General features: G+C 42.6%; 3 protein-coding genes and 1 long non-coding RNA gene across 11 annotated transcripts; 3 read left to right on the forward strand and 1 right to left on the reverse strand.

The window, feature by feature from the left end:
- The first annotated feature begins 3,835 nt into the window (after window positions 1-3,835).
- TNNT1 (troponin T1, slow skeletal type) lies at window positions 3,836-27,602 on the forward strand. Of its 2 annotated transcripts, XM_007430984.4 has the most exons (11): window positions 3,836-3,917; window positions 6,912-6,944; window positions 9,060-9,081; window positions 9,459-9,519; window positions 9,778-9,894; window positions 19,084-19,161; window positions 21,256-21,369; window positions 23,312-23,421; window positions 23,544-23,634; window positions 25,339-25,379; window positions 27,351-27,602. In XM_007430984.4, exons 1-11 carry the CDS (start codon window positions 3,851-3,853, stop codon window positions 27,394-27,396), a joined length of 780 nt encoding a protein of 259 aa, XP_007431046.2. In that variant the 5' UTR covers window positions 3,836-3,850; the 3' UTR covers window positions 27,397-27,602. The 2 variants fall into 2 exon arrangements, with proteins under 2 accessions (XP_007431046.2, XP_025024186.2); XM_025168418.2 differs by lacking the exon at window positions 6,912-6,944.
- Window positions 27,371-30,440, reverse strand: LOC148215708 (uncharacterized). The gene is made up of 2 exons (XR_015796511.1): window positions 30,322-30,440; window positions 27,371-27,668 (listed from the first exon to the last, which is right to left on the reverse strand). It is a non-coding gene; the product is annotated as an uncharacterized LOC148215708 (long non-coding RNA).
- On the forward strand, window positions 30,271-65,645 carry PPP1R12C (protein phosphatase 1 regulatory subunit 12C). 7 transcript variants are annotated; one of them, XM_088142697.1, is made up of 23 exons: window positions 30,272-30,761; window positions 41,454-41,584; window positions 42,181-42,299; window positions 43,001-43,160; window positions 43,959-44,103; window positions 45,916-45,990; window positions 49,654-49,739; window positions 51,214-51,356; window positions 51,445-51,539; window positions 52,586-52,708; window positions 54,989-55,177; window positions 57,166-57,261; window positions 57,784-57,878; window positions 59,588-59,678; window positions 59,940-60,077; window positions 60,573-60,663; window positions 60,928-61,049; window positions 61,340-61,398; window positions 61,882-61,990; window positions 62,140-62,244; window positions 63,095-63,145; window positions 63,552-63,602; window positions 63,766-65,645. In XM_088142697.1, exons 1-23 carry the CDS (start codon window positions 30,399-30,401, stop codon window positions 63,850-63,852), a joined length of 2,724 nt encoding a protein of 907 aa, XP_087998823.1. In that variant the 5' UTR covers window positions 30,272-30,398; the 3' UTR covers window positions 63,853-65,645. The 7 variants fall into 7 exon arrangements, 6 of the variants coding, with proteins under 6 accessions (XP_087998823.1, XP_087998820.1, XP_087998821.1 ...); XM_088142694.1 differs by lacking the exon at window positions 52,586-52,708 and adding an exon at window positions 58,810-58,917 and having other exon boundaries at window positions 30,273-30,761; window positions 54,986-55,177; XM_088142695.1 differs by lacking the exon at window positions 52,586-52,708 and adding an exon at window positions 58,810-58,917 and having other exon boundaries at window positions 30,273-30,761.
- A 3,107-nt stretch (window positions 65,646-68,752) lies between these two features.
- On the forward strand, window positions 68,753-102,356 carry EPS8L1 (EPS8 signaling adaptor L1). The gene is made up of 21 exons (XM_007430990.3): window positions 68,753-68,833; window positions 73,975-74,121; window positions 75,862-75,905; window positions 77,753-77,811; window positions 79,806-79,967; window positions 80,115-80,264; window positions 80,718-80,800; window positions 81,866-81,981; window positions 82,714-82,766; window positions 84,107-84,233; window positions 84,745-84,833; window positions 84,931-85,005; window positions 85,603-85,751; window positions 86,233-86,374; window positions 88,505-88,533; window positions 95,522-95,618; window positions 96,016-96,177; window positions 97,487-97,586; window positions 99,005-99,176; window positions 99,809-99,941; window positions 100,177-102,356. Exons 2-21 carry the CDS (start codon window positions 74,105-74,107, stop codon window positions 100,249-100,251), a joined length of 2,034 nt encoding a protein of 677 aa, XP_007431052.1. The 5' UTR covers window positions 68,753-68,833; window positions 73,975-74,104; the 3' UTR covers window positions 100,252-102,356.
- Window positions 102,357-117,599: the final 15,243 nt, after the last annotated feature.

A 117,599-nucleotide genomic window follows, 5' to 3' on the forward strand; every position in this document is an offset into this window, starting at 1 on the left:
ATTTCAAAATCAAAGCTGTTTACCCCTTTCCCTACCTTCGCTTTTGTTTTTAAACAAAACATGATGGGTGTGTTGCAAAGTGTGTAAAAGATGAAAGCAAAACCTGGAATTTAGAGACAAAAGGAAAAAAAATAGATCAGGTTTAAAATTTGAGTAGCATGTTATGATACAGTGTAAATATTTTTTCCCATCACAAACCTTGTTTCGGAGGAGTGTTTACTCATAGCTAATGACAGCACCTAGGTATCTTTGAAAATGCTAAGTATTGTTGGCCTTGGTTACTGCTGGTATGGGAGACCATCAGGAAACCTCTGGTCTGTAGAAGTTGAAAAAACATCCCAAAAGAAGATAGTGGCAAGCCATTTCTAGGTTATTGTCAATAAAATAACCCAGACATCTCCACAAAGTCATCAGGAATCAAGCCTGATTTGAAAAAAGTCTCATTTTTACTTACTGTGTAACAACAGAAGGGGCTACATGGAAGAGTTGAGATAGCAAGAGGAAATTCCATTTGGTGACCTAGATGGGACAAAAATTGCTATCCAACCAAATAGTAAAGCAAGATTGTAAAGCAAGAGAGATAAATAGTGACATGCTGGAAACAATCTAGTTTACATAAAATCTCCTATTTTATAATATTGTTGCCTGATTATTGAATGGTTGAAAAGACCACTCGTTGGCAACCCATTATTTGCCTTTAAAACAAAATGAACTTCTGGAAGAGCATCTTCTAACTCTGTAAAAGTATGTCCTCTTCTGCAACTATGCAATTTCATCATAATGGCAACCTCCAGTGAACGGCAAAAGGGTCTGTCTTTTTGTAAAATTAGTGTGGCCATTTTTAATTTAATTTGTTTTTCAATTTCTCAGAACACGAGAATATAGGAAAAGAAAAACAATTGCTCCCCTTTTCTTCATCTCCCTCCACAAACATTCACCTCCAAATATTGTAAAAATAATCATCTCATTTGGCTTCCTATCTATAGTCATCTTAAACAGATACTTTGTGTAGAAGAGAAAAATATACAGTGGTACCTCGGGTCACGAACGCTTCTGTTCACGACCAATTTGGGGCACGAACAGCACCGTTCGCAAAATTTTGCTTCCGTTCGCGAACTCCGCATCAGGTGACGAACAGGATCCGCGGCCATTTTCCCAGCCGTGACACGTGGTCGTGGCTTCCTGTAGGGAGGGGGACTCTCCCTCCAAGCAATAACCGCCTCCCCACCCGCCTTCCTGTCCTCCACGCCTCAAGCAAGGTTAGCGTTCTCTCTCTTCATAGTGTACTGTACCATACTTTGTGTCATATTTTTGTGGTTTAAAAAAAAATATACATATGGTTCAGAACAGATTAACCGTATTTACATTGAACCTTATGGGAAAATTTGATTCGGGTCGTGACCAAAATCGGTTGGCGACCAAATTTGTAGGGGTCAGAACGGATTAACCGTATTTACATTGAACCTTATGGGAAAATTTGATACGGGTCACGACCAATTCGGGTTGCGACCAGAGTTGCGGAACAAATTAAGTTCGTGACCCGAGGTACCACTGTAGAGCAAGCAGGACTCAACAACTGAACTACTCCTTACTGGTCTCCTGCAGACAATCGAGGCCTTACAGGAGATGTCTGTGGTGCATAGAGAACCAGTCTGGTGTAGTGGTGAAGGCCCCAGGCTAGGAAAACAAGAAACTGTGAGTTCTAGTCCTGTCTGAGGCATGAAAGCCATCTGGGTGACTTTGAGACAATCGCTCTCTCTTAGCCCAACCCACCTCACAGGGTTGTTGTTGTGGGGAAAATAGGAGGAGGAAGGAGTATTACGCATGTTCACTGCCTTGAGTTATTTATAAAAAAAAATAATAAAGGTGGGATAAAAATCTAATCAATAAATACAGAACCACATCTGAGTCTTCCTGTGTCTCCAGCCAACCGAGGAGACTTTTCTGAAAGGATTAAGAACACTTAAAACTCTTAGCTCTTTACAAAATTCCATTCATTAACATAATTTGGAGGAACTTATCCCTATTAAAGTGATTTCACACTGATCTCAAAATTCTTTAGCTATATACAGTCGAGGTGCTTACAGTTTTATAAAATAAGGATCTACTCTTATTCATCTCAACTTCTCTCATTGTCTTTGTCTCTTTCTCTGACAACTATGATTCCTACCTCTCAGGGAGCAGCCAGAAGGTAAGGGGTTTCTAATCCACCCATTATTACTCCTTGTCAATTCTAGGAGTAGTTTTTTCTCTTTCTTTCTTTCTTTCTTTCTTTCTTTCTTTCTTTCTTTCTTTCTTTCTTTCTTTCTTTCTTTCTTTCTTTCTTTCTTTCTTTCTTTCTTTCTTTCTTTCATGTATAGTTGTAATAACTTTGCAGACAATGGCCTTTGTTGTACACGGGGCAGTCTGTTATTCTGCTGGTTTTCTTAAAGGCATAGAGAGTACAGGAAAGCTGTCATTGTTATTAATTTAGAGTAATGAATATCCACATGAATACTAACGTCCCAGTTTACTCACTTCCTTTCATCATAAAGAAAATCCAGCCTTAATGTCTCTTTCTTTATTTTTTTTCTTTATGGAATTTTTTCTGTACAGTTAGTCTTTGATTTACAACCACAATTGGGACCAGAACTTCCATTGCTAAGCCATGTGATCGTTAAGACAATTGGCCCGATTCTACAACATTTTTTGCTGCAGTCGTTAAGCAAATCACCATGGTTGTTAAGCAAACCACATGGTCATTAAGCGAATCCAGCTTCCCCCATTGACTTTGCTTGTCAGAAGCCCCCTGGAAAGGTTGCACATGGCAATCACATGACCCCAAGACACTGCAAACATTGTAAATACATGCTAGTTGCCAAGTGCCCAAATTTTGATCATGTGATAAGTGCAAGGGCTGGTCGTAAGTCACTTTTTTCAGTGCCGTTGTTACTTCAAACAGTTGCTAAATAAGTGGTTGTAAGTCGAAGAATACCTGTAGCTATATAACAAATGTTGACTCTTTTGAGGAAAAGTTTCAGAGCATCAGAGTCTTTTTGGAGTTGGATGGCCTTAACACATCCAATACATAAATAAAAATAAGGTAAAAATGTTGCTGATTTGCTGGCATCCATGACAGCACTGCTTTTTTCTTTCTACATCTTTAAAATTTAAAGCAATCCTGCCAGAGCAAAAAAAAAAGACAGACCTTTCTTCTTTCTTACCCTTTATTTATTTAAAGCAGATTTCTCTGGCAGGGAAGAAAATGGTGTAAAGCAGGGGTGCATCACATTTGGGAACACTCCCCAAAAATGGTCAAAACCAGGAAATGAATAAGGTCAGGGCAAAAACTAAATCTAATTTAACTTAATGTGACGTTCATTAAAATAAATTAAATATATTAAATATGAAGTTTTCCAATATATCAAAACATTTTCTTGGTCAATCACACTGAATGTTAGCAGACAGTTGTGAATTTGGGAACGTCTCCGGGGCCACCCTTGAGATTTTGACAGGGCCCATGCATAAACATCTGTCTCTAACCATGCTGATGCCAAAAGGAAGAAATGGATGTTGTGATATCACAATACAAGCTCCACTCTTTCCTGTTTGCATCGCTATATCACACTCAGATGCATAAAGGAGCAAAGGGTGCATCATGGTGGATGTTTCACTTGCAGCACTTGTTCCCCTTTGCACCCTTGTGGCCACATGGGACCCTGGATTTGCAAGTTATCGCACCCCTGTGTTAACTGATAGGCTACCATTGGGAATATTAACTGCAGCTATTTCCAAAATCAGCAACCTCTAAATAATTCATATTGGTTGAGCACCAAACTTCTTCCTCATCCACGAAATTAAGAACCTCTCCATGTCACTCTCACTCTTTTTCTCTTTCTTTCTTCAAGAAGAGGAACATGCTGAAGAAGAAGAAGAAGGTGAGACAATGGCCAGGTCCCCAGTTGTGCTTAACCATGGAGTAATTCATGCCCTGGCAACTTATTTTCTACCACGGCTACTTATTTTCCACCTATTTTCTACCATGATGTTGCCTCCATCTCATTCTGAGTAAGACAGGCTGTCCCAGCGTTAAAGTAACATTTCCCCCTTATTCTGACAAAGCCCGAGGGCAGCACCAAGGTATGGAACATCCGTTAGGTTTTGTCACTCATTATTTGGAGGGAGGTGACAGGTGACTGGAAACAGAGACTCTGGGGAATGATAAGGATCAACAACGGGAGTAGCAAATCTTATGCTGGTCTCGTTTTTCTGCCAGTCCAAGGATGGATAACAAACACCAGCTAGATACAGTAGTCACAGGGCTAAATGTGTTGTCTAAGTGCCTCTTTTTTTTTTTCTTTTAGTCTTATGAGAAACAGAATTCCAGCCAGAATCAAGCTGTAGTAAGAGATGATTGACATGCTGAAGAACTTAGAAAAATTACTTCTCTAGGGAGTGGGACATAGTGAATAAGATCTAGGAAATAGGGCTCCATTCCCATGGGAATGAAGGGGAATGTTTGGAATTGCAACAGCCTCTCTGGTCTTCCTCCCTATGCTTCCATTCATGGTTTTTTCTCTCAGCTTGGGATGAATCATTATAGCTTGGCTTCTCTTAGTTTTGGGCATTGATTTTCATTTGTTATGAAATAGCCAGAGGGTGTGTTTTTGAGCATCACATACTATAAGCAAATGCACTTCTGTTATTTCAGCCTTCCCCATCCTGCTTCCAAATATGTAGGTCACAGAGCCTTTTTTATGAGGAGGGAGAATAGGAGCAATTGGTCAAGGCTCCATAGGTGGAGAAGGCCCCATAGAAAATGTGGTTCAATAACTGAGATGATCATCTGGATAGCTACTTTTCATCCAATCACTTAAAATATAATCCCAATACTTTTGCTTGCCTTCTGTTTCTTGGACTATTGACTTCAGGGTATAATAAGGAAGGGGAATTCTATTGATATAGGATGCTGTGAGAAGTGTGGAGAGGTGTCAAGTATCTGCCCGCAAACCTCTTAGAATCTTGGATGCAATTTTCATCCCCACCCAGCAGAGCCATCAGACTGAGGAAGGTTGTACTGTACTATAGCTGGATCCAATACAAATTTAAAAATCCAATATTGTTTTTATGATCTGTCTTCCCTCACTTATGTGCTTGAAGCTGTTTTAGTCACCCTTGAAACTTCTTTCTTTCTTTCTTTCTTTCTTTCTTTCTTTCTTTCTTTCTTTCTTTCTTTCTTTCTTTCTTTCTTTCTTTCTCTTTTTCTTTTCTTTTCTTTTCTTTATCTTTTTTTGCTTTTTGCTTTTCTCTTTTGGTTTAACAGATTCTAATATCTGATAATTTTGCAACATTTTATCATCCACACTTCTTTCTTGAGCTTTTGGTGTCCAGAAAATATCTGAGTACACTCTTTGGGTCATTTTGAATAATGTTGGGTCATTTTGAATAACACACAACATTTTCAATGAGTGCAGAGCCAAGAGTTATTTCTACAAACATTTTTGTATTCCCTAAGAAATGGGTCCCCTTTTAATGATCCCCTTTTGGGAGTCAGGGAGTCCAAAAAAGCATTAAGTGATGTGGGAAGGAAGGCAGTAAAATGATAATATCTCAGAGGGCAAATATCTTGCTGCTAATGCCTTAAGTCTGAAGAGAGAGAAGATGATACTGGGTCAATCATCTGCTCTGAGTGAGGACATCTTGCCCTTAGTGACATCACTGCACAACTGATGCTGATTGGCTATATCTTGCTTATATGACACTTGATTGGCTGGTATTACTCAGAGCAAGACGGTCTCAGGTCAGAGCTGCCATCAAAACAGGAAGAGCCAGAGAAAACGTACATTCTAATTTGGAGGAATGTCTCACTTTTGAAGGCCCTGTCCCATCTCACACACACACACGCACCCACGTTTGAAGACACTGGTTTTCTCAGGAGTGTGCTTTCTTCAAAAGTCTTCGCTGGGCCAGCTAGTGTGATTTGCTGCTTATGTGATTGTGACCCCAACATATGTGAAACGGCACTTTATGCAACTGCGTCCTAGGAATGTTGGGGCAGCTCAGGCAGAACAAAAATTAGTAATGGAGGTTAGTGTGCCCACTACTGCTATTTTCTTCTTATAATGTGGAATTGCCACAGTCATGTTTTTAATGTTCTGGCTGGCTTTTTCAGTTGCTTCAGCACATGAACATGACCCCATATTGCCTTGGCCAAGTGGATTATGTGCTATCAACCCTTAAGTTCCCTTAAGGAACTTAACTTAACTTAGGGAACTATCAAGTTCCCTTATCATAATGTCCTGGGTCCCTCTAGAGATGTCAGAAGTTTCCTTGAAAGCAGTAAAGTTTGAAAACAGACAACTCAAAATCTGCAGAGAAACCTGAGGTTGATTCCTTAAACGGTAGCAGAACTCCAGGTTCCTATAAGGACTACCTTGATTCTGCTCTGTGGTTTCAGAAAAAAAAAAAGCCCCCGACATTTTATCTGAGGCCTTTGGAGTAGAAAAGAACAAAAGTGGTGGTGGGAGGGGGAGGGAATATCCATAATTGCTCCCAGTGCATAAGCTGATACGGTGGATGGTTTTCCCTCTTTGGCTAATGAGTGATTCTTTTAATGATCCTGATTCTTTTATCCTCAACCTCTAGATCAGTCTTCCCCAACGTGGTGTCCTTTAGATGTATCAGACTGCAAAGTTCATCATCCCCAGCCTTCCTGGCTGTTAATTCAATGGGATTTCAATGGGAAGTGGATCTGATCCATTTGGCGTGCACCAGCTTGGGGAAAGTGGCCTGCTGATGGATTAATCTAACTACCCTTTCCTTTTTCTTCTGGATGTGGTCTCTACAACTGCCTTCTCTATTCTTGCTCCCTCCTCTTCCTGCCCCATATTTGTTTTCCAACCTCGTGTCTCTGCGATGTATGTTGTTTGCAGTGGCCGAAGAACCTGACCAGGCTCCTGAGCCAGGTACATTCCTCCTTCACTCCGTTTCTCCCTCTGGGGAAGGGGGTGGGTGGGGAAAACACCTTGCGGGAGGCCAAGATAAAAGCAACTTCCTTCATTCCATCTGAATCACGGTCTCAGGCTGGTTCAAACTCAGTTGAAGTTTCCCAGAAATTCAATGTCGTGGGGTAGTCATGAATCTTTACTGTAATGCCACAACTGAAGCCACTTCAAACAGTTGATTGCTTTCTGACAGCTGAGGCTGTTGTCCCCACCTTATATGCTGTTGGGTTTAAAACTGACTCATTTTCCTTCTTTCTAGAGCTTAACAGACATCCTGCTTTACACCTCCCATGCTTTGTGCTAGGTTGTTGACATTTGTAGCATTCCTGTCCTGGGAAACTTAAGGTCCTAATATACCGCATATACTTGCGTATAAGCCCATCCGTGAATAAGCTGACCCTCAACGTTTTAACCAAAATAGCACGAAAAATGTGCAGCATGCAGATAAGCCAACCCTCAAAATGTCTGTATGTTTTAATTTTCACAGTTGGCTTATCTGTGGATAATCACAGGTTATCCATTTTTCTTGGTATTTTGCTTAAAAATTCAAGGATCAGCTGATCTATGGATGGGCTTATACATGAATATATGCAGGATACATGGGTACTTTAAAAAAGTATTATTGTATATACTCATGATAAGCCCATCTGCGGATAAGCTGAACCCAATTTTTGGGGTGCATTTTGGCATCTAAAATTCTTGGCTTATTTGCAGGTATATATGGTATCTCCCAGAATAGCCATAAAGAGACAAGCAATATTGATCCAGTCTACTATATACAGGCAAGCGATAGAAAAAGCTACACCCCTTCATATAGGTAGGGCAAAGTGGGCAGACATCATTTGTTAGTGCTTGCCTAGGTAAGCACCTCCCTGCAAGTAAAAACCTAGCACGCGAGGAAAAATACTAGTTTAATTCTATATAAGGGGCCATTGCTTGAAATAAGAGCTAGCAAAATCCATAATGTGATATTTTACTTACTATTGGTAGCGGCATCTAGGGAGAATTCCCCTTATAGAAAGTAAGCACTGGAGACAGAACGGACAAGGGGACTTGTAGAAATGGATGTAGGGATGAATGAATGAACACAGGTAAAAGAAAGTTATAAAGTACTGAATGGATTTGAAATGCTGTTCCTGTCCACCATCTTGTTTCTTCATGTGTCCACTCTAAAGCCATTGGCTTCTTGGCCTTGTCTGCCAAAAATGCACTCACAGCTCTTGCTCCATCTCCTACAATGTATTTCCTCCTCCCCACTCATCCACACTCCCAAAAGAAGAGGATGTACGCAGGTTCTTAAAAGAACAGGTCTGGCAGATATATTTTACAGAGCTATAACTGTGGGCCTCTGATGCTGTCTGTGTGCTACGCATGTTCTGGATACATGCATGTAGTGTGTAGCAGTGTGTTCTCGCTATGTATCTGAGAACATGCATACCCTTCTCATGTCTATAAGGGAAGCAATATATCGAAGCCTGAATGGTGGTGGTAGATATTTTCCAGTACCTATAGACATGCCTGTGATCAAACCAATGTCAGATCATGAAAACTGTATTTTGTTTGGTATCTATCTATATTCATGCATTAATTTCTGGGATTTGGATTAGATTTAAAGCTCATCTCCAGGCTCAGTTTTCAAATCACCAAGTTTTCAAACCACTTTTTTGGGGAGGGGAGGGCACTATAGGTCAAGAGAAGCAATCCAAGGATTGTCGATACCACACAGGGTCAATGAAATGTTGTCAAGATGCTCTGAACATTGTATAGCAATCTAAGTGCCAGAACAATTCCACTCTAAGTAAGCAATCCTATAGAAGGCCAATGCAGAACAGTCAGTTTAATGAAATAAATGTCTAGCTAGGAAAATTCAGCATTGTCAGCAACTTTTTATTCTTGCCCTAATTGGCTTCTTATGCGTAGAAATGAATGCCACCCCTTTTTAGGATTATGCATAATTCAATTTCCTTAACATGCAAAGACTCTCTCCTGTGTCATCCCTGACAAGTCTTTCACAGTCCAAAGTTTTCTTTTTTCTCTACATCTAATAATCATCTTTCTATCTTCTGTTTCTCACAGAAGAAGAACGCCCCAGACCAAGGTAAGAGGGGGAAGAGTAAGCAGTTATACCCAAATAGAGTTGCAATCATTCTTTCCCCACCTTTCTCAGCTTCTGTGTCTTTCTACAATGAAATCCAATTTTTCCTCCATTATGTTATCTCATGGTCAGAAGATGCTATTACTTTTGCATAACTATTATCCCATTGTTAAGACACTGAAGCCTATAATAGGTATAGTTTTATTCTTACATACTTTGGGCAATTTGTCTTGGTTCTGTTCACCAATCAGTATAATTCAATGGTTGAGAAGGGATTTGTCTAAAGATGTTATAGGTTGGGACAGTGGCATTGATGGCCAAAAGAACCCTCAAATGGTAACAATATTCTTCTTTCTTGATCTGTGCTCACCCAAACAAAGGCCAATGGTTCCACAGTTAGCTCCTCCAAAAATCCCCGAGGGGGAGAGAGTGGATTTTGATGTGAGTATTTTCTTAATTGCTCATCATCTTTTTGCATGCGTGTGTGTGCTTATGGACATTCCCAAATTGTTCATATCTACAACTATTGCAATGAATGTAGTTTGTAGAATGTAGCAATGAAATAGTTTGGCAAACACACACACAAAAAAGGACCAAACCATTTAGACAAGCATGTCGCCAACTTGCTGTTCTTCACAGATGTTGGAAGAAATACTTTTCACATTTACATCTGTTTTTCTCTCTGATGATAATGAACAGGACATTCACCGCAAGCGTATGGAGAAAGATCTCCTGGAATTGCAAACTCTCATTGATGTACACTTTGAGCAGAGGAAAAAAGAAGAAGAAGAACTTGTGGGCCTCATGTCAAGGATTGTGAGTTCTAGCCAGCAAGGTTTTGTGTGTAGCTTGATGTCAAAGTGGGTTGGCCATGGCAACCATGCTATCCATTTATATATCTGTTTGAATTGGTTCTCATCATTTTTCTGTGCTGTCCACCACTAGGTAAAACTCTTAACAGTTTCTTCTTTTGCATAAATATCGGCCTGTGCAAGCCAGTGTAACGCATTTCATTGTTAATGCATGGAGATGCAGTTAGCAAACTGTCTAGGGACTACTGCCGGTACAGTTCCTAATATGGGCACCAAGTAAAAGTAAGCATTTTTTTTAATGGCAAAAATATTAGAAGATTGCGAAATCCTGTTGCTCTTCTCCCTTGAATTTTTTTTCAAGAGTTCAGATGGGAACATCAACATTTGGGCCACTTTAACTTTTTTTTTAAAATATTAACTTTGGGAGTCCTGCCAATTCCACCGAGAAGCTTATGTTGCTTTGATACTTAAGGAGGTCATACTACCAGCTCCTCACTTATGGATGATCCTCAGAAGCTTGTGATGCTAATAATGTGGTGGTCCATATAAAATTTGGGAACTACTGTTCCTAGCTACTGTTCTGTTGCTTTGCAGCAAACATGAAAACCTGTTAGCAGCCTTGCCCAACCAGTGATCTCCTAGATATATCAGAGAGACAGACACAAACTGTATCAGTATTATGCAAGCTGCAGAAAGGTTTTGCACAATACCGTAACTTTTTATCATTGCAAATCATTCCTGTTTCCGCCTGTCTATACACGAATTCATACATTGCTTTTTGTTCTTTAAATTCATCTTTTTTGTTATAAATATCACACTACTCTATCCAGTCATGACTTTCTCAGTCTTCCCATTTCTCTTGATCGATTTGCTCTTCTTTCACATATTTGGTTTGCAACTTAAACCTCATTTGTTGTCTCTATATGACCAAACCACATCAGCATAATTCTTTCATATTCATTTTTTCTATTCTAATGTGGACTGAATATTTTTCTGTTCAGTCCACATTAATTCAGCACCTATTCATTCTTGACCCTATTTCTTGCTCTACTTCACACACTTCTTAAGAACTCCATGCCTGCTTACTTTTGTATTTCTCCTGACATACTCAACTCTCAGCTCCATGTAACAAAGTGGGGAGAAGCATCTTATAATTGCTTGAGAAACATGCATGACTCACACAGACAATATACCACCCACTATTCTTTGACCAGCATTTATACATCCTTCAATTTCTCTGCCCATATTCCCATCTTGAATAAAGATTCAACCCTATTTGCTCTAGTTTTTCACCATTAACTTGCAATTGTTTATTCTATTTTCCTTGTCAGTTACAACTACCTTGGTCTCTTATAAATGAATATTCACATCTATACTCCTTTTTGCATCGTGCAGTCTATTTAATATTCACAGCAAATCATTTGTTCTCACCAACAATATGGCATTATATGTATATAAAAGTACTCATACGTTCACAGTCCCCACCAACATATTTCTAATATCATCACAAGCATTTATCATACCTTTACCCATAAATAAATTAAACAACTATGAGGACATATACACTCTTATTTTTCTCTCTGCCTAATGTTGAAGCCCCCCCTTTTTGGCTATTCTTAAAGGCAATGCTTTTTTTTTGGTAATAATTTTATTAAGAATTACATTATACAAATAAAACTAATACAAACTACAAAAAGTAAAAAAACACAAAAAGTAAAGAAAAAATATATAGAAAAATAAGTGCAGAAAAGAAAGGAAAAAAGAAAAAGAAAAAAAAAGATCCCCCCCTTCATCCTCAGCAAGTATAGTTCACATTAACAGCTTATCACCCTCTCTTAAAATACAACCAGTCATTTCTTCATCCCATATCCCACCCCATTCTCTATAAACAAATCTTTAAAACCACATCCCTCCATCTTAATCAGCAAAAGTCCATTAAGGGTTAAGAAGTAACAATGCAACTATTGCAAACTGTATCTAATAAACCCACTTTGAGTCCTTCCTTTTACATTTATTTCTCATTTTATATTTAAACAAATCCCCCCTCCTCATTTCTTCAAATAAACAAAACTTTTAAAACATCGTCATCCAGTCCTAGTCTACGTAAGTCCATTTAACATTACCAGAAATAGCAATCCATCTATTTTAACCTTGATCAAATAAACTCTTTAGTCTTTCCCCTTTCTCATAATGATCTTTAGTTCTCTCAGATAATATCCAAACATCTGTTTTCTTTTTATGTTTGATTGTCAAAAAACAATCTCACAAAATTGTGGACAACTTTAACAAATCCCTTTTGTAAATCCCATATAAAAAGGTTATCCATAGGACTCTTCTGGTTTAGTATTTGTATGTCTTTTTTAATTGTATTTGTAATTGTATTTAAAACATCAAATACAATACAATACAAAATACTTTGATGACCAAGTATAAAATATATACAAGGAATTTGTCTTCGGTGACAAACAGCAAGATCAACGTTTGGATAGCAACAGGAAATTAATAAATAGTAACAATAACACTGCGCCAGTAAAATAACTTTTTCAAAGGGAGAAGCCACTGTCCAGTACATATCAGGTCATGTAGTATTTAACAGAGCAATGGCACAAGGGAAAAAACTATTCCAATGTCTAGATGTTTTAACATATGGTGCTCTGTAGCGCCGTCCTGAAGGAAGAAATTGGAATGGTTTATATCCAGGATGAGAAGAGTCTGCAGATATCCTCTCTGCCCTCCTTTTGACCCTCACAGTATACAGTTCTTCAATAGAAGGCAGGCGGGTTGCAATGATCCTTTCTGCAGACTTAACTGTCCGTTGGAGTCTGAGTCTGTCCTGTTTGGTTGCAGAATCAAACCAGACAGTTATAGAGGAATAGATAACAGACTCAATGATTCCCCTGTAAAACTGTACCAAGAGCTCCTGGGATAATTTAAACTTCCTAAGTAGCCACAGGAAGAACATCTTTTGCTGTGCCTTTTTAATAATGGCTGTAATGTTAAACGTCCATTTCAGGTCTTGGGAAAGTAGAGAACCCAGGAACTTGAAGGACTGTACCACTGATACCAGGCTGTTGAGTATGGTAAGGGGGGTTAGTTTCACTTGTATATCCAATAGCTCATCTTTTTGTGTATCCGCTGTTTCATCTTTTTCCATCTGCTTATACATTTTTAAGTCTGCATTTAGATCAATTTCAACTTTATTCAACAAAACTTGTTCCTCTTCCATAACACCTTTATTTATTTATTTATTTATTTATTCATTCATTCATTCATTCATTCATTCATTCATTCATTCATTCATTCAAGCAATGTATATGGCCGCCCAACTCATTCATGGTGACTCTGGGTTGTTCTCACTAACAATATGGCAAATAACTTTATAATTATTTGTTTCACCCAAATGTCATATATGTTTCTCATGAATCCATTGGTACATTCATTTCTTTCTGGTGCTCTCTAGTGACCAACCTTCAAAGTCATCTTAATAGTTCTTTGTTTTCAAATGTAAACATAGAAAGTTTCCCATGGGAAAGAGCCTTTTAATTAACTTCAGAGTCTTAAGTCAAGTCCATCTAAACCCTTAATCCATTTAAAACTTTCTAAAATCAATACTCTAATCACCTTTTTGCTATATATTCTAAAAAAACCAAAACAAAACCTACACCCATCCCAGTAAGCATTATATTTCTCATGTATGCATGATTTCTATCATATTTATACCACTCTTTACCGCATTATTTATTTGTTTATTTATTTAAATGATCTATATAGCCACCTTTCTCATCAAGGTGAGCCTAGGCACTGTTATAGCTTATAACCAAAAACCCACATACACAAATCATAAAATCTATATTCTAAAAAACATACTATATCACTTTGAAGAACCATGTCACTTCAATTCACCAGCAACCTTCAACTCAACTCTTGCAAAATATTTCATAATTCAAGCCTACTCACTCTTTATATGCTGTCTCTAAATTAACAAACATACAGTAAAATGGCTGGTGTGGGTCTTCCGGGCTGTGTGGCCATGGTCTTGAAGTCTTGTTTCCTAACGTTTCGCAAGCACCTGTGACCAGCATCTTCAGAGTGCAGGAGCACAGACAGGAGCAGTTCTCTCTGTGCCCAGGGTGAAGTGACCCTTCTGTGGGTATTTATAGAGATCTGGGGGGGGTGTGTGTGGGGGGTTGGGTTACTGAGTGGCTGCTTGTTTTGGAGTCAGCATCTGTGTGTATTTTCCTGGGGATTAGGCAGGGTTTTTTTTTTCTTCTACTGAATTGTTAACGAGGGGCTGCTGGGGGTGATTAGCAAGTTCATTGTGTGAACTGTTCACATGTCCCGGTGGTTGAGCTGAGTTCGTTGACCTTTTGCAGGCTGTATTTTTCAGGATTGGTAGCCAGGTTTTGTTGATTTTTAGACTCTCCTCTTTTTTATTGAAACTGTGCTGGTGTTTGTGAATCTCAATGGCTTCCCGGTATAGCCTGGTATAGTGGCTGTTGGTGTTGTCCAGTATCTCTGTGTTTTCAAATAGGATTTTGTGTCCAGTGTGCTTGAGAGCATGTTCAGCTACTGCAGATTTTTCTGGTTGCTGTAGTCTGCAGTGTCTTTCGTGTTCTTTTATCCTGGTATGGATGCTGCGTTTTGTGGTCCCGATGTATACTTGTCTGCAACTGCATGGTATGCGGTATACTCCTGCAGCGGTGAGGGGATCCCTTTTGTCTTTTGCTGATTTTAGCACTTCTTGTACTTTTCTGGTGGGTCTGAAGATTGTTTGGAAGTTGTGTTTTTCCATCAGTTTTCCCATGCGGTCTGTGACCCCTTTGATATAGGGCAGAAATACTTTATTGGTGGGTGGCTGTTTTTCTTCTTCAGTCGCATGTTGCTTTCTTGGTTTGATGGCTCTTTTTATTTCATTCTTGGAATAGCCATTCACTTGTAGGACCCAATTAAGGTGGTTAAGTTCAGAGTTTAGGAATTGGGTTTCGCAGATCCAATTGGCACGATCCATGAGGGTTTTGATAATGCCTCTTTTCTGACGTGGGTGGTGGTTGGAGTTTTTGTGTAGGTACCGGTCTGTGTGGGTGGGTTTTCTGTAGACTTTGTGTCCTAATTTGAGGTCTGGTTTGCGTATGACCAACGTGTCTAGAAATGGAATTTGGCCATCCACTTCTTTTTCCATGGTGAATTGTATATTGGGGTGGATGCTGTTTAGGTGGTTCAGGAACTTCTGTAGGTCTTCTTCATCCTGACTCCAAATTGCGAAGGTGTCATCCACAAATCAGAACCAGACTGTTGGGGTAGCGGGTGCGGTTTCTAAAGCCCGTTTTTCAAAATGTTCCATGTAGAAATTTGCTACGACTGGGCTCAGGGGGCTTCCCATGGCGACACCGTCCATCTGTTCATAGTACTCATTGTCCCATAGGAAGTAACTGGTTGTTAGGCAGTGCTGAAATAAGGCTGTGATGTCTTCTGGAAAGATCTGTTTGATGAGTGCCAGGGTGTCCCTCACTGGTACCTTAGTGAACAGGGAGACCACGTCAAAGCTGACCAGTTTGTCTGTGGGGTTGAGTTTCAGGGTGCTGATTTTCTCGATGAAATGTCCTGAGTCTCTGATATGGGCTGGAGTCTGTCCCATGTGGGTCTGTAGAAGGGTGGCCAGATGTTTGGATAATTCATATGTCGGGGAGCCAATGGCGCTTACGATGGGTCTGAGTGGGATCGAGTCTTTGTGGATTTTGGGGAGTCCGTATAGTCTGGGTGTAAGGGCTTCTGTCTTGCATATGCGTTGAAGTGCGTTGGGGTGAAGGGAGGAGTTCCTCGTCAGGGTGTTGGTTTGTTTCATGATTTTGCTGGTCGGATCCCGTTTTAGTTTTCTGTATGTGGTGGGGTCTAGTAGTTCTCTAACTTTGTCTTTGTATTCATCTGTTTTCATAATTACCGTGGCGTTGCCCTTGTCAGCCGGCAGGATGATGATATCGGGGTCTGAATTGAGGGTTTCTATGGCATTTCTCTCTTTCCTCGTTATGTTGCTGGTGGGGGGCTTTGCTCTCCGTAGGATCCTTGCTATCTCACCCCTTATTTCCTCTGCTTCCTCTTCAGGGCAGTGGCGGATGGCTGATTCCACATTGGCGATGATATCTTCCACAGGAATTCTGGGGGGTGTGATTGCGAAGTTTCCTCCCTTGGCTAGGATGGCGGTTTCTTCTGGCGCGAGTTGGCGTTCCGTCAAATTGATGACAATGCGGGCGGGATCCAGCGCCGGTTTTGGTTGACTGTTTTGGCACAGTACAGTAAAATTTTTCACATTCATACATTTCTCAATTACCTACTGAAGAGGGAAAGTCTGATCTGCACACAGCCCCATAATGCTACACTACAGTTCTTGTACCCTTTCCATCAGAATGTTGCCAACCCCCTTCCCAAGCACACTTAATAAACCAATTCCTCTATAGTTTCTGCATCCAGGCTTGCTACTTTTCTCTTTGTAACAGCATTCTTCCAAACATTCATTTTGCCCAGCTAATACCATTGCTTTGGGCTTACAGATGCAATTCAAGGTGTTGGTTGTCTCTTCATGGCTTAGGACCTGGATATTTTACACCCCCAACTCCCCCTCCCCCATTGTTTCTGCTCATCTGATGATCCAGCACAGCTAGATCACTCCAGGTCCCTTCAATAAAGCAATGTCACCCTGCAGGACTTAGAGACAGGCCTTCTCCATCCCCAATGGAACAGTATTCCATAGTCCATACAGCCTGACCCTGCCATGGTTCTGCAAAGCCTTGATGACTTTGCTGTTTCAGCAGGCCCTGGGGCAGGGAGGTGTTAAGGCCTTGCTGGTCTGCTGGTGGTGGTGATGGAGGAGGAAGAGGGGGAGAAGAAGAAGGAAGAGGAGGAGGTGGAGGAGGAAATAGAGCTAAGGACATCTACGGATAATAATCCTAGAGACCAACATGATTCCAGCAATGTTGAAGCCAATGACTCCACTCCAGTCGAGGCAGGTCCAGCAAGCCTCCAGGACTCCCTGTCTGCGCCCTTTAGCCTTTCAGACTTTGAAATCTAACCACCCAGTTCCAAGCAGAGGTGTACTGTTTGCACATTGTGGGTTGAGTTTGCAATAAAGAAACCAAACATTGACAGACAGATTGAACTAAAGCCATATTTATTTAAACAAGCAGGAGTCTTGTAGCACCTTAAAAGCTAACAAAACTATTACTACATGCATTACAATCCAAGCCTGCTTCTTTTATTTAATTAGATATGCAACAGGATCTGTAGGGGTGGAGTAGGCTTCTTTGTTTTCTGTGTTTGAGTCAACCTTGGCTCCTGGCATCCACGTGGACAGATCCCAGAGGTTTTTTTGGCAAGATTTTCAAAAGGGGCTTGCTGTTGTCTTCTTCTCAGGGCTAAGAGAGGGTGACTGGCCCAAAGTCACCCAGCTAGCTTTGAGCCTAAGGCAGAACTAAAACTCATGGTCTCCTGCTTTCTAGCCTGGTGCCTTTAACCACCATGCCAAACTGGCTCTCTTATACCTATGTATAACCCCCAAATTCATAGTCTCTCCTAAGACACATACCTCCTACCCCAGATTTTTTTTGCTACTCCAGTAGACTGCCTCACGCCCTTCATAACCCTTCCTCCCATTGTTCTCAGTAGCTCATTCCAAACTATCTCCAGTCTTCCCACTTCCTTTTCCTACCTTGTCACTCCAGAACCTAGCCTGATCTTCCTCCTTCCTCCTCCCCCATCACTGGCTCATTTCCACCAGCTCTGCCCTAGAAGTCTGCTGCCATTTCTAAATCTTCCCTTTGACCAAACAGTGAAAGCAGGACCCTTCCTTCTTCCCTCCTTCCTTTTTTTTGCCCTTTTTCTAGGTGGCTCAGAGTACTTCAGGGCAAATTGTTGGCCACCTATTTCCCAGATGGCTTCTCTATTTAAGGCAGAACTAGCTCTTGGGTTTCCCTACACCTAGCCCAGTGCTTTAATCACTACACCAAATGGCTCAATTACTGGCAAGCACAAGAGTCCATAAAGTCCAACTCCTAAGCGGCCCTGAAGTCAACTAGACTGCATATCAGGGAAGTTGGCACTTGTCATGTTTTTGCAGGAATCTCTATCCTGGTGCCACTATTGTATGGATGCGCTCCCAGGGGTAGAAAAACTTTTGATAGGTTTATAGTAGGTGGCTCTGTATTACTCTTTCTGGTTTTATCCTGTTGTTGTTGTTTTTATGGGGAGTAGTAGGTGTTGAGCAGTTTAGGGAAGCTCTTTTCGTTTTCATTTACATTAAACATTCTTTAGAACGTATTTTATAGTTGTTGTTTCTCTTGGCCAAGTCAGTGTTGACTCCTGGCAACTGCCTGGCCTGCAGGTTTTTTTGGCAAGATTTTCAGACGTGGTTTGCCCTTGCCTCCTTCCTAGGGCTGAAAGAGAATGACTGGCCCAGGGTCACCCAGCTGGCTTTGTGCCTAAGGTGGGACAAGCACTCGCAGTCTCCCGGTTTCTAGCCTGATGCTTTTACCACTGCACCAAAGTGGCTCACACTTCACAGTTTGGCCTCCATTTATTCTCTCCTTGTATATTACCCAAATAATTTTCTACAGCTGTCTCCACCAAATGAAATAAGTAGAACTGCCTTTGGAATTGCTTTACCACTCAGGGAAGTTGGGAGAGCGCAAAAGTAATTTGACTCGAACAGCATTCAATCTAAAACTGAACACATACAGAGTCTTAATAAATCACAGGCCCGCAATCTTCCAAGATAACAAAATGTTGCTCTTCACTCCCACCTTGTGGCTGGTTAGGCACCATGATGCAAGTTGAATCCAAAATATGAGATCGTTGCATTCCCAGGTTATTAAGTGTGATCATTCCTGAAATTATGGGGTGAACAGACCCTGCATTTATCTGGAATTAAATTTGTTAGAAAGAGATCACTGAAGACCAAAAGCATATGTCCAGTGGCATGTTATGGAAGGATGTGATAGAGGAAATTGTTCTTTGGTGTTGGAAGCCCTAGATGTGAGATATTCTCAAATACATACAGTGTTTTCAAGCACCAATAGAGTTCCACAATCTCCTGAAAGGAAGGGAATGGGGAATACATCATCTTGCCCTTGGCTTTAAATGGGCTTTGAGTTCATCTTATTGAATGTTGCAAAGGGTCCGAGTCATTGTTTGTGTCCTTTGACAGGAAAGTCGTCGGGCAGAACGTGCTGAACAACAGCGAGTCCGCACTGAGAAGGAACGGGAGCGACAGGCCAAGCTTGCTGTGAGTATCTTCATCTTCTAGGATGGAGCAGGAAAGAGTGTAAAACTGATGATGATGCACTGATGATGTTACCTAGTCGGGTAATGAAACGTCTGCAAGCAAACAACCATGCTCAGAGAGAACCAAGGGCTCCAAAGTGTAAAACCTTTGAAATCTTAGAAGGTATTAAGGTCTAGATTTATTAAGCTAGGATCTTCATTTCTGGCTTCCTTCCAAACCTGGTTGTGATGGAATGGAATTATGAAGGCCAGGCTCAGGGAGATAAACATTTTCTTAGCTCACCGGAGGAGCATGGGCGCAACAAGAGGATGAGACTGGCACCTCCCTGAGGAATTCACAGTGTTGTGGCTGGCTGACTTGGGAGCTGGGGTTTCAGTCTGGGAAGATTCTTGCTAGAGGTTGTAGCTAATAAACATAGCTGAACTGAATCTGCATTGTCTCTTGGAGTTCCTTGGGCTAGGCCTGACATCAATCTTCCCAACAGTGTGACTTCTTCAGGGAGGTGCCAGTCTCATCCTCTTGTTGTGCCCACACTCCTCCGGTGAGCTAAGAAAATGTTTATCTCCCTGAGCCTGGCCTTCATAATTCCATTCCATCACACTGGTAGATATATTTAGTGATCAATAGGTAAGCAACTGCTCTTTGACCCTGAATCACATGAGAAGTCAACATTGTGGTATAACTCAAGTCTATAATTTGGGGAAGAAATATTATACTTAGGAATCTCAATATGATGTTGAATTATATTAAAATATGAAATTTGTCCTCTTATGAAGAGCTTTAGCTTTATCAAGTTTGGGGTATGGCAAAAAGGATAATCCTATATAACTGGAAAGAAAGTCACTCTCCCGATTTTTTTTGTTTGTTTGTTTGTGACTCTGGGCAGCATACAAATTTTAAGGAATGGATCCAGGATATGAGTTTGTTATCTATTTTTGAAAAGTCTTTGTGCTCTAAAAATGAGAAGATGGCACATTGCATCGCAATATGGTTCAAATATAATGATAATGATATTTTTATTTTGTATTTCACTATTTTAACAATTTTTTTTTTAAAAAGGATGGAGCCAAGAAAAGAGAAGGTACAAATTTTAGCATGTGAGACATTTGACTGAGCAAAGGGGAGAAACAGAATCTACAGATATCTTAGGAGCATTCATTAGTCCAACTGGTAGTTGAGGTCTCCAGAATGGAAGGGCCAGTTACACATTTGAGTGGGCTCTTAGCGGCCCAATCTCTTTCAGTTTCCTACAATGTCCATGCTCTGAAGGCATTGTAGGAAATCTGACATTTTGAAGCACTCTTAGAGGTGAGTACCGCTAGGGCCACAGCAGCTGTCCAATGGTGCCACATGCTGGAGCCAGTCTCAAAATTGGTTGTCGCAGTTTTACTTGGTGATTTTTGTGTAGGGGTTTTAATTTTGTAAGGAAGGAAAAGCCACCAGTATCTTTAACAGTTGTGTAGGAAAAGTCCAACTGGGCTATCAATAGGTCATTTTTATCATAACGGTGGCTAGTTGCATGCCCTTCTCTGCACTCAAGAATGCATGAAAACAATTGTATTCATGTGCTCCAATTATTTTGTGAGTCTGAAAATCCAGACATTTTGTATGTGAATTTGTAGAACTGAAATTCCTCAAACATTCTTAAGCCAGAGAATAGTAGCTGAATATTCTTGGCATGGAACAGAGGTGTTCTGTTGTTTCCAAACAAGGGGCATACTTGGCTTTTCAATGTCATGCCAGGAGTCACAATCCTGTAACTGAGATAAGACCTAAGAAACGGACAGGGGCAGGAGAATATATAATTTAATTTAATTTTAATTTAATTAAATGAAATACAATATAGCAAATATGATTGCTATCCGTATTTTTAACCATCCCCCTTTCTGCTGTGTTAAGAATGACTGGCAATTTGAGGAAAGTCTTGGAAGGCCACACCAAACATTTTTTGGAATCCTTGTATAGCCTGGAGCCTTGATTTTTTCCCCACTGATAAAGCAGGCCACATTGATTGTTCTTCCCAAGAGGGAGCAGGGAAAGCACCTTTTTCTCCTTGCCTTTAGATAATGTTCTCCATGATGTCATCCTTTGCAGGAAGAGAAGATGAGGAAAGAGGAGGAAGAGGCCAAGAAAAGGGCTGAAGATGATGCTAAGAAGAAGAAAGTGCTGTCCAACATGGGAGCTCATTTTGGTGGATACCTGGTCAAGGTAAGCTTGCGGTAGCTTTACTTGGGAGGTAACTACAATTTTATTTTCTTCTTTCAGAAGGAGACATCAAGATGAAGCTGCATATGAATCCATTATTACAAAATATAATCCCATAAGCCTTATGTAGTAAGGCTACACCCTGGCATGATCTTATGTAAGAATGTCAGCATCTCATGAGATTTGATAATTTGTGAGATGCTGGCCATCAGTAAAGCTAGTCTCTTTCAACTGAGCTTGGCTTTTGGTGACATCATGGATACAGCCATGTATCTTGGCAACAAAATGGAAATTGTTTGTTAGTCCCTTCTTCCAGAAACATCTATTGGGGATTTACAGATGCCGAGGCTTAACATAATGTCTCCTCTCATCATGAGACAGACCCACACATGTTCCCCATGAAATCTCATTGTATGACAAGAGTCTGAGGATGCTTCATACAATTTGAAAAATTTTCATATCCTCCAACTTGATCTGCTTTAGAGGGACTCTGCCTATTTTCTTAATCTGCATATTAATTGGGAAACTTTAGTTTATAGTTGAAGCACTGGGTTTCCATGGCATAGACTGTAGATGTAAACCCTGATATTACAGCAGACAAACATGAATCTGCTGGTTCAGATCAGTAGTCTATCTAATCCAATCCTTTGCACTCAAAGAACCAGTCAGATGGTTCTGGGGACCCCACAAACTAAATATGAGTCCAATAACTCTGTGGCACCAGTTGGTAGCATACTACCCATCTAGCTGTCATAGCTAAGAATTGCTGATAAATCTATCCTCCATGTGATAGATTTATCATCACATTTCCAACATTTGAAAAAAAGGATCTTGGGTAGTATCTTGGGAAGAACCCAGAGCGCTCTGATGGATGTCTGCCAGGCAAAGTTAAATGGACTAGATCTGATTGAGATATTCAGGAACTTCATGGGGTTGTGATATGGAACAGGACCTCTAGTATATTGTTACCACATGTGTTTTGCATGCAGAAGTTCACAAGTTTAGTCCATGACATCTTCAGACAAAACTTTAATAGGGTAGAACTATCCTGACTTGAAGATCTCCCACCAAGTGCAATGGGCAAAAATAGGTTTGATGGACTATAGCCTTGCTTAATGTAAGGAAGGTAGATGCTGTATTAGAACTGCACCTTGTCTGCTGATGGAGAGAACCACAAAGATGACCTTGGAGAAACCATGCAGTGACAGTTACAACAATATGTTTTATGCTCAGGAAATGAAGAAAACATTAAAAAAAATTCGAACAGACTCCGCCTTAACTCCCTGGGGTATGAGAGGGAGGAAGGAAAAACACAGTCAGTCTTTCAATATATTTGATTGATCGACTGATCAATGGATTGATATTTAGCTTATATTAATAAAGTAGAATTCCAGCTCAGAGTCACTGGTCTGAGATGGGCAGCTATATAAATTGAATGAATAAATAAATAACATAAATAAATTCTTGTGGAGTCTGTTTCCTGACTGGGTCTGCCTCAAAGGGCTGACATGAGCCTATAAGGCCAATTACTTTTTAAAAAAGGAAACTATACCAGAAGCAGCTGCATCTTAGAGAAAGTTCTATATCAGCAACTGCACATTTCTGGAAAAGCAGCTGTCCCTGATTCCAGCCTCAGCCTCTCCTCAGTGCTGCTGCAAGTCTGAGGTCCATAGCTCTAGGGCTCCGGCTCACTGGGCCCCCAAACAGGCATTTTTAGCAGTAGACCAGCAGTCATGGGCAAGGGCTGGCAGCAAGTAGGAGAAAAAGGAAATGCGTGTCCAGGCTTGGCTTGCTGCCTCAGGAGGTTGGTGGCAGAGCAGAGCAGGGCAGGCAGCTGGAGAGGGGTTAGCCAAGGCAAGGGGCCAGCATCCCTAGAAGGCAGCTTGTCCAGCACTCCCTCCAACCTGACATTATCCTGGACTGTTCTGGTTTGTTCTTTTTTCAGGCAGAGCAAAAACGTGGAAAGCGGCAGACTGGCCGAGAAATGAAGGTCCGCATCTTAGCAGAGCGACGAAAACCTTTGAATATAGACAACTTCAGTGAGCACCAGCTGAGGTGGGACCCAGAGGAGAGCTGTGTGTGATCATTTCCTGGGGGGGAGGGGGGAATAGGAGACCTAGGGTGAGGGGAGCTGTGGCATTACCAGAGGATCATACAGTATTTTCCTGTGTCTCCAGGGAGAAGGCCAAGGAGCTCCATGACTGGATCCAGCATCTAGAATCAGAGAAATTTGACCTGATGGAGAAACTCAGACGTCAAAAATATGAGGTAAGAAGGCAAGGGGAGGAGAAGAACAACAGTACTTTTTCTCGTCTTGGAGAAGCTGTTAGATCTGAAACAATATGTTCAGAGGGGCACCATAGAATGCCAGAAAGCTATAACTTTCTCCAAAGTTAATAGAATTCCTCCATAGAAGAGGCATATCTTTCTCATTTTTTAATTTTGACCTTCTCTGACTTCTCTGATCTTCTCTGAATCTTCTAGGTTCAGTCTTTTGTGCATCTTTATCCTGATGTAAAATTCTGTTTTGTTAGTCAATAACATACCCTTTTAGGGATCCTGTGCAAACATCTGAGTTGTTTGATACTTTAAAAATCTTCTTTTTGGGTGTTTGTATGTATGTAATAAAATGCTAAAATGGTAAGAAAATTCAGAGATATCATTCCTTCCCCTGTAGTCACTTTCCATAGAATAAAGTCACTGGAGTGTTTCTAGGAAAAAGGGTTTATTTACAATATTCTAGCCGATTCTGAAACGAACAGCTCACACCAATAAAATATATTTTCAATTGTCAGTGTCTAAGGGAATCCAACTCGCACAGAATCATCTCTCTGCCTTCTTTTCAGGGTCAACTACCCACACACACACACACACACAGAGATCTCATTTGCCCACTTCCCTTAACTAGCGGAGGAAACAAAGATGAGCTATTTCTGCCCATCATCCAGGTTTTCCTGGACCATTCTTTTATTTATATATTTATAATTTTTATTGAATAAATTTTTGACAAGATAAAAGCAATACAAATATTAGAAAAGAAACAAAGAAAATAAAGGAGAACAGTGAATAGAAAAAGAACTAGAAAAGGTTATAAAGAAGCAGCTTCCAATCTTTTTGACAGCAGATATAAATACATTTATATTTTGCCCTCTCTCTCTAAGGTTAAATCATAATTTCCTTCTTTCCATAAGCTACTCTTTCTAATCTTCAAACCCATAAATCACAAGTTCATTTTTCTCTTTTTTCAGCAAAAAGTCCATAAGGGGTTTCCAGTCACTGATAAATGTAGTTGTTGATCTTTCTCTAGTCAAAGAAGTTGATTTTGCCATCTCTGCTAGTTCTGTCATCTTCACCAACCATTCCTCTGTGGTGGATATTTCAGAATCTTTCCATTTTTGTGCATATAATAGTCTTGCAGCCAGACCATTCTAATTCCTGGTTGAAAGCCTTGCCAGTAATTGAGAAGTTCAGAGTTAGAAGGGATTCTGTGAAGTCTTCTGGGCCAACCTCCCCCACTCCTCAAGCCATCATACTGAATATACAGAAAGACATGGCCTGTTTTGGAGAACAGAGCATGTGGAATAAGGAACTGTTTCAGAAAGTCAAAAGAGAGTCTAAATTCTACTCCCTGTTCACCCCAAGCATGTCAAGGTCATAGTCAACACCACCATCTTCCATCTGGTAGAAGGACCAAAGGATCCAAGCGGAGAAGTATCCTGTTGCCTGGCCAGCATATTAGTATCTACACAGCTTCTGTTCTTAATGCCAGTCTTAGTTAAATTTGCCAGAAATTGTGTCAAAAAATCGATTTAATTGGACACATTACTGAATAAGCATGGTGAACTATTTATAATTGCTTATATAAAAAGGGAACATTAAAAGCCAAAGTTATTCTTAAACACGGAGCTTTCTCTGATGCTGAAATAGTATTAACATCACTTCCATTCTGTTTATTTTTATCTTCCCCTCCAGATCAATGTTCTGTACAACCGCATCAGCCACGCCCAGAAGTTGTGAGTAGTCTCTGTGTGACTGGGAACGACATAAACCTAGCAGCTCTTCAAATCCCCTTCCCCTTGTTTTTATGCCCTCAACCATGTGCATTTTCACAACCGGAATACAGTTATTTCTATTGTAGGAATAGATGGGCCAAACCAGACACTGCCTTAAATTCATGTCCCAAGACAAACTGCGTATCTTTGTTCAGTTACAGAATTTCTAGAACACCATGTGCTTTGGTGGCCTTCTTTTTTTTACCTTGCATGTTTCTTACAGACTAATCAATGGCACTTTTCCCATGCCTGCCAAATTCATAGATTTCCATCATCTGTTGAACATAATGGAGCCTATTAGCATTAAGACTTATTGGGAAATGAAGTTCTTTTTAGAATTGCTACCCTCACAAAACTTATAAGGAAAACTGGCTTATTCTGCCAACCTTCTTCTGATCTGTTTGGCAGTGAGAAAAATGATTTTTTTCTGTGACCCCCTACAAGGGTCTCATTGCTGGCTGCTGTAAATAAATATTTTTCCTCCCCTTAATGTTGCCTGAAGACTATGTCAGTTTAGTCCAACATATTTGGAGACAGCTAGATCAGGAAAGTCTCTTCTAGGGTTCAGGGGAAAAAATGAATAAATTATTTTGTTCTAATCCAGATGTTTCAGTTTTTGTAAAATAGGTGTTTGAATTTCAAGGTCTCGTCATGGAGATGTGAATGAAGCTGCATTTGAGTTATTAAATTGTTCTGCTTCATTCCACTATTTCAAATAAAAGAGGGACAAATCCCACATTTTTAATGCATTTTCCCTATCATACACATCTTACTGAAAGCTCCCCCAAATATATGCATTTTTGTATTTACCCAATAGGAAGATTTTTTCCCTCAAAGTATTTGTGTATGGATATTATCTTACACTGTAGACAAAATTGTTAAAAATGAGCAAATAAGTGGAGGTAAAAAAGGCAGCAGACATGATTTTGAAGATGAGCCCCTTTGCAAATCAGTAGACATCAATGATTTGGGAAGCACTGCTTGCCTGGTGAATTTTAACCCTTTGTTGCAATGCTTAAATGGGGCTTTCCCTGTTCAGTTACCTCTTCCTCTTGCCTCATCTCCATCCAGTTTTGTTCTCTCTTTTCCCTTCCCTTCAGTGCAACAACCTCTCCCCTCACTCTACCTCCATCCTTTTTTTTTCTTTTCTTTTTTTCTTTTTTTGCTGCTTTGTTGAAAGGAAGAAGGGGAACATGAATGCTTGTATTTGTGTGTGTAGTGTATGAAAATGGATTACTGTATATATAAGATATAATAGTAGGGTACAAGATGGAGGATCAATTACTTTTATAAATGGGATTCTTTATATATTTACTGTTTAACATGACAGGGAAGCTGTGTATCACAGAGGATTTTTGTCTGAATTTATACTTTTTTCTTCTACTCTTTTTTTTTTGGTGGGAATTATCTTAAATGCAGGCTCATCTTCTGTTCTGCAACTTTCAGAAATAAATGCATATTCATGCATAATTGCAGAACCAAGAAACATTTTGAACCAGATTTTATTGGCTTTTCAAATTATAACCCATTCTGACCACAATGGATTCAGTTTTGGCAGCTTATGCAATTTTGCTTAAATGTGATTTCCCCAACATTCCAATTGGGGGGCTAAAATAAAGCCAGAACAGCCATATCCATCACGGGCTGAAATCCATTCAAAACACCAAAAATGTTCTCCAGCTTGAACATTTTCTCCAAGTTTAACATTTCAGAATTGGAAATCTATATATCCAATGTCAGACTTTTAAATCCTGAAAATTTGAATTTTGGTTTGAATTTTACTCACAAATTTTATATCTATCTATCTATCTATCTATCTATCTATCTATCTATCTATCTATCTATCTATCTATCTGAATTTTTTACTAAAAATGTTTGCTGTTAGTAACCACAGGTTATAATATTATAAATTTGTATACCTCTCCTCAACAGCAAAAAAGGTGCTGGAAAAACCAGGCTTGGTGGTCGCTGGAAGTAAAAGGGAATGACTCAGCATGTGGACCCCAATCTGGAAGTCTCCTTGGCAACAGAAGTGACTGCCGATTACATCTCATCCTTTTTTCCTTGTGTTGTTCCATGTTGAGTTGAATGCTTTCCTGTCCCATTTCCTGACTCCTTGTCATATGCGTCTCTGACCAGTCTTGTGCCACAAGCCACACACAATAAATCAACCTCTCTTCTTCATGGAATCTCTCCAGTGATTCAATTCCTTTCTGATACCAAGGATCAGTGCAAATGGTACAAGTAATTCTTTAATTGATGAAAAAAAAAAGGGAAAAAAGGTTAGATTTATAAAGTGATGGGAGCAGGAAAAGTGGATTGAACAAACTACATACACGTCTCATCTGACGAGCTTTATCATCATTCTTTTGTGAAACTGATCCTTTTCTGACTTCTGGTGGGCCTATAGTTGGGGATACAGCACCATTTAGAGCAGAGTTTCTCAGCCTCAGCAAGTTCAAGATGTGTGGGCTTCAGCTCCCAGAATTCCCCAGCCAGCCAGTTTAAAATTGCTGAAGTTGAGAAACATTGACTTAGAGATTCTATCTACAACTGCAGTAGCAGACCCCTCCTTTTAGCTTTTCTTTACATCAGGAACGAACAGTTTACCATCTCAAAGTTGCCTGAGGCCCCAAAGCCCCAGTCTGAGGCCTCCAGATCCCATTCCAACCATAACTCCTCAAAGTCAAAGGCACTGTTTTCTAGCAGTGAGAAATTCAACAAAAATGGCCATGTAAGCTTTTAACACAAGGAAGGCAAGGCAGGGCAGGGCAGGGCAAGCCAAATTCCCCTCTAACTTCCCCCCCCCCCCCAATCAAATCTTAATCCTGTCAATGTCTGTGACATGGCATTGCCCATTTGGAACCATCATTCTGCCATCTCTAGACATCTCTCCGCCCACAAAATTAAGGGCAGTCCCCCAAGCCATCAAAAACATGCCTACTTCTGCTTCGTGTGTCCAAAACCCATGTTAAGGTAATAGTTATCATAGGACAACAGAAGATTTACAAAACAGGGTAAAATCTTTTGAATGTCCAAAATTCATCAGGTGAAATCGTTAAAAATCCAGAAGGAAGAAAAAGAAACAGGGAGAGGGAAGATGTAGCTGTTCATTGCACCCTGTCTTCACCTCCCTGTTGTTGTACAGATGTGAAGTGGTACCTGACGCTGCAATGCTATGGTATGAAATTCCACTTTCAAGGTTGCTACTATAACAAGGCAAGGATCACCTCTCAGATACAGCCATCAAGCCCTTAAAAAAGTGAGGAGGGGCATGGTCTGGACCACAGCTGGCAGAACTTATGTCAGAAAGTACCTCATTCACTTCATCCAATCCTTAGACTGAAAAGAGTCCCAGGTAATACTGCAAGTTTTTTCCCAGCCATTGCCTGCAAAGAGTCAAGACTTTGGCAAATGTGATTGACTTTATCAGCAAAAGGTTGTGTGAAAATGTCCCCAAGAGCCTGCTGGGAAGTCTTCTTGCCCATTTCTGTCCAACATGGAGTGGGTCATCGTAGATAGTGCTGTTGCACGACCATCCACTGAAGCAATATAAGTGGAAAAGTATTAGTATTGGTGCTTTGCTGCCATATAGCTAGTGTGCAGACCCAGACCTAAGCTCTTGCCCATGGTGGGTCAGATTCACTCTTTGTCTTTCTTGCTTGGGGTTTCTGACTAGTTTATATTAATTAGAAGTAGTTCTCGTATGCTTCAGACAAAAAATTTCACCTGTATGTGTGTATGGAGAAAGGAGGAAAAAAGGAAGGAAGAGAGACTTGGAATTTTGCATAAAGACAGAAGAAGAATAGAGATTATTTAAAATTTAGGAAAAAGCTAAGTAAGCCAGAATTACTGAATCTGGACAACCAGTTAAAGGACAATGAAGAGATACAGAAAAGAAAGCTCTAACTCTTTGCCATCCCTCAATGGCCGAAAGTGAGCAGCCCAGATGAGGTAGCCCCACACTGCTCTGTTCCCGTGGAACCCCTATAAATAGGCAATATAGTTAGACAGGTCACTTAGAGCAGTGTTCCTCAACCTTGGGAACTTTAAGATGTGTGAACTTCAACTCCCAGAATTCCCCAGCCAGCATGGGAGTTGAAGTCCAAACATCTTAAAGTTCCCAAAGTTGAGGAACACTGGCTTAGAGAGAGCAACCGCGGACAACAAAGGCACTCCGATTCTACACTTTTTGCAGCTCTATGGGTACTCGGTGACGTCACCTTTTAATGCCTCTGTCAAAAATGTTTTAGGGCGAGGGCCCATAGAGACATTCGACTCCGCCCCACTTTCGGAGAACGTTTGGAAGGATTTTGCACGCTAACTTCGAAAACCCCATAAAAGGCATTCTACTCAATTCTGGACATTGTAAACAGCTTGGTGGGAAGTCAGTTCAGAATCTCCTGTCGGAATTACAGCGCTCTCCGTTTTTGTAATGTGGCTATACTGCTACGCCGTAGAACTCTTCTCGTCTCTTACGGACTTCATCTCCCAGGAGCACTTGCGGGAGGGAATGATAACAATAGCCGCCAGGCTACTTGACATCCCTTTAAAAAAAAAAAAGTCCCATAGAGATAGAAAATGAAGATCAGCAAAAATGGTGATATAGTTCTTAAAGGGGAATTCCGCTCCAAAGTAAAGCACTGAGAGGTATACGACGTATAAATCAATAACAAGGTTTAAAGCGCCATTGTTCTGCCCCTATAGCAAGTCATGATCAAAGGCACGGAGAAATGAAGCCTGGCCACTCCCGTCACACCGGGGAAGGGGGGAGAGGAGAGCTAGGACTGCATTTCCCATGATGCCCCATAGCCCTTTCCTCCCCTCCTCCGCTTGTCCCCCCCTTCCTTCCCGTCTCGATACGGAAGCCGAGAGGCGTTCCTCCGGCTGCTTTTCAGCCTACCGAGGAGCTGGGCCGGGAGGGCCGCCCAGCCGGGCTGGCGGCGGCGGCGGCGGCGGTGGCTGCAGCAGAGGAAGAAAATGGCGGCGCCGCTGCTCTCCCTCTCAGAGGGAGAGGGCGCCCGGGCGCGGCGGCGGGAGCAACTCCGTGCCTGGGCCGAGGCCGAGGCGGCCGCCGCTGCTCTTCGCCCGGCCCCGCCTCCCGCCGACTCCGCGCCTTCACCCGCTCCGACCGGGCTACCGGCTCCGGCGGACGAAGCGCTGCCCGCCGCGGCGCCAGGGATGGGCTCCGGCGGCCGCCCGCGCGCGGTCCGTTTCGACGCGGCCGCCGAGTTCTTGGCCTGCTGCGCCGGCGCCGAGCTGGAAGCGGCGCGGGAGATGCTCCGGGCCGACCCGGCCGCCGTGAACGGGACCAACGCGGACGGCATCAGCGCCCTCCACCAGGTAGCCGCCAACCCCAGAGGGACTCCCGCCGTCTCCTCCGCTCCCCTCCTTTGTCCCGGCTGGGCGAAACACGCCTGCGGAGTAGGCCCCACGGAAAGGGTTCCTCTGAGCCTGTACAGAGTGTCTTTGCCTCAGGGCAGAACATCAGAGGCGTCTTTCATGCCAGGGTCAGCTCTCTGGGAGGAGGAGCGCGCGAGGCCTCTTGCTTCGTGCCCGGGGTCACTAACCCCGGGGCTCAGCTCTGGGATGGGTGATGAGAATCAGTTTCGGAGCCGGTTTTGAAAAATGCTTTCCCGCAGCATTTCTCAGCCCTGCCCGTAGTGGTCTTTATACCTCCATGTCTAGGGAGAGGCAGATCCCCTCTAAGGATCTGCCAAGCATCTGTTCTTCATTCCACTGAGCTGCTTCTCTTCAGGCCATCCCATCCTGATATTGTCTCAGTGGGTGATTTGAGTTTTATTAGCCGAGTGGCTGCTCCCGCTTTGTAACGTGATGGCAACTCCTGCTTGCAAATGGAATAATGCATGCAGGTTGCACGTGCAGAATGAAAATGAAGGCATGTACTTCTGCTGTAGCGGTTTGGAAGAAGATATGTCATTTCAGCACAGGGTAGTTGCATACAGTGATTTCCCAATAAGTGGAGAGGGAAAAACATTTCTCAGTCACTTGGCACCTAAAGGGGCATTCTTTTATTTCTGGTTTAATAATCATAGATTTGTGGTACAAGTGTAGCACCTAATTAGCCTGGTATCTTCCAGGGATTGATTGATTATGGGCCATCAAGTCTTTTTTGACTCCCAGTGACCACACAGATAGATCTTCTCCATGATGATCCATCCCTAATCTGTTCTTTCAAGTCTCCCAATGGTGCACCCATCGCCATACTGTAACTGAGTCCATCCACATTGCTGCTGATCATCCTCTTCTTCTCTTTCCTTCCACCTTTCCCAGCATTAGAGCCTTTTCCAGAGAGCCGAGTCTTTGCATAATGTGTCCGAAGTAGGATAATTTGAGCCTGGAGTGAGAACTCTGGGTTGATTTCTTCCAGCACTTGAGGAAGAAACTCTCCAATTTTGTTTGTAGTGATCCCGTAGCTGGACATGTTGGGAATTTGTCTAGAGTCCTAGATCTTGGAATGCAATTCCTCTTTTCCTCTTGGTTTTAGAAGTCACTTTCTACATGCAAAGGTGGAGTGATTCATCCTGCTATCATCCCTGAAAGATCAAACAGTGTCATTTCTGGTCCTGCCCTGGTGAGTTCTCACTGTGTTCCTACACGGACCCTGAGGAGTGGAAAGGACTCTTTAACTTCCACTGCTCTGTCTCCAGGACTTTGGAACCATCCAAGCTGCCAGCTTGTAATTTCAAAGGCTGGGTGTGCTAAGCCGAATGTCTTATGATGGCTTGGTGCAACTTGTGTAATCCTGTAGGATTGGCTTCCCATAGTGCACACAAAGGCTTTCTGTGGAAAAGAGTTTCTGCCTTTCCCTGAAGCACTTGCTGTTTTCATGATGGCTGAAGAAGATGCTGCCTGGCAGGTCCTGAAAAAAATTCAGTCAGGGAAGAAATGAATTAGAAACAGGTGAGGAAGGCTTTAATGCTTAGCCAGTTCATGATATTATTTTTCTAACTTCCCATGATATCAGTCTTGTACATAAACACATGACAATTTACTGTCCCACAGTTTTTCCCATGCTTACGTGTATGTATATTAGTCACCTGTAGCAAAATTGAAACCAAGAAATTCTCTTTTTGCTTTCTTTTCTGGTCACCTGGAGTTGATTGCAAGCAACCAAATGAACAGCTGTATATGTGCTAGTCTCCTTTTATGAGACACATGTACATGGTATGTCAAGCTAGTAGTCACTCCTCACAGCTTTATCCTGCTAATGTGTATGACTACCACAAGAAGTCACATACAATATGGAAATGAAAACTTACTGTAATGTCTGAACTCAATTCTAGCTTATAAAGAATAAAACACCAGTATATTCCAAGGTTGGACATTATGGTACAGTGAGTCTTTCAGGTCAGCTTCGCCACTAGCAAGAGGACCAAAGAATGAGTAAATGCTGAATTTGCACATTGTTTTAAGCCATTGTTTCCTTAATCATGGCTTGTTGAAAAAGCCACAACTGATAAAATGCATATTTTGTTGCTGCTGATGTGGCTGTTTTCACACAATGTACTAACTCAAATCCAAACAAACAAAATGAAGTTTTACTGTGATAGATGAATCCAGCTGCTATGTGCTGAGTTTGTTCATGGTAAACTAGGTTCCTTTAGAATCTTGGTCTACTATTCAAACATGGCTAGTCTGATTCTGCACCATTTATGAACATTGTTTGTGACCATCCAACCCATGCTTTAAACTCTTACAATCCTCCTTCTCCTCAAGATTCACTTCCTTGTTTCTTGAATAGCCAAGCTACAGTTGCTGCTTTCAAAGAGGATAGCAAAATATGATGTTCCTGAATCAGGAAGTGAGGGAGAGCAACACAGTTCCCACTCTGGCCAACAATGCTTATTATCACAAGTGTGTTTAACGCTATAGCCCTAAGTCTTGATCTTGCTGCAGTCTAGATGAATGGACTGAAGGACACTCATCATACATATGGGTTCTGATAGGCTGAATATCTGGGAAGGGTGGCTTTGTTCCCAGTGGCAGGAGATATGATTAGCTTGCTTCTCCTTCCCTGCTTGATGACCAAGGCTGGTAACGAGAAAACAATGAACCAAATCTAGCCAGCTATCCTTGTATCTGTGACCTTCATTACACTAAAATGGATCTCAAATCCAAATATTCTCGCTTTGTACCTGGGTAGGGTGGGTTCAGCAATCAGTCCTAGGACTAATTGGTTAGAACAGAGTATCTGTTAAAGAGATCCAGGAACAAGGTTGTCTGTATTGGGTATAAATGTGGCATATATACTAAGGAATAAGTAATTGTGAATGACTACAAGATACAGCCTTGCTTTTTGGATTGTAGTTTGTTCTGGATTTCTCCATCAAGTGCCCATAAGATGCAAGGAAAAGTAGTTATGCCTAAAATAAGTATCTTCCCTGGGTTTCTCATGAGAAGGCTCTGGGGCTGCTGTCTCCTCTGTATTCTCCCCCCCCCTGCCCCCCCAGTCTTTAATTTCACTCCTGTGAAATTTTCCATTACTTCATCCTCTTGAAGCAGTTTGGCTTCTTGCCCTGCTCCCCATCCTCCCGCCATCTCCAAATATCAATTTGTCAAACTGGCTAGGTAGTTGGAAAGGAATGGGTTCTGCTTTCTTCCCCTGTCAGGGTTGCTGTTCCGAGTTTAAGGGCAATAAATGGTGGTGGTGGTGGTGGGCATCGTGAGGATGTGGTTGGATGGGCCTTGCAATGATACTGTGATCGGTATCATGTTGAGACTTAAATCCGTATCCTGCACTCTGGGATGATAGGAAAGAGGTCTTGTGCAACATTTTTTCAGGTATTTGAGGAGTGCTATGATATTCTTCCTTGATCTTCTCAAGGTTAAACATGTCTAGTTCTTTCACCTTCTTTTTGTGGGACTTGATTTCTAATCTTGTAATCCTTGCCCTTCTCTAACCCTGTTCCATTATATCTAACCTTTTTTTTTTTACATTAAACTGTTGCATAATGCCATTCTAATGTAGAATAGTTAAGAAAGGCTTGTCCAAGGTGGCAAATTGATTGATACTGCCTGATTTATCCTGGTCCTTGGAGACTTTAGATCCTCACCCAGCCATTAAGCTCACTGGGTGACATCAACCTGGTCCTTCTCTTCCTATCTTCAGACAGTTGTGAAAATAAAATGAGGTAGGGCCAAGTATGCTGCTTTTTCTCTCTATTACTCAGGGGAGGATTAAAGATACAGATGGAATTAGCAGGGAATGATGATGCTTTGTAGAATGCATCAAATGTTTATATTTTCTTCGGTGTCCTGGAAAATATGAGTGTTGCCTCTGATGTGCCTGCTTCTTGGAACCCCAGCCTTAGCAGCATTCTCTGGATTATTCAGCCTGAGCAAGAGACTATTTGGAGGTGACAGGATTGCCGTCTTCAGATAAACTGAAGGCCTCTCTGTTAGTTCAGCTTCCTCCTAACTGGTTGCCTCCAGATTCATTGGGACTGGGAACTTTGCAAGCTGCATCACAGCTGGAAAGTGTCAGGTTGGGGAAGCCAGCTGCAGAAGGCTGGTACCTGATTAAAACACTCAAAAATATAGAAAGGGAAGTAAGATAAATGTTAGGAAGAACTATTTGATCATATTCTTGACTTGGATGACCACCTGTCAAAAGTGTGGTAGTTGGCTTCATGGGATGGGCATTGGTGGATTTGATGACCTTTGAGTTCACTTCTAACTCTTTGTTTTTGTGCATGGAGCTAGCTGAAACTGGAGCAAAGATGGCTGTCTGTCTGTCTGTTTTACTCTGCAGGGATGCACCTCCCCCCTTTTTAAATTGAGCTGAGGGCCACAACTGGCCATTGAGTAGTTTCAGTATCAGATAATATCACACACTATAAAGATGGTAGAGGAGATGACAAATTGGAAGTAACCAGGATAAAGCTAATGATTGTTAACTTTCTTCTTGTGTCATATTAAAATTACAATTCAGGGTGAACCCCTGGAGAAGCTTGAAGACCACATCCAAGAGGCAATGGTATATGGGGCCTGGAAAATCTAATTTTTCAAAGGGAGCTGCTCTGCATATGTTTTAAGAGAGCTCCTATCATTAATAATGCAACCACTGCTCATCTTCTAGGCAGTGATCACAAAAAGTGATCCTACATACTTGATACAGCCCTGGACAGGGGGCATTTTGGCCCTGTTAAGGTAGCCTTCTGGTGGTCTTGATGGAACTGCATCCTGTTTTACAGCTGTTCTCCTGACTGGCTTGGGATCTAGTCATTCTCAGAGCCCAGGTATGTTCTCCCTGCCTTGTGTTGCCAGAAGTCCTGGATGCTTATTCTTTTTGCCAGGTTGTCCTCTGACTTTTGGCAAAGCAGAATTTAGAAGGGCTGTAGGACCACATGACCTGTGAACATCTGGAAGCATGTTGCAGGATGAGGTCTGTTTCTTCAGTTTCCCTTGATTTGAAAAAAGAATCCTGGGAATCGCACATAGAACCAGTTTCCATAGTGTAGCCATAAATACACACAATAGTGGGTAAGCTTGAGACCAATGGATGGATATTTGTGTGGCATTTTTTTAAGACAAGTGTCCTTCTGTTTTTGAGGGAGAGTGTGTCTAGCTTCAACTAAGGGTTTAAAAGATTAAAAATCTGAGAACCTGCAGAACCATAGCTATTGAATATATAGTCAGTATGGTTTCAGTTTAAACTAGTCGGGCTCTGGATTTTTTTTCTTAAAGTTGCTAGTCCTTGTAATTATGGATAAATACTTCAGAACAAATTAGCATTATCTTCTCAGTGCTGAGATACTTTAGTATCTAACAGAGTTTTCCAATATGATGGAAATACCTGATTTAAAAGGATTCCTATGGCATAATCAGAATTAAAATGTACAGCATATTTCAGGTTGCAAACATTTCATTTGTGAGAGGAACTGTATATATTTAGATGTTGCAGTCTTTGGAACAGGCAAGTAAACAAGAATGTACTTCTAAAAATACATGATTTCCCTGAGGCAGGGGCATTTTGCAGGTGGGTGGTTCACACTGAGAGAAAGTCTTGGCATGTGGCCACAGCAAGCCTGGGATCCTCATCCATTACAGTGCTATTACCATCACTCATGCTCACAGCTGTTCAAATGGATGCGCACAGCTTGGGAAGAGGATCAGGGTCCAGATTCCTGGGCTCATTAGAAAGAAGCAGGGCCTAAGAAGGAGAAGTGGGGTGCTTTTAAGGCATGGTCAGTTCAAGAATGTATCTGAGGAGCTTTGGCAACCCAAGTAAATCGTTTTTGTTTGGGGGAAATTAAATCTTTGCATTCTAAGCAAAGACTAATAATGTTGGTGCTTACTTGGTTTGGTGAAACAGCATCCTCCTCCCTTACCTCCTGTGCCACCACATCCCAAAGGACCCTTTTAACAGCCATCTCCTGATTTCTAAAATGGGTCTCTGACCCAAATGAGAGTAATAGCAGAAGATATCTGAGTTCTCTTTCAGGTGATGGAGTCTCATGTCTAGGGTAGAAATAATTTGAATCAGTGTTCTCAAAACTAGCCCATGGTTTTGTTACCTTCAGGAGTCCTTTGAAGAACTGGAATCTGTTATTTAGCTCCAGCTAAGCTGACTTGGCAACTTCCTTTTCCGAGCACTCCACCTGTTCCATTACCCAACATAACTAGTCTACTTATTTGTGGAGGGCAACCAATGTGATATAAAGAATTAGGAGGAGCCAAGATCTCATCACCTTAATATATCACAGGGTGTCTTTGTGCTATGAATTTCTAGTCCATAAACCTAGAAAGATAGGGTTGAATTTATAAAGGAATATTCCAGAGGGAATCTCAAACTTTGCACTGGTAAGGGGGCGGATTTCAGTGTTCTGCATACTTCTCTTCCTCCCCGTTTGCTGTAAACCAAATGTATTATACAGTATAAACATGTGTTCAAAATCTGCATAATTGCAGTGCACAAATTGTTGCACTGAATTTCCATAATCCAAGTTACTCATATTACTGTTTTCTCAGCACAGAGTTTTTAAGCATTTTATTTAAAATGGAATGTGTATAGCAGGGTGGATTGATTTAAATCACACTTTAACTCATGTTTTAGGTCATCCAAGAGAAAACCTGATTTAAATGTCTGATTTAAATTAAATTTGCCATTGGTTGTTCTTCGCCTTTCTCAAATGTGATAACTGAATTGTGTTAGTTGACAACCCAGTATTGTATTTTAGAGTCTACTGTAAACCATATGTAGTACACAAAATAAATGGTGTTCTGGAATCTGTGTTTATCAGCATTAAGGTGCAGATATTGCTGCAATCTGTCAGGAATGTCAATTCTGCTCTGCTTTTTTTTAACTTTATTTCCGATGATACAATGAGCTGGAGTTTGCCAGCACTCTCTGATCGCTTTTGCTGGCGCCTTGCGCTTGTGGCTGACAAACCACACCCTGTGTTTTGTTCTCTCGCTGTTCGAGGAAGGGAGATTTTGCTGCTTTCACAAATTTGGGTGACACTAATAAATTGTAGATAGGGTCATCTGTGGTTTGTTAGCCACACCTGTTGGAGGCAGGAGCTAGTGGGAGCATTATGGGCTTGTATGTTCCTTAGTTTATGTAAACTGGGATTCTAGAGGATTGTTGTCATTTGAATGCTTAACTAGCTTACCTAACTCCTTAACTGACTCCTTTGCTATCCTACACCCAGCTCCATAAGCATTCAGTAACAGCCATCTTATCCAACCTATATCTCTACCTTTTTCAGTCAGAGATATGGTGACTGAAAGCCCCAAACATTTAAGCAGGGGATCTAGCTGGCTCAACTAGAGCTATTTTTTTGAGAGGAAAATTGACATGAATGAGATTAGTGACCCAGTAGGATCATTTGCTGTAATGTGTAACATATACAACTATGCTATAATGTGGTTTGTTTTGGCCATGATGTATAATCCAGCCATTCTGGAATAGCATTATATGCTGATTAGGTCAGCTAAAGTGTGAATGTACTAGCTTTAGCATGCTTGTAATAAGATATAGTTATCACTTATTTTTGAACCCCCCCAAAAAAGAAAATCAAGTATTTTTAATCAGTTGTTTAATATTTATTTTTCTCTATCGTATAGCTTGGCTAGGGGTACCAGAGCTGGGCTGCAAAAATCCAGATTTATATTTATTTATATTTCAAATTTAGTCACCGCTCATCTCACTTAAACAACTCTGGGTGGTTTACAGGAAATGGCTGCAGAGATACACAGAAAACTATACTCTTTTGCTATCATCTAATGATCATCTGGATCTTTGCAGCCTGGATCTGGGAACCCTAGCATGATTTGTGTTTGTATAAAGTGTCAGTTTCAAAGTTTGGCATCTCTGCCTGTGGCATGGCTCAGACTGACCCTAGAGAAATAGGTATGAGAACAACAGCACTTTGGAAATGGGAGAATGGGCAAAATGCATGACCCTCCATTGTCCAATGGCTGTTGCACTTATTCCTCACCTCTGGCTGTGTTGGCCAAGACTGATGTGTTCAGCACACTTCTGCCCATGTTCTTGGGGAGTAGCTGTAAATCAGAGAGCACCAAAAAGGGCATGATGGACTAATATTTTAATGGATACAAAGCAATCAACTGAACCTCGAAAGAGCCCTGAGACTTTTTCTCTAACTGCCTTCTAAGAGGATCCCAGAGTTCAACTTGTCCATTCCCCTTGCTTCAGCATCCCTGATTTTTCTGTTTTTGAAGAATGTCTCATCTTCTATGGCTCTTTGATATACATCCACGTGGTATTTTTTATTGCTTCAATCGGTTTTATTTTGCATGGGTTTGACTGCAAATCCAAAGCCTGTTATTAAAGGCAGATGAAACCGAGCAAAAACAGCTGCCTTCAGTTCTGATGTCTTTTGTGCCTGAAAGCAGAAAAGTAGCACAGCTGCATGTTCCTGGCATTGGAAGAGACATCAAAGATTTACTGTCCAATTTTCTTCCTTCTCCTTCTCCTTCTCCCTCTCACTCTCCACCCCCCTCCAAGTTTTGGTAGATGCTGCAGATCTGTGATTATTTTTTGACATATATGCCATCTTGCAGCACATTGGTGTTGGGTGGGGAAGGGGCCCTCTGAGAATGAACACTTAAAAAAAAAAAAATCGCAGGCTATACCTTTGCATATAATATCAAACTATGGCCTTCCATCTAAATAAAAAAAGCCCTTCATATGCTTTTTCTGCCTTCTCCCCTCACTTGTTCAGACTGAAGTACTTCTTCCTCTTTGCCACAAACCAGAGTTTGCCTTTTCATCCAAACCATAGCTATCTCAGTCAAAGTGCAGCCTTCCTAGATGTTATGCCTGAACCAAGTCAGATCAATCTATGTGATCTATCTATGTGGTTCGCTAGGAGTTGAAAATAACTTGATGGCACGTAATCAGTCAAGTCAGATCAAACATGTTTTGCTGTTAAAACCAAATCAGTGGGCTGGACTTTGCAGCAATGCTTGAAACCATGACTTATTGTCTTGATTTCAAGAAAAAAACATCAAAGGTTTTCTTTCTGATGATGTTCAAGAAGCTATTAAAGCCTCCCAGGCTTTGGGGCAGGGTGAAGGTTAAGCCTCTGCTGGATGGGGTTTTTTTCTGGTTATATGTTGTCTTTGGGCTGCTCATTATCTCCTTTTTGTCTTAACTTTTTAATTGTAAGCTGCTAGAGTCATTGGCAAATGGATGGCCTATAAATTGTATAAATAAGTAAATAGTTTTGCTCTGTTGGGTTTTGGGTCGAACATAGCATTGCATGATATAGCCTTCCCATGGAAACTAAGTGACGGTATCTGCTGTCTATCCACTCACATCTTAGCTCTGGAAATAAAGTGTAAGTTTTCTTTTCCAGCACCATCCAGGTGGCTTGAGGTTGCAAATGCCAGATTTGGTTGAAGAAAGCTGTTCTAGCCCCTTATGACTAGAGGGCAGAGCAAGAGGGTGTGCTGTGAGCCTTTGGAAAGGGAGAAGAATCTTCAGGTGTCCAAATTAAGTTTGGAGTAGCCTTCAGATCTGGGATAAGCCCTCTGTTTGCATATGCCCATGATCCTCTTTAAAAAAAAAAATCTGCATCTGCAAATTTGGATGGTGGCAGTAGTTTCAATGGCAACTTCCTTTCCCCTGTAAGTGCAAGCTGTGCCTCAGTAGTGCAGATGTTCCCAATCTGATGTTTTCAGATGCCCTTCAGACTTTCTGTAGGAATATGGAAATTATCATCTAATTCATCTGGAGGTCCCAGGTAACCTTCAACCTCCAAGTCTCCTCGCCTCAACAGTATTGGTTCCAGGTTTGGTTTCTGGTCTACTAGTTGAGCTTAGAGCAGGGATGGGAGACTGGTAGTCCTTTTGTTGCTAAGCAACAGTCCTAGTATATCTCTCCTTTGGACATTCTGGCCAGGACTGGTAGGGGTTGTTCAGAAATCTCTGGAGGACCACAGAGTTGCCATCTCTTGGTTAGATTACCTTCCCAAGGCTCTTACCCAATAACCAGGATGTTTCATTCCCATCCTCATTAGAAGCCTGTGCATTCTTTGCTCAAAACATTTTGTGCCAGAGATTTTGTTCTGTGGTCTACCTGTGTAGTTGTGCCCTAGCCACAATCCTCTTATTACTTGAAAATGTTCTTGTTGTTTATATTATATCTGTTTCCCTGTCAAATGTACTCTCCCCCCCTCCCATGTTGGTATAACATTTTCAGTCACCAGCTGCACTCAAAGCAAGACAAATACTACAAAATTCCCAGGAACTTTGGTTTTTCAGTCCTATTCTGTAGTGTAAAATATGTTTCATGTTTACAGTGTTCTGTTTTCCTGTTAAGGGTTGCCATTTTAACCGTTGTCCACCTTGCATGACCCAAACAATGCAGTGCTACAATGAGGTATGTGTCTGTGGCACTGGGAAAGGAATGGAGGATGATGAATTGGATGAGAGTAACTTGGAATTGTCCTTTCTCCTAAGGGAGGTGAAGTCCTTTGTGTTACAAATGAGAAAAAAGATGGGGTTGGATTTGCTTTATAATGAGTCTTCTGATTCTTCCAGGCCTGCATTGATGAAAACATGGAGGTGGTTGAATTTCTGGTGGAAAATGGAGCTGATGTGAATCAGGCGGACAATGAGGGCTGGACTCCGCTGCATGTTGCTGCTTCCTGTGGCTACATTGAGATTGCACAGTGAGTTTGGGCTGGGTGAGGGTTTATGTATTCTTTTGCCTAAAGTTACTAGAAGAACAGATCTCTCAGCCAGCCTTACAGTTCTTCTTGATGCGGGTGATCCTTTCTCACCCTCCACTTGGTAATTGAACCAGATCAGGCAGCTGCCATAGTATTGTGTTGAGAAACTCCGAGAGATGCTCTGCCTGCTAATCATATTTGGTACATTTCACACTCAGTGAAAGATACTGGATACATTTGGAGGGATTTAACCTTGGGCCATCTTGTTTAAAGAGGAAGGTCCTGGCTGCATTTGGTGTGGGAGCTTGCAGGCCAAGGAAACTTGTAAAGTTTGGCTGTATCTTGAGTTTCAACTTCAGTGAAATGGGAGGGAGAGTTTGCCTGAGAAGATGAGTCAGTAGGTAGGTTTTCAAGATTACAGTGTTTGAACTTTGTACTTGGCACCCGAGCAGATTAGGTTATCCAAATTCAGTTTTGCAGGAAGCAGGGTACCACAGTCACCTTAGATGGCCCTTTTTGCTAGATTGTAGCGATAGTAGGCCTGATGTGGGGCCTGGTGGCCCATGGATCTGACTGGGCTTAACTGTCTGGCCCAGATACCTCTTGGACCACGGTGCCAACATTGCTGCGGTGAATAGTGATGGGGACGTGCCATTGGACATTGCTGAGGCTGACAACATGGAGGCCTTGCTGCGAGCAGAAATTGGGAAACGAGGTAAGGCGCAAGCAGCCACAACAAATGCAGCTCTGCTTCCTCTAATGTCTCTCCAGCCAATTCTTCAACTTGCAACATTCCCCATACTCAGTTGGTATTGGTGCTATGGAAAGATGGCAGCCATTTGAAATTTTCACCATTAAAAAAAAAAAAAATCAGTGGCTTTGTTTAAGTTACCTGGCTGTAAAAATTAATCTGTCAGATTCTTTTAAATTTATATATATACCTGCATATAGAGAGAAAACAGAAACAGGCTAACTTTGGACACAGCCTTCCCTCTTCAGAGCTGCATTGTTGTTGCTGCTGATTATATTGTTTCCCGAAATTATCAGCATGAATTCTTTCTGTATGTGTGTAATGCAATGTCCATTTTGCATTTGAATCCAATGACTATTAAGAGCTTTGTTGCACACGTGCATAATAAAACTGTGGAGCTACGTCACAGAATATGTGCTTGGCCTATCTTTTCTACCTTCTTCAGCAGGCTATACATTGAGAAGCCTTTTCTCAAATCAGGGATGGGATTCAAGCTCTTTTTTTGAGATGGAAAGAAAAGTTCCAAAGATTCAGCTGTGATTTCATAAAGAAAAGTGTGTGTGCGTGCATGTATTTCTTCTGCTTTATGATGTGGGCACAGCCATTCAGAATTTTACAGCCCCAGGTTCTCTTCTTCTTCCTGTGACCATTTCCTTTGCTTTCAGGGGTAGATGTAGAGGTAGCCAAGCGAGAGGAGGAGGAAGTGATGCTTCGTGATGCTCGTCATTGGCTGAATGCTGGCAAAATATCTGATGAGCCTCACCCCAAAACTGGGGCCACTGCCCTCCATGTGGCAGCTGCCAAAGGCTACGTTGAGGTCATGAGGTGAGAGCCTCCCATTTCCTGAGCAACTCAATCTGAGGTTAACCTTACAACAACCAGCATCTTTCCTTTGGGTGGGTAATTGCTTTTTGGAGCAGGAAATAAGGGTCTTTTCTGCCTTTTCCAAGTTTCGTTTGGAGGGACAGAAGCACAATTCATCAGATCCCCTAGCCCTCTCTTCCCCCCTTCTGCCTCCACCCTGTGTCTGGCAATTCAGAGTGAACGAGCAGGGTTGTGGGGGACTGGTTTGCTGACCCCATCCACTTTGCCAAACATCCTCCAAGCCTAGGTGGGGCTTATGGAAAAATGTAAGCCAAGCAGATGTCAGTCCTCACCAGCCATCTCTCAGCCGCTCCAAGGAAAAAGGAAAATCAAGGCATCCTGGCTCTCAGCTCTTTTGCTTTAACCCTGGGATTCCTCTTTTCAAAAGAAAAAAAAGGGGGGGGAGTTCCAGTAAATCCCACTCATCGCTTTCCTCTACTCCTTTTTCTTTAGGGAACCACGTGGGGTCTTAACTCCCACCCTTACCTGGCTTTTTCTTTACTGACCATGCTTGTTGCTCAAAAAATCCTACCGCAGCTCAAAAGTATGGATGTTTCTTGGTTGGAATCTGCTCCTAACTCACTGTGGGTAACTTGGAAACCTGAATCCTGGTCTCCCTTGGACCTATTATTTCTAGACTCCTCTCTCTCCAGATAGACTCTGACGTGCCACATTTGTCCTGTTACAACCCAGCTCTGCTCTTGCAGGAACAAGGGAGCCCCAGGTGCCCTCACCCTGCCTTGCTTTGCTCTGTTGCAGGTTGCTCTTACAAGCCGGCTATGACACCAATGTGCAGGACAAAGACGGCTGGGCACCCCTACATGCAGCAGCTCACTGGGGAGTGGAGGAGGCTTGCCGGCTTTTGGCTGAGCACTTCTGTGATATGGAGGCACTTAACAATGTGGTAAGAGACCAGGAGGCTGGTTAAGGGGCAGGTAGAGGGTTATTAAAGAATTGCATCTCCTGTGGGAAGGAAACCCATGGCCCAAGAGACAAATGGGGAGCTCTCTTTTCATTGCCAGCGCATGTTCAGGTGGAGGCCAGACTCTGTCTGGGATGTTTTAATTTGGATTCCTGCATGGAGCAGGGTGTTGGATTTGATGGACTCCCTGTCCTCTTCCAGCTCTATGACTCTGTTCTACCTGAGACCAGGGAGCAAAACGTATTCCAGGGAGCTGGAATAAAGAGACATGTGGGACTAGATAGATTTGTGGCTTAGCATAAGACAGGTTCCCCTTCTCAGAATTATCTGTGTTGGGTAGGAAAGACATTACCAAGGGAAGGGAAAATAGGTTGCCGCTCTGTCTGTCTTACATCCTGCTGTATTTTACAAGACTCACTGGGGTTTACAAAATACCATAAAACAGAAACATTACCAGGTATATATAGAAAAAACAATTAATCCATTAATTGATCAATATGAATTGATCAATATGAATTCATCAATATGAACTGGAGTGCAACAGAAGCAACAGTTTTAATAGCTCTGGTAGGTACATCAGGTGTTCACTGTAGAAGAGGCATTTCTCTTGAGAGAGTTGAAAGGAGACTGTCCCTTTACAAATGCTGCTTGCCACCTGTAGATTATACATCCAAGTTAGTTATGAGACAATAGCACTGCTGCCTCATTGGGATGGTTCTTTAGGCTTCTGGCAGGCCCACTCACCCCAGTGAACATGAAGTGTGCTAACACAGAGCCTCTGCAACTTTCCCACACTCCTGGAAGAACAGAAAGCAAGGGGGTGGTTGCAGGGAATATAGTCAGCTGTCCCATTTCCCTTCCCCATTTTGTTTTTAAATATAGTCCTTTCTAATGGGACCAATAGAGGGGAATCAATCACTGCCAGTTCTGGGCAGGAAATGTGTTGGATGATAGGTGGCCTTTGGATCCCTGGCCCCTCCCTGGCCTGCCTTCTTTTGGCCCTTTCCAGAGGAAAAGAATGGCTTTATTCTGCCTGATTAATCAGCTGAAAGTTGCAGAGAGTAGAAAATTCAAAGGAGTCAGGGAGGTGTGGGATGGAAAATCTGAAATTGATAACTGGAGTCTCACATACACGCTCAACTATCTTGCAGAAATTCATTGGAGGAAGCATGGAGACCTGCAACTACACTGGGTTGAAGTAGAGTGGTAATGGCGTCTGGCAAAGGAGAATGTCCTGGAGAGGCCATAAATTTACCTTCTCTCTCTTGCTTATGCTCTCTCCTGTTCTCATTTTTTAAAAACCTTTGGGCTTCATGCTGCACCCAGGACTCCTTTTTTTCAGAGGCCAGGACACCCCTAGAGGGAGCTTTTTATGTTCGGGGAAGAGATGAAGGATCAAAACGAGAGCTGTAAGCCATTCATTCCATCCCTTTAAAATTCCTACCCAACATCCCAAATTGGTCCAAATTTTCTCATTTTGGGATGGGCAAAGCTTAATAAGGCACTCATTTCATTTGTGAATCCCCCAACCCACAAGAGACTGAACATTTCACTCCACACACACACACACAAATGGCCTCCCCCTAAGCTAAGCTGGCTTGTTGCTTCTCCACTTAAAACTGCAGTGGCTGGAAGCTAGCAGATAGGAATGCTCTGAAGATTAGACCAGTCTTTGGTGTAGCCTTCTTCCTTAGGTGCAGAAGTTTGAAGGCGTTGCAGTTGGCCGATGGAGTTTTGAGTCAGTTGTGCTGGGGCTCCTCTTGGCCCGTTTATTTTCTTTCTTTTCCTCCACAGGGCCAGCGTCCCTGCGATCTTGCAGATGAAGATACTTTGGCGCTGCTTGAAGAGCTGCAGCACAAACAAAATGATGTGAGTGATGTATTTTTTGGCCAATTCCATTTGTGTCATGGATGGAAAAGGGTATTTGTGATAGACTTCTGCATTTATGCAGAAGGCTTCTAGCATCTGAAGCTCGTGCTTGGGCCACTTCCTGTGTGGGATTCTGCAGAATTTGGGACTTTTTAGGAGAGAAGGCCCCTGTGGGAAATCTTGCAGAACGTAGTTTGGGGGCTGGGTTGAGAAGATTCTCCTTGTGGGCTTTCCCCTAAGGGCTTAATAGGAGTAGTACCCTTTCTTACAGTCACTGACCAGAATTCTCTGACTGAACACAATAATTAGAATAATTAGATAGTTTCCATTTCAGATAAAATAAAAACAACACAAAAACATAACTAGATCATTGAGGCAGTCACGACATGTCTGGTTTTACAGACAGTATAACAAAATTTAGCCACATTCCAAGAAACGAAATTGTACTTCTACTTTTCAACATCTAGATGAAGCCACTGGAAGAATTCTCCCATCAGTGTGGATCAGAGATCTGTTTTTCAGTTCCAGTGGTTAATTCTGGACAGGAAGACCCTATCCACAAAGGCCCAAGGCTTTAGTGTGGGTGTGGGGGTATCTCATTGCCCCACTGCTGTTGCTCCATTGACAGGAAGGCCATGACCAGGGAGTTTTGCCCAGCTTTCACTGGTGTGGCAGTAACATCCCTACCTTGATTGGGAGGAACTGGTAAAGGTAACTTGCACTCTTTTCACTACACATCTAGTCTTCTACAATGTGGTTTGCATGGGACTGCCTTTGAAGACCACTTGGAAACTGCCCTTTGCTGGCAGGTAAGAACTGCCACAGTCATGTAACATTGGTGCTGCGTTGGCTTGGCTGTCAAGACCATCTTTTCCAGCTAGAATTGACCCAGCCTGTATGTGTGTTCTCAGAGAATCTGTTAGTGATTCCACACTTTTGTAATATGAGGAGGCTGGGGCCCAGAAACAGCATTTTTTTCAGTGATGGCATTTCCTTCCAGAAGCTAGATTAGCTCCCACCCTAATAATATTCCTGAAATGTGTTAAAACAGCTTTTCTGGATAGCACTTGGGGAATAGCTGGAATGGCTTAATCCAGTATTTCTCAACCTTGGCAACTTTTAAGATGCGTGGACTTCAACTCCCAGAATTCCCCAGCCAGCCTTGCTTAGTCTGTTTTTATTTGATTGCTCCAGCTTCTATTGTTGTTGTTGCATTTGTGTTTCTTTTGGATCTTTTATGCTCATTGTTAACTGCCAGGAGTCCTTAGGGATTTATGGGTTATAATAGCTCCACAACAAATAAATGCAGCTTTGGATCAGAAATATAAGTTTTTCTGTGATAGCCCCTCATTTGTGGAATTCAGTTTTGAAGAACTGTTTTAGCTACTTTTATTTACAGTAATGCATTTTAAATTTCATACACCATATATGCTTCCTGATTCAATTTATCCTAATTATGGTCTAATTTTAGGGATTCCTTAAGATAGTCTTGTGATTTTTATGTTTTTATGTAAGCTTCTTTACAAAGACTTTTGGACCTGAAAATATACGTAAGATATGATAAACCCTTGAGGGGGATGGAGGGAGATCAGGTCTGGTCTGGTCATCTGTACTCACTAATCCAGTGTTTCTCAACGTCAGCAACTTTAAGATGTATGGACTTCAGCTCCCAGAATTCCCTAACTAGCCATGCTGGCTGGGGAATTCTGGGAGCTGAAGTCCATACATCTTAAAAGTTGCTGACGTTGAGAAACACTGCACTAATCTAACAGGTCAGATGGTACCATACCAAAGTTGCCTGTACAGAAGATGTTGTGTTTTGTGTTGTCCTGTGATTCCAAAACATTGTCAGTTGGTGCCTTGCCTGATGAGATTTAGGCATTAACTTAAGATTTTTTTTATTTGGCCTGTGCATTAATATTTAATTATCATTTACTGCTTTTTGAGCTTTTCTTTATCAGGATTGCTGCTTAACTACTGCTGCTATTTTTTTTTAAATTGTGTTTTAGTTAAATTTGACAATCATTATGTATCACTGAGACTTTAATCTTATTTTTTAAAAGTCAGCTGTTTAAGCTTTCCTGTGCCAGTGTGTACTTTGCCTAAACATAACATAATCCACTACTAAGAAAAGCAAATTTGGGGAGTGTGTGTATTGCACAAATCAGACAACCAGGAAGCCTGCATTTGCTTTATGTAACAGTTTTGGCTACTCAGTGGATGTAGGTGAACACTTTTATCATCCCAGTGCATTTTTCTTCTTAACTGACACTTAAGGGGACACACAATCGAAACTCTGTTTCTTCCATTGCCTTTTTGCATGGTACTCAAGAAGTGGCAAGAGCTGGAAGGCTAAAGAAATACCGATGACCTCTAGGGCAGAAGGTCAGGGAGTGAGGCCAGCATGCCTGTCAACTTAATTTGAGTTTTGCCAGCCTAAGATTTGCGTTTCTGAAACCGCAGGGTGGGCCTCCCAGAGGCAGCTGATCAGCCTCCCTCCTCATCTGCTTCAGGCAAAAGCTTCCCTGGTAGGGCGGGGGGCGGGGAGGGAGAGGAGGGCTGGTTCCCAAGGGAAAGAGATCAGGATGGGCCTCCCTCCTGCCTGTCAGCTTTCTGCCCTTTCCAGCTGGGGATTGGAACCAGATCAGCCTCAAGGTCCTTTGCAAAGCTGAAAGGCACTTTCTTTGCGTTCTTTCTTTTTGTAATTTGACTTGGAAGTTTTCCTATGAGAACTAGTTTGTGAGAGGGAAGGAGCAGCCTGTCCCAATAAAAGGCAGGATGGAAAGGGGCGGGGGGGCTGAAGCTGCATCTGAAGGAACCCAAGAGTTCAAGGGCCTGGCCCACCTTCTGTGCTATAGAGGCTGAAGCATTTGCAACTTTTTTAGTTTCAGAAAAGTGTGACTGCAGGGGGGAAGAATGTGATTAGAGACCAGTGGAATGGAGGGGGGGGGAGTTTTCCCCCTCTTTTCCTTTCCTCCTTCCCCTCCCCTAGGAATCATGGGCTGAAGATGAAGGACTGACTCAGGACCTTCTGCAATGAACTCATGACATTAAGTGCCACAAGAAGTAGACTCTGTTCTTAAAGGGGATGAGCCAGATTCATAGTTCTCCAATAGCTGCCATCTTATTAAAAAAGCAGTTGCAGGATCACAGACTACAGCACTAATGTGCAAGGGCCATACTGGCTCCTGTCCAACACATCTGGAAGAGGATACTAGGGTAGGGAAGAGGTGGTTGGTTGAGATCTGGCACGTCTCTCCAGACGTTGTTCATGGACTTCCCCTCTGCTTCCAAGTATCATAAGGTACGGTGCAAATAGCTGTCTTTTAGGCTGCATTGAAATACTTTAAATGCTACTAATGGTCCTGTCTGCACCTGTCTTTTCAAAGAGTTCAGCACCTCTCAGAACTCAGCAGTGAACAACTTGATTCCCATTACCCTTTTGGTTTGAATCACAACCATTTGCTACTGTCCTTGATTTTGGCCAGTCCTGTGAAGACTGCAGTAGCTGCTGTGAAGTTTGTTTGCCCCCTGGTATTTCTATACAGAGGAGCAGGTTTTTTTCACACCCCGCCGGACAAAATCTGTGAAGGTTGCATTGCCTTTCCTTTGTCTAAGTTGAATGAGAGTTTTGATTCCTTTCTCTCCCTTTTTATCATTCAGTTGCGCAGCAAGAAGGAAGCCCATCGGCAGGCTGTGATTGACACCAGCCTGGAACAGGCCCCCTCGTACACAAGCAAACATCGAAGGTCAGCAGGGAGACCAGATTATTATTCAATATTGTAGCATTACGGAAAATGCCAGATCTTCAGCTCTGCTTAACTCCCCAGCCTCAACCTTTGCTTTCATACGCTTATGTTTGAAGGATTTTAATCTAGACTTTTCTGCCCCTGGGATCAGATGTGTGAAATCAGACCATCATTCCTCCAACAAACCTAAGTGGCAAAACAGGTTTGGAGAGAGAAGTCTTTATTTGGTGTACAGCAAGTTTGACAAGTGTTTGCTACAGAAATGTTTATGGTTTGAAATTGCAGCTGTCAGATTGTTTTCTCTGACTGTTTATGGTTACATGTTGAGCCTGTACAAATTACAAGGGCCTGTTGTCAGGAAAGGAAGCCTCCTAGCAAGGACTGTCTGCTATCATGCTTGGAGAGGGATTTAGTTAGGCACTTGCTGGGACATCACTGAGGCAGTTTGGGATTTGTATGCAGATTTTTGGCCAACTTGTGCATGTTGAAACATGGGAATAGTGTGCCCGTTTTCTCATATGGCTTCTATTATAGGAACCATTGTAAAGGCATGTAAGTGTTCCTTTACCATCACAGTTGGAGGTACATATGTGATGTTATTGCTCTTGTCCTTTCACATATGTGGCATTTCCAGCATTGAGCACACATGAATACAGGTAGTCCTTGGTTAATGATGGCAGTTGAGACCGGAATTTCCATCGCTAAGCAACGCAGTTGTAAAGTGTGATGTCACATGACTGCACCGCTTAGCAATGGAAATTCTGGCACTTTGGTTACCATTGTAAAGTGAATCGCCACAGGTCATTAAGCAAGGATGTCATGTGGTTGCCATTTGCAACCTCCTGCCGGCTTCCCCATCAACTTTGCTTGTAGGAAGGTGGCAAAGTAGCAAATGGTGATCACATGACTATGGGATGCTGCAATGTTGTAATTGCAAGCCAGGCACTGAGCGCCTGGATTGCAATCACATGACTATGGGGATACTGTGAAGGATGTAAGTATGAGAACCAGTCGTAACTATCACTCGTTCAGCACTGTCATAAGTTTGAACAGTCACTGAATGAGTGGTTGTTAAATGAGGACCACCTGTGTGAGCTTAGACCTAGACTGGTTAGCAGCATCTTAAATAGTCTAAAATCCATATTACAAGATAAACGGTATATTATCTCAAGGACAGTGATTCATATCATAGCAATAGGAGTTGGGCGGCTAATACATAGGTATGTATGTATGTATGTATGTATGTATGTATGTATGTATAAATAAATCAACCAACCAGCTTGAACCCAGTGTTAAATAGGAAAATGGAAGCAGGTAGAACCAGGGATGGTTAAGTGGCTTGGAATTGTTATCCTGCCATGTTCTTTAGTTTGGCCTAAGTACATACATAACTGATTTTGTGACATATGTCTCTGGTGGGGTAAGCCAGATCTTTTCAGCTTCTTCCACCCATCTCTTGCTCTGATTCTCCTAGGAGCTCTGTATGTCGCATGAGCAGCAAAGAAAAGATTTCTGTCCAAGACCAGTCAAAGGAGCGGAAGACCTTGGGTACCATTGCTGTTGGCGAGGAGGAGACCAGTTCGGCTTCAGAGGGGGACGAAACACCAGAGACTAATGGTGAGTGGAGCTACGCAGCAGCCAGGACCCTCATCAGCTCAAACAGGCCATAATGGATTGATCTCTAATTGCTTCCTGTCTCTTGCAGAAGTGAAGGCTCTTCCCCCAGCAGACAGCAGTGCAGTGAATGGAGTTTCTGTGACTCCCATTAGGCCTCTGTCCCCTTGTCCTGTTGGGCAAAAGGTAAGGCAAGTCATTGTGGTGGCAAAGGAAGTCAGGTGTTTTTGAGTTTCCTCTCTCCATTGTCCTAATTTCCTTCTCAGGTTGCGGGTCCAGATATGATCATTACCAGTACTGTCATGTAGTTGAAACCCAACTCCTGCATCCACTGTCTAAACAACCTTTACCGGAGCTCGAGACAGAGGATGACAAATGCTTGAACGGCCCCAGGCACTTTATCATCTCAGCTCATTCATGCCACTTAATATGGGACTGCAGCTGCTAGTCTCAAAGGAGTACTCATGTGCCCTGAACAGCAGAATACAGCAGAAAACAGCAGCAGAATAATACTGGATTGTACCATTTCAGAGTACAAGTAGAGGAATTTCATTTGTAACATTTCTGTCCCAAAAAACTTTCTTCAAGTAGAAAACTAGCACAGCTGAGGCTAGCGAGGCCTAAATATTGTGCCTCGGCTGGTTAGGTTCGATGAGTCATGTAACTTTCAATTACTTAGCAAAGTTTCTATTGAGAAGTCATTAGAGAAGTAAACTCTTAATTTCTACAGAAGAAGTAGGAAATGAAAGCGAGGAGATCTTAGTCCTGCACTTGGTGTGGCCCACCTCTAAGGAAAGAATAAATTTCCCCTTAGAAATGTCACCTTTTCTTCTCTTCCAGCTGTCCATCAGTTCTTTGTGGTTATTTGCTCTTCTGCAGGAAGCATGTGATGAATTCATTTTAATGCATTTTTTCTGAGCTTGCTCAACAGCTTCATCTATCATGCTTGATTAACCCTTTATTGCTTGCATCTGACTTTTCTCCTGCTTGGGATACTGACCCAAGCAAGTCTAGGAACTGCATTTGCAAAGAGGACTTCTCATTCCTCTGGCTGGACCTCACCTGCACCTCTTCTCCATTCTGCTGCGTGTCATCTCTGTCTGTGCTGTATGAAATACTTTGAACATTTGTTTTCTTTTCCTCTTTCCCCTCTTCTGACATTTCTTCCTACGTCATCTATCCACTGCACCTCCTCCTCCTCCTCGCTTTCTCATTCCACCTGCCTGCTCCAGCCACGGTTTGTCTTCATTTTGCCTCTGCTGCCCATCCCAAGCCCTCTGGGGCCTTCCATGTGGAGACAAGGCTTGCGCAAAACAGGGATCATACTGGTGCCCCAGAAGGGACAAAAGGCTGCCGTGAGTGTCCTACATAAGTGAATGAAGAGGAAGCCAAAGGGGTGTGTCTTTGCATGGTTTTCTCCAGGAAGCCCAAAGTAGGGCTTAACATCTCTTAATCTGCAAGAGAGCTGTTTATAATTGAGTCAGTCATTGACTGTGAATTGAGAGAGACTTCTTCACAGGAACCCCTGCCTGCTGTTCTCTTGGCTGTTCATCCTTCTGATGTTTGCAGGGATTCAGCTGCTTTGTTCCTTAGTGCTCTCAAGTGTGGTGTGTGTGTGCGCGCACATGCGTGTGTGTGTGTGTGTGTATGATTAAGGGAAAGCATTGACTCTGTACATGCCCGTTGTGGGAAGATTCTGAAAGCATCTCCTGGCTACTGTGTGAAACAGGCTGCAGGGTTGTTGATATTCTGTAGTTCCCTCTCCGTGCACTGTGGGGAGCTGTGTTTTTGTTTGTCTGTGTGTATAAGAATGCTAGCATTTAGGAGGAGAAAGTGGTTTAGCAGCCTAAAGATGCCCAAGGGAGGAAATGAAGAGGGCCACTGAGATTGTAAGCTATTGGGGTCAAGTGGTACTTCGGTAAGAAAACTGGCCCGTGGGCTGCAAGAGCCAGCCTGAGTTCTGAAGTCAAAAGCAGTTTGTCCCTTTCCTGACAGATAGGGAGGAGAGAGAGGAAAAAGTGTGTTACAAAGAACACAACTGGGGAAGGGGGAGGACGAAGAGGGAAGAGAAGAAAGCATGTTGGTCCCACCTACTACTTGCCATTGGCATGATTGTGGGTCTCCTCCAGCATTACTTCTGAAGGAATGTAGCCCTTGATGGGGCAGGGGGGTGAGGGGAGGAAGATTGCCTGCTCCATTGAAAGCTATCCAGATACAGTGAGCCATAGGGCTGGGCTGCAGTGTCTGTGTGGAGCAGAGAATGAAAGCCCATCAGCCAAGTCAAAGGTTTTCCAGTCGAGAGGCTGGGAAATGCAGCAGAGGTGATTTTCTGAAACTTCCTGAAAGGTGTGGTGCAAAGAGGCCGCTTTCCAAGTCCTGCTTGCCTGCTGCTCCCTCTGCCCTGATGGCATTTTGAAATTCTGTGCTGGCTCTGATTCTGGGCAGCCCTTCTCATCACAAGCATTAGCTCTTCCATTTTGGAATTTGCATTGGGAAGGACTTCGTGATGGGATGAGAGGAACAGGCAGCCTTGTCTTGGAGAAACTCTGGACTGTCAGAAGTGGGAGGGGGCCTCTGTCAGGCTTTGGGGGCAGCCTTGAGGGTCTCAGTAGGCACCGTTCCCTCATGCTGTGTTTGTATTTGGGAAACCCTGCCTGATACGTTGCTTGCTGACAGTCCCAGAACGGTTTGCTTCTAACCCATATTTTAAGCAGCTACTTATTCACTAGAGCGATTCCCCCATTATTTCCCCCTTCATTTGTTTATTTATACATCCAATAATTTCCACAGTGCCCAAAGGGACTTGAAGCAGTTGACAGTGCAATAAAAATGACAAAACCATCAACAGATCTTATCTAGCTAAGGCACCCAGGACCTATCGGCACCCATACCTTCTGCCGAATATAAAGGATTTTAAGGCTTTCCTGAATCTAGAGGCATATTTTAAGAGAGATTTTTCCAGGTTTCTAGGAAGAGCTACTTTGGGAAGACTGCAGTCCTGGCTCCTCTCACCTGAGCTACAGTTCAGCCTCAAGGCCTCCTTCTGTGCTAAGGCTTGCTGTGGAACATCTGAGGATGTTCCAGATAGCTTTTCTACAGTAACCTCTGAAAACCTCCAGATGATAGAAAGGGGTTTTCTGGCAAGGGTGACCTTGGGTGGCTTTGACTTTTTCCCACACCATCTCATATGGAGAAATGAATCAGAGCTTCTAGCTAGCTGACTGTGGAAGTACATCTGTTCTTGCCTTGAAAGCCAACCAGTTCTGTTTCTTCTCAGGTTGGCACCCAAAGTTTTATGCTGCCACAGCACTGCCTCTTCTGTAATTTCTCAAGAGAGAGAAAAAGAAATTAAGTTGTCATGCTATTACCGAGTTAAGGGTCATAGCTCTGATGTATCTAAGTGCCAAAACTGGAGTCTTGGGATTGCTTGTTCTCTTAAGGAATCCTCAGTTACTATGCAGGTCTTGAATTCCTTGGTCTAGCCCAGCCTGGTTATCCCCCTTGTTCCTTCCAGCTCCATTCTTCCAAGTAAAAATCCCCTTCATCCATCCTGACTCCCTTTCCTTCCTTTTCTCTCTGCTTTCTCTGTTTGTCCCCTTCTGTTCTACCCCTCCCCTTCTGTTCCTACCCAGCAGTTCTCCGGAGGTTCCAGTCGCACCATGGAGCCAGGGAGTTTGCCAGCTCCAGCCACGTGGAGACAGAGTCTGCGCAAAACAAGCAGCTTTGGTGTATTGCAGGATGCCAAGCTGGATGAAGGGGTATCCAAGGGGGGCAGCGGCATCAAGCGCTCAGCATCCAGTCCTCGGCTTGATATAGAGGAAAAGGTGAGTTGGGCAGAGGCAAAGTTTGTTGAGGCAAGCCAGCCTCCCCCTTAGGTTAAAGTGTATCATTCATCTTGGGGTAGATTCTGAGAGTTGGCAGTAGCCATGTGTTGTAGGAAACACCTTTGTAACACACAGCCTGCCCTGCACCCCTAAGCTAACCTGCTGCATCCCGGTGTAGTGGAGGGTGGCAGCAAGAAATAGGAAAGTCTTGGACTGCTCTGCCTTCATACAGGGAACAGGAGAGGATTGCCAGCTGTTCTCTTCCCCAGTCAGCACAGGATCTGGATCTGGCCCTCATGCCAAAAGGTGTTTGAACAGTGGCCTTCTTTGTGTATCTGAATCCAGTTAGGGGAGGATCCTTCAGTTTGCAGTGAAGGTTAGTAGAAGGATCAGGTTTATATTTGACAGTTGTGGTCTCTGTTTCATCCCCCCCCCGCAATCAGTTGTTCAATTAGATGGCCTCCTTATGAATGTTAATTTACAATTTAAAATTGTGATAAGATCAAAGGAAACCTATAAATAGGCCAAACAAGCCCACAATAGCAGCTGAAAAGCTAAAGCAGCTCCAGATTTTATCTCACCATTGTGGGCAAAAAAGACAAGATTTAACCTGACCCTTAAAAACGATCAGGTAGACATCAGTTGGGTGGTGGTTGGGGAGAGTATTTCATAATGGAGGCAGCTCTGAAAAAGGAGCTGCCCAGAGTAAGGCACCAGCAGATGACCTCAATTTTCAGACAAGATAAGTAGACTGTTGGGGATCCTAGGCTGAATTTTATGCAAGCCAGTCATTTTGTAATGATGGTTTTGGGTATGTAATGGAACATCAAATACTTTCTGGTTTGTCGTCTTCCACCAGTTTTGGTAAGAGTGAGCTTCTGGCACTTATTCTTGAAAACCCATGAACAGCAGTTGGAGAAAAGTTGAGATCTTTCGGGAGGAGGAGGACAAGTTGGTCTTTTAGGGTAGAGCACTTCCGTGTCTAATGGATGCAGAGTAAATTGATGGGACACAAGCTGACAGTGAGGTGCTGTAGCTCAGTGGCAGAGCAGATCTTTTGCACGTGGGTAGTATTTGGCATTTCCACTATTAAAAAAGACGACATTGAGTAGCAGGACCTTTCTGATCTTTGGAAAGCTTCTGCAGCATAGAGGAGACAATATTGACTAGGTCACAGATAAGTAATCTTCAGCCTTCTAGAATTTTCTTAGTGACTGTCCAAGGAGTGGCTAGGTGTCTTAAAAAAAAAAGAAACAACTCTGAGCAAAATAGGTGCAGTTAAACCAATAGACTGAACACACTTGAATAAAGGGCTGAAAAATTGCCCCTGCTCCTTCTAGGGTCAATACCCTGTCATTGCCATAGCCTTAGGTCCTCCAGCTGCACAAGATTGCCCAGTCCTGGCTTAGACGGAATGGACCGAGACTGGAACAGTTGAAACCATTTGTTCTAAGGTCAGGATGGATTATTTCAGGATGGGAAAGTTCAGTGATGCCATATTTTGCCTGCCTCTCTTTGTGAACTGTGAACTGCTCAGAGAGTTTCTCTGAGCCCGTGCCAAACACTGCTGCCTTGTGCTGCATTTGCAAGAGCCAGCCTTTTATTTCTGAAGGCTTAAGCGGACACAGATTTGGTCAGGTTCAGATCGTCTTTGATTCTTGTATTTTTCATGATACAAAACAAAGAGGAGGGATCCCTGTTGTTGAGGAAGAAGAAGAATCTCAGTTTCGTGTTTAGCACTTTTTGTAGAAAGGAGGACACTTTACTTTCTTTCTCCTCTGCTTCTTTCTTTCTTTCTTACTTCAGATCTAGCAGCTTTGCAGCATCTGTTGGCTCTAGTGTGGGTTGTTTCACTTCAGTGGGGTGGCTTTTCAGAATGGGGTTTCAAGGCATGAATTTTGCCACCAGTATGCTGTGCCCTCTTTTTCTTTTCTTTCTCCTTCCGTCCCTCTCCACTCCGATCCTGTCATTGCCTATATTATCTGCAGCAAGACATCCAGGAGCTCTTGCAGAAGTGGAGCAAGAATCCCATTGGCCCATGGTTAGCCAATAGGAACACAGCTTCTGAGCCACCTGGTGACCCGGTAGGAGCCTCTACCCATCAGAGAGGGTGGCTGAATACCTTGCTTGCTAGCTTTGCTTTATTTGGGGGGTAGTGTGGAGGGGGGGCTTAGCTTGAGAGCCATGGGGGTATATGGGGAAATGGACACCTGTGGGCACCAACAGCCTCTGGTGAGAGTCACCTGTGGTCCAGGATTCAACTGGAGGTCCTTTTGTTTCTGTTCTTTTGCCTGGTTTTCCTTTCATCTCTACTTTTTCCCCACTCTTTTATTTTGTTTAGCTTTTTCCTTGTTCTCTCTGGGCCACAGCTACCCTGTTAGATGAGCAATGTTGAAGCTTTTTGTATCTTTTCTTCTCCACTCCTTGGTAAAGCAGTTCCACTGGTATTGAGGGAGAGGTGCTCAGTCAGTGTCTGCAGCAGTGGGCCCCCAAGCGTCCCCAATCTCCGGCTGGCTTCTGAGCTGCCCCCACTCCAGCTAGAATAGGAAATTAACAGTGGAGCAGCTGTCAATCATGTTTGTATTTTCTTTCCTTTTCTTTTCCAGAACAAAGAGCCACGCCTGGCACGGGTAACCCCAACCCCCACTCGCCGGATATTTGCCCTCCCAGACACAGAACCCCACCGGGATCCCCGGCGCACGTGAGTAATCTACCGTGGATAAGCTAAAATAGCATGAGTCCCCTATTGTGGGGGAGATGGGCGGGGGAGAAATCAAATAAATAAATAAATAAATAAATAAATAAATAAATAAATTTGACTTGAGAGACCTAGATTTGAATATTGTTCAGACACAAAGCTGGTTAGTTGAGACGGGACAGTTGGCAGGGTGGATGTTCCCCTCCTTCTCATCCTCAAATGAGGGTGCCTCTCTTGGTGTTCTTGAGTAGGGATACCCAGTAAATTAAAATGGGATAGGAGATCTTTGATCCTCCAGATGTTGGGTTTCTATTCCAGCCATTCCCAGCCATTGGCCATATTGGCTCTGGCTAGTGAGAGTTTGGAGTTAAGGAACCTCTGTCAGGTTTGTTCCTGGATTGGGAGGGCCCTTTGTTAGGAGATAGGATAGGTTGAAACTACACTAGTTTTAGGGTAGAGATGGGTATCACTGGAAGATAGAAATATTTGGGAAAGTGAAGTTGTTGGGTTATCCAGTGAGCTTCACAATATCAGTTAATTTATTCAGTCTCTTATGAGCACCCTCAGTGGCTTTAAGTAAGGTGCTATGTCAGTTTGCTTTTTACTGTTTTCTGTTTAAAAACTAGCAGTACTGTCCTACCTTTGTAAAAGAAAAGGGATAGGTGCCAGAAAGTTTGTTAGATATTTTGCTGAAGTGGCAAGATTTTGGAGGGAAAGGGGGGGAATGTTGGATGGAAATTCATGCAGGCAAGAGCCTCCAGGTGATTACTAGATGAAAAAGCCTGAATTTTGGGGAGCAATGGGTTGGTGTCGTGAAATCTCACAGAAGTCAGGAGGCCCCTCTAAATATTCTCTTGCGCGTGCTCTCTCTCTCTCTCTCTCTCTCTCTCTCTCTCTCTCTTTCTCTTTCTGTCTTCTTGCTCACTCCCCGCAGAAACTTAGAAGGTGGCCTTCAGATGAAGATAGATACAGCCCCTGCCCCACACCAGCCCCCTTCTTCCACTGCCATCAGCTCTAGCATGGATCCCCGGGACCGCCGAAGGTGAGGGTTGGCTGGGCCAGGGGCAGGCAGTATGGAAAGCACTTAGGGCCTTGGTAGAGGGGTGACCCTGAAGGTCAAACGGACTGGTCTCTGTTGATGCAGTTATTATCCTGATCTTCTGTGCCTTACATTTCTGTGAGTTGCTTGGATTTTTATTAACTTTCACCACTGGTACACAGGCATCCACTTTATGGTGTCACAGGGACAGTGTTTGGCCAGACACTTATTCCCAATGTCTGTTTGCTCTTGCCTGTCGGTCGGGTCTGCCAGGAGAAGGAAGGATCTTCTGTGATGCACTAAATACTCCATTCACAGGATGCTGTCTAGCCCCATCTTGATACCTTTCTCTGTCCTGTTGGGTTTGACAAGATGAAAAGGGCACTGCAGCTGCCTTTCCCCCTCCGCATCTTACATTTTATTCCACCTCTTTGGCCTGGCAAAACGAAAGGTATTGTATGTGGCCAGGAAAAGTGGAAGAAGCCAAGCAAAAAACAAAAGAAGGTACCTAACACTTACAAAATGTACATAAGGTTTCCTTTCACTATCACGATGTCCAGCCAATGCAGCAGCTCTACGATGCTTGGCAGGAACTGACAGGGGTCCCTAGAAGCAACAGAAAGTGTGAGGAGAAGCCTTTATATGCTGCCTGACCACCAGTTTCTTCTGCTAGGTCGTACCAGACACCAGTGCGAGACGAAGAGTCTGAATCCCAAAGAAAGGCCCGCTCTAGGCTCATGAGACAGTCCAGGCGTTCCACACAGGTAAGGGTTGGTGCAGAAGAATCTGGCTCAAGCTTGAAGGTGATGCCACCCAGGTTGGGATGGGTCTGGCAGCAGTGGGAAGTTCAGGCGCTGCTTTCTTGGCCTAATTTGGTGACTTACAAAGAGTTCTGCTGTCCATTGGCCACAGTCCCATCAGCATCTTCTGAACGGCAGGATATTTTTCTGATGAATATACTTTCCATTTACCTTTTCTCTCTGTCCCTCATACCCATCCCCTTTGCGTCCCCACGCCCTTTTTAGGGAGTAACCCTGACAGATCTAAAGGAGGCCGAGAAGACCATGGTCTGGGCCAGTGATTCCAAAACTGCTTCAGAGCAAAGGAACAAGGAGGATGAAAAGCGGGACAAAGATGGGGAGCAGCAATCTCAGGAGACTACGGTAGGGATCTGCTGAGGTGGATGAGTTGCAGTTCAGCCCCTCCAGCATTGTAAGAAGTCCTGGGCAGTCAGAACCTGATCTAATGATAAATGGATCAGTGGAAAGACTGGGCCTGTTCTAAGACAGAACTGTGAATATAGGCTGCTGCTCAGGGTCCAGATCCTTTCACAGGGCCTCTGAAAAGAAGAGGGAAGTACCTGTTGCCAGGCTGAGCAGGATACTAACCTTTGTGATGGGATGGAGCGGGAGGTGACTCCTGTCATTTGCCAAGTGTGGCTTTCCTTGCGTGCACCTGTTAGCACTGGATTGCGTTGAGAATCTGATGCATTTTGGCACGTCCTGTGGAGTAGTGGCACTCCTCACACAACCCTTTTCAGTCATTCCAAGCTTTAGTCTACAAAATGCGGCCCTGTTGTTTTGAACCAGGGCAAAGCATGTTTGTAACTGGTCTTCCTTCTTATTCTCCCTAACTTCATTCTCCAACACCTCATTCAGGACTCTTCTAGGCGATTCCGGCTCCCCAGTTCAGACAGTTCTTCAGTTTATACTGTGAATCCGTTAGTGGTGAATTCGCAGCTCCAAAAAGGTAACCCCTGTATCCAGGTGAATATCTTCTTCTTTCTTTTCTCCTTCGTTTTCAGTTTGCCTGCTTGACATGTTTCACTGTGGACTGGCATTAGCTCTTGTACTGCCGCCGGCTCCTTCGTCTCCTTCGATCCTGACTCATTTCATTCTCTCCCTGTGTTTGCACAGTGCCGTCTCAAGGAAATCTTAAAGCTTTCATCTCCTCGCTCAGAACTGTTGATGTCGACAACCCAAACTCAGCTGCGTGTCTTGTTTTAAACTGCAGGCCCAGAAGTCGAGAAGGCTGGCTCCGAGCTGGATACAGACCTTCGAAACAGACTGGCTATCCGAGACCGCAGGAAAGGCCGGCGGGAGAGGCGCATCACCGGCCTGGGAGGAAACTCAGAGGTGAACAGGAAAGATACCAGAACAGTGGGCTGATGCGCTGGAGGAAGGGCGGAGTTCAGGATATAGATGGGAGGTTACAGTGAAGATGGTGGATGCCTTTTATACGCACCCACGACTGTGTAGATCAGTGTTTCTCAACCTTGGCAATTTGAAGACGTGTGGACTTCAAGTCCCAGAATTCCCCAGCCATTCTGGGAGTTGAAGCCCACACATCTTCAAGCTGCCAAGGTGAGAAACGCTGGTGTAGATCATCTTGGGAGCCTGTGAACCACAATTTCTTCTTTTTCTAGGGGGAGGAAGATGAAGACACTGAGCAAGTCCACAATGAAGACCCATCTGTACATAGCAGGTAGATTCCCCCACAGGGTCTTAAAACAAACAGAGCAACAAACCGTGATCACACAAGGGCAGCCACGGGCCGTGCATAGCTGCTGAAGCCTCCCTCAGAGGCTGAAATGCTTCATCCATGTTGTGTTTCTGGGTGTGTTTAAAGAAAGGGCGATTAAAAGCACTCATGTCACTCTTGAATCCGCCCCCCCCCACGCTGCCTCCACTTTGTTCCCTCTTTAAGCCTGAGTTTCATCCCAGTGATGTCATGTTCGCCAGTGGGTACAATCTCAGCAGCCTCCCAGGCTAGAAGAAAGGTCACCCGTTTCTACCTTAACCCACAAAAATGGGCATAGGTTGTTGTGGTTCTGTTAAAGCACCACCACACTTACGCCTTCCTGTTCAAGCTTCTGTTCCAAGTTATATTATGCCTACCTGAATTGCAGCATGCAGAGGAGGCAGCAGGGGGCAATTCTCCCAACACCGCCCTGCTTTTTCTTTTCAGTGATCACTTAAACAGCCTTCTGCCAAACCGGACAGCACCTTCTAGCTGCCAGAGAGGGAGCAGCGTATTGTCGGGCTGCCGAGAAGAACCGGATAACTATTACAAGAAAGTTAGTGCTTGGAGATGGGGTGGTTGCATTCTCTGGGCAGAGGAAAAGCGGTTGCGAATGAATGCTACTGTATCTTGCGCTTGTTTAGCTGTCTAAGGGCCTCCTTTCTTTTTCAATCTTTTTTCTTTCCTCCCGTGTGTGTCTCTAAGCTGTATGAAGATCTCCTGATTGAGAACGAAAAGCTGAAGGAACAGTTGCAGGAGGCACAGCTCCAGCTGACGCAGATCAAGTTGGAGCTGGAAAGAGTGACCCAGGTACGGGGCAGGGCAGGCTCCTCATGGGAGAGCGAGCGGGGAGCAGCTGAAGAGGCACATTGTGGCTGGCAGCAGCAGCTGGCAACTCTGGAGAAGACTGGAGAGAATGTAGAGCCACAGCCTAAACCGAGTTCTTGGGATGTAGGATGCGGGGTGTTGTGCTTAAGGTGTAGGACCAGGAGTAAGGATATCAGGTCCACCCTGTGCAACAGAAGTTCACAAGGTATCTGGGCCGGTCACTCTCTCTCAGCCAAAGTACCTCTCAGGGCTGTTGTTATGGGGAAAAATGAGAGGAGGGAGCACCTTATATGCCTCCTTGACTTCCAGAATGAATGGTGGGCTATAAAGGTAACAGAAATAAATAAAATATATAGCCTTAGTGTACAAGCTATTAGCTGGCTGCACACCTTGCTTTAAATTTTCATCTTTGCAACTACCCTGGAATGGTTAAAAAAAAAACCCCACTGTGCTGAGTGGTCTCAGGTTGGCTGCTGTTTCTCCAGTATTTGCAATTCTGGCTCACCTTTGGGGCATCTGAAGAAAGTGACTGAAATGATAGATGTAAAATGCTTTGCTAGAAATGCGTGCCTAGCCCCACTTCCTGTCCAGGCAACATTGATCTGGCCTTTTCATGTATGAAGTTGCTTGTAGAGTATGATCCTCAGTATAACCATTCCTCTCCCTTAGCTTGGGGGTCACTGTCTTCTCTAGGTTGTGCATTGCTGTGTTATATGGTTTGTTATTATTTTATCAGTCATATCCTGTCTTCAGATCTGCTAGGGGGAGGGTTTTTAAAAGGTAAACACAGAAACTATTCTGAGCCTTTTTTATGTTGTCTGCCCATGCACAGAGGCAGGAGCGTTTTGCAGAACGGCCGGCTCTCCTAGAGCTAGAGAGATTTGTAAGTATTTGTTCCTTCCTCCCTGTTCCTTCCCCTTTCCTGCATTGCAAAAACTGACCTGTAAGACAGGTTGATGACACCTTTGGGAAAAGCCTGGCAGTGAGCCAGCTGTTGTGATGAGGAGAGGGCAGTGGTTGATTTTTGCACCTAGCGAGAGGCTGGGGTTTCAAGGCAGAGTGTACACTCTTAACCCAGATTATTTGCACCTCCCCTAGGAAGAGTTCTTGGCTATCTCATGTTACAAAAATTTGACTGGTATATATGTTCTGTAGGAATTCTAGACCGCACAATACTAAAGTTACCCAGCTTTATTCCATAGAGGTTGATTTTTCTCCACTCAGCATAAATGCATGCTGAGGACTCCTTTTCTGCGTGTAATCTCTTTGTCCCACCTGTCCCAAACTAGGAGCGGCGAGCTTTGGAGAGGAAAGCTGCAGAGCTGGAGGAAGAATTGAAGGTGATTCCTCTCCTGTTGAATGAGCCACTGGTCTTGTTCTGCAGGCTTCAGCGGTAGCCTGACTGGGAACAAGGAAGGAGGAGGTGGCAGGGAGGAAACAGATGTGCAATAACCGAAATGGGTGCCTTGGAGTTTTACTTTGTATCTGCCTTTCCCCTCTCAGGCTCTTTCAGATTTGAAGGCCGACAACCAGCGTCTTAAAGACGAAAACGCCGCTCTTATTCGTGTGATCAGCAAGCTCTCCAAGTGACCACCAGCTGCTGTCACTGTCCCCTGGTTTCTCTGTGAAGCAGGGACCTTCCTCCACACCCCACCACCATGTGTACCGAGATCCTGAGCAGGGACAGGAGAAATACACGAGGATAGGGGTGGTCACCTTCCTCTCACCACCCAGACACTCCAAATGCGGACTGTTCTGAGGCTCAGCCAAATAGGCATCACCAACTATTGTTTTCTCCAGAAGGCCACGTTTGTCTTGAGGCCTGCTTCTCCTCTCTTCTCCTCTCCTCTCCCGCCCCTTCCCCTTCCCAGAGACAGTATTTATTTTGTGGCTTCCTTCAGTGATGCTCTTTGCTTTGTTGCTTTTCCTCCAGGGAACAAGGGGCGTAGGGATGATAGGAACCAGTCTTTCTGGGGACCCACAGGAGTGGGGTGGCCACCACTGTTGCTGTGGGGAAACAGGCCTTATTGACAGCCAGGTCATTAGTATGTCCCTTACGGTTAAACCTGGCAGCCCAAGAGCAGGGTTATTGAGTACTGGCCATGCCACTGGGTGGGAGAAATATTTCTGGATGTGGGTCTCAGCATTGTTCCATCATCACCATCCCGACTAGCGTGACCTGCAAGAGGCTGGCAGGCATTAATTGATAGGGTGGAGGGTGGCATCTGGTCTTTGTGAGCTGCTGGCCTAGAAGCTAAAAAAAGTGAGCAGTCAGATTAAAACTGGGGCCCACAGCAGCCTTGGCAAAGCTTTGAGAGGTCCCTTGGCCGTTCATCAGAGGAGACTTGAGAGTAGCGCCTGATTAGCTGTGAGGATGAGAATGAATTGTCAATGGTGGGGCGGGAGAGGCAGCTTCAGAACTCTTGCTGCAGTCATGCTGTGGAGGTTCTGCTCCTTTCTCTTTGCATCCTAATACTCAGGTGCAAGGATTGTGTTGTCCCCTCTCTGGTTTTTGAATGTCCATAAAGTTAGGCAGACTTTTCAGAGTTGTACCTGGGCTTTCTTGCCTAACTCAGGGCAAAGGAAACCTGCCTCTTTCTTCCTTCTGCCATTTGGACAATAGCCTTCTGCCAACACTCAGCCTGGTGATGATGCTGGCACTATCACCGCGAGGTTCGAAGCCAATAAGAGAGGCCATAGCCAAAGCCCACACTTGACATGGTTACATGAATTGCCAGCCTTCACTCCTGCTTCTCCAGGAGCTGTACCTCCTTGACCTTTCATTTTCTAGCTCCCTGGGCACCATTTGTCTCCCAGAAGAAATCTGGGGTTCCAGCTTAGTGGCTGTCCCATATTTCGCTTCCTGCACGCATGCAATCCAATACTTTCAATGTTATAACTGAGGGCTAGAAGTACTTTCAAGTGAAACTGAGGGCTAGAAGTAATTCCAAGAGAAAACGGGTCCAAAGTACTACCCTGAAAATCCTGTTTGTGTGTGTGTGTGTTTTTCCTGCGCTATCATGAGCCAAGATTCCTCTGCCAAAATAAATAATCCCTTCCTTTTCTGCCATATCCTCCTCTTCCAACTCCCCACTTTTCTTCCCTCCATCTGTCCTGGTCCAGGGACTCCCCCACCCCCTCCAAAAATATCTGTACATAACAGAAGTATTTTCTATATGGCTGCATTACCAACAAAAACCAGAAGAAAAATGCAGAAAAACTTAAATGTGCAATATCGCATGAGTATTTTTTTTCCAAAGAAGTCTCTATATTGTACTTGTTTATTCAGCAGCTCAGCTGCCATTGTTTTAAAGAACAGGGAATTGAAATTACCGTGTTTGAATATAATTAAAAAAAAATTAAAAATTGGTATTTGAATACGATCATTTCTCCATCAGTTACATACTACTGTCTGAAAGTATTGATATGGGAGAGTGTGTAGGTTGTCCTTCCCCAACCACGTGCTCTCCAGGTGTGTTGCATTTCAATTCCAGAAAAGGTCAAAGGTTTAAAATTGAGTTAGATGAAGCCCTGGAGGACAAGTCTATTAGTAGTTATACAGACCCTCCATATTCAGAGACATTTTCAGTGCGGTTGCTGTGGAGCAACAGCTGGAGAAGATTATTCCTTGGATGTGCTAGTCAGCAGTGTTCATAGTTATTCCTAATGATGAGATCCTTCCATTCAAGGGTTTTGGGAGCCTTCCCAGAGTTGTTTGTTTAAATTTTTATACTTGTTCAACTCAGACTGTCATTGGTGTACAGTACTATAAATCCATCCCACATTCTCCTCCTCAGGAGTCTGAAGACTCCATGGCTTTGACCTACCACACCAGACTCAGAGGAAGCTTCCATAATTTGCTTGCTGTGTTAAGCCTTCTGGCTTAATATAGCACAGCCCTTGTCCTTGCACCCTCAGGACAAGCCAAAGGTAGTTCCTATGATTGGAAGTTGATTTAGAGATGACTCAGTGGCATCTTAAGATTGTCTTTGGTCTAAAATTAGAGGTTGGTTTTTGCCCCACCCTTCCTTGTTCACGTCCTTCTCTGGACATATTTCAGGAATGGCAAAGATGTCATAGCTAGGTGTGACCTTTGGGCAGGAATGACTAATCACAGCTTGACATCCCTCTGGGCATGACAAAGGTGGCCTCCTCCTATTTCCATTTCCCCAAAGCCAACAGACTTGGCTTTTGATTTTTCTTTATAGGGGTATACATGGGCCCCTGGAAGGTTTAGGGGCAAGGGATACCCTTTAAGCTGTAATGTGGCAGCTATCACTTAAAAGACAAATTTGGTTTCGGAACGGATTTTTAAAGTGTATTTCTATTTATTAAAAAAATTAAACTGCACAACAGCCAAAGCTCTCTGGGGGGTTTATGATATTGTGCTATTGGCCAAGGGTCGTATATAGACCCTAAAAGGGGGGGGGGAATTAATTAAAGATTCAGTATTTTCATGAAAATTACTCCATTTATATAATAATTTTTATATTCTCTAAATAAATATTACAGTTGAACAGTAATTTTAAGTGGTTCTGGGGGCCACAGATTGTGCACCCATTTTAGAAGAAAAACTGGCAGCAAATTTTGCTCCCTGAGATTCCTCTTGGTTTTTTCAAAATCACTGCCAATAGCCTACTTGCATGATGGAGGAAGTGTGCTCTTAGTTAATGTTATATGGAGCAACTTAATAGAAACTACATGTTTTAGAAACTATTGGTTAATTAATTAAATCTGAAGATGATTTAATAGTTAATATAGATGTCTCCTGTGCTAACAATGTGGATACAGAAACATGTAGGCATTTGAGCTGCAGAAGAAATTTAACAATGCTGTGGGTTATAAGGAAGGTTTATTCTCTTTCAGTTTCACTAAGGGCTCTGTCTGTGAGGGAGATCTGTTGCATCACCCATCCTTCAACTGAAAGCTCCCTTAAAAATACTGCAGCCGTATCACTTTGCTCAAGAAAGCACTGTCGAGAAAGTCTGCTGTTAGCAGAGACCTCGATTTGCATGCTGAAAGCTCCAGATGTAATCCCTGCCTCTCCATGGTTAGAAGGGTGCCAAGAGGTTATATGAAGAGCCATCTCCCAAGAGAGTGGGTAATAGAGATCTGGATGGATAAGCAAGTCTGACCTGCTTCTCTGGCCTTGGCATCTAGACTAGATGAATCTGGAAATGGCTGCATTACGACTAAACAGAATGGGAACTATGCCTCTTCTTTTATTACTTTACAAAAAAATCATCTCTGGTTGCAGACACACCCAAAACTGAATGGGTGGACACACCCCTGAGCTGATCTGCTGGATGGGTGATCTCATAACAAGATGGAAATTAGCAGTCCTTCTGCAGCTGAATGCTGCAACTCTGCTGATCATTTTATGTAGCGTGATGACCGTTCTGCATATCCACAACGGAGCCCTAGGCAGTGTATATTGGAGTCTCAGTTCCAAGCACGCCGCTACTCATCCACTTAGCCTCAGCAGATTGGTTGGATCTCGTATCCTCAAGTCGCCCCTTGGCCTAGGGATAATTGGCTATCAGGTGTTTTTTCCTGATCCATACCAAAGGAACTGATGGCTACTTCTGCAGGTACTTCCTCCCTCTCTCCATCCCCAGACAATGGCCTTGGATATCAATATGTCCTTATAACCCTGTGACCATGAGACTCAAAGGTGGCCTTGCCATTTCCCATAACAACTTGCTTCTCCGCAACCGGTGTCTGTTGTATGTTATAAAAGAAGGCAGAAAGCTCATTAAAGTCTCATTGACACTATAGGTGTTTTTTTCAAATACCCTTTGTATTATATTTAAGGATGCCATAAAAGAACTTTACCTTTTGCAGAAACAAGGACGGGAGACTATTCAGATTAATGAGACATTTCAAGGGCAGCATGAGCAGAAGAAAACAGTTCTAAAGAAGGACTGCTTCCTGCATGGTCTAAGTGAGGGAAGCTAAGTTATGTCTGCTGGGTACACCAATCTATCTTTACTGCAAAGGGAGAACCTAAAAGATCTGTTCTTTTGTCCTTCATCTGCACCAATCCATTAGGCATCCCATGATTTAATAAGAAGGGGACTCTGGATTCGAAGTGACAGCTTCACATTTCACAAAATACTCCATGTGGTGTGTAGAAGATCCACCACATACCATGACTGGGAATAGAGCCACATCTTTCCAGTATGCAGGCATGCACACATATTTATGTGTGACAGAATCTATGCCTGAAAGGTCTGCAGGTGACTCTCTGCTTGCAAGCGGTGTGCTAATTTGTGTAGGAATTTTGTAATTTGGAAGAGACTCTCCCCTTCCTGCAGCTTGAGTTTCATTTCAAGTAGTTTATGTGCCAGAGAGAGTGCAAAGTAATTCACCTCAGCAACTAAGCTGCTACTAGCTGCCCAGGTATGCATGGGGTGTGGCACAACTGGGAGGTTTGCTTGTAAAGGGACCAGTAGGTCTAAGTCATACAAGGAGTTCATATGTTCTACGTGCCAAATCAGATATTCCTAACTTCCCCAGGAGAGATGATAGCAGCTGAAGCAAAGAGCTGAGAAGACAGGATTTTTGCCCAGTAAGTAACTCCAATTATATTGGGGACGTCCCAAGATGCATGCTTTGGGATAGGACTGGTGGGCATGATTAAAAGGGCCTCTTTGTGAGTCTCTCATATGAAGAGAGACTTGGAAAACAAAGTAAGGCGGTTGGGAGCCTCACCACCACTTCTGGGTAATAGATTTTTCTGGGTGTTGAAATTGGGAATAACAGAAGAGCAGTCCTGGAATCTGGACTTCAAATTGAGAATCAGTGTAGTTTTCCTTCATCCAATGCTTCCCACTAGTTGGCGTGTAGATCTGAGTACATCGCCTGGTTCTGGAGGGCACCAAGTTGAGGAAAGCTGGTCTGAGGCAATCACCATTTCACAGAGGTGGACATCACTTTGGTGGCCAAGGGTAGCACTTAATATTTTTGGAAAGATTACTGATACAAAAAAAGGGAGGGAGGGTAGGTGGGCAAGGGGAAAACTGAGGCCATATCCTGTATATTAGCCAGGAGGTCTCTTTTTCCAATTTTGGGAGGGGAGGGGGAGTCTTACTATTTTTTTTAAGTGTGCTGTATGGTTTTTGGATGTTCTCTGCTGCAGAATGGTGGGGAACAGTGCTATCAGTCATTAGCAATTATAGCTAGAAGAGGTTCTGTGGTCGCACTTGCCCATCCCTCATTAGAGGACAATACTCTGCATTCTCTGGTCAAAATCAAGGACAGTGTCACTTGAATCATAGAAACTGAAATCCTTAATCTAAAGACGATTCTGAAATTGGGCAACCAGGAACTCAGAGAATGGTTGAAACGAAGTGTGATTGTTGCAGGCTGTCAAAGAGCATAATTCATTTAGTAAGATGGGGGTTGAGCTGGTTAGACGTTCCTAATGGCCCCACTGACTGAGGCTGGTGAAAGTTGCAATTCAGTCACATCCAGAGGGTCACAGATTTGCTCCTCTCTGCCCTGGAAAGTCCCCCAACTTCTGGAGGGCATTCTGGGTGTGTCAAAAGCACACATGGCCTTTCACCAACTGTGCAGTTGTACTGTTGGCTTTTATTTTGCCCCTTTTCCCGTCAGTGTTTCTGAGGGTCCTCGGACATATGCCAGACACTGCAATTTCAGCCTATTCTTGTGAAGCTCCAAGCCCATGGTGGGAAGCATCCGGGTGTTTGAATGACAAGGATCTGCAGTTTTGATAAGTCCACGTTGGAGAGGGGAATGGCGCTTCGCAGTGCTCTCCAAACTGATACTGAAAGTTAAAGCAGATCTGCTTCTGTCCTGGGTTGCGTTGTGGCAGGGGAACTGTAGTGCTGGTTCAAGAGCTTTTCTAGCCAAATAAATGCTTCTATTTTTTTTCCCTTTTATTTGCAAGGTGGAGAGTTGCAAAACCCTCTCATTAGGGACAGAGTCTTTAAAGGCTTTGGAGTCTAGCCAGAACTTCTACATGTGGATGGAGGTCTTTGCTGCATCAATAGGCAGATTAAAGCTATCCGTAGAACAGGAAAGATCGCATTTTTTTATTTTATATCGTTTTAGCTGTGTTTTCCTGATCTTGATTACATTAGTATTACCCCCTAATAGTGTGCAGCTGAAGAAAAGGCATATTTTGCAGCAGTGTTGGTTTCATACCAAGGAGGGCAACTAGCTAAAACATTCCCCAAAGCTTCCCCTTTCCACACACACACACAGATACACACACCACATTAATAGTGATGATTGAAAAATCATCAGGTATACATGACTGCATAGTACCTTAATACTGAAATTCTTGAAATGTGATGCTTTTGCTCTAAAACAAAATACAGTCCTGTTCTGCCCAGAGGTCTGAGCTGAATCACATATTATGATACTTACGACTTTTATTTGAAAAGCTCCAATTAAATAGGCACCTGTCTATTATGAAGAAAAAGACTTCCATCCTAATCTAAGGCACTTTCTGAAGGAATGGATTATTTCTAAAACCCTGGAGCTCGAACTGAACACTCCACAATTACCAACAATTTGCACTTAGAAAAATGACAAAGGCAGGTTCTTAAAACCCAGAGAAGAGAAAGTGTGCATGGCATTGCATGTTTGAATAAGGAGTGGGAAAAGGGCCTGCTCCTGATAAATGGGAGCCTTTGGAGTTCATGCATTGGGTACCCCTTTGTTTACACCCATTTTGGCCAAAAGGGAGGATGTACATTTTAAAAATAAAAGGAGAAAAGAGGCTAAGAGCCAAGATTTGGGTGTAAGAACAAAGTATGTAGCCTTACATTCTCTGAAGGAAGATAGTAGGACCTAAAACTGCAGTAAAGGATGTTGGGAAAGTACACGGTGCATGGTCAAAGGAGCTTTATCACTTTTATGGCTTCATTCCAACCATTCCAGGATTAGAGGTGGGTTCAAAATGAAGATGGGGGTTCAGAGATAAGTTTAGTACCTTGATCTCCTTCTAAAGCATCAATATCTAACCATGGCTTAGCAATAATTCAGGCCTCCTCAGGTCAAAGGATTACCACCCTGTGCTTTTTAATACCGTGCATGCCAGCAGCAAGTGCAGCATCTGTGTCATTGGCAGTGCAGCACAGGCATCTTTGGACATTCGCCCCTAAGGCTGCTCCAGTACAACAGCCCAGCCAGGAATCAGAAGATGCTCAGCTCTTCTTTAAAATCCATCTCATCTAGATAGCTAGTAGAGGAACTGGGAGATGTCTAAGCAGTGGTCCTTCTCCATGTGAATCTTAAACCCAAAACACCACCTAATCCATAAGTCAACGTTCCCCCCACTTCTATATTGACTACTGGGGATGGTGGTTGGATTTTCTATGTAGATCTTGCAAAGAGATGACTCTCTACCCCCCCCCCCCGCCTTCAGAAAAGAGTACCAGAGAGTCTAAGCCCAAAACGCCTCGTGCAGGTCCCTCCCTCCAAAAGAGCAAATGGTAAGACAAGGGAACGTTGGCACTTGGACAGGAAGTGCCAACCCGCCTTTAATAAACAAAGTTGTCTTGCCAGGTGTCATGAAAAGGTGTGGCAATTGGCAAGATTCTCGAACAGGAGCAGGGCTCTTATTTTCCTTTCTTCACCAGGTAGGCACACAAAGGTGCACACCCTTCCGAAAACTTTCAACACCCTTTTTCCTTATTTGTGCCACATTACGCACTTGCTGTCATTTTGAAACTGAAAATGGAGAATCTTTTTCACGCTCCTGTTTTCTCGTCAGTGGACTCTGGATTCCTGCTACGGCTACCCAGCTGACTTGCTCAAGGTGTCGTCCAAACCTTGCTTTTAACCACATCTTAAATGGTGGCTGGCAATGGCTTATTGTTGAACGGCACCATTAAGGGCACAACTGCAAGGATCAGTTGACACCTTTGAAGGCTTCCCTTTTGTGCTTCCTCACTAGTAAATGCATTACCTTCAGCAGACCGAGAGTTCGGTTCTCCGCCAAAAGACAAGAGGGGCTGGTCTCATAAAATAAAGAGTAGGCGTGGTGAGAAACAGACTGTAGCTACACACCTCCCAGCTACCCTGATATGGGTTAAAATCCTCATATGTAGCTTAGGCACTGAAAAGTTCTGCTGGTAAACATTGACTTAGTGGATGGACTTGACTTTGCGTTAAGCCATTGTACGGTTTGTTTGTTTTGGCTGGCTGATTATGTGAACCCAGCCAATGCTGGTTTCTACACCATGGTTTACAGTTTTGCATGTTGGTGCAAAACAAGCCATCTGTGGTTTTGAAATCATGGTTTGTAGTTTTGCATGTTGCTGCAAACCCAACCAACTCTGGTTTCTACACCATGGCTTACAGTTTTGCATGTTGGTGTAGAACCAGCCTATTATGATTTCTTCAATTAACATACAGTTAAACAGATAATAGCTTAGCATGAGGTGTAAACCCAGTCATGGACTGTTTTTTATTCAGTACTGTTATTATTGTTTAAGGTAGTGCTTCCCAACCTCAGCAACTTTAAGATGTGTGGAACTTCAATTCCCAGAATTCCCCAGCCAGCATGCTGGCTGGATTCTGGGAGTTGGTCCACACATACTGGCTGGGGGATTCTGGGAGTTGAAGTCCCATACCTTAAAGCTGCTGAGGTTGGGAAACACTGCTTTAATGTGTGGCCTTTCCAAAATGGGTGCCCTTTGAATGTGTTGGACCTCTCATGATCACCCCTCATGGGAGCGGCAGACCAACAACTAAGAGGATCCAGGTCGGGAAAGGCTGGTCTAATGGATTCCAGTAGTCAGGGATATTCTGTTAGTAAAATAGTCTACTATGACTTTCCCTTAGGAAAGTAATTTGCTTTCCTGGTTTCCTAGGCAACAGTTATTGTGGGCCAGGTCCCACATTGGCAGTATGGCTAAATCAACTCTTATGTTAAGTTATGGGGTGTGCTTAATCGTATTTTTGGGAATAAGGCACCAAAAGCTGGTAACACGTTAAATTCAACTGTGAACCATTGTTTACAAAGCACACTTCCTCTGTCCAGTATATCAACCTGAAACCCAGCAAATTATGTTAAGGATTAGCCTGTTGTGTGAACTCAGGCTGCATTTGACCAAGGCTGGTCAGAGCCAAGCTCAGAGTTTCAATCATTGTTTAATGTCGAGCCAGGCACAATTTATCAACCTAACCTGCCGTCCAGGACTGTTGTGAACTTAAAGGAAGGCCACGTAAGGCATCCTGAGCTTTTTGGAGCATAAAATAGGATATAGAAATGCAACTGAGGAAACAAGCACATCAATCAATATACGTAACTAGTCAGTTAATGAAGACAATGAAGAGCGTGGGAAGGAACAATATAGATGTATAGTCTTTTTAGCATTGGCATTTCCTGCTTTTTCCACAGTGGACACCTTAAATCACAGACTGTTCCAGGGGAAAATGTCCCTTGGAAGCTACGTTTACATGGCACATTAATCCTCAGATGTGAGGGGTTGCTGAAGCTATGATGTAAAGTGTTTCACCAAATCTTGTGGTTCCCAGATTGCAAGTCCCAAGGATATTGTTTAGGAAACTTCTGTTAAGGTGAATGGAGTAGAATTGGTAAAGATTGGAGACACAGAGCACTGGACAGAAAATGGTCCCTGAAACCAAAAATCTGTTGAATTTCTATGGGAACTCTTGGTGCTGTATTTTGAGATGGGGCTTATCTTGAATTTTGACACCATTATGTTCTTGCAGTGGGAGAACAGGATTTGGCCGCTGTTCTTTTAGCTGCTGGACAGAAGCCACCTGCTCTGGAGAGACTGCTCTTGGAGACACTTTAGTTTAATAGGCTGTGGTGTGAATTTCAGATAAAGTTGCTGACATCATGAGTGACTCAGGAAGGTAAGTGTGAGAGATAAACGTTCTATATTTTAATAACTGCCTGACTCAAGAGATAAGTGACAAAATTTCTGGGACCAACTGTATCCAAATGATAGACCAGGCAGTTGTCTGGGGCATTGTGTGATAAGAGGTATCCCCTGTGTATCTGATTCCTCCTTGCTATTTCTGCTGGTAAGATCCACTCTATGAAAGGTAGCCTTGGTTTCTCTCTATAGCGGCATTTCTCAACCTTGGCAACTTTAAGATGAGTGGACGTCAGCTCCCAGAATTCCCCAGCCAGCCAGACTGGCTGGGGAATTCTGGGAGTTGAGTCCACTCATCTTAAAGTTGCCAAGGTTGAGAAACATTGATCTATAGTATCGCAGGAGTTCTCAGTGTGTGCCCCTTTTCCCCAGGAGAAGGGCCAAAGCGAGTGATAAAACACTTTTTGTTTAGTAAAGATTTGGGGTCCAGTGGGAAAAACTCCTAAATGCTATCTGGAGAACTATAGCAGGTTGGGATAGATAAGGGATTTGTTTGTATCACAGACCTTCCCCAATTAACCCAATTTTCAAAGTTGACATGTCAACATTGAACAATGAACTAACTATACTAGGTTTGTACAACACCCTTGGCCAAAATGGAGCTGCCTTTTTTGTAGCTCAGAGCAGCTGTGATCAAGTGAGGTGGACCAGGTACCTCATCAGCAGGTTTATTGTTCCCATAGCCAGATCCAGTGGCTGATATTTACATTAGGGGAGGAGGGGGCCTGACCCCTTTATTATTATTTTTTTTTACATGACCACTGCTGTTTTTCAAAAGCTCTGAAGGGCATGATTCAGCCAAGATCTGATGAAATTAGGGAACGTGGCTCATAGATTCCATTGTTCCCCTCTTCACCTTGTGATCTCTAGATGTATTGGGTTATAAATCGCATCATCCCCAGCTACCATTGTGCTTGGGGTTGATGAGAACTGCAGTACTGTATTCCACCTCTGCAGAGCTCCAGGTGGGAAAAGTTTTATTAAGATCTTCTCTACTCTTTTCCCCAGAACCTGAGCAGGGCTTCCCAGGTACTCACCTCTCTAAGGTAATGCAAAGCTGTAGGATATCCCTCAAGAATCCAAGATAACTTTCCTTGTTAGAAATTTAAGCCACTCTGGCAACCCACATTTCTGCTGAGATGTTAGCAGGATTGAAAACAATTGCTGTAATCTTCATTAGCATCTTCATTGCCCCTTGGTCAGTCCCTGCCATCACCTGTCCATCTTGCTGCAATGCAGTTTTTGATCATCATAACAAACTACCTAAGGAATGGCCACTAACTCAGATCAGAGCAGGCCAAGGGTCAGTGCTCTGCTCTCATTCCAGTAGCCTCTTGGCAAGTCTAGTGACACAACCACCACTATTTCTTCCTCCTTTCTGCATTGATAAATGGGTGTGTGTCATTGGGGCTATTGGTCAAATGGAAGTCTGAAGTTAGGGTTTGAGGGCTGCTGGTTGTGGCAAAAACCATCAGGATGGACGGGTGTAACTTTGCCTGGGTGCCCAATGAGGGTTAAGTAGCATCAATTAGCACTCATTTTAGCATTGCTTTTTGGGATAAATTATGGATTTTGTTGAAATACTGCAAAGGACAGGGCTAATCAGCCTCTGGGATTCTCAGGGAGCCTGGATGCCTAGCAAAGTTTGAGAAGAAGGCAAGAAATTTGGGCTGGAGAAGCTTAGGTTGTCATCTGACATGTGTGTTTTGTCTCCCAGCATATTCGGTGACATTCGCAAACCCAATGCCAGAGCCATCTATGGTGAGTTTGGGAGCATGGGGACATACCAAGAAGATTTCTTTGTGTTGGGATGAAAGTTGAACTGAAAGCTGCTTGGTCTTGCAGCTCCTCCATCCTTAGCAACTTACAGTTCTCTGGTCTCATCAACCACAATGCCCATCTCCTGCTACCATGCTTCACACCTGCCATCCCTCCTCTGGCTCCAAACATGTTATCTTATGTAGGGCTACCAGTTCTGGGCTGCAGAAATCCAGATGACAACGAAGAGATACAGATTTCTGCAGCCCAGGTTGTGTAGGTCTAATTTAATATTCCTTTCTCTCCTTGTCGCCTTCAAGCTTCTGGTTTAATTTTTATTATTATTGTATTTTATTTTGCTCCAGTATCACCTTTCATTTATATTTAGGCTTATCCCTCCTATCTTTCCCTTGCTCTGTTCAATATGGTGACTATTATTTTTTGTTTTTAAAACAAACCCTGGTAATTGCCTGAAAAGTGCTGTATATAAAATGCAAATCAGTTTCTCAGGGTCTGCGACATTTAGTATTAGTTTGTTATACATATTCCCTAACTTTCTGAGCCTGTGGGCAGATCTGGACTTTGGTGAGCAAGACACAGGCATTCTCACGAAGTTATGAACACCTATTTACTAGTTGGAAAAGCTGATGAGGCTGTTCCAACATCTCTTCCAGTCTCCCTGGTCAGGACTCCTTTCTCACTTTGCCTTGATGTTTTTGGTGGGGCCATTTCTGTACAAAGGATTAGACCATGGAATCCATCATATTTTTATAAGAATGTCTTTGGGACCTATGTGAGGTCCATTGATTTATTTTTAATTTTAAAAATCCAAAATGTAACATCAGTAGAGTGTGGAACCTAGAACATGCAAGAGTCAGACCTGTGGGAATTTTGGCATCTGGAGGAATGGAACTGGGGACTCAGGCTATAATATGTGTCTATAAACATGATTTTATGCTGCAATACGTATTATGTACTGATCTTGATGCCTTCTATATATGTGAGGCTACAATTTCCATCATCCCCAGCCATCATGGCTATATCTGGGAAATACTAGATTAGTATCAGCTGATGCTGCCTGCAGTTCACACATCACATCAGTTTTCTTTTAAGAAACCAGTGGTTTCTTGAAGAAGCTATGGGGCATGGTCTGCACATAACCCTAAGCTATAATGAGTGGGTTTGCACATATGCTGAGCCAAAGAAGCCACATTATAGCTTAGGAGTAGGTATAAGCAAGCCATTGTTTATGTTCAGGCATATTTCTATCCTTTTCTCTATTAAAAACATGATTGTGCTGAATTTCTTTAGTGTCTGCTTGTCAAACACTTAACCAACTAATTCAGATCCCTCCAGACCTCCTGCAGATTAAGGGAAAAGTTTTTTAAAAGACACAGTTCCCTTGTTGTATGTATTCCAGTGTTTCTCAACCTTGGCCACTTGAAGATTGTGGACCAACTCCCAGAATTCCCCAGCCAGCCATGCTGGCTGCGGAATTCTGGGAGTTGAAGTCCACTCATCTTAAAGTTGCCACGGTTAAGAAACACTGGTGTATTCCATCTTGTCAAAAGATCACGCCATGGGGAAAAGGGTGAATGTGGGCCACCATCCCATTCACTCAGACTGCCATCTGCTGCTCCAGGTTGGACTGTCAGCACTCCCACAGGGCGACCTTCTTTATCCAAAGGAAAGGGTTTAATATGTAATCTTCAGTGCTCTTTAAACATGTCCACATTAGAATGAGACAGAAATGACACTAACATTTCTATGCTTATTTTGTGTTTCAAGCCAGCATTTCAAATGAGTTCCTCCTCTATGAGGAATAATTTTTTTAAAATTTCTTTCTACAGAACAAAGGAAGAAGTATTCCAACGTCATCATGGCAGATGTGTCCCAGTATGCTGTCCATGTAGGTCTTTCTTCGAGTTTTTGAGTTTAGCTTGTGTTAAAGTGTAGTGAAGAGAGAATTGGGATTTAGAAGGTGCAGGAATCAAAGTACTGTATGGGAGGTGATCTGTGGAGGACTGCTTCTTGGTTAGTGTATATTAGCTGCTAGAATTCCTCCTGAATAATTTTTATGTGTATTGAGATCTCTGGGTGATATCCAATGGGAAATTAATCAGTGCTAACCTTTTATTTCACCTTTAATCACTAGTATTAAAAAAATCCTTTTGAATTGATTATTCTATATTCTACTGTGAATAAAAAATAATAATTGAGGTACTACAATCCTAGCAGATATAGAATTGCCCCTTATATATGTTTGACCTATTCATCTCCTTGATAAGAAATCCTTCTCTGGAGGAATATGAGTTAAAAAATAACTTCAGGTTTTAATCCTACTAATTTACTAACAATTCATAAGGGTAAGATTTGGGGTTTTTTTAAATGATGGGAACCATATTAAATGAAACAGAGGTATCCCATGGGTAAAATGAGGTGCATACATAGCAACCCACATGGCTGGATTCTGACCAGCTATAGCTTCCAAGAAGTCTTCAAGTGCAGTCCCATGTAGAGTGCATTGCAGTCATCCAAACAAGAGGTAACGAAGGCATGAGTGACTGTGAGGAGGGCCTCCTGATCAAGATGAATCTATGCAAACACTCCTGGCTGCCACTTCCTCCTGTCAATTGAAAAGGACCCACAAATTATGCATGAGTTTCACCTAAGGAGATGCAACCTTATCAAGAACTGAAGTTGGAAGATCCTTGGAACTGAAAGGTCCTTGAATCCACAATTGCTCGGCCCTTGCAAGGGTTGCAACTGAGCCTGTTCCTCCCCATCCACACCCTAACAGCCTCTGTGCACCAGGACAAGGTCTTTTTGGCACCACCTGTTCATCTAGGAGTCGAGGTATACAACTGGGCATCATCCACATATTGATGACACCTGACCCCATGCCACTGGATGATATTGACCAACAGCCTTACGTAGATGTTGAATCCAAGTAGCAAGAGAGTCAAGTCTTGAGGAACCCTGCAAAGTAAGGGCCTCGGCTTCAGACTCTCCTGACTCCACCAATACTACCTGGAACCAACTCTAGAGAAAGGAGAACTGCTATAGCATAGTAACGCTTAATTCCCAAGGTCACTGAGAGATCAAGTAGGACCAGTTGAAAATTATCTAATGCTGCTGAGTCCAGGGATGGCTTCTTGAGGAGGGGATGTGCCATTGCCTCCTTCAAGGTATGTGGAACCACCCCCTCACTCAGGAATGAATTTACCACTGCTTGGACCCAGCCACACCTTACTCTTCTGTAGTATTGAAACCAACTAGATCTTGAAACTCAGATACCTTCCTTCCCTTTATGTCAATGTAAAATCTAGGTCAGATACTAAAGTAATGAATACTGTAAACCCAGTGGAACCATAGCATGTTGATGGGGGAAAGGGGAAGGAAAATGAAAGGAAGCAGAAAAATACCCAAGTGAGAACTTAATGAGTTGGTCTATGTTTCACACTGGAAGACCAGAACAAAGGAAATTGTCTTCCCAGGTCTAAAGTAAAACAAAGTTGGGGCCAGATGTGCAGGAGCACATTTGAAGCAAGATTAATAATGATAATTGAGTTGCCATTTAGCCAGTATCTACCGTAAGCATCTAAGGTTGTACACTTCTTCAGTCTTCAAAGGTTGTTTGGAGCACATGGGTTCATGAACGTTCTATCTTTTCAGAGCAATAGGCTGCATTGAGATGTTTCAAACAGGTGTCACATTTGCACTCCCATGTGCACCTTCTAGAGATAGAATCCAAAGCACTGTACAGCACTATTATTTACATCTTGGTCTTGGTAAGATGTTGAAGTTCCCTGGACCATATGGAAGCTGATGAAATAGATGGGTAATGACATTAATGGCATATGATGGATCTGCTTGTGTCTCTCTCATGTCTTTATACTCCAGCATCTGGTGACCTTCTCCATTGGGGAAGAGGACAATTTGACATCTGTGGAGGATGCTGTCAGGAAACTGTGCATCATGGATAGGCAAGGGAAGATCTGGGTTCAGGAGATGTTGCTTCAGGTCAACGGGTCAGCTATCAAGCTCCTTGACATAAATTCAGAGGTGCAGAAACTTACCAAGAGTAGCAATGTTGGGTGGCTAATAAAGATTTAGGGGAAGGTTGGGTGTTACCTATGTCCCAATTCCTCTTCTTTGGAAAGAGTCTATATTAATGTCCATATTAATGATTTACTTTCTCTCCCCTCATAGGAGGAACTGGAGAATTATGGATTGGCAGCAGTGGCTCGTTGTGAGGCTGTCCGACCTGAGTCCCGGTCCCGATCCTTGCTTCTACTCATGTGCCAGGAACCTACTCAGCTCAAACCAGATATCCACTTCTTTGAGAGTGTTCAAATTGAGGTAAAAAAATTGAGCCTATAGATCCATAAAAAATGTTTGGAGAATGATCCTTTGTAATTACTAAATTCTGCTAGCTGCAGAAAATTTACTTGACGCACGGATGGCAACTATTCAGGGTCAGGAGCTGAACTTAACATTTTAATGGAAAGACAAAGTTCATAGTGGGTGGGGCCATGCCACACACAAGGGAGATGCTAAAGAAAATAACTATGTTGATTTTGAGCATCCATTACAGTTTTCAACTGTTTTCTTCCACAAAATGGCAGGACATTCTACTTCTGATGTTTGACAATTGCGTTTGGAGGGGTCTGAGGGTTGTAAACTGGTCCCATATACAGTCCAGAATCCTAAGCTTGCCTGGCCCTGATCTAAAACATGGGGATTTGGGACAGATTTGGGACAGGGGGAGAGTTCTCAACAAGATTTTGATCTGATTTCTCCCCTACTTTGCAGGCAGAATGGATCCGGCAAGACATTAATAGTGCTCTGCTGGATTTCAAGTCAGGAGGAAACGCCCAGCGTAAAGAAGCCTTAAGGTACGTGCATAGCCGAAGACCCATGTCTGTGATGGGATGGCTTCAAAGGGTTACGAGGGCTAAAGTTCACATTACTCATAAACAGCAAGTCAAGTCTGTGGATTTCTTCAAGAAACTGCTGCAAGAAAAGTTGATTCTCAGCAGAACAGTGTGGGTGGGTGGAGGCCCTGTAACATTTTCCTTGCCAGCTGCTTTTCCAATGTAGATTTCTTTCTGGAGCTGCAGCTCCTCTACAAGTCTGCCCCCCACCATCTCCGCCATACAACTTGGACTCGGAGAGGATTAAGCAACATTCACGTACTACGCCTCTGCTGAAAACTGCCCCTTTTCATGCCAGTTTACCAAAGTCCAAAGCCAGAAGCTGATGCTTCTTAAACCCACTTGGGTGGGTTTGTGACTTTGTGTTTCCTCCTGGGGTAGGATTGGCTAGCTACCTGGACTAGCCTTGCCTTTTTTCTTTTTACAGCAGCTTGCCATTGCAGAGTTTGAGATAAACAAACTCAGGATATTTTATCATGTTACCTTTGTGCCAAGAAAAGCTTCATTTGCTACATTTCTGACTGACAGGCTGCTGTAGAAGACATGGAAATGCATTGATTTGGAAAAACATTAACTTATCTTCCTGGAATTGCAGGAGAGAGGATTCTTATGTTGCTGTCTGAATGGTGTGGAACATGATATAAATCAGAAGTCAACTTGTCCCCCTAGAGCTGAATGTGACCCCAGAATTACTTTTGAGCACTGTTCCCCCAAACAACGGATTGGTTGCCCACTGTTTTGATCAAGAAGAACTTGAATACAAAGACCCCCACTCAAGATCTAGGGGGAAAAAAATCCCACCCCTACTTACATAGTCTGATCCATGTTGCAATATTGCCCCACTCCCTGTGTTCCTCAGCTCCCTTCAACACATTATGCTTGATCCTCAGCCAACAGAATATTGCTTGCCTCCAGCCTGGAAGATTATATAGACCAAAAGTAGGATAGGAAGGAGGTTCCATTGTCCAATGGGGTACCAGTCCTTCCCTTTTGATCCCCAACTCTTTCTATGTTTCTCACTTACAGAGCTGCCCAAAGCATGCTTGGTAACCAGGCTGAAAAGGCTCACGAGATCCTCTTTCAGCCTCCCAGGCAGGTTCCTTCTAGGACAAAGATCATTGCACCAGAGCAAAGAGAGGATGGTAAGAACCTTGGAGACTAAGCCTCACAACCTTTTATAGAGGAGGACATTTGGAGAAGAATTATAACTCTTTGGTAAAACATATGCTGTCCGTGCAGAAGGTCTTTAAGGCCACTTTCGGGCATTTCCAGTTGAGTGGATTTTGCCCCAAAAGGTCAATGCTGCTTAGAAGAGACACTATGGTTCTGACATAGCACAAAGGAGTTTCCTAGCTTCATATATGAGTTGATTTTAGTGGGGCCTCCTTCTAGGAAAGTTTGCAAGAAGTCATGTTGCATCTCTGTATATCTCACTTTCTGCTTGAGTTGCAGGGAACAACCCAGGAATCTTTCCCAACAAGAGCTCTTCAGCCACAAATAAGCCTGTCTAACTCTTCCTCGGGTCCCATTGCAATTTGTCTGACTTTCTTCTTTTCTCTGACTAACATAAGCATGATGTGCAAGATATTTTGCTTTAAAAATAATCGCCCCCCCCCCCCCAAGAGCCAGAAATGTTGGCCTCATTCTTCAGGCTCATCACCATAGCACTGCTATATAGCCTAGTCATCAGAGACCCAAGACAAGGCGAGTGAGGTTCCTCATATCCCCATATGGTTGTCCAGCAACAGAGGAACAGAAGAAGCCACAGCTGCATCTTTTTTTCCTGCCACCAGGTTCTTCGAGACTGAGCCATCTTCTTTGGGTCACAGCCTCGCACTAGTGTCCTAAACTCTTCATTTTTTCCCTCTTTCCAGTCATCTTTCCAGGAGACCTTGATCCGGCCCTCATCCGTATAGAGCAAGAAGTGGTGAGTTAAATGGGAAAATCCATTGCTTTTTGTTTCAGTATAAATGAGATTTGGGGCAGGGGATGGGGAGGCAGAGATGGATGGGTAAAAGCAAATGTCTGTCGGGGCCAGGTTCAAAGCTTTCTCTTGGGCCACATTTGCACATTCCCTGGAGGACTAAAGCCCTTTCTTCTCTGACACACTCAACACCGTTGATATACCAGGCCGTATTTTTAACCCTATAGAATACCTTTGATCCAATATATCAGGGATGGTATTGCTTAAGCATTACATATTTCAAGAAGAAAGTTGGGGAAAGGTGCTAGTGTGCTATTGAAGTAGTCTGCTGTGGCAGCTTCTTCAACTATCCACAGCTGGGTAATTGGCATCTTCACTAGGACCAGCCATAATAGCCTACAGGAGCATACAAGCCTTTAAGTTCCCTTCCATTTCCTCCTTACAACAATCCTGTGAAGTAGCCCAGCTTTGGAGAGGCTGAGAACATCCAAGGAGACCTAAGATTTGCTTGGAGAGTGGGGGAAGAGTATGACATATCAATACATTAGCATTTTTGTTAATTTCACGGGCTGTTATTTTCAGGGGAAAAGGATAATCATCTCTTTACAAACGAAACAAAAGTAGACATTAAGTGCATAGTCTGAGATGAGTTCCACCCTCTGTCGCTTGGTCATGCATCTCTTTGTTTGAAGCTGGATTTTCCAAGCTATGGCCAATCCCCACTTCTCTTAGCCTCCTTATTTGGGGAATTTGTATCCTTAGCTTTAACAGTCCTAGCACCGATCACCTGTTGGCGAGGGCCATTCTAAATTCCATTCAGATCTAGCTTCTCCTTCTCCTTCCTTCTTAGTTAGGCTCTTGTAACGGCAGGAACAACGACAACAAGAAGAAAAACCAACCAGAACATTGCCCGTGTATCTGAGGATTGTCTTTTCGTAAACACAGAGTAAATGAATCACCCATCCCCCAGATCTGAGTTTGCTTAAATCTGAAGAGTTTCACAGAATAACATAGCCTTACTTCTGAAATTATATGTAAAGAGTTTCACCGTAGTCTGTATTGCAAAATTATTTATCTGTTTTTCTTTACTGGGGCTTATAGGCCACTCCAATTCGAAATGACTCTCTAGTATACAGTAACAGGTTTCAAAACATAATGTGCTGTAACAATGAGACTAGCAATCACAGTACAGCAACCAGCAAGTGCCCCTACTCCAGGAAGGGCCAAATTCACATCATTTCCCAAAGACCCTTCAGAAAAGCCATGTTCTCATGTCACTTGTTCCTTGCACAGTACAAAAAAACCCCTGTTCTTTCTCCTGATGGCCTGTGTGCCTGTGGCAGGAACTGCTGAACCGGATTTTTGATGATGTGGAAGTCTTTGTGGGAAAGCTGCAGAAATGTGCCGAAGCTTTCCGTGTCCTGGATCAACGCAGGCGCTCCCCGAGAGGGCGTCATCGAGAACCAGGAGGTGAGACCGTTGGCTAGGAAATGCAGAAGGCTGCTAGAGAAACATGAAATGCTTCTAAAGTCTGTCCCAATCAGAATCTTTCTGTGAGTTCAATTTCCATTTCCAGAATGATTCTAGAATTTATCAGAATCCACAACATTCCACTATGGCTTTGAAACTTTTCCCTACCATAATAGGCTTCTGAAATGGGCCTCCTGTCAACTTCAGAAATGCCTCCTCTACTGGCATTATTCTTTTTGCACAAATCAAATGAGCTTCTCTGACAATAAGATTTTAGAGCCACTGGAGGACGGATCCAAGGCCTATAAACATAATTAGACTGCTATAATGGACAGTTATTACTGCATCGGTATGGTTGAGCTGCTCTGTGGAGAAGATCTCTAGAACCATGGATCCTGATCTTCTCAATCCCAAAAAAAAAAGGATTTGAGACTTGGTGGTGGGAGTTCATCAGCCCCAAACAACAGGGGCAGGAAAAGTTTCATTGCTTCTTTCTTTACCACATCCGTAGAGGGACTCTTAACAATCAGAGCAAAACCCCCATCCCAAGAGGAGTTTGAAGACACTCTGTGCAAGATCAAATATTCCTTTAGCCTTCTGGTGAGTTCTGTGTATTTTTTTTTTCTCCCAAGGAAATGGAAGGTGTCTCGTTGGTTTATGCTTACAACTAAATTATACTTTCTTTTCCACCACCCAGGCAAGACTGAAACCTAACATCAGTTGCCCTACTTCAGAGGAGCTAATATGTATTCTTTTCAAACCCTTGAAGATGGTAAGTGCTGAATTAAAGAAGAGGAGGAGATGTGGTATCAGGTAGCTGAATTAGTAGTAGTGTGTTTCTCAATCTTGCAACTCCCAAATGTATGCACTTCAACTTCCAGAATTCTCCAACCTACATGGACATCACTTAGAATTCTGGGAGTAGCCAAGATTGGGAAACAATGGATTTGTAGATCGACAAAGGGATTGTAGAAGCAGTAGAATTATATGGAATTGTGGTTGAGGGGCTATATTATTTAGGTGGCAAATGTGAAACTGTAATCCATAGGAGTAGGGGAGAATTCCTGCACAGCAAAAAATAAGAAGGCTAATACAGGACACTTCCCCTTGACTTGTGTTAGAAGGTTGGGGCATGTAGACACTTGCTTGATTTCTGAACCCAAGGACTTCTCTTTTTAATAAAATACTTTGTGCTTCAGTTTCATTACTTGCAGAGCTGTGTAATGTAATCCGTGAAAAACTGTGTCACGTGGTTCTGCTGCATGTATCAATGATTCCAAGATGAGTGTATTTATAAATTTCCCTGGGAAAAGATGGGGCCTCCAGGAAAACAGATGGTCTGGATTCTGATTCTCATATCCCATTTCAGATCGTGGAGGCTTCTGGAGGGGTGGCATTTGCTTCTGGATTGCGCAGTCCCATGATGACTCTAGAGGCAGTGACTCTGATGCGGGGCTGCTTGGGGGAACAGGAAACAGAACTGTGGCACTCTCTGGGGGATAACTGGACTAAGCCAAGGTAAGGGGATTAGGGTTTGTTTTCCCTTGTTGTTATCTTTGCCTTCTTAATTTTTTTCATGGAATGTGGATTAATCCTTTCACTTCCCCTTCTTTCTTGTGCAACCTTCTAAATACTACAGGTTTCCTTGTTTTCCCTCCCTTTCATGAGGCTCTGGGTTATTTAATTTTGGTGAAATAGCCCCCTCTGCCTCTCAACTGAAGTGATGTCACAGATGATCTGGACCCAGCAACCAATTACTGAACAAGTGATTGGAAAGTTTGGAATATGAATGCCAAAATCTTCTCAAAGATGTTGAGAACATTCTGGTGGATTAGACCAACTCATTTATGACACAATGTGGTGGGCTTCTTGTAGATTGGTTGATGCCAGTTGCCTGAGTGGTTTAGTTAACTTGCAGTGATGAAAAATTTTATGACTTTGGCTCTTTTCTTCCAATTCATATTTCATTTTATTCCTGTTATTTGCTTTGTCCATCAAGAGTGGGTTTCCCCAGGGACTATGCAGGTCCCTACAACCTAATCTTCTGCAGTGGCTGGGAGCCTCCTGCCCTGGATGCTTTTGGGAAGCCTTGGGAAGACCCAGTGGAGATGCAACACAGACATGAAGAACGCCGCACCCAGGTGAGTGTTGAGATGAGAAGCAGGTAAGGGAAATGAATGTAGACTTGCATTCTGAGCAAGATAATGAATATAAAAACCCAGCTACTTAGGACAGTTGAAGAAGTGGATTATCTTTGCCTGCATTATATGTTGCATGTTTTGATTGATTACGTGGCATCAGGATAGATTTTTTTCTAGGAGGATCAGTCCCCAACCTGGTCTTTCAGGTGTTCCAATAGCATACCCATTGCCACTGTAACTGAGTCCATCCACCTTGCTGCTGGTCGTCCTCTTCTTCTCTTTCCTTTTCCCTTTCCCAACATTATGGACTTTGGTGTATCTATTTTCCTGAATTTCGAACAAGAGGTCATTGTTGTGCATTTTGATCTTTCAGGCAGCCCGTTTCTTCAGTACCAATTGTCTGAAGTAATGTTGTAATGGATCTGTTGGTTTTGCTTGTGGAATCTTTTTCAGACAAGCTACTTTCATTTTATTTGCACCAATTGATGACTTCAGAGGTTAAATTAGCACAAAGGCTTCCATAGATGTGGCTACTTATTAAATTTGTGTGTCATCCATGTACCCTCCTTGCCCCAGCTCTAAGATGGGCTGCTTACTATTTGAGGAAGACATATTCAAACAACAGAGTCTCCATCTCAGAACCAGAAGCTGGAACAAAGAGATCCAGCAGGAAAGTAGTGTTTTCCAGGATGAAGTGGAACAAAAACTTCAATGCATCTGTGTTGCATGGAGGAGGGACCTGAAGGAGGCTGGTGAACTGCAGGGCTCCAGCTACAGAACTGTCCTACCCCCTCCAATCTGGCACCCTTATGCTTTGGCTGCTGGAGAAAACAGAGCCTAAGATACCTCCATAAGCCCTCCCTGGCCCATGGTCTAACATGTTTATTTTTTATCTATTTATTTAAATTTATAAGGTTGCCCAACTCCATGATGACTTTTGGCTTATAATAATAAAAAGAGTACAAAAACCAAACATCTTGCCCCCAGAGGTGAGACAGGGCCCCTCACTCCAGGCCTTTCAGAGGGATTTGAAGACTTGGCTCTGCCATCTGGCCTGGGGCGGGGAGGGAGGATGTCAGAAATGGGGTTGGCTGGCCCCTTAGCGGCCTGGTTCAGCCTCTATCGGCCTCTTGGATTTTTTAGCCTTTTTATCTTTGTAAATGTGGTTTTTTATAACTTTTAATTAGGTATTTCTGATTTTAGTTTGTTGTAAGCCGCCCAGAGTCCCCCACTGTGGGAAGATGGGCGGGGACAAGTCTAATCAATCAGTCAATCAATCAATCAAAGGAGAACACTCCTCTGCATATCTGGAAGAAAAAAAAATCCAGCTCAACAGACATAATCCTATAAAAAATTGCCACCCACCCTAACCCAAGCCCAAGGTCATGATCGAATGACCGGTTAAAGGAAGGCAGGGTAGGAGCCATAGAATCTCTGGAGCGATGCTATCCCAGAGGGCGTGTTGTGACAGAGAAGGCCTACTTCCGGAGTCCCATCAGATGACACTGCTTAATTATGAGGACCCAGCACATGCCAACTTAACTTCCCCTGTTTATTATGTCTTTAAACTCAGAATCATCTGGTTGGATGAGGCCAAAGGTTCACGTAGGCAGCATAGGCTTTCTCCGTGGCCAATCGTATGCTTCTAGGAAGAGTACATGTTCATCAGGGTGCCCATCTTTCCAGAAAAGGGATGGAGCTATAGGGAGAATGCTTCAGGAAGAGGGCATGATGGTACGTGGGAATATCTTTGGGAGACAGGAGAAGATCCACAGCCTAGGCAATGGATCTCAAGTCATTCCCACATACCATTGCAGAGGGCTTGAGGAAGTAGCTTTGTAACTAGTTATGTCCCTCATGATAACAATTTGTCCCTCATGCTAACAATTTTATAAGCAGACACGTCCTCCCATTTTGAAAGAGTAGCCACAACACATTCTTAAAAAAATTAAGTTTTTTTCCAGCCTGAATAAGTGGGGTTCTATTTAGCACTTAAAAACTAGTTCCAATTATAGTCAGTATAATTCCTGTCCATGAACTGGAGGGACTATTTGGGAAAGAGAGTGCCCTGAGATGGAATTAAACTAACTTTACTGTTTCTCTATCCCTCCCTCTTTCTCTCTGTTGCAGCAATCGGCTCCCACAATTGCAGCCAACGGGTAAGATATTGTCAAGGGTTTTGAGAACGAATTAGTTATTTGGGGACCATAAATGGGGATCTTTGGAAGAGAGGATTTAAAGAAAAATTTAAAAGGAAGGTTGGAAAAGATGAGGATTTTAATGAATAGAGTGGGATTGGCTATAGAAATGCCCCAAACTCTTCCACTCCTGCACCCCTACACAGGTACTCATACAGACATATTACCACATGTAAAGCATACAGTTTCAAAATGTGGTTTAACATCCAAAGCAATGGCATCAAAAAATGTCATGGTGGCCGTGATTGCATGATCAAAACTCTGCCCCTTTATTACAGGTAATCTTCATTTAGCAAGTGCCTTGTTTAGTGACCATTCACTGTTATGACAGTGATGAAAAAGTAACTTTATGACCAATCCTCGCATTTATGACCTTTGCAGGTCTGTAAAGCAAAGGAAAGCTGAAGTAAGATCATAAGCACGATTGCGGTTTCACTCAGCAACCACTTCACTTAAAGAGTTGCTGGTCCCAATTGTGGTCACTGAACAAGGACTACCTGTACATGTGTTGCACATAAAAAGGAGCAGAGCTTTGATTGGGCATCTGCAGTTGTCATCATGGCTTTTCTGACCACCCCTGCAGATGTCCCTGATCTGAAGAGGGACATCTAAGATGCAGGGACTCTCAAACAGCTGTATAGGCATGCCATAATGCTACAATTATATGAATCCAAACATTGGTCATTCTAGACCAGCACTGTGTGAGTTGCAGCAGTCCAGAATCATAGGAAAAAAAGGTCTTTCCTAATTCTGTTGCATGAAATCTTTTAAAGAGGAAGTAAAAGACATTGAATATTTGGACCTGCAGAATATGTGTGGGGTTGAAGAGTGAAGATCTTTTCTGCTTTATAAGGTGAAGAAGTTCCCAATTCTGGCTTCTTCACTCATGGGCATCATCCGTAGTACAACCACCATTGTAGCATTAAATGAAACTCAATCTGAATCGAGAAGGAGTCTGTCTTGCTGAAGCCATGGTTCCAGCCCCTTCCCTGACCCCAGTGGGAAGGGAACCTTCAAAGAGAGATGAAGGGGTGGGTGTGCAACGGTTGAGTGGGTGGGGGTTAACACTTTAGAAGAGTGCAGTATGGAAGGATTTTTCATGGGCCCTTTGGAGGGTGGTGATGACCTTGGATAAATTGGGTAAAGCATTTGAACATTTGGAAGGTTTTCCCAGATTGAAGATCTTGGATCGTTTGTTTAAGCAATTCTACATTGCTTTTTTCCCCTCCTTCTTCTAAAAATCTTTTTTTTCCTATTTTTCTCTTTCTCTCTGTTTTTGCCCTGGGAGCAGCTGGGTCCGGTGGTAGACAGGAAAGCCAAGGATAGGAACTAGATAGGGAGGTGGTGGTAGGGTGCTCAGAAGTTTAGCATAGGGCAGGTGATGGTGTGTTGCAATTACTAACTGCAGGTTCTTGCCAGGGTGAGGGGTGCTTTCAGTGATCAGCAACCATTAGATGCTGAGTAAGGACTTCAAATTATTGTCCTGAATCTGAATGTACAAGTATTGGTGGCTAGGAATCTAATTGGCCCACCCTGCCTTCAAAGAATGAGGGCCTCTGAACACAGAATGTGATGACTGACATAAGATTCCCCATCGAGACTTCTGTATTTCAGTCCTGTTTCAATTCTCTGTCCTCTTTGAAGAAATACTTTAATTATCTATTTATTATTGGGTATTAAGAAATCATTGAGAAGTAGCCAGGATGGAGATTTCTGGCATAGGTTCCAGGACTTGTAAATAAATTCATTTCTCCGAATATGTCAGGAATCTTGATTCTTGCCAAGATCAAAAAGAACTAAAATATTCTGGCATGTCAATCTTCAGTCAAATTATTTACATTTAATCTGTTCTGTAGTGCTTTGAATTGGGCTATGCTGAGAAAAAATGTATTACAAATGCTATTTTAACTATCTCTCAAACAGTCCTAAGAATTATACCATGAGGACGGTACCGAGGATTGGTTTACTAGGGAAACGGGATAACTGTTAAAATTAGTTTTTAGAGTTTGTAGCATAGATAAGCTCATAATGATTTACTCTTTAGAGCTAAGAATAAGTAAACTAACAAAAGAGAGCTGTACCAACAGTAGAGGCCTGGAATTAAACTAGATAAGCACTCAATACAGTTTCCTTCCTATACAGGCACACATTCATACATTTTTATTAACTTATTCATATGCACGCACATGCGGATATGAGGAAGTACCTAATAATCAGGTTATAATGTGGCAAGGAGGGAGGGGAATCTCTCATAGTTCTCAAAATAAATTAAAATCAGATGACTCTTTTGTAGTTGAACTAAAAATTCTGGATTTGACCAGCACTGCCTGAGTGCAAAGATAAAACTAGACTAAGGTCTCAGTGTGTCACTGAAATAATCCTTCCTAGTCTCCCTCTTTTTATTGCTTAGAATAATTTCCACAACTATTTATACCCAGAAGCCTATGGAGGCAAGTCATAGAAACCAGAGGATTGTGGTTTTTTACAACTTGGAAAATGAGCTAAAGCACATCCATGCTAAATATAAACAAGGTTAAGGCCAATGTCATGGTTTTTCCAAAAGATAACTGGAAAACATAGTACCACAGAATTGGAGAAAATGCTTGGTTAGAGTCTTGGCCACATAATGTGTTTGCCATGTGGCAGAACTCTGCAGAACTCTGGAGTTATGTTAAGGAGGAAAGGAAGAGGAAGCAGTTAGTAAAGATGAACTGCTGTAAGGAGACACAATGACTGTTTTGCCTTATAGCAGCTCATTTTTATTGCTGTGCTTAACTGCCAGGGGAAATTAGCAGATAAAAGGAGAGAAGAACCACAGGAGAGGGGGAAGACACTCAGCAGTTTCTCCTCCATTAAATGTGTGTGTGTGTGCACATGTGCACACGCATACATGTTGTATGTTGGGAATGGACCCCTCTCAGAAATTGAGCGTAACAGATAGCTGATCTCTTCAAACCGGATACAAAAGGATCACACAGGGTTCACACAAATGCCCATCTGCCCATATATTTATACTGTAATTTGCCCATCCTTTTTCAAAGTTGAGTGGATCACAAAACAGGGCATTTTTGCAAAGCTTTCAAATATTTCTGCATTAGGGTTCATGCTTCATAACTTAATTGATATCAGTTTCTAGAATGTCCACAACATATGCCTTACAGCAGGGTTTCTCAAACTTGGCAACTTTAAGATAAATGGACTTCAACACCCAGAATTCCCCAGTCACCATGGCTGGCTGGGGAATTCTGGGCATTGAAGTCCACTCATCTTAAAGTTGCTAAGGTTGAGAAACACTGCCTTACAGTCTCAAAAAAAAAAAAAAAAAGTAGGGGTGGGATTAGAAAGGCTGAGCACAGTTATGAAACTGGAGACTGCAGATTACACCTAGTAAACATAGCAAAATTTCCAGTTATTTTGCAAAGAATATAAAGTAAGAAAAGGATAAAGCAGTTCTTCTTTTAAGCGAATACCCTAATTATGCAGTTTCGTTTGGTTCAACTCTTATGGAAGTAAGGCCCACTTGACTCCCTCTCACAGTTGGTGAGGATGAGAGCCAGTGTGGTGTAATGGCTAAGATATTGGACTGGAATTGGAGAGGCCAGGTTTTAGTCTAAATTCAGCCCTGCAAGTTAACTGGCTGAATTTGGGCCAGGTGATTTCTCAACCCAACCATCCTCTTCAGGTTGTTGCTGTGACAGGAAGAAGCACTTTGTACACTGTCTTCAGCTACTCTATGAAAGGTGGGATATACATCTAATAAAGTAGCTCCAAAAGAATTCTGGAATACCCCCACATGCCTTCATTGAACAAGAACCCATTCTAAAATGGGCATTTGAAGGACAGAGCAGATGTATTTATTTATTAAGATTCCATCCCACCTTTAATATAGGAGCTCCACACAGCATAAACAGTGTTTCCTCTTCCCATTTTCCCCCACAACAACAAATATAGGAGGAAGGTTTGGCTGGGAGTGAATTACTGGCTGAAAATCACCTAGTGAGCTTCCATGATTGAAAGTAGAGTAGAGTAGGGTCTCTTCACTCCAAGTCCAATGGCTTTACTACTACCCCATGCTGGCTGTGATGCATGTCACCTTCTCAATAGTCCTGAAAACTTACATGTTCTCCTTTGTGTTAATGTGAACATGGCCATAATAAAAAGCACACTCTGATATTGGCCAAGCTATACTCTAATTCTTTTGCAGTCAAACGGCATGCAGTAAGTTCGTAATGTACAAGAGCAGAGAACAAAAGAACAAAGCAATAGCATAAGTAGCAGTTCAAGAGAGCGTAATGAACTTTTCATCCCTTGGAGACCCACGGGGAGACAGGGACTTGACAGGAAACCAACAAACAAAAGACCAAGTCCAGCCCTTTCCCTGGATGGAAGGAGAGAGGAAGGAGACTTAGGCTTCCCGAGATGTCCAGAAGAGCATCAAGTCTTGGGAGCCCAGATTATCTTAAAAGGAAATGGAATATGTTCAAGCTGAACAAGAAAGGTATCAAGCAGGAATTCGGTCCTTTTCTTCTCTGCTGACCTCTTATTTGGATGGACAGCCAAGAAGAATCTGATGCATGAGAGCAAAGTGATAAAGGGGGTTCAGCTCTGAATGCAGGATGAAGATTGGAGGAGAGGCAGACAGACGTGCGAATGTCACAGAAGGCAAGAGCTAGGGGCCAGGTGCTTTGGTGGTGGGCACAGAAGGGAAATGTAACAGGATGAAAAGAAGAGGACAGCGGCTTAAAGAAAGATGGCGCCCAGAAGAGAACCAAGAGGGGGACAGTAGGCAGCCAGTGAAGGTAGGATTGGGGTGGGGTGGGGATTGGGTGGCTCCTTTTCTTTCTCTTCTTGAATTCCTATCCTTCTCAGAACCAGTTTGCGAGATATGTGTCCCAGCCAGTCCAGCTCTGAGCCTCATAAAATCTAGCTGGAAGAAGGATTGCAGATAGATGGTCAGGGTCTCTCTTGTAGGAAATGCCATCTGTTAGAAGAAAGAGGCAACTAGTGTAAGCCAATATCTCATTTTGCCCTTTCCTGGTCATTATCCAAATCCTTCCTTTCATATCATTTTTTTCTGTTCTGTAATTGGGCAATCCTTGTGAATCTGAGCATGGCCACAGTTGGTTACTTTGCTATTGTGATGTGCTAATTGATGATAAAACCTAGCCATCTTACCATCTTCTCTCTCGTGGCCCCCCTCTTTATTGGCAGAATGCATCAAAGTCGGGCTGACCAGCATATATGAAACAAAACCTACATAAAACTAGAGCTGTCTAGAGTTGAAATGAAGGTAGTTAATCAATCTGTTTAAGATTAGTTACATGACTTAAATTTAAATGAATTTGCATGATGCCCAAACCCAATATCAATGCCAATTTAAGATATTGAAGGAAGTGCTGGATATTTATGTTCAATAAACAGAAGTTACCACTATTAACTCTGTATTGGGAAGTTACCCTTTCATTCCTTATTGTACTTACACATCCAGATTAAAATTACATGAAAGAAATAGTGGTTCACAACTCACTAACCCTCAACTATTAACTAGATTAACCCTTCTTTATTAACCCTCAACATTTAAAATGTTTAGCAGCTTAATTAGTTGATGACACAACGGTTGCCACTCGTGTCATCCCATTGACCAAACTTCTTCTGCTCGCTTCTGTATTTCATCCTTGTCTTTGCTGCAATGTAGACCAAGCTCTACTGAAATTTTCAGAACTTCTGGGCCTTTAATTAGAAGTTTTCTTCTTTTGGGTTCCCTTTAATCGGTCAACTTTGTTACCTGCCGAGAGAGAAGTAGCTAGACTTTTTATTACTGTTTTTCACTCTTTGTATTTTTCTTGTTCGGCAGCATGGTTTCACAATGTTAAAAAGATGCACTGTTTTAATTCTGCTGACAGTTATAGAAGAACAGAAATCTTAATGTGGAAACAACAATTGTTTTAGTCAATTACTTGATGGAATTAGCATATATTAGTAAAGAAGCAGTCAGGGGTGTTCATGGGGGGGTATTAAAAATCAAGATGGTGGCTACAACCATGTGATCGAAGCCTGAATATTTTTATGTGCATCATAATGTTTGTGAAAACAACAGGGCTTTGGTCACATGGCTGTGGCCACCACATTGACTTTTTTGACACCCCCCCAGACATCCCTGGAAACAGTAGTTCTAAAAAAGAAAGAGCATAGCTTGTTTTTATACATTGCAACGGCAGAGTCTTAAGAGTAATTCCCCATCTCCTTCTGATGAATATTCATATTTATATGAAGATGGCCCATGCCACCTGCAGGTTTAGCGAAAACAATCATGGGTTTAATTAGAGGCACTTTTAAAAAAGTAAGTGTATTAATAACATTTGTGACTTGAGAGTAAACTGAAAGCCACATCTCTGTACAAGGGTCTAGAACAGAGAACGTTCCTAGAACAGTGAAAAGGAAAGTGAAAGTGAAAGGAATGGGACGGAATGGAATGGAACATGCGACAGACATAACCTTAGGAGTGGTTATCCCTGGAGCTTCACCTAAGTCTTTGTTTTCATTGGTGTTATAGATCAGGGAACAATAGGAAACTGATAGCAAATTTGCAGTAGATCCCAAGCTTTTCTGATTCTCAGAAAATATGAAATGGGAAAAAAAAGTTTTCCAGTTCTAAATTGCAGATAGGGTAGAGGAAAACCTGAAATGAAACCACAATAGAATATGCATATAATGGAAAGATGAGCTCAGTTCTGCCTCTCAAAACAAATTTCTTGACTATGTGCTAAGAGCCAACCTTGTTCCTTAATCCTAAGAGTACGTCAACTCACTATCTTCTTTGACTTGTGTCCAAGCAGTAGATCTTGGGGATCTGTAAGAACAAAGTTAATTCCTTAGATTTGAAGCCTGATCTACACAGATAACAGGTATCCTTGCATCAAATTCAGTGTGTCTTCCTTCTCCCTCACAGGTGCCAACACAGAGAGAGCAAATCAGTGATCTGCACCCATAACTTCACAGCCAGAAACGACAATGAACTGTCAGTGCTTCAAGGGGACACATTAAAGGTGAATTTATGATTCAGGGTATCAGCCATGCCAGGAAGGGCAGTTGAAGCCCTGATGTAAAGAAGCTGACAGCATTTGGGAATCCAAAAATTGGGAAATACACCATTGCTTGCTTACTTCTGCAAAATTAGCAGTCTCCTTTAGCTAAATAAATGTGAAATGCTTGGACATGTGAAATCATGATATTTTCTCCCGTGCAGGCCATGGGTGTGCCTTAAATTGGAAGCATAACTATGCATAAACAGGCTGTTAACTAAAAAGGTGGTGGACCGGTAGCAGCTATGGAATTATTTATGAGGCTGAATTAGGACTTTTCGTGACAGTTCTGAGTATCACAAAAACCGGCTGAAATGTTGCCTCTGTTTATACAGAAACAGGTATTTTTGTTTGCTGTTAGGTTCTTGAGGATAGTAAGAAGTGGTGGAAAGTCCAGAACCGTTATGGTCAAGTTGGTTTCGTCCCTTATAATATTCTTGCTCCAATGCTGAATGGAGAAGATCCCAATATCCAGAATGACAAGGGAATGGCTCCAATCAATATCAGCCCTGTAATAATGAAGGTGAGTCGGGCTACACGCATTAGGGCTTTGTTTATTTGTTTCTGTTTGTTAACATTTTATGTCCAATGGGATTTAAAATGAAAAACCAACATTTTAAAAATGGCAAAGAAAACAGTTAACTGAACCAACAAAACAATCAGACTAAACATCAGAGAAAAACCGAGGAAATGTATTTATTTATTTAATTTAGACATCATATTCATATCGCTGTCCATCTCACAGATCATGACTCTGGGTGGTGTAGAGTTAAAAAAAATGGTTATATAGAACAGCCTTCGCTTTTCCTAATGTTCTTCAGATACTGTATGTTATGACATCATCATCTGCACCCGGTACAGGCCAGAAAGGGGAAGGCAGCTGGAGCTGTTTATAAAAGGAGGGATGTTGCTGATAGTTTAGGCAGAAATGTTGTTACTCTCATGCAACCAGAATTCAAGGTCAATCAATGACATTGGCCAAATGTAGATGGCTACAAAAAGGAATCTGACAATTTATAGAAGAGAGCTCTATTAGCAGCAAATACATTCATCAGCAGCATTATTCCTCTATTGTGAGCGGTCAGGCATGAATACCATTGTGCCCAATGTAGCCAGAATGGCATTATCCATGAATAAGAAGACCATCAGCAGACTGGACTCCAAGGTTTGCATGGGTACAAAAAAAAATAAAAAATCATGCAAATTTCACTGGTAACAGGGTACCAAATGACCATTATCAGGCAGGAGAGGTGGAATGAAATATAGTAGAGGAAGGTAAGGCTAGTGAAGAGGAACACTTCATGTTTTGTAAGTCCCACTTGTAATATGAGATGCTGAGAACATTAAATGGAGTATCCTGCCCTGCTTAGGGATGTCCTGGGAGAATCTATTGGCAACTGTTGAAAACCAAGTACTGGATTAGATAGATCTTTGGGGGATCCAATACCGCAGCTCAGAGGTCACTTGATGAAGCCTGATGAGATTTAGGGAAAGCAAAGCTTTCCCTCTTTGAGCTCTAGAAAATGCTGAAATATCAAAGATGGAAGAGTATTTCTTATAAAATCAGATCTCTATTCCACAGATATAACTTTAGATAGTGCTGAAAATGTAAAACCAACAGATAAAAACATTACTTGTCAAAAAATTCTAAGGGGATATGTAGGATCCAAGTGAACTGGGATTTCACATATTAAAACCCAGCCAGTTCAGTGGATTAATTGCTTGTAGATAATTAATGTAGCCTTGTTACCACAATTTCTTGTGACATCTCCTCTCCCTGATCAGAAATAGACTTCTGCCATTCATTGTTCTTCCTTTCTTTCTCTGCATAGAAAACACCACCTCAGTCACTACCAAAGACCAAAAGTCTGCAGTCAAATGGTGTAAAATGGGCCAGCACTGAGGAGCTTAACAGGAACCAGAGTAAGAAAGGTAAGACCCCTCTTTCACTTGGAACTGCAGAGCCAGCCAGCCAGCAATTCTTTTTCTTATTGTTTTGCCTAAGCACATGGTCCAAATAGCCTCTGACCTAATAAGAGCACAAAACTATGGAATTGTGTCTAGGGGGAGTTCACTTGTCTACTAAAATATCCTTTGGACAACCTGAACTCTGGGGTCTAGGACAAGGATGGAGACCTTGTGGTCCTTCAGAAGTTGCTGAATTACATTCCAATCATCTCTCTCACTAGTACCCATGGTGACTAGAGTTATTGGATAGCTCAGTAGCATTTAGAAGCCACACATTCCCCATCCTTGCTCTAAAATAAAGCAATATAACGTATATATTTTTAAACAACTAAACTAGCTTCCCAATACTTTCCTGATGTGTTGGATCATGTGATATTGGAGAGAAGGTATAAAAATACCCCTTTTGCAAAGTGAACCTGCTCCTGTGAGCTGGAGAAACTGAAGACTCTAGCCCACAACTTCCTTCAATGTCCTTTCTAGAGCACTTTGTGGCCTACCCTCATAACTCTACTTGCTAACTGAACATCTACTTGTTCTGAGGATGATCTCATTTGCTTTTTACCTCCTGGCTACTTCTTTCAATTAAACCATCAGCTGGTTTGCTTTCCCAGATGTACTCACTGCTAATGATACAGCAAAGAACATTACCTAAAGCCCTGGGATTGAGCCTATCTGTGGTCAAGACATTGAACATGGTTTTCAAGGATCTTCCAAATCCTTGGGGCAACCTATTATAGGGAATCCAGCCTTCCAGATGTGTGAGCTTCAGCTTCCAGAATTCTCAGCAATGACCATGCTGCTGGCTGAATGATTCTGAGGGTTGATAATCACTGGATCCAGATCCAGGAAGACTGCAGTTACTCTTATGGTCTCATACTACCAGGAAGTATATATCCCTCATCCAAATTATTCGAAGCACTGGAGAGGACCAATCAAATCCATAATCTAATCCTGAAAAATTCTACAGAACCTACAACATATTAGTTACTGCAGGATACTGTGGAAGGGGATATGACTGCCACTTGGATTATGGGCTATAAATGGAGATGTGCAAACTTGGGTGGTCCATTCCTCCCCCCCCCCCCGTTCTCTCCCCCATCCCACCTACCTGGATCTGTGTGTTCCAGGAATGGCTCATCCATTTTCAGAAGTGAATGTTTTGGAATAGGAAGTGGTCTTCTGGACTTGATCTGCCCCAAAGCAGACAAACTACCCTGGAATGCCTGTATCTGCACATCTAGAAGAAAAACAATAAGTTCTTGGCAGAGAACACATAATTTTTGCACTTACCTAGATATAAGGACAACTCCTTTGCTTCCCCATGCTTGTTTTTTCAAATGAATCCTTGGTATCATGAGTGACATCTCTTCCTGCCCTGGCAGAACTCTTCAATACAGTCAATGAGGAGCTCATCCTGAGGCTGGCCAATGGGACAACTGGTCATTGCAAGACTCTTCACATCTCACGTACTCCAGATACTGATGTCCCTTTAGACTACAGTTCGAATCCTGATCAAGTCCAGACCTGGCTAGAGGCCAAAGGGTTCAATCCATTGTGAGTTGGCCTCTGTTTCTCTGTGAGAAAACATATGGGTTGGCATTAAAATCGAGGCATATCTTTCCTGATATTTCTCTCTTTAAATCATATTAGATACTAGGTCAGAGACATTATGCATATCAACAACCTGCCTAGTTGGCAGGCATCTAATCTTTCAGTGAATGACCTCTGCGTTAGCCACCACATAAAACAGCAACAGCATTCCCGAACAGCTCATTAGTTTGTGGGCTTCTCAAATTTGCCACTGAGCTATGATTAACTATGGATTCTTCTTCCACACCCCTAATAGATACTAATTAAATTTAAGAGTAAAACTGTGTAAAATAAGATTCCTGATTAGTTATTGGTTTGGGGGGGGGGAGTCTCTCATTGTCTAACACCAATCAATGGGGACCTAGAGGTAGCAACTATCTGACTGGCCTTGCTTGCCCAGTGGGGGTTCTTACTGGTGCTTTAGACATTCTGCTATTTATCCACCCTGACCTATCTGTGGTCAAAAGAACTGTCAGAGTATGACATAGTTAGAGGTCATTTTCAAATCTGTTTCATGTTTAGAGTTTAAATGGAATGAATCCTTTTTCCTATCATGGCCTATTTATTCTACCTACTCTTTTCCCCCCTTCCTGCAGGACTGTGAGAGCACTGGGAATTCTGAATGGATCTCAGCTCCTTTCCTTGCAAAAGGAGGAGTTCAGAGCTGTCACCCCTGAAGAAGGATCTCGAGTCTACAGCCAGGTTGCCATCCAGAAGGCCCTCCTGGAGGTACCAGGCATTTTGAAGTCTTTTGAAGGGTTGGAAGAATGGCGATGAGGCATATAGACAGTCAAGACCTCAATGAGCTGAGAGGTCTAGCCAGGTTCAGCAAAGATGGACAGAGCCAGGGGGCTGATAGTGATGAGGCAAGCTGAAGTTTTCAAAGAAGCAGGTAACATAATTAAAGTGTAGTGCTGGAAGACAGGAAAATATCCATCCTTAATTTTCCACTGTTTTCTTCTAGGATGCTGGAAACATATCAGAGCTAGAGGCTGTGATGGCGAGGCAAAAAAGGAAAGCAGAAAGATCGGACCAATAGAGCTCTCTCTTAGTGTGGCGGTGTGACTCTACTAAGAAATGTGGAAATGCAGAGTATCTTTCAGCTTGGCTTATCTCTCTCCCTATAGGATCAAAATCTACCCTGAGTAGGGACGTCAGCTCGAAAGAATTGGTTGTGGTTGTTATTGTGGGTGTGTTTTGTATGCCTGATTTGCTATAAAAAAATGAGTGACCATCGCTAGATGGTATCTCCAGTTTCTCCAGTTTCTCTTTTTAAAATAGACCTCATGGAGCAATCTTCTTGCACTCTCCCCCTTCCCTGATCCTTAAATGAAAAGAAAAAAAAGGGGAAATAATTGTCATACAGTATCTACGCTATCTCCATTTTAGAATGATTGCTTATCTCTTTCTAGAATGAGCTCTTGATCTCCCACTAGAAAAATACAAGTAAGTGTGCACCATTATGCATTCAGTTTTAGTTCTTTCATTAAAGGTTAGCCTGGATATTGTTTTTCAGTCGCATGGCATCGTGAACTTTGTGCATCTAAATCTGCATGAAAACAATCATTTTATACACAGTTTATTTACTCAAGTTCACAGCGTGTCATGGGAATCGTAGTCAAATTTCTCCCTCCACGTCCGGTGAATGACATTTTACAATTCATTATAATTTTTAAAGTGAATCTTCCTCTTTAGCCAAAATGACTCCACTTGTCCCTTTTTTTTTAATAGATAAGTTCTTGTGAAATAATAGCTCATCATTAAAAAATGTGGAGGAAATATGACTCATGAAAGGGATGAAACAGATTTTTTAAGTGTGTTGCTTTAAATTCAGAGGCCATTTTTTTTTTGTCATTGAGCAATACAATCTTTGGTCACCAGATGGCGCTCGGTAGCTTCTGTTTGGGGGCAAATCAAGCTATTTCGCTACAGATCTTTCACTGCAGACCAAAAGATTTAGCCAGGTTTTTAACAGCTTGCTCCTATTGTCCTGAAAGCAATTTGTATGGGGAAATGAACTGAATCAGCTGCTTTGAAAGAGTGTTGTGCAAGCAAATGTGATGCTTCAACTTAAAAAAAAAACAACTTATGGTAAAATGGGGTCATTTACCTTGAAACTCGCTCTGGTGAGGTTTTATTATGGGGTCTCTGCATGTGTGTGTGTATAGCTAGTGATTTAATTCGGGGTTTTTTTTCCCCCCCAGTAGTTTTCACACAATTTGATGCAAATGTGTTGAACAACGTACCATAGTAGCGGTGCTTCTGAAGCAGTTTTCATTAGAAGTTTCTTGAGTTCAATTTTACCCCTAACTCTACCAGCAGTTTTCCACCAATGGTTTACCCCCAAGCTGCCTTAAGATTAATGCTTTTGTGGAAGAGAAAGTTGTTGATGGTAAAATCACTGTAAGCTGATTTTACATAATAAATCTAATGCGGGAAATATTTATTTTTAAGCATATTTATATTAATTCATGTTATCTGTGGTTAATGTTTGTTTTTAAAAGATTGATTTTTTTTTTTTTGATTTTTATTTTAAATGGATGTGGCCTGATTTTGAAAGCTCCCTAGAATAGGGTCGCCTAGTTAAGTTGCCTGTTAAGCAAAATGGGTTTCTGAGCACCATGACCCCCCTATTCCCAATGCAAATCTCCCAGAATGAAAATAACATGTTTAAGGCCACAAATTCTGTCCTAAGGCTGCTTTGCAGAGGAGAAGAACTGGGAATTAATGCCAAGATCATCTATTCTTCATGGTGGCATTGATACGTTCATAAACATGTTTTTGCAAATGTGTTGCAATAATAAAGGGCCCATTCACATTTTTGAACACTTTAATAAAGCAGTATTGAAGGGATTTCAGTTAAGTTTGGTCCTGGCAAATTGAGTGCAGTCCAAAAAACCTCATAAGAGAGCATCTCTCGTTGGTCATTAATTAATATTTGCACATTTTATGTTTCTGATTTATTTTCTCAACCCTTTCTGAGATGCCCAGCTGCTCGTTGGTTATAGTGGGACATGATGGAAGTGCGGGATCCCTATTGTTTCAGGGTGTGGGGAGATTTTATGGGGGACATTGTTAATTATATTCAAATCTGTAAATAAACATCTCTAACAAGCAATAAACTGCCTCATGGTACATTTCCAGTTTTGCATGCAAAGCAGTGAATATTTTGTCTACTGATGCAAGTTCACCGACCTATTAATCTCACGAAGGATTTGCACTAAATGTTTATTGATACACTGATGCTTTCACTTCAACCAGCAGTAGGCGGCCTCTGGGTTGATCTGTTTGAATGGCGGAGTTTCAGCTGCATTCTTCCATGTAAAACCCTTTTACCTCATTTCCTGGTTTATAACTTCAGGGCTGTTTTTCACCCTGAAAGCTGTTGCTCCTATTTATTCTATTCTTATACATTGGGGTCCTATTAAAATTATCCAAAGCTATTTAGCATTAGAACAAGCTCAAATGCTTTCAAGGGAGTGGAAATGCATTGTGAGGTTAAAAGGAAGGTTAGTACAGTGACCTCCTTCTTAGTTTTGTGGCGTGAAACGGGGGCTTATCAAGGTGTGATGTAGGGACCCGTGAAGTGAAAAGAGGAAAGAGATGAGAGGAACTTTGGAGGAAGGGCTAGAACAGGGTTAATGCTTTGCATTTACTGTAGAAGAGCAAACATCAAAATATTTCCCCTCCTTTGTGGAAGTCCATTGTTTTCTTCTTCCACTGGCCCAGATTTTGCATCGACCTTCCATGTCATGTCTGGTCTTCCAAATTCTCAGGATCTTCCTCCACCCACTTGATTGATTGATGTTTTGCACTCCTGTCTTTTTTCTTGTCATCTCAAGATTCTATCTGTGGGCACCCCATACCATTTTATTCTCACAGCAACAACCCTTTGAGCTAAGAGGTTGAAAGAATAATCTAGTGGGCTTCGTGATCTAACAGGGACTTAACCTGGATTTTCCCCATACCTGTCCAATACCTCAATTGCTACACCAGCTCTTACTATGATCAAGGCTGTTTCCCTTCTTGCTTCCCTCTGCCGTGTAGAAACCACGGTGCAGCTCACTTGGGTTCTCTTGGAGGAAAGCAGGTCCAAGCAGCTTGTTTTGAGGAAAATGTCTGGATTTTGCAACTTGAATGTTGTGGTAAGTGCTGTTTATGGAGCAGATTCTTCTAATTCCTGACAGAACAGCCCAGACCCTTTCGGAGCGGGTCTGAGCCTGCTTTGGAGGGCGGCTCCCAGAATGGGCTTGGCCTGCCAACTTCAACAGGCCAGGCAGAATGGGGCGGGGGAAAATTTCGATTCTGTCTTGCCTGGCATTTGGGGTCCATGGGGTGATGGTTGATCCCATGAGCAAAAAATAGCTCAGCGAGGTGGTCGGAAGTCTTAAAATAAGCAGTGGCATGTGCTGAAGATGGAATGCGAGTACTGGTTTGACAGGGGTGTTTAGGATGGGGTTGGGAGCTATTGAGAGGATGACTCAGTCCTGGCAAGAAATATCAGTCTTGTTGCCAAATCCCATATATTGCCACATCCACGCACACACCCCTTCAGGGATCTTCCCCTTGCTATATATTTCCCAACCATTAGCAATCTCCATTAGGGAAGCAGCCATAGAAGTTGCTGGGAATACGGTAGGGCTGAAGGAAAGCCCAAAACTTTCTTATGTGATTCCCCAGCTAAGTAGTCATGTAGTTTTCCAGAGAAAGTAGAATCTCCGGTTTCCTTTTCATTGAGTTGGCCAACCAGGTTGTACCACTGTGGACAGCAGATTAGAGGCCCACAGGAAGATTGGCAACTGGTTGAAGAGCCACACCCACCAGATGTTCATAAATAGTTCTCAATCATCCTGGAGAAAAGTATCAAATGGGGTTCAGTAGAGCTTCCTCTCTCCTCCTGTGCTATTCAACATCTTTATAAATATCTAGAGGGTAGACTAGATGGAAGCGATGCTTATCAAATTTGCAGCTGATTAAGACTTTAAAGAACAAAATCATTGAACTTGAACATTTGACCTTGAACATTGTGTCAAATCCAACAGGATGATGTTCGGTGGTGACAATTGTTAAATCTTCCATCTGAATAGGAAAAACAAAACAAAACCTAGACACCAGAATAGGGAGACCTAGTCTGGCAGAAGTAAATGTGAGAAATATCTATCGATGCTAGTGGACCTTCAGCTGAATATGAGCAAGCTGTGAGATGCAGCAGTTAAAAAGGCCAATGCAGACTTTTGCAATGCCAATGCCTTAATTGAAGCATTGTGTCCGGATAACAGGAAGTAATTGTCCCATTGAACTTTGTGCTGGTAAGATTGCATTTGGAGTTGTGGTGGGTTCAGGGCACTGCATTTCAGAAGAGACATGGAGACGCTGAAGTGGGTGCAGAGACCTACAGCCAAGGTTAAGGGATCTGGAAATCCAGCCCCATGAGGAACAATTAAAGTACCTGGTCATATTTAGCTTACAAAATGAGGATTGGTATGATAGTGATCTACACTTAGATCTCTAACTCTTAAAGAGGGTAACATACCTAGAGGGGACAGCCTGTTCTTGGTTGACACCAAAAGCCTGACAAGGACCAAGGATTAAAATGAAAAGAACGAAGATTCAGGCTGAATATTAGGAGGAATTTAAACAGTGCACAATCTTCCAGGAATACTTCTGGTTTTCCCTTTGCTGGAATTTTGCAAACGAAGTCTTGGGTGGCCATCTATCATGGACACGGGTGGGTGCTTGCACATGTGAAGGGCTGGATTATATGACCTGTAAACTATCTATCAGCTCACACATACTATATACACGTCTTCCCCAGCTCATCTCACCACAGAATATTAAGTATTGAAGATAATTATATCGGCATAGTCTTCTCCTTAACATGTCTGTTTTCTATGAAGAGGGATTTTTTATTATTTGTAGGGAGGAGCATTCAATCATGGAAGCCCCTATCCATGCCCCAGAGAGGTCCAGACACAAGTTTATCACCTAAGTGGAGATGAACCATGGAACCAAGATCCCAAAAAAGCAGCAGCTGTGAGAAGCTTATGGGAGCCTGGGCCCCCACCCCCCTAAAAAGTAGCCCTATGCAATGAACCTTCCTCTCCATCCCTTAAAGTTGGCAGACAACATCCGATGCAAAGTCATGAATTTATTCAACGTTGCCCTACTGCCAAGCTCACATCTGCTACTGAAATAGACAAACCACTAATCAAGCGGCAAGGTTTTTCCTGGTACCCAGAGCTAGCTACAGAGGGATATAGATTATATTGGGGCAGGGGAGAGGAGAGGAGCAGTATCACCAGGGGCTTTTGGTCAAGATACTCTCCATCAGCTTCCTTTTCAGTGAGTTCTTCTCCTCACCAACATTCCCATTGCTCTTCCACCAGCCATCTCCCTCTGGGATCAGTCTTCACAACTTCCAACATGATCAGCAGTTAAGATGTTAGATTAGGACCAAGAAAACCCAGGTTCAGGTCATGGAGCCATCCAGTTGTGGAGCTCATTCAAAAACCTCGGGCCAGCCTCTATCTCTTAGCTTAACCTACCGCCTAGACATCAAGTGAAGGGAGACTTTCAGGTCCACCTTTTTATGTTCCTACAGAACAGGCAGCATATAAATGAATAAATATATGTGTATATGCTACCTTTTCTTAATCTATGCAGACCCTGGGGTAGGTGGCTATTCTGTTCTTCACTTTTCTCCCTTTTCACCAGCAGCATCTTGGGAAGAAGAGATACACTGGGACAAAAGCAACATGGAGAAGGATGTGAAAACCCAGTGCAGAAGATTGAGAGTTGGCCATGGGCCCTTTTTAGGGCTACTGTACTAGGCTGTACAGTTCCAAATGATCACTACAGTGCAGCAAAAGCAGCTATATTTTGTTGTATTTTTTTGCTGCCTTCTAGGGGCTATCCGGACTTCTACAGTTCAGAGGTAACCACTCTCCGGAGGCTTTAGCAGGTACACCTTTGTGAGCCCAGATTCTCCACTCCAAGTTATGTACATGTCTCAGGCAGTATCAGGCAATTCCACGCTCTCACACAAGGTTTGTGGACCTTTACACATGCACATGTTGTTTTGTGAGTATGGGCCATAGCTCAGTGTTAGGGCACCCATAGGATGGGCCCAGGTTCACTTCAAGTAGGGCTGGAGTTTTAAAAAAGGATGGTAGACAGTAGAGTTAGACAGAATGATCTGATGTAGTAGAAGATAGCTTCTTTCTTCACAGTCTCTACGTTCTATACCAATATGTTCATTCCGATCTTGTGTTTGCTATGGTCGCCATATCCCTCTGTGTGACAAGACATCCAATGCCTCTGTGCTTCTTCTGTGAATTCCTCCTTTTTTCCCCCTAGGCCTAAAGCTTCGCTCAGTCCGTCTTTGGAGAACAGCTGTTTTAAGAAAGCAACTCAAGTTGTGTTGGCACAACCCTCACTGTCTTGAGTTTCCTCTTTGGGCCATGGCTCACAGATTGTCTGGCAGCCCTAGCAAAGCCTGGCTCAGCAATTAAACCCAGCCCTGGCTGTGCCTCTTTGGTTCAACAATTAAGGCCTAAGATTGCACCACTCTTCTCGAGATGTGTGGGCCATGGATAGGCAGAGGACTTTGACTCCTTTTGCAATACCCCTGACCCACATGCTTGCCTCTCCACCTTCCCCCCACTTACAGCCCCAGCGCTCATTGCATTCAGCGCAACTCCGCAGGGTACTGCAGCAGCAACAGCAGCGGCAGCAGCAACAGCTGTTTTTCAGCGCCTCTGGCCCTAGCCAAAAAGCTTGTGTTTAACCAAAAGCATTTGTCGTGGCTCTGTTTTCATGCTGAAATAGGATCCCGCCAGCTCAGCCCTGACCCCAGAGTGCAGGCAAAAGAAGCAGGGGAGGCACACTGTGGGGCCATGTGCTACCCTCCGCCAATCTGTGTGCCCACTCACTTTCTGGAGTTGTGCTGAATCTCTCCCGGTCCACCAGGCTGTTTCTTCGCTAGTCATTAATCCTGTCAGAAAATCCACTTCCTGCCCTCATAAAAGGAACTCATTTTATGTCTTCCTCATCTCCAGCATGAGCATTTTTATGCATAGCATGTTTAGTGTGCAGTCTGCAAGACTATATTTACTGGCAAATGCTCCCATTAAGTCTCATGAGGAATGTCATTAGTCAGTTTTATAACCAACAAACTGAGGCATTCTTGAAAAAAATGTGAATATAGTTCTTTGAGAGATCTACAGGAATGACCTAGTTCTCTTTCTTCCTTTACCAAGATTTGAGAACCGGGGCCCTCTCAGTGACAGACTACAACTCCCATCATCCCTGTTTGGTGTTACTGCTTGAAGATGACTGGAACAGGAACCAAACAATATCTGTAGGGTCACAAGTTCCCCATCCCTGTTTCTACATAGATGGTGAAACTGGTGAGTGCACAGACAGGAGTCCCTTAGGCAAAAGGTTACTCTCATCTGGAGTTCATCTCCTCTTTGGTGGTACCATCCAGTGCTCATAACCTGCTCCCTCTTTCCCAGGCCAATTTACACCCACAATCCCAGTGACCTTACTAGGTCTGACCTTGCTTGGTGTGACCTGTGTGACAATAGCACCCTCTCCCCACTACCAAAGTGGACTCCCATAGCCCCACTGCTAAACTGATTGATTAGCCATTCTGGAGTCCAGTTAGGAGAGCAGACAGGTACGTCAACCCTGCAGAGCACCCTCCTATGCAAATGATGTGCCTTGTTATACATCTGTTTGATGAGTCAGAGGGAGCTCAATTTTCCTGATAGAGCTGTCCCTAATTCCCTTGCAACCCAGGGGGTTATATTTCATCAGATAAATTAATCTAAAGAAGGGTGAGAGAAAATCACTAGCAGAATCTTGATTTGATACTAAATCAGATCTAGCAACTTGGCGAACAGATTTGAAGCTTTTCTGTCCTCGCAATGACAGGGTTTGGGAGTTAATTCATATGATTTGCTGAGGAAAAGCACCATACAGATTTGGCTATCTAAATGCAGATAGATGGCTTTTTATTTAAGTGGTAAGGAAAGTTTCCAAAATTCTTCAGTGGTATTGTGTCAGCAGCTGGACCTCCCATGGTGAAACAGCTCTCTATAGATCCTTATTGACTTTATGCAGGCTGGAGCTTTATTTATTTATTTATCTATCTATCTATCTATTTATTTATTTATATTTCAAATTTGTCACCGCCCATCTCACTGCAGAGCGACTCTGAGCAGTTTACAGTAAACGAATAAATATTAATTAAAATAGAATAAATATTAATTAAAAACACATTATGAAAGGTTTCTATATGAATAATAAATATCATCCAAGAAGCTGATGTTAACTAAGAGTAGACTTAGGGAGCGTCTTCAAGGGGAGTGTCTTCAAGGCGCCAGCCACCCCCAGGGTTGGTTATATCCCTTCTCGCCCCAAGGGAGTTGGCACAGCCAAGTCTTCACCCCTTTCCAGAAGGCTGGGAGAGTGGGGGCCTGCCTCACCTCTGGGGGAAGAGTGTTCCAGAGGGTGGGGGCAACGGCAGAGAAGGCTTTCCTCCTGGGCCCCGCCAGTCGACATTCCTTCATAGACGGGGTCCACAACCTACCTCCTCTGCCTGACCGGATGGGGTGAGTCGACGTAATGGGGATGAGACGGTCCCTCAGGTAGCCTGGTCCCATACCACGTAGGGCTTTAATGGTAATAACTAACATCTTGAATTGGACCCAGAAGCAAACTGCCATGCAATTCAGCTCCCACAGCAAAGGTGTTACATGTACCATCCTTGGGGTACCCAAAATTGCCCACGTGGCCGCATTTTGCACCAGCTGTAGCTTCTGGATAGCCTTCAAAGGTATATGGAGGCCCTCTGGCCAATTTCTAGCCCTCTTCACAGTGAATGAAATGAGGCTGCAGGGAGGGGATGTCCCAAGTGTACACAAAAGATATATGGGGCACTCATCTTTCTCCCTCTACTCATTTGGAGCTCTCCTATGTTCTTTGGAACCTGCAAATTACACTTTCACGGTGCCTATATTACATGCGGAAATGAAGGGAACTTGGAGAAGTGCTGGTTAACACCCATCTTAATAACATGGCTGGAGGGAATAAAGGCAATTGAGTTGTGCTAGCATGGTTTTAGCTAACCTAGTGAAGATCCTATCTACATCAGCTCTGGTCCCGCAACTTTGATGGCATCATTAGGATCATAGTGTCCCAATCCCACACTTGGCCAGCGATATCAGGAAAGACAAGCCCCAGAAAATGTGTCCAAAATGTAGTTTTGCACATTTGTATCAGGGATCCCTAGAAAGACTGATACTGCTGTGCGGAAAGTCTTGAATCGTTGGCCTACTTAGTCAAACTTCATGGAGAAAATTGTGCTGTAGGGCTTGGCCATGCAAGAGGTTCTCCTATGTAGAAAGAGTGTGAATCGGGTCCCTGGTTATTTTAAGGTGACCTTTCCAAAATCCTTGTGGAATTCTCAGGAATTCCAGAAGCAACAACTATACTTGCTGGAAAAATAGTGAGAGGGCTGTGCTGGGTTTTTTTTTTGGCATTTCCTGAACTTCCATAGACTTGTAAGTAATTATAGGAGGATGCTAAATTTGGAATGTGGCTAGCGGGTACTGATGACTAGAGCTATCATATCTGGGCTACAAAAATCCAGACAACCATCAGATGACAGCAGAAAGATACAGAAAATTCAACTTTTCTTGCCACCTAGTGGTCTTCCAGAGTTTTGCAGGCCAGAAAAGGTAGCCCTATTGGTGGCCACTAATCCACTACAACTGGAGTCACCTTCAGCAAATATTTAAATTCTTACTATATGGTGAAGAATTGTCTGTGTCAAATAAAACCACAAGGGTCTTTTGGGGTTGACATCTATACCTCGCTGATACTGAAGATCTGCAAACAGCTGTTTGCTTGGTTACTTGGAGTGAACTGAAACCTGCCTCTAAACAACCATAATACAACTTGGTTAAAGGGGTGGGATATAAAGTGGATGGATAAATAAACCAGGCAACTTCAGTTGGCTCTTTGTTTCTGTATAGTTTATATCTGTGTGAGGGATACTGGCCGAGAAGCTAATAAACAGCCTCTACATCAGTGTTTCTCAACCTTGGCAACTTTAAGACCTGTGGACTTCAACTCCCAGAATTCCCCAGCCAGCAAGGCTGGCTGGGGAATTCTGAAAGTTGAAGTCCACAAGTCTTAAAGTTGCCAAGGTTGAGAAACATTGCTCTACATGGTTCTCCTGGTGTCTCCTCTCCTGTCGTTATTCTCACAGCAATCTTGTGAGGTAGATTAGATCAAGACATTTATGTCATCCAATGATTCGACTCTAGGCCCTCTCACTCTACCTCTACAGGCTAGTAATGTCTGTAGACTAATGTGTGTAAGGCTAAACTTACACTTCAGGTGTAAGATCTGTCTCCCCAGGAAACGTGCAAGTACCCTGCAATCAGCTTGTAAGTGATTGCTCTGTGGTTCCTCCAAAACGCCTCATCTGTTCTCTGTTTCTTTGAGTGATTAGAAGTTCAGTCTTTCAGCTTCAGCTCTTACCTTTCCTGAGCTCTCACACACAACTATAACTTTCCAGACTTGTAGGAGTTACTGTTAAGTCAATTGCCTGCTCTACCTTCAGATTCTCGTGCTCTGTCCTCCCACACAGGCCAGGGCCCAACGCAGGAAATCTGCAGCCTTGGGCCCAGGGGGGGAATTAGGAGTGCCTGCAATGCATTTCCTGCCCTCAACTTTGCTTGGAACCAATTGATTTACTGGGGGAAATGAAAGCTTCTTCCCTCCCCAGCTCAGCTGATAATATCTCAACAGAAAATCTACTATTTACCAAACCCCCCCAAAAAACAAAAAAAAATCCATAACCAAATGTTGAGTTTTTCTGGGAAAGAAATGCATCACAGAGAGGGGGGAGATTGCTCAAAGCCAGAGGTCGTATGTTCCTTGCAGTCTCATACGGTTGCACTAGAAGAAATTAATAGTTTGATTCTCCTTCTTTCTCTTGGAGACAAGCTCGGTCTAACACCAAGTCAACAGCATGTGATGTTCAGAACAAATCCGGCTTCGTGATGGGACAGTCTTCTCTTCCCAAATGGCAATTCAGAGAGGGTTGTGGCAAGATTTTCCTGCAGGCTGTTTTGAACAATTACAACCTTCATTCACACTAATTCCTGGAGTTTCTCAGCAGGCCTAACAAGGACCAACTGAAAGGAGATGCCAGCCAAGGAAGAGCCACCAAAATGTGGATAATTTACAGCCAATTCTAAAAACAACCAAGCAAATAGTAGATCTTCGTTTGATCCATGTAAGACCCACGGTTTATGTCCCTCCATTAGGAGAACTGGTGACTTATTCTTACTCTCTGCTTCATTCAGACAAGGATTTTAATTTGTGATTGCCTTTCATCCAAATTATAGGGAAAAAAATGATAGAAAATCCAGATTATACGGATCATAGCTGGTGACCTTTATATGCTTTCCTGTCTTTCTCCTTGCCACAAAAAATACACTGCAGAGGGAAGGGTGCTCTGTTCTTTAACCAGTGACTAATTTTTAAGAGGACTTGTCCTTTTATAACATGTTTTTTTCAAGAGCCTTTACAAAGATTTTGTCAAAAACCTTCTCTAATGTATCCATCTGTTGTGCTTTTTCAACAAATTTTAAAAAACCTCAGACAGGAGTTAATTCTGTTTTATCGAAGTTTTCCTTTCACATCCATGTTTTTCCAGTTTGGCAACTTTAAGATGTGTGGACCTTAACTCCCAAAATTCTGGGAGTTGAAGTCCACACATCTTAAAGCTGCCAAGGTTGAAAAACACCATTTTGCATAATTGATAATTTATCGTTAAAGTTTTCCATCCCTCATCAGAATAAACTGGCTGACCATAATTTCCTGGACACTTTCTGGAACAGGAAAGAATTGAGGTCAAAATGTAACTTCAAACTCACTGAAAAAGCAGAGACCATTGTTTGAGAGAGAAAGAGAATTCGCCAATAATCTCGAAAGGACAGAGCTGTGAAACATTTTGATAATAATTAACTATAAATTCTGAAGTTGGAAAGTCTCTCTATTCCCTTTTGTCTCACATGCAATTCTAATTAATCTTACCCCATTGACTCTCTTGGGAATAAATGATTACATATATTAATTTGACTGAGACAATTTTTAATATGTTCAGACCTCCATTTTCTTTTCAACTATATCTTTGTTACATACTGAAAGCCAGTCAATGGAAATAGATTCTCTACCCTTCTTAACATTAAGGGATAGCCCAACAGAGGAAAGATACATTTATGGCCCCAATTATTCTGGGGACTGAAGACCAGATGACCTGAGACATGAACAAGTTATTTACAGATGTAGATTATGCATGATTACAATGAAATGGGATTATCACAGTTCATTGAAACTGTTGTGTAAAACTTTATATATATCTGTACATGTATGAGAATTCACATGTGTGTGTGTGTATCATTTTTGTTGTTTGCTTTTGTTGTTTTATTCTTTCTTTGTTCTGCTTTATTAACTATAAAGCAAAAAAGGGAGGAAAAAACCTGCATCAATTCTCTGACTTCTACTGATTCTGAGTTAGAATATTCTTTCAGTGCGAAGCAATGGCCCTCAACAGCATACCCAAAATGGTAGGACCTTAACATTCACATTTCACTTCTGGGATTCCAGCCAATATATTGGCATGGCAATTGTGTAGCCCACAGATCCCTGGAACACTAACCTAGGCAACCTGATGTATATGAATTGTCGGGTGTGCAGAAACCGCAACGACCCATTTCTTTTCCTCGTACGTTGATCACCTCATCGTATATAAAGCAGGCTTGGTGAGGATCTCTTGGTTACCATTCAAGTCCATTTTCCATTCTTCAGACGCTCCAAGACTATGGGATGCAACTTTTTCTGATGGTTGAAAAAACCATTGGAAAAATGCATGATTGCATGCCCTTAGCTTTAATGATCATATTTGAAAAAGAAACTCTGATTCCCCTGTAAGTCAAGATTAGCGATTTTTCTCTGCGGTAGAAAAATCACTAAACCATTTTCTGCATACATCCTTCTTTTTAACTTTCTCTGAGGAGGAAATTACTCCCCTGTGGAGTTTGGGGAAATTAATTCTTCAGAAAAGGTTAAACTTTCCCTATGCTCTCATCCTAATATAAAATAGGCCCCACACTCAGTTGCTATTTTTTTAATGGAAAAATTTCCAGTATGACAGTCTTTGGGAAGGTAGGAAGAGAAGATAAGAAGGAAGGAGAAACATTTGTGAGGAAGAAAGAGGAAGGCTGAAGGACAGATGCTTTAGGGTGGTAATGATTGTAAAATGCAGATTTCTGGTTGTAAAGCAGCTGTGATTTCTCCCCTAAACCGATTTGAAAATTGTGGATTGGCCAAGGATGGAAAAAGTGGTTGATTGCACGCTTACTGAAGGTCTCAGTCCACTTCAAAAGTTTATTTTATCTGCCTGAGCACTCAGAAAGGGTAAGAGGCAAATCTAATCAAGCATTTCAAAAGACAAGCCTGGATACTGCTAAGGATTTGTGTTGGCTCTGGACGTGGCAAAGAATTTAGTTGAGGGGTACAATCTTACGGGAAACTTCTGATCTTAAGGCAAACCAATTCTTACAGCAATTCAGGGATGGGGAAACTGTAGGCCTCCAGATGTTGCAGAGTCGTAAGCATCCCTCACCATTGGCCATGCTGGCAGTGGCTGATGGGCACTGGAATTCCATCGTGGGTATAGACTACATCTTGCCAATCTGGTTTTGTGCAATGACAGGAGGCAGCTGAGTTGAACCAGGGCTTGTTATGAGCACTAATAGCAGCTTTAATCTGATTTAGTTGTTCAAGCATTATCTTATTCACGTACTTTCATCTGCCAATTAACTTAGCATAATACATGTTATTTCTTTTTCCTATTTTATCTTTCGAGATAACACATGCAAAAAATAATTTTTTGCTCCATAATGCTTACACTTATTTTTTTGTTTTTTTTTTACAGTAGGAAGGCAAGAAATTAAGTTTAATGAGGAGGAGAGAGGAGTTTGTCTAGCCCCTACCATGCTTAATTGACTTTGCTTTAACAAAGTTAGGTTGATTCAGTTTATTGAATGATCACCCTGATCCACCTTGGAATCTGAAATAATTAAATAACGGCCCTAGTGGTATATATAATGATAACAGGCAAAGGCAACTGGTAAAAGAACTAATTCTCAGCTATTGGAAGCCAATAGAACTTATAAGTTCAGAATGCATTCTCCCATCTTTTTGTTATTATAGTTTACTAACTGCTTTTAACTGGTTTTTAATGGTTGTGTTTGAATTATGTTGATTGTTTAGCTTTGTGTTTTAATTGTGTATGCCACCCAGAGTCACCCGCATGAGACGGGCAACTATATAAATTTGATAAATGAATAAATGACAACTCTAGCAATCAGATCAATCACCATCGCTATGTCCATTCAGATTAATGAGTTCAAAACAAATGTTGAGTTAGAGAGTCAGCTAAAGAATTTCTAGAGGGTTAATTATGACTGTTACAGCACATACACCGAGCGTCTTCTGGCACCTAAATGTCTGGCAAGTCCATAAAGATTAAGTTTTCATCAGATGCATACAGAAAAGGACAATATGGAAACCCCTTATGGACTTTGCTTGAGACAGAAAAAAAGGAACTTATGATTTATGGTTTTGATGATTAAACAGGCTAGATTATCGAAAGAAGAGAGTTAAGTTGTAACCATAGACTAAGAGGTAAATTTATATTCTACTTATAACTGCTGTAGAGAAGATTGGAAGCTATTTTGAAACTTTTTTTTTTCTATTTTTCTTTTACTTTCCCCCCCTTTCTTGTACTTTTGGCTTTTTCTTCAGTTTCTTTCTTTTTCTTTTCTTTTTCTTACTTTCTATTAGTTTGAATTAGTCTTTATCTTCCTTTAATTTTTTTTAAATAAAATTATATAAAAAAGATGCATACAGAAAAGGTTGCCTCTCAAGAAAACTGTGAGGTTGCACTCTTACTTCTTGGGGGGGTAACCCACTGATCTCAGCAGGATTTGACCCTAAGTAAACAAACTGTATAGGACTGAATTCACGCCTTCAGCAAAATAGTCTTTTCATGGGATCTGCAAGTTTGATTTTGACCTGAATGAGCTGGAAAGGTACAAGGAAAAAAAAAGACAACCATAATCATGAAAAAAGCAGAACAGTATTTGAAATGCCAACAACTGGCCAAGAGACTATATCTCAGAGGTATATAAAATTATGAATAGCAATCTGAAAGGGGATAGGAATTTTCCTAGCCCGCTGGCTCCAGAAGAATTGGGGGCTCCTACGGAAATTGACTGGGTAGCATTTACTGTACTCAGGGTAGGCAAACAGACATTAATCTATGGATGTTGTTTCTACAATATGTGGTGATGACCTCTGACAAGAAGAGCGATGACTTAAGTTTCTATTTGCCAAAGGAGGGAAGCTGATTTGCATTCATCCCTGGACAAATAGCAATGTTGGAGTGGGGGGCAGGGGAGAATTATCTCCTTGCTTTGCAGCACAATTTTGGTTGCAACGAGAATACAGCTTCTCATTTCTTGTTTTAAAAAGGATTAAAAACAATTATGAATAATCCATTTAGAGCAGGGTTCCTCAACCTTTACAACTTTAAGGTGTGTGGACTTCAATTCCCAGAATTCCCCAGCCAGAAGTCCACACATCTTAAAGTTGCTAAGGTTGAGAAACCCTGCTCTAGAGTATTGGTGGTAAAGTGGAGCTGGTACGAAGAAGAGACCATTATTGTTTCCATGCCCGTTAAACATTTCTTAAAAGTTTTTCTGACTGGGTTTCCCCCAGGTGTCATGGGAGTAAGAAGCACAGAAGGCTGAAGTTGTCCTACTGGAACCTTTCAGTGGTGTTGATATTATGCCATTTGTCCCAACACTCCTGTTCTCACTGCACTTGTAATTGCTGGAAAAAAATCATTCTGAGCTGTAGGTATTATCTTCTGAAAGCTCTCTTGAAAGTTCTAGATAATTTTACTAGAAGGGACACTGCAGCGTTACTGCACAATCACATGCTGATGGAGATCATCAAAACAAGCTTGGCTGATGTTAATATGATCTTATTGCATTGGTCTGTTTTACAAAGATACAGGTAGTCCTTGACTTACGACCACAATTGGGACCCAAACTTCCATTGCTAAGTGATGTGGTCATTAAGTGAGTCGCACTCGATTTTACGAACTTTTTTGCTGCAGTTAAGCGAACCATAAATGAATGGTTGTTAGGTGAATCATGCAGTCGCTAAGCGAATCCAGCTTCCCCCATTGATTTTGCTTGTCCAAAGCCCCCTGGGAAGGTCACAAATGGCGATCACGACCCCAGGATGCTGTAACCATCGTAAATACATGCTAGTTGCCAAGTGCCTGAATGTTGATCATGTGACCATGGAGATGCTGTGAAGTGCGAGGACCAGTTGTAAGTCATTCTTCTCAGCTCCGTTGTAACTTTGAGCAGTCATAAATGAATGGTTGTAAGTCGAGGATTACCTGTATTGGCTATTACCTGTATAGGCATTTTATCATATTGTTCTTATAAACTAGGGTATAATACTGCTCACATGGTGGTCATTATACACTCACACATTTAGGTTTAATGTTGTATGTGTATTTTTCTCATTGCTTACATTACTATACTTTTTTTTTTCATTTCTCAACCTTTTCTGGGTTGTGATTTTAGTTTTTGATCCTTTTTTGCTTTGTTTCACAAGGGCCAGGGGCATTCCTCTGTTTGGGCTGCATTCACAGGCAATGGCTTGCTATGTGCCAGGTTGGGGAAGAGTTTTAGAGAGGTTTTAAGAACCCGTCTGGACAACCTAATTTCAAAAGCCCCCAGTTTGGACCTCTGTGAAGAGCAATCTGCCCCTTCCCTGACAGCTTGTGCATGAAAGAGAAAGGAAAAGGGGATGTCAGAAGCAAAATAAATGAGAGAAAGAAAAGCATATGAAAGAGAAAAGAGAAAAAGAATGAGAAAAAGAAGAGAAAAAAGAAAAAGAAAAGAAAAGAATGGGAGAGAAAAGAAGAAGAGAATGGGAAAGTGAAAAGAGAAAAAAGAAAGAAAAAGAAAATGGGAGAGAAGAAAGAAAGTGAAAAGAAAAAAGAAAAGAATGGGAGAGAAAAAATAAAGAAAAGTAATGAGAAACGTAAAAGATAAAAATAAAGAAAGAGAATGAGAAAAAAGAGAAAGAGAAAAAGAAAAGAATGGGAGAAAAAAGAATGAGAAAGAAAGAAAGAAAGAAAGAAAGAAAGAAAGAAAGAAAGAAAGAAAGAAAGAAAGAAAGAAAGAAAGAAAGAAAAAGAATAAAGGCATGGGAAAG

The sequence above is a fragment of the Python bivittatus genome, unplaced genomic scaffold (assembly GCF_059951505.1).
Source record: "Python bivittatus isolate LINGU-HERP-01145 unplaced genomic scaffold, Pbiv_v1 ctg000440_np1212, whole genome shotgun sequence".
In the NCBI taxonomy this organism is placed as follows: Eukaryota; Metazoa; Chordata; class Lepidosauria; order Squamata; family Pythonidae; genus Python; species Python bivittatus.

Excerpts from the sequence above, each read along its gene's own strand:
- TNNT1 (XM_007430984.4), top strand. The coding sequence starts at position 3,851 with ATGTCACTCTCACTCTTTTTCTCTTTCTTTCTTCAAGAAGAGGAACAT. Across the intron at positions 9,082-9,458 it reads GAAGAACGCCCCAGACCAAG|GCCAATGGTTCCACAGTTAG; the intron begins GTAAGAGGGGGA and ends ACCCAAACAAAG. Across the intron at positions 9,520-9,777 it reads GGGAGAGAGTGGATTTTGAT|GACATTCACCGCAAGCGTAT; the intron begins GTGAGTATTTTC and ends GATAATGAACAG.
- PPP1R12C (XM_088142697.1), top strand. The coding sequence starts at position 30,399 with ATGGCGGCGCCGCTGCTCTCCCTCTCAGAGGGAGAGGGCGCCCGGGCG. Across the intron at positions 51,540-52,585 it reads CTTGTCCTGTTGGGCAAAAG|CCACGGTTTGTCTTCATTTT; the intron begins GTAAGGCAAGTC and ends TGCCTGCTCCAG. Across the intron at positions 57,879-59,587 it reads CACCGGGATCCCCGGCGCAC|GTCGTACCAGACACCAGTGC; the intron begins GTGAGTAATCTA and ends TTCTTCTGCTAG.
- EPS8L1 (XM_007430990.3), top strand. Across the intron at positions 86,375-88,504 it reads ATGAAGAACGCCGCACCCAG|CAATCGGCTCCCACAATTGC; the intron begins GTGAGTGTTGAG and ends TCTCTGTTGCAG. Across the intron at positions 97,587-99,004 it reads CAGGAACCAGAGTAAGAAAG|AACTCTTCAATACAGTCAAT; the intron begins GTAAGACCCCTC and ends CTGCCCTGGCAG.